Here is a 144,179-nt window from a genome sequence, read left to right as displayed (position 1 = left end):
GGCATTTCAGAAACCCATCCACCAGTGACATCATCGATGGGGAATCCAAGCTAATAGAAACTGTCCTGAAAAGTTGCAATGCGAAAATGGAATCCATTGTTCTCACGATAACAAAAATCTAACAATTTTGTAAAATAAATCTTGTTTAAAAGGTGATTTTAAAACGATGATGTCACTGGTGGGCGTTTTTCTGAAATGCCGACAGCCCTCCTATGAGACACAGACTGAGTAGAAAAAATTTGCCATTTTATCATGCTTATTAGTGAGGACCTATTATATGAAGATAAGATTTATTTTATTGAGCAAGTGAAGACAGTGTGCATTAATTCTACGTAGAACAATCATATTGATAAAGAAGGTCCTCATTTCCCCCATGCAAAAATAATAATCACTTACTGTATTTTCCCCTACAACCACATTATTGATCCACTTTGATCAGAGGAACATTTTATAATCATTATGGGTGCTTAGAGGGAAAGCTTGCCGTCGGAAAAAGGAGACAGGCAGGAGATTTAAGACATGCCGGCACACAAACACTATAACACACACAAACACAAACACTATATCAATATCAACGGACTATAGAAAGCAACAATCATAATTGCACCCATGTGCTGTGCCCCAGCTTGACCTGTGTAGAGAGCACAGTGGTCCACAGCAACAGTTTTCGTGGCCTTTTGTAAACCTGCAGCCAACCTCAGCTGATATTTTTAAACTAGGAGTCCATATAGCATTATATGCTCTCCAAGCATATCTATAGATATGGCAATTTCTGTATTCAAGCTGTATGCAGTAGGCCTTGGTCTTGAACCATGCATTACCTTCTCCTTAAATGTTATTTTAGGATGCCTGGACCCCGACTCTTTATCCTTAACCACAGCCTTGGCTTGAACATTTTGAGTTTTCAAGCGTCATCCATGTCTCATGTCACCGCAGCAGTTACCTTTTGTGCCGTCGGCAACGCCAGGTTGTACCGCATCCTGCGCTGGCGCCGCCACCTCTATTACAGGCGCCTCTGTCGCAGGCGCCTCCGCTTCTGTCGCAGGCTCCGCCGCCTCTGTCGCAGGCTCCGCCTCTGTCGCATGCTGTGGTGCATCTGTCGCATGCTGTGGTGCATCTGTCGCAGGCTCTGCCGCGTCTGTTGCAGGCTCTGCCGCGTCTGTTGCATGCTGTGGCGCAGTGGTGGCTTCCTCTGTGGGGTTCGGAATCATCCCGGACCCTGTGGGCTCTTCTATCTCTATCACCGGCACAGTGTGGTTGGTGGTTCCAATGGCACTGGTCACATTCCCTTCACCCAGTGAGTGGGGGTCCTCGGTCAGACCAGTGTGTGTGGCCTGCGTGGCTGACAGGTGCATTTCCTCCACCTCTCCGTGAGCCTCGGCCGCCGTGGCCATGGCCTTCACTTCATGGTCACCAGGGGCCAAAGAAGGGACTGCCGGAGCATCTGTGGCATGGACCACCGGAGAATCTGTGGCATGATCCGCCTGCTCAGATGTGGGGTCTTCAGGTGCTGAGTCTTCATGTGTGGAGGCTGTGGCCGCTGGTTCTGCATGCTTGTCAACTTCTGTGGGGTCTGGTGTGTGCTCCTCCTCAACAGGTGAGGAGAGCTCTGGCACTGTGAGATACTCATGGTCAGCTGTTCAGGATATAGACCAGATCAGGGTTATAGTAGGTTGCAGTTAGGTAGCAGTGGAGAAATTATGTTATTAAAGTGAATGGCAGCGACAGATTGAAGAGAATAGCTTTTGTTTGTGTTAACTTGTGAGGCACAAGGGTGAAGTGTACAGAGGTTGTCTACAGTGTGCAGAGGAACTAGCCTTCCCACTTCTGCTCGCAGGTGAACAGGCACTCTGACGAACCTGTAGGAGGCGCTAGTTCAGCGACCAAAACCGCGCTCCCCTGCCAGCCCATAGGGCAGGGTGTATTTGGTTTATAAATATTTGTACACCGTCAGAGTGTACAAAGTGTACCCTTCAATTAACACTTGTACAAAGTACTGTACTGTAGCTAGAAGCAGGGCTTTGGGTTCAAGGTTGTACTGTACTTTATTGTTACATCTTGTGTACAGGTACATAAGAGTAAAACTTTTTTCTTTTGCCTTCCTTAGGCCTACAGACAATGCAGCAGCATAGATAACATAACATTCAAAACAAAGAGCAATCAAAGTGTAAATATAATAATACCAATAGTTTTCCCTGTAGTAGCAAAGTTAGTCCCTCAGTCAAGTTCCTATTGTAGATGTTCATGCTGTGTTCATTTACTCCTGAATTAAATTAACATTAAAGATTTGACTGTACATGGATGGGAGTTTGCGTTATCTCCTGTTATTGTCCCAACTTCATACAGTATATGCCTGGCCAACAAAAAAAAGAACTTGCCTCAAATGCCTACATTTTCCTCAAAGCTCAATTTGATAACTTTGATATAATGCTGGATATAAGACGTCCTGTAATCAGTGTAATGCACCATTAAACCCAGAGGGAACAATAGCAGGTGTCACTGTTCTTTCTTTCACTGAGTTTCTTTTGCTACCTGATTACAGCTTGAAGATCAGCTATTTCCACTAATTGTCATACGACAAATGATATAGGGTAAAGTGGATCAAAAGTGCTATACAAATACATATTATTTCATGAACTCTGAAACTCACGGTAATTGATACGATGAATGCATGACTTACCTGGTGCATGGGATTTGAATTGCTGTGCTTCCACACTCGCACTCCCAATTGGATCTGAAATGATAAATAATACAATTAAGTAATCATACACTTTATTTACCCGTTGTGAGATATTTACTGCGCCCGGTGCGTTTTTAATTCACTAATAAATTAATTAATAATCATTAATGTGTCAAATCAAAAAAAGTGTGAAAAGTGGGAGCGATTGGTGCAGGCAGTGAGGAGCTACGGCTGTGTTTCTGACACACACACACACACACACACAGACACACAGACAGACATTGTTAGAATTATAGTATGATAGTACATTTGAAACAATCTCAAAGAGTAAAAAACATTTGCATAAATGAAGCACAGAGTTAGTTTATACAGGGAGTGCTTTTTATCCAAAGCGCTTTACATAGATTGTGCATCACACACACACACACACACACACACACACACACACACACACACACACACACACACTGATGGCGGAGGGAACCGTCTTGCTCAAGGACACTTCGACAATAACTCTGGGGGAGCACGGGATCGAACTGGGAACCTCTACCAGCCACTCTACCCCTGAGCCACTGAGTCTGCTGATTCAAGCTAAAACAAAAATACATCGCATGGATGCACCTGGGACGTATCCTCAGTGATGTATCCCGAGGTCATCGGGCTCTCAAGCTTTTTGGGTTGTTTTATCCTCCTGTCAGATACAAAATGGAAAAGGGGAGGGTGGCAAGGATAGACTCCTCTGAAACCTCGCTCAACTCACTAAGTAGGGTTTAACCCATGAAGACCTGAGGCCAATTCTACAGATGCCTATACTAAATCAGTAGTTCTCAAACTTTTTCATGAGGACCCCTACATTTATATATGGCTGCGGTTCCCCATCTGAAAATGTTTTGTGCCAGGGACCCCCAGAAGAGAAGATTTGTGTTAAAAAAAACACATTTAAATTGTTCTAAAATAGCAGATGTACAAGCTGCCACGCTTGCAAGCTTGTTTATCTGCTATTTTTGAAAACCTGCACTGTTCTAAAGAGGTTTCTGGAAAAAACTTACAGTATGTTGTTATATAACTAAATTCTAAAATGATACAGATGCTTTCCCGGTTTTAACAGGTTAAGCATGAATATTGTCATATTGGGATTCATTCAGCGGATCTTTAAAAAAAAAAACAGGGTGAAGGGCTTCTTCTTTTCCTGAGGGAGAAAAATTAGCTAAACCCAGTTGAAATAATCGAATGGTATGAAAGTCGGCCGCATATTCCTCTTCTGTAGTGGAATGCTCATGAATAGTTAAACAAGACAGAGCGCAACTATGGCCCTGTGTTACACAATCATTAAACTCCAGTCACTCAAAGTTAATAGTATTTCTAGTAGATAACAGTAGCACAATTTTAAGTTTGCACTCTGGTCAGAACAATAATGTAGTCTGTGTGTTTGACTAGTATAGGGTTTGACTGGAGTGCTGGATTACTACAATGACCATAATGCTTTGGTGTACTGCTCATCCTTGTGCAGAGGGGGAGTGTTGTTTTACTGAGACAAAATATAGTCCAGGAAGGAAGTGAGACCAGTGTCTGTGACATTACAGACACTGGCCTCACTTCCTTCCTGGACTATTGCCCACATAAAAACACCATAGGAATGTATTTCTTATCTCCCAAACATCATTAAAGATCGATTGTCAAGAGTTTTGTACTACATTAGACGCCTTGGTGTGGTTATGTTATGTGCAATGAGGTCTTCCCTTTGTATTTAGGGTTTCTTCCTGGAGGCTGAAACCTTGACAGTCAAACGTGCCAATGAAAAAAACTGTGATATAGTGACATCAATATCATCCCCACCACTAACACCTCCCCCTCATCATACAACAACAGCTGTAGGTGCGGATTCAGTTCAGGTGGATCACCACCACACACCAGGCAAACCAGGCATACTTAGAGGGGAATACCATTCATTTTTAACATTAAACTATGTCATTAATATTCCTTAGAGGAGTTGTGAGGATATAATAAAAAAGTCCACCCATTTTGTGTAGGTCTAGAACTTGGGCCAAGGTCATGTAATCCGTGACGTCACACTTTGTAAGCCAAAGACTACAGTACATTGCACTGATCACATACCCCAAGTTCTAGACCTCCAGTTCTAGGCTAAATAGAAGGGGGGTGCAGTTGCCCCAACGGCCAAGGCTCCAAGAACAGTCAGCAATGCAGTTAAAGGGTTTTTTATTTCCCAATAAAAGTCCCCAAAATTTCCCAAAGTCCAGATAGTTTTCAGTGCAAAAGTAAATTCAAATAGCAAAACTAACCAAAAATAGAAAAATTACAGGATAAGAACTCTCTTCAGGCTATACCTTGATCACACAAGGCCCTGTAGCTCTCCCTCAGCTCATAGTTAGGTAAAGTTAGTGGCAAATCTGCAAAAAAATGCTTACCACTAGCTTTCTCCACAGATGTGTTCATAAACGTGTCTACTATCACAGAAAAAATTGTTCCAACCCAAATCCCTTGGGAAACTTTGTGACAGCTGCTGAAAGTTGGGGTACCATTATCAAGGCAATTATACTTTAAGTAGCATGTGACATGTCAAACTAGGGGGTTTTAATGATGCTGAATCCATTGCATTAGTTTTGCACAAAAAAACACTCCTTTGCCTACAAATGCCCATAGCCGTCATCACAAATGTGATGAGGTCAGCACATTTGGGCACATTTGGGCAAGTGGCTATGGCCGAATTTAGCCCAAGGAGTATTTTCGTGCAAAATTCATGCTTGGAAATCCAGCATCATGAAAACCCCCTAGTTTGACATATAACTTAAAGTATAATGAAATTTGGAATTCTTTGCCTTATATTGGTTGATAATGGTACCCCAACTTTCAGCATCTGTCACAAAGTTTCCCAAGGGAGTTGGGTTGGAACATTTTTTTCTGTGATAGTAGACACGTTTATGAACACATCTGTGGAGAAAGCTAGTGAGTTACGTGGATAATAGACGTGCGTACATACGTACGTACACGGGTACGTACACAGTACACACAGAGACTTGGTGCATTTATAGATGCATGATAGAGACTCAGTCCCCTGAAGCATACACCGAGAATAGCCAATCTACAAGCTCACAATGTGTTGCGGGGGAACCACAATGGAAATTAGCTTTAAGCTTTTTTTCACGTATTATCCGTTTGATGGTGGTGTGTAAATTACTAAATGTGTGTATTTTTCGTACAATTGTCAATCAACATCTTAATCAATCAATCCATGAGCTTGCAGATTCTCTGTGCACAACACTGGCCCACCCATGTATAAAACACCCTTGAGATAGAGCATGTGAAACGCTGACTCTGTCTCCACAGAGATATCGCCATGGTTTCCCCCTGAATATACAGTACAGCAAACAGCAGTGTGAGAATGTTAGATTTAGTTTTCATAACAAGAAACAGCAGCTTGATTCACTGGAGGGGAAATATCAGAGCAGTAGGTGCTAACCAAACATGCATACATCCCATCAGATAACTACAGGTTTTGTTCATGTTCGAGCACATTGGCTCCCCTTCAACGTTCTCCGTTTATACTGTAAATTTATACTGTAGAATGTATATAAATGCAAAGTTTGAAACCTCTCTCATATAAAACACAACTGGATTAATTGCTCTAAAAAGACAACATTTTCCAGACAATAACTGGCACACAGTTCTCATGGTGTCATTCTTCCATGTCCATTTATTTGGTTAATTGTTTAGACATGAAGAGAGAAGGCACATTTGTAGGGAAGCTTGTGCACTTCTTTTGATGTGTCAACTTCCAAAGCCATCACTGGGCAATACAGAAAGCAACAAACGGACACAAACTGCAGCAAGGAAACCCATCTCAACACCAAAACAGGATGAAAGAAAGGATAAGATAAATAACAGAACTTCAAGACTAAGATCATTATTGACAGTACCACCCGGTAATTACACTGTAAAGCTACCAGATGCAGCAAACACAATTTGGCACTCATCATGATTCCTATGCAGCTTCAGACAAAATAAATATTATTGCATCAATGATGGTACTTATGTTTAATGGCTAGCTGTCATCTTGTCATCAAATGAACCATCTTTCCATGGTTGTTCTTGTCAGCGTTAATGGCACTTTGAATTTGATAAAAGTGAGATTATTTGAACACCTAAAACATAAGCAAACTTCCCCATAGGCCTTCTGCTCTCATGAGGTGCACTGACAGGAACAGGAAACCACTCCCTTCTGCCGTTAGAGGCAAGAAGGGAGGCGCGCACACACACACACACACACACACACACACACACACACACACACACACACACACACACACACACACACACACACACACACACACACACACACACACACACACACACACACACACACACACACACACACACACACACACACACACACACACACACGCACGCACGCACACACACACACACACACACAGACTTCAACTGTCACCTGGTGTGGACAAAGTAGCCTACTCAACTCCCCCTAGTCAAAAAATCCTATAGGAATCCTATTAGAATTTGGAACCAATCCAAACCACTTGGAACCAACCTGGTTAGGGTAAGGGCACACGCACGTGCCCACACACACACACACACACACACACACACACACACACACACACACACACACACACTTAGCATTTGAGACGAATAACAGTCTAAGTCCACACTAATTATCCATAATGTATGAATTATGGATAAGGGGTCAGGACAGCTAGGCCTTTTCGGGGAGGGGTCAGAATAAATTAAGGATTTAGACTGTTATTCGTCTCAACTTCTTATTAATTCATTATGATAGGATAGGCAAATTCTAATAGGATTTTAATGTTTTATATTGATTAAGGTTGGTCACGGTCCAAAGCTACATCTGGTTAGCTCTGGAATGCTACCACGATCTAAACGGGTGTATGACCCGAAAATCAAAATGGTCGCGGCCAATGGCCATGTTTTGATTTTTGACATGCTTTTATCTCAGATTCTAATCCCAGATTCCGATTATAATTAAAAGGAGCTTTGTTTAAGGCCGATCACGGCCCGTCACTCATTTAACATAGGCAGTTTTAACTTCCAGTTCACGGACCTGGGGAAATATTCTTCGCCTTGAATAAGACACGGCTGAAAGACCTCGGCACGGGTAGGTTGAATAAATACGTGGCAGTCAATGTGTAATGCATCAATTATATTATATTATATCAATTATATTATATTAATTAATTAATTATGAATTAACTTTAATTTATAATAAGGGGACAAGTGAAAGTCAGGTTTTCAACTAAATGTACTTTGTCACTGTCCATCACTGACTGTCATGCACCACTCCACTCCAAGTCACAGTGTCTCCCCGAACCTCACAACAGCATCTCCTGATCTTACAAACCCAGTAAGATCAAAGACAAACGCTGCTTGTCAGTGTGCTGAAAGGAGGCGAGAACTCATGAATCAGGGGTGCATTCTATTAGTATGCAGAGACAGTGGTCATGGGTGTCTTTGTAAAGTGCAGGAGCCTGCTAGGCAAAGGCGGCGACTCTACCAAAGACATTATTGTCACCTAATGGAACTGAAAGAACCAGGGCGATCATGGAGGGTCCGCTTGTACAGAGCCTGACAGAAATAAAGAACTTTAACACAGCAGGCTGCCAAAAAACTCCAGCTGCTCTTGCAGAAATAGACAGGCCTTACCCCCCTTTCTGTTCCTCTTTTTCTCTTTCTTGTTGTACCGCTCATTGGCAGCTATGAAGAACATTACATTACACACCCACCCACGCATGGACCCCCCCACCCACACACACAAGGCTATTACACCCATGGACAAGCATCCACGCAAATACACAGGACTAAACATGCCTTCAGCAACAAGCAGTGTTGGCACAGTAAAATCATGTAAAATGTTATTTAAAATGTTCTGGTGACATCCCTTGTTTTGTTCACTTCACATGTAGCCCACTCTAGTGCATGTTTATACAACTCTAGTGCATGTTTTGACCACGCTAGTGCATGTTTAGACCACGCTAGTGCATGTTTAGACCACGCTAGTGCTTGTTTAGACCACACTAGTGCATGCTTAGACCACTCTAGTGCATCAGTAGACCACTCTAGTGGATATGTAGACCACAGAACTTCATCTACCGAGCCTTCGCAGTGACTGCCTCCCACTGGGGACAAGCTGTTCCAGAGCCTCGGCCCCCCAGGCTGTGAAATATCTTGCCCCTAGCCCCCTACACATAGAGCTGCCCAGTCAATGGATATTTGTCAATCTGTATTAAAGACAAATTCCTTCTATCTGATCTTTAGTGTTCAGCTGAGCCTGGCAGTCCATGATGTTCCTTTACAGATGCCAATGTTTTGTTTTAGTTTCTATTTCAATTGTATTTTAACCTCTACAGCACTTTGGGTGTACCTGGTCATTTTAAATGCTTTATAGGCCTAAATCCTTTTTGTGTTGAGTTGAGTTGAGATGCAGTAAGTGATCTATATGCAGTGCAGTGGTCAATGTATGGGGTCTATAGATGCAGTACAATGGTCTATAAATATGCAGTACGTGGTTTATGGATACAATTCAGATGTCTATATAGATGCAGCACAGTAGTCAAGATGCAGTACAGTGGTCTCATACAGATATAGATGCAGTACAGTGGTTTAGGTACAGTGGTCTTGTGCAGCTATAGATGCAGTGCAGTGGTCTAGATACAGTACAGTGGTATCTAGATGTAGAACAGTGGTCCCATGCAGCTATAGATAAAGTACAGTGGTCTCATCCAGCTATAGAAACAGTACAGTGGTCTCATACAGCTATAGAAACAGTACAGTGGTCTCATACAGCTATAGATAGAGTAAAGTGGCCTCATTTTTACAATAGGCAGAAATTACACATTTGTACTGCATGTATAAAACGTCATGGTTCTTGCCCAAAACGGCATGAGATTGGCATAAATTTGGCATGTCTGTAAAGGGTAGGCTTGAAGGTATCCATGTAACCCATTTCCATATTGAAGTGACAGCTGCTAAAGGGACATTTTGGAAAATAACTATGGCTGTTTCTCTCGCCAAAATGTAGTCAAACCTTGAATCAATTAGGTATTTACCCCCTTCCCGACAAGGTGGCATGACAAGGTTGGTCCCATTGGAAACCTGAGGTTGTCTAGAATCAAATGGTATCTCTAACTTTGGTCTATCTCTAAATGTGGGCGTGCCACAGTCTCGCCAATGTTCCAGGCAGCAAAAAAAACATACTTTGGGCCATTTTTGTTCTTGGGATCATCAACATCTGTATATTAGAGGTCCTATGGATCCCAAAAATCCAAACTAGAAAAAAATAAATAAGGGGGGTGCGCACTATAGCTACTGTGGCTGTCCACTTAAAGCCAAATAATCTATTAATCTGTCAGTTTGGAGTTGGATTTCGTCAACAAGACTTTGTTGACAAATACTTTGTTATGCTCCCCCCCCCAGCACATCTCTTGTAAACTCTATAACTTTATGTCAATAGCCAGTAGCCATTGTTATGTTTAATCAACGTTAGCATGTGCACATTATGTCTCATGTACCTGCACATAGTCAAACGATTTAAAGTCCACTCATTCCAGTTACAGGGCCTACAAAGAGGCCATTTGAGTGCCTGCTGCAAATGCTTGTATGTGGTTGTATGGCCGTTTATCAGGCTCTCTCTCCTGTCTTTTTATGTTGTGTTGTGTATAATATATAGATATAAACAATCATTCTGATGTTCAGTTCTCAACCTCACCAATCTGAAAAGGCAGCAAACACAATTTTACAGATCTGTCGAGTTGATCAACAAATCGATTAGTCGACAAATTCCAAGGATGATTAGGCGACTTTAGAATTTATTCCGTTGAGGACAGCCCTACCAGCTACCAGGACGTACAGTTGTTCACTATGTTCTCACTGAACCTTTCTCATACGCCGCATACATGTGTGCACATTAGGCCTGTGACATCCTTTTATCCGCGGCTGGTTTGCATATGAGCGCAGAGGCCTTGTGACCGCCAGTGTGTGATAATGATCCAGTTCCTCGTGTTCTCTCGTTTCTCCTCCACAGAAGTTGCTCTGTCAGCAGGCATGTTATGTCTAGCCCTCACCTCACTGGTCACGGGTCCGTGGACCAGTGGGACAGGTGAAACATGAGATCCCCCGTCCCCAGCCCCGAGAGCTTGCACATGTACAGACACATATACCTTCACTACGCCCACACACACAACCCACCTGAAGGTCACCTGAAGGAACCTCTCTAGCCTTTGTCCTTGTTTCCATTCTCTCTACCTCAAATGTCTGCTTAAGTATGTTCTTTTAAAGACGTCAGTGGTTGCCGGTGTCTATTTATTCGTTCTGTGTTGACTTGAAATGACTTAGCCCAGCTTTTAATCTCTAATCTAAATTGAGTGAAGGTCTCAGTGAATGAACTCACGCCCCCCAAATACAGATGATCCATGATAACAGAGACAGCTCGACCTCCAACCGTCTTTCGGTTGGAGAGAAAGGGGGGGAAAAACTGCACACTTTGCAGCTTTCCCTCTTGCAGTCGTCCTTGCACTGTCTGTCAGTATTGTTTGTTTATTTTCGTTTCGAGGATCCGTTGCCGGACAGACAATTTAACATTTATGAGGTTTCGCAGATTTATCACTTTAAACAAGCATACAACCTTTAAGATAACCCTGATGTCAGGACAAAAATGGTTGCACGTGAATGCTTTAAATGGATATAGTTAACCCAAAATTACAATCAATTATACATTGAAGCCTTGAATTCATTTGTTTGTTTTTGTCTCATTCCCAAGCCAATAATTTGATGACTGGAGTCTCTGGTAGGAGACTCAATGGAGATGCCAGTCTCTGGTAGGAGACTCAATGGAGACGCCAGTCTCTGGTATGAGACTCAATGGAGACGCCAGTCTCTGGTATGACTCAATGGAGACTCCAGTCTCTGGTATGAGACTCAATGGAGACGCCAGTCTCTGGTATGAGACTCAATGGAGACGCCAGTCTCTGGTATGACTCAATGGAGATGCCAGTCTCTGGTATGAGACTCAATGGAGATGCCAGTCTCTGGTAGGAGACTCAATGGAGACGCCAGTCTCTGGTATGAGACTCAATGGAGACTCAATGGAATTATTGGTTTAGGATTGTGACAAAAACAAAAAAGGCGATTTTATCATCCTACATTACATTCCGTGCTCAGCCAATCAAATCATCGCTATGGGGTGATCAGCCAACCACAAGCCAATGTTTGTGTTCACACAAACACGGAAAGCTGGGCATAGCCCCTCAAAATAAATCTCCATGTATTCAAGGCTCCATGGAGTGTATGTAATCAATAGAAGAAAAGTCATTTTGGGGGTGAACTATCCCTTTAGGCCAAGACCACCTAAAAATGAACATCATCAACTTTATTCTTTAGCGCTATGTGTTGTTTTGTGGTTCATCTTTAACATGCTTTGAAAGCTATATGCTTTCAATTAAAAGCAAACTACTTTGAGACTATTTGTTTAGAATTTGGTTAAACAAAGTCAAACTGACTGAATAATGGCAGGAGGATCCTCTGGTTTGACTCAACACAGACACAACTTAATACCATATTGACATATTGATGCAGGGTATAGCTACTAAATATAGACTAATAGTTGAAGATTGGGTGAGCTGAGAGATTCCTGAGTTTGCCTCGTGCACCACAGACTTGTATACATTACAGAGCTCTTTTCAGCAGCTTTCCCAGTTCCACAAAGACTTTAGTGTATATGAGAAGGAAAAGCAACGGCGAGGGGCGGGTGAACACTGAACAGGGTGACTGCTAGTGAGCAAAAAAAGAGAAGGCTCTAAGATGTAATGTATACTTGTTTAACTGCATTTTAACAGATGCAGCAGACATCTACACAGCAAAATGTGAATGTCAAAGTGTCTTAACTTTGAGTTTGACACTCAGGATTGTACTGTGCCGTTCCTCGTCCATTAAAGATGCTTTTAAAATGCAGATCAGCATCTGAGGTAGATGTGGGTCGAATGCTCTGAGGTACAAACTACACAGTAAAATCCTCTGTGTAAGTCACAGAATGTCACAGAATGTATGGAACCAAATGGAACCATTCGACCACACTCTGTATTACTGTCCAAAGTCTGCAGCCAATGTGTGATAGGCAGTGCAGTGTCATCAGGCTTTTAGATGGTGTCTCCAGGAGGACACACTGGGTGGGTGGAAGGGGCGAACACGTGCCCAAGAGAGTCTCAGGTGGCAGGAGACGGTGGTCTGGATTCTGTGCGGGCACAAGCCCTCTTTGTCATGTCCCGGTCCCACTGCACAGGGGCCCCCTTACTGACCCTCACCTTGAAACGTGACACGGACAGGTACAGGAGGGGTGGCCTCGCCAAGGAAGCAAATACTGCCACACACACACGTCGCATGCATGCACGCACACGCCTGTGTGTGTGTGTGTGTGTGTGTGTGTGTGTGTGTGTGTGTGTGTGTGTGTGTTCGTTCCTTTGCATGGGGAAACTCAGCTCAAGAGGGTGGTCAAACTGGCTTTCTTAGAAGTGACAGTGTGCTTTTCTGCCCTTAGGGAAGGATCATTCAACATATTAAACTTTCAACAACAGGAAACATCATCACACTCATATGGGGTGGTGGCTCTCCCATCTGATCAACAGATCTTTTGATAATAATTAGACAATTATCTGTCATTGAGAATCAACAAATAATGTCAGTAAGCTATTTGCTCAAGTTTGCTCAAGATTCAGTAATGCTATATGATTAAGGCCTAATTGTGAATAACTTTCAATTGCTTTGTCTCCAAAAAGTCACAGGATATACATTTTGTGTCTAGTGTGTTTTTTATTATAAATGTACACAATCAAAGTGCCATAACTTGCCGGTTCTGGCAGGATATGTCCATGCTTGGTCATATAAAAGATATGGTAAAAGTAATAGTCTGTTGATCTCATCTTGGTTACATGCATGGAAACATGGTCTCCCCACATGACGTACGTTAGAGGAAACAGTCATGGTTCAAAGTCAAGGGGAGGACTAGGACAAAATACACACGGGCGCACACACTATATACACACGCACACACACACACACACACACACACACACACACACACACACACACACACACACACACACACACACACACACACACACACACACACACACACACACACACACACACACACAGAGTAAATGCAAAGAACACACAGACATCAGACATGCATGACAGACACTACAACTACAGTATAGTAAATACAGAAAACACTTTGTGCCCGAGCTTTAGCCAGAGGGCACGCACGTGTTCCAAAACACAGCAGTGGAAGACCCCCCCCTCACCACCACCATTAACATATAAGCATACAGTTCATATAAGCTACCTAACAACTCTCCACTTAGTTTTTCAAAGTGTGTATCATTTAGACTAGAGCATTGTAGGCTCGAAGCTGTTGGGCACAGAGCCAAAAAGACCCCCCCCCCCCCCCACCCCATGAGACAAGTCAGACTAACCCAGACCTGTTTGATTCTACAGCAACTTGTCCGCAGGGACATATCGCTACGAGCAACAAATCCAATCAAGATCCTTCCACGGATCGACCGACCGACCGCACCGCACGAGGAAGAACACAAAGACAAAAGAGGCAGTGAGGAAGAAAGCGACTGATGAGCGTCCTTTGTGTCAGAGAGTAAGAGCAGCAAGCGTGGCAGGCAGGCAGCACAGATACCCACCGTCTGTCTCACTGACACTAATTGAAGCCATGGTGAACTCACTCACTCACTCTCTGAAAGCTACACTGACCAATCAAACAAAAAGAAGACGAAAAGCCCTGATATATCAGGCTCACTTGCCAGCGCATGAGTGAGTGTGTGTGCCTGTGTGTGCCTGTGTGTGTGATAGAGAGTGTAGCAAAAGCGCCAGCGCCAGTCTCCTTTGTGTCTATCGGCAGAGTCTCAGCCTGCCAGACGTAAGCCTGTCTGAGCTGGAGTCGCGCACGCTCGCTGTCTTGCCGGCATCAACTCATCCAGTCTACACAGGCAGCATCAGACCATAGCCTGTCTCAGTGTCTTCTGGTCTCTCTCTCACTCACACACACACACACACACACACACACACACACACACACACACACACACACACACACACACACACACACACACACACACACACACACACACACACACACACACACACACACACACACACACACACACACACACAAGTTCTCAACCAGGCTCAGCTCTGAGCCCCATAGAACATTCTCCAAAGCATAAAACACAGCCTGGGGTGTAAAAATCCTGTAACAAAGGAGTGTTTCCAGCCGGAGACCAGACCAGAATGAAACAACAAAGAGAGGTGTCCGTCTGGGGCCGTGGTCAGAGAAACCCTCCTCACCTTCAGCGTGATGTTCCGACCTGGAGGAGGCCAGTAATCCAAAGGTGACCCACAAGAGCAGACTCCACATCCTGGGCAAAAAAAGCGTCTGTCGAACGTCTGGGTTGAGTGGCCGGGAGAGGTGTGTAAAAGGCTCTCCTGTATTCCTGTCTTCTTCTCTCTGCCAGGAGTGATGGGTGTGTGTGTGTGTGTGTGTGTGTGTGTGTGTGTGTGTGTGTGTGTGTGTGTGTGTGTGTGTGTGTGTGTGTGTGTGTGTGTGTGCGTGTGTGCGTGTGTGTGTGTGTGCGCACGTGGTGCGTGTGTGGTGCGTGTTTGTGTGTGCGTGCGCACGCGCGTGTGTGTGTCTGAAAGAGAGAAAGAGACAGGGTGAATGAGAGAAAGAGAGAGAGAGCCTAGGCGTTGCAGTGGGTGTCTGCTAGCTATTGGAGCTGAGACAGACTTTGCCTAACTTTTTGATTCTGTGTGTTTGAGAAAGACACAGCAGCCAGTGGCACAGAGGGGGGAAGAGGGTGGATCATGCACGCTCACACCCAGCTGCCTCTCCCACTTTTGACCCCTCCCACTCCCTCACGCCCTACACTCTACTCTCTTTCTCCCTCTCTCTTTCCCTCTCTCTTTCTCTCTCTGTTTCTCTCCCTATCTCCTCCCTCCCCATCCCTCTCTCGGTCGCTTTCTTTTTCTCCCTCTCCCTTTCTCTCTCTCCCTGTCTCTCTATTTCTCTCCCCATTTCCCTCCCTCTCCCTGCCCCCTTTTCTCTCTGTCTCCCCTCTCTCTCTCTGTCTCCCCCTCTCTCCCCTCCTGCCTGCCTCTGGACTGCCCGCATGTTTCATAAATCATGAAGGTGGGGGCATAAAGGTGATGTTCCTCCGTATAGCTCCCCCCTGCTCCCCCCTCTCTTTCTCTGTCTCTCTCTCTCTCTGCTCAAGACAGCAGCAGTTCCTGAGAGTGCATCTGGTCTTTTGTCCACTACTCACTCCATTTTCAATTCATCTGATTTTCTTGTTTCCACTCTCTTCTTTAACCTCCCTCTCTCTCTGCCTCTCCGCCTGTCAGTGTGATATGTGCTATGCTATCCTTCAGAACAAGGTCACTTCCATCTTATAGAAACATTTGTCTTCGACTGTCCAATGGATAACATACTATAGTATGTACGAAATGGGGAAGAAGAGGATAGAATACCAACACCAATGCCAGTAAAGTGTGACTGGTTCACTGAGCTCTCAAAAAGCATACTGTACACAGACATGACAAAAGAAACTAGCTCCTAAATGAGCACGCAAATAGAGCACCTTGTTTGAGGGTATCTGCACCATGTGAAAGCAACCAAGTGTTTCTTTTGGAATGAGGTACTTCAGGCTTGGCTTTGAACACACAGTACATGAAGAGATTTCAAGTGCCCAAACCACTCTTCATGTGTGTGCGACCGTTGCACACACCAAGACTGCAGTTCCAAACGTTGATTTCATTTTGAACAGGGGACAAACGTTTCGGATATCCAACCTTCATCAGTGTATCATACTGATGAAGGTTGGATAGCCGAACGTTTACCCCCTGTTCAAAATGAAATAAATGTTTTGAACTGCAGTCTTGGTGTGTGCGACCCACTACCATTATTTCAGTCACGACAACTCAAGAATGGATGGAATATATATTTATTGAATATAAGATGAGCAATATATTTATTATGGTTTGGCGATGTATTGGATCTGCTTTTTAGGTACTCCGATCAAGCGCATCAGTCCCAACCATAGGGACTCTGAATCCCCCGTAAACAGTAGATCCAAAAGCAGCAGGTTTGTATACAGCAGCAAGCAAGGAAGGAAGAAGGAGGAGGAATGCAAACCTACGGTTAAAGTAGCCGGTATGAAGATGGAGTGAGTGTGTGATTGGCTGAGTGAATCATGTGAATGAGAGCGTGATGCTGAGGCGGCCCAATTAACGGCCGGCAGCGACTGCACTGAGGTTCCCTGACTGAACTTGCTCTGCGCATGTCAACGACAGGCACAAATGCTAATTTATTTGACCCCACATGCATCAGGGGGCGTTGCATGATCTAACCCAACCATTTACTGCCAGTTGAGGTGCTTTGGCTCCTCAACTAAACATCCATAGAAAATGCTCTAATGGCGCAGCATGAAAACATTAAACAACACTCTGTTCAGCAGCGCTGCAGCCACGAGAAAAAGCGTTAAAGGACACACAAAGGAAGACCACTAATGCTGTTCAGTCCCTCCAGATGAATATAGCTCAAACATTCAGCACCTCTACTACTACGCTGTCTGCCACAGCCCGGCTTTCAAAAGGCTACACATGCACACTCCATCCCCACCATTCAACCCCTCACAGCAGATCAAAGATGGTAGCATTTTCATATTTGGATGTTATAACCAGGGAAGGTGACGTGTTTAACAAGAAAACCCACCATTATGCTTGAGTACACACAAAGAAATCTAAATTATTCCACATTTTTCTCAAAGCCAGCTCACAACCCATCATGATGCAACACATTGTGAGCTTGTAGAACACACGCACAGACATGGATCACGAGGGTGTCCCACACACACCTGTCCTACATACAACATGGATGCACTAGAGAAAGATGCAGGGCAGATAGTACTGGGAGCTATAGCAAGAATGTTGTAAGGAGGATCGAGATGACTGGAGACGCCACTGGAGGGTTCGTCCGAGGACAACCTAGATAAAATCCTGCCATTTTAATGAATGGTGAAGTCACCACATTAGTGACACAGACATGTTTTTCAAGTAGGGTCACAGCCATTGATCTGAAAATGTTTAGAGCGTCAGGCACCAGTTGTCCCTATCTACAGTTGTCCCTATCTACAGCAAAGCTTTTTGAAAGCCACGTCCCCAAACTGCATAACAACTTTGTCACAGGCAGGTGTCTGTGTACTTCAAAAGCCATGGGATCATCATCACTGTAACATCCTGAAGATATATACAGCATAATATCCTCAACTTTGCATGCTTGATGTTTAAATCCACTTACAGTAGATACCTGGCCTAACCTGGCAGCGGCATTGTCATTAGAACTACTAGAGCATGTACTAGACTTAACAGTGTAGAAAGACAGCTTTTGGTCAATCTGCTTTCTCTGTTGAGAACCCTAGGGTCTAAAGTTTGATGCAAACATTTGTGAAAATAGCTCACAACTCGCTGGAGCACATGCCGTGTGCTTGTAGATAGACTATTTTCTGCAAAGATATTTAGTTTAGACTAGAGGGACAACAGGAGGGGGCCTAGTATAGACCCTTGTGGGATTCCGGTCAAATAGCTACAGTAGAAGCTCTAACAAGTGAGAGAGAATGGATTCCGGTCGACTACATACACATGTCTTGGTCTTTGGACTTAAATTATGTGTCTGCTGTGCAGCCTAAAAGAAAATACACTGTGCAGCTCTGTTCATCGATTTATTTTTGGTCGAAAATTGAGTTATAACTAAAAATGAACTCTGTGTTTTATCTTGTGACAAAGTTTCAGAGTTTAATTTAGTTTTGCTTTTTGTTTGAGAGCAAAAGCATTATAAAAAGGTCAAGGGTCAAATCAGCATGCACAATTAAAGTAATATTGTATACCTATAACCCATTTAGCTGGCCAATTATCTCCGTTTACCTTGAGCATAGTTACTGCATTCTGGCTTTATAGGGCAGTATGGATCAGTCCCTACTCTTGAGGCAGTCCATACCAATGCAACTCATTGTAAAAATGTGCATGTTCTTCACCAGAGCAAAGTCGGCTGATTTTATACATTTCCAAATTAGCACTTTATCTGGTCATCAATTGAAAGAGTCATATGGATTGATGATACATTCTTCTTCAAGTACCATATTGATAAACTGGTCAAAACAGTTGCGGGCAAAACTTGGTCTACTTTATAGAAACAACATTAATCTTGTTTCTTTGCAGAAAGAGGATAATAGAGGCTCTCAGTCATATACTTTGAGGACATATTAGACACGCTGTTGCTACCTCTCTTAAGCACCTAGAATGCCATTTACTACTCTGCTCCTAGCGTCCTAAGTGACCCATACAACCCTCACACCGTTGCATTTTATACAGAAACGTTGGATGGCCTGCCTGGCCCTCTCTCTCTATGAGACGAGACCAACACATTTATAAAGCACTGTTAAATAATCATAATATATTTCATCAGTGTTATTTCAGAATACTTCAATATATCATTCAAAAGTTATCAAAACTGCTCACATGACTAAATTCCATTACTTGTCCCCACTGGGGTCAACACCAAATAGCATTCAGTTTTAGTGCTTCCTCTACCTGGAATGAGTTACAACACACTTTTAATATTGACTCCATGATTTTACTGGGGCAACTTAGAAACCTGCTCATTAATCTTGTAGTTTTTAATTGTCATTGTTTTAATTTAGATATTGTTTTAATTGTTTCTTATATTTTCTTTTGTTTCTTTTATAGTACCCGGCCAGCTGTTTTATCCTGTTCTTGTTTTAATATTAATACTTTGTTTTATGACCTTTTTTGATCTCGGCATAATTGAAAATAAGGGTCCTGCGGCTGGCCTCATAAACATTAAATAAATAAACATGCAGCCTTAGTCTGAACTCTGAACCTAAAGGTTCACGCCGTGGCCCTCTCCAATGACACCAAGCAGCTAATTAATAGCCACATAATTGAATAAACCTGCAGGATGTGGCAGAGGTGGACCTCCTCAACAAAGCTGCAAACATGGAGAACAATGCCTTGTCAATGCACTCACTCTCCGGAGTTTCCCTCGACCTAGACTGTGACCTATCTGGACTGGAACACCCCGCTGATTGCAACACATGTTCAGGTAATTTTGCAAGTTGGTGTGGGTGTGTCAGTGTGTGTGTGTGTGTGTGTGTGTGTGTGTGTGTGTGGGGGGGGCACTGTTTTAGCTGCCGTCATAGCAACAGTTTGATTGTTTTGCACATCAGTGGATTTGCGTCTGAGGTACTGCAGTAAAAAGGGATGGAGCCAATGCAAATACTTGATAATCGGAAACAAACAAATACATTCTGTCCCTCCCTGCCTCCAAAATGATGCACACAAATTACCAGAAGCAGATAGAATAAAAATGAATCTAAAGTAGAACGATGAATTTCTATGGTTAAACTATTATATCTATTGTTGAATCTAAAAATATAGCCTACAGTACCATTGTATGAATACAAGAGAGAGAACAAGACCCTGTCCTAGTTTCTCTCCCTGGAGAAACATCATTGACACAAGTGGCAAAGACAACCTCTTCCCTTTATTGAATAGTTGAGTCAGAGTGTAACCTAATGTTTGCCGTTATTGATGAATGCCCTTTTAAGCACTTGAACACACAAATACAGACCAGACCGATTGAAAATAGCTGACAAGGTCAACAGAGCAGCACAGTGACATACACACACCTCTCCATCACAATCATTATATGTAAGTAAAGCTACGTTTGTTTAACTTCGGTCAACTCTGGAATTTATGCTTGAGCTCACATGAAAGTACATATTTCAACACATGGGTTCAACTTGACTTCATTTGAGTTTGTAGTGAATTGGCTAGATGTCATTTTCTGTGCGGAGATTTTAATGTTTAATGAAGCAAAGGGGAGTCACAAATAAAAGTGACCAGCTTGACTTACTTAAGCGTGACATGCTGCTACACAGTAAAGAGACACTAAGTATAGGAAAGGGACAAGGGAGAGAAAACCAAGGCTCCGAACGGCTCTATTTTGTGACATAATGTCATGGAGGAAATCCAGAGATGAACAGCTGTATGCCAGACATGCCCGAAACCCCAAATTACATACAAATTAAATATTGCTGCCGAGTCAACTAATAAAGCCTACATGGAGTAAGTATTTCCACCATTTTCTGCTCTTATTCAGTACGGACTCACACATCGATAGTCATCGGATGTCGTCATGGTTGGGAATCCTTGTGGTTAATGGTCTGGCCGGTCTAATGGCACTTCCTCAGCATTCCTGTCAGGCAACGTGGTTTTCCACTCTGAGAAGCACATTGAGAGCAAAGAGCAATGACTAGACACAACAGCAAGATGTCCATATACGTACAGTACAGTACTAGGGCAATGAGAAGGGCTGAATCCACCAGTCATTGTCTAAATATCCACTGCTACGTAAGAGACACTCATGGTATAGCTCAGCGGTCCCGTGCACCCCCTGACCTAGCTGATGCTCCCCCAATGCTAAGTCTTGTTGTATTTAGCCGAAAATTATATATTTTTTAATATGATTATAATAAATAATCACAGAATGTCACTGTACTGAGAGACATGCAGCTGCTGTGTAGTCCCACAGCTGCTCTATACATCTCCTTACAACAGTGGTTTACCAGATTTTGCCGTTTGTGCCAAATAACACCATAAATTACCATCATAAAAACCAGAAATTACCCTTTTCATGGTACGCACCTTGGGAACCCTGTATAGCTCATAGTCTGTCCCACAGAACCAAATACAGAGAGTAATAACTGCACAATGATATTATACTATAAATAAGACTGTCTTGTATAAAGTCAGGCATTATACTTATAAAATAAATCTTGTTAGGTAAAGCCTTACTCGCTTTCCAGTCATCTGTACTCAATTAAATGAGCATGTGTATGTACAGTAGAAGCATAGTTTGAGGGTGTTATTCATTGTTGACCTTTTTGTGTCACGCCGGCCTGGTATTTCTTGTTAAGACTATAGCCTACAGCTTGTGGGTCTGAACCCCCCCCCCCCCCCCAACGGTACATGACAAATGATGACAAATGATGACAAAAGGCTTTCAACTTTTTTGTGACCAATGGGCAATACCTCTAGGCAGTGTAGGCAAACCTGTAGTAGAGAAAATGGCTGGCCTTCTTAGTGAGTTGCTGCGAGAGTGAGGTCTAGCCTACACCAACTCGGGATTCCTGGATTGCTGCCCTCCACAATTTCATCAGGTTCTTGAGCTCTTCAGTGTTGTAAGCCAAGCTGTCGCGCCGCAGCACGTCTACATACTGTACATAGGTGGTACGCTTCTTTCCCTTCCTGGCCTACAAACGAGCCAAAAATATAGCGACATGGTTAAAACATATATTTTTAGTGTAAAGAATTTGCCTCTGTATTGGTAAATGAGTGCGTACAAAGTATTGATACTATACTATTCTTGTACTCTCATGACCTCAATGAAGTTCTAGTTTAGAAATAAAATACATACCAACCTCAACATCCTGATTGAGAAAGAGTTCCTCTACACTATGGGCTCCCAAACCTTTCAGCCACCGACCCCAAAATAATGCTGCCATTGACTCGAGACCCCAACCTAAACCTGGAGCCGGTAATTTTATGCACATAAACATGCACATTTGGTCCGCATTTATCCGCACATCTAATTATTACGCCTAGGGCTAAAGGGGATTTGTAACAATGTAATAATTCGTACATTGTATTTAACTCATTCTGTTGAATTCAGGTGTGAAGAATATTTTTGAGGCCCCAAAATAATTTCGCGACAGTGTCCCGTGACCCCAACTTTGGGAACCCCTGCTCTACACCATGGGTTTTGAAGGTATGCATGTGGCCATCCCTGCCCTGACCATGCATTTAGACCATGCAGAGTTAGAATCTCAAGGGAAACTGTACCGGATTGCCTAATTATATGGAAATGTGACCATAATCAATCAATGTTCTGTCTGCTCACTCATACATAAATTGCAATGAACAGCATCATGAGTTTAATCTGGAAAGTAAATTTCTCCCTACACAACGCCCATATCCCCCCTCCACAACACATCAGGTTGATTCTTAACAGGTTGTTGGTCCCTGGTTCATAATCAGTTGAAAACCCCTGCTTTACACGTACTAATATGTTCAGAAATATATTCGCTGTGGTGTAGAGAGTTGTTCTCGGCCCATTCAGCAGAGGCAGAGTGAGGCCATATCAGTTATCACAAGGGACTAGTTTCACAGTGTACTGTGCAGCGGTTAAAGTTTCCGTTTCCCTGCAACACTTCTTCAGTTAACCTCTCAACCACAAGAACAACCAAAAACTGCAGAGGGGAGGTAAGAAGCATATGGTTGCAGGTTAGCGGATTTTGTCCTAATGCCCGTGCCTCACCCTATAGTCAGTGGTTGATGCAGTAGCGTCAGAGACTGAATGAGCTATCTCCAGTCATGGGAGCATGACTGGACTGCTTCAAAAGGCCAGGCTTTGTGCTACAACAACAGAGTAAGGACCTTGCTTGTGTTTGGGCGCTGGGACAGCAGAGCGGTCCTGTTTGGACAGTGACTGTCACAGACACTGTATAGTCAGTTGGAATGCCCTGTGTCATCTCCCATCTGAGTCACACTCATAGTCAACACCGGCAATGGTAAGCCTAAAGGTGGCCGTACACTAGCCGATAACTGGGCATTTTTGACGCTCAGGGGGTGCCCGACTCAATCGGGAGCGATTCTCGGGCATAAATTATCATCTAGTGTGAGTGTATAAAATATCCAATGGTAATCCCTCCGATCTGCTCGGGGCCGCTCACAGCGCCATCAACATCAAGAATGTTTGATATTTGCTCTGCCCCCGCAAACGCCCTCTCCTCTCCTCCTCCCCTCCCCCTCTCCCCCTCTCCACTCCCTCGGGGCCGAGAATCCTTGGGTGAGCTGTGCCCGAGTTTTAAAACCGTGTAGTGTGTGCTGCATAAAATAATCTGATAAAATAATCGGGCCCAATTATCCTGTGTGTGGTGCTATCAGATCTCAGATTGAAAAGAATCGGCTAGTGTAAGGCCACCTTTAGTAATCTCACAGGTGAAATGTTTGCTGATGCCGTTCGGCAGCCGAAAAATTCACGTCACCAAAGCCAAACTGAAAACTCAACGAGGCAAGGTGTGTAATGAATTAGACAAGGAAAAACAGGGTAGAAAAAGGGAAAAGGAAGTTGGGGATTTTACGACAGGCTTTTCGTTCAAACTCAGCACACTCGGCCCTTTAAAATAGATGATTCAATAGAGTTGGGAGCGAGAATGGGGAGACCAGAGGAAATCCTGTCAACAATGGCTGAACAAACTTGAGCGTGAGACAGCGTGGCTGAGAGCAGGGCTTTCACCAAGCCCAGTGATAATCTACAAAGCCCGTTCACACAGTATGTGTACACTGTAAAATCCTGCACCCATCATGGGTACATTTGGTTATATCTCTACACTCTAAGAGTAATAAAAGAATAAATTAACACTGAAGGTTTTACTGCATGTGTATGTGTGTGAGATCAGAGGCAGAGATTCCGGATTTGAATAGATCTGAATCGATCGCTGAATGATAAATAGCAGGTCTCTTTGTAGGCCTGTTAAAACTGTCAGATCAGGTAAACATCATGTCTGATATGTTCGCTGGGTGGAAAGAAACTGCCGCCCAGTTTTGCGGGGCAACAGTGGCTCAGGAGGTAGAGCAGCCACCTGGGAATTGGAAGGTTCCCGGTTCGATCGACGGAACAAAATAACCTGTGCTTTAATAGATCCAACGTAGTTATTTAGTCTCAATGTGTTAATACTTTTCTTTTTGTTGGTTACACGTATATTTATAAAACCCACAGACAGACTTAACTTTCAACCTATAGTGACGCCATTTTGAACACCATCTCTAAATTAAAAAAACAAAACAAAACAAACTGTGGAAAAAACAGAGATCTACAAGCTCAAAGTGCATCACAGTGTGTCACATTGTGAGCTTGTAGATCTAGACTATATTTTTGCACGGCACTGTCATACAATGAATAGCTCATTAATGTATTAAAACAAATTTAAACAATTAAATCTGTAGATACAAGGTTTGGGCCTGATAACAATGATATATCGTTGCTGTCTGGAGTAAACCACCTAACTCCATTTTTGAGGTTTTTTATTTTTTTTCCATAAATCAGTGCTATTGAACACCCTGTGTGTTGTTTTGAAAATATTGAAACAAAGTAGTAAAAAGTGCTTTGGACAAAACCACTTAACTCCATTGGACCCTCAAACTGTCTGCTAAAGCAACTACCGGTAACTACACCACCTCTCACCCTCTCATGCACGTAATTGACAATATATAAAGTCACAACACCAACTTTGATGAGCCAGTATTGATTTGTTTAAAAAAATATATGTTTTTCTTAATTTCCTGAAAAATGAAGATTTTGGAGTTACTGTAGGTGGCTTCCTCCCGACAGCAGATATGCTTGTTAGCGCAAAACTAATCCCTGAGCACTACCTGCAACACGTGTCTTCTATGGACTGAGCACTACCTGCAACACGTGTCTTCTATGGACTGAGCACTACCTGCAACACTTGTCTTCTATGGACCTGAGCACTACCTGCAACACGTGTCTTCTATGGACCTGAGCACTACCTGCAACACATGTCTTCTATGGACTGAGCACTACCTGCAACACGTGTCTTCTATGGACCTGAGCACTACCTGCAACACGTGTCTTCTATGGACTGAGCACTACCTGCAACACGTGTCTTCTATGGACTGAGCACTACCTGCAACACTTGTCTTCTATGGACTGAGCACTACCTGCAACACGTGTCTTCTATGGACCTGAGCACTACCTGCAACACATGTCTTCTATGGACTGAGCACTACCTGCAACACGTGTCTTCTATGGACTGAGCACTACCTGCAACACGTGTCTTCTATGGACCTGAGCACTACCTGCAACACATGTCTTCTATGGACTGAGCACTACCTGCAACACGTGTCTATGGACTGAGCACTACCTGCAACACGTGTCTATGGACTGAGCACTACCTGCAACACGTGTCTATGGACTGAGCACTACCTGCAACACGTGTCTATGGACTGAGCACTACCTGCAACACGTGTCTATGGACTGAGCACTACCTGCAACACATGTCTTCTATGGACTGAGCACTACCTGCAACACTTGTCTTCTATGGACTGAGCACTACCTGCAACACGTGTCTTCTATGGACTGAGCACTACCTGCAACACATGTCTTCTATGGACTGAGCACTACCTGCAACACTTGTCTTCTATGGACTGAGCACTACCTGCAACACGTGTCTTCTATGGACCTGAGCACTACCTGCAACACGTGTCTTCTATGGACCCGAGCACTACCTGCAACACGTGTCTTCTATGGACTGAGCACTACCTGCAACACATGTCTTCTATGGACTGAGCACTACCTGCAACACGTGTCTATGGACTGAGCACTACCTGCAACACGTGTCTATGGACTGAGCACTACCTGCAACACGTGTCTTCTATGGACCTGAGCACTACCTGCAACACATGTCTTCTATGGACCTGAGCACTACCTGCAACACATGTCTTCTATGGACCCAAATTAAATTGTGTATAGAATCCAGCATCAAGTTTTAATAGAAAACTCGTTTCTCACTGTGCTTTGATGAGGTCCAGGAGAAGTTAAGATTGGAAAGGGAGGAAGAATATGCTTTTTTCTTCTCTATTACTATTATTATGGCTACAATCTCTCTCCTTGAACTCTCTACACATCAGAGAAATGTCATATTCAAATGCGATTTCACTCTCTGCAGCACTCCAGTGCCAGAGGAGCTTACTTTGCCCTCATCCCTTCAAACAGCAGGTATTGACTGGTATCTCCCGTGTCTCCTGTGTAAGTAAAAACTCCAAACCAAATGAAATTCCTTCCACTGGTCATGAGAAGAAACTGCAGCATGCAGGAAGCTTGACAGAAACACATCAGACAACGTGTGTGATGGACACCCAGGCATAGGCGAGCCAACAGCGATGAACATTAGCCCACCTCGGTCTCCATGGCAACAGCCTCCACCGTATGACCACTCCATTCTGTGGGTTTAAGAATGCAACCCACATGCCTGCCCAAGCCCCCAACAGTATCACAAACAAACTACTGTATACAGTTCATCAAAACCTCTGCAGGAACAAATTAGATTCTTTCCCTCGCTACCTTATCCATCTGTTACGCATAACAAGATTGGCAGGCACAGATCGGCGAGCGACACTTAAAAGTTGTAGCCTAAATGTCAGTGAAGCCAGCAGGGAAAATTTGCTGGTTATTACCATGATATTTGGGCAAATAACCACCATCTTTCAATCTACATAATCCTGCTATGGTAACATGGAAACATTAACACAAAACAACAACATAGCAAATGAAAAAACACAGTAGCAAAAGAGGAATCAAATAATTTGACAAAACAAATGAGCACAACAGCAACCATATTTGACAAAACAAAGGAAATCTGAAATCAGGACAAAAGATAGTGTTGCTTATCAGCCCTTTGGATCTGCAGTGAAGACTTTTGAATTTAGCATGCCAGTTCCCTTGTTTCTTCGATAACAAGACTTATCAGGAGAGCAAAACAAAACCATCTAGAAAGCCTTTGTATCGATTGGGAGCAGGGCAGAGAACAACTATGGACTAAGAATGTATTGTTTTAGTTTTAAAAAGAAAGTGTGCTGCCAATCGATTGAGTGTGGTTATTAGTTGAGGTCAAATTAAAATACCCAGTGTCTAAATGAAATGCATACCGGCGGTAACCTACATTTGCAAGGATGCTCATCACATGGGCCACATCCTCTATGGCCACATCCCTTGGGAACCACTGGTTTCCAAGGCTACTTCCTTCCTTACCAAGTCAGGAAAGTTACGTATGAGGTACCAGTTTTGTCCAACAAATTACATGAATTGACCCACCTAGAAAGGTGCGAGATGTGACTATTTGATGCAGCTGTGCCTGCAGTTTCCAAGGCAATCAAGTTTCAATCAAATCGAGCCTGCCTGTGTACCAGCTGTGTACCAATCATGCCTCTTGCGCAATTCAATTAACTGCCTGACCACACCGAATGACGCCGACAGACATACACATTTAAAAACTTGGAAACTTGGAAATTGAAAATTATTATTCTTAATTCATGAATTAATTATGAATTGTGTTGAGAAAATTGAGTTTTGTGCTTCCAGGCCACAGTATTATCAATGAGTCATACTGTAAGGCAGGGGTATTCAACTAGATTAGGTCGGGGGCCACAACTGTAGAATGATTGTGTGTGGAGGGCTGCACAGCGTGCGCACGAAGCGTGAATTTTTGGGGATTCTACAAATGCATTTTGTGTTCAAACACAAAGATTTATGTAGGCTAATACATTTGTGCACAGTATGAGCACAGGGTGATGTCTATACAAGTATATGCTATACCTTAGAATAGACATATTTGACAGAACGAGCGTCAACGAGCACTAGCTGAAAACACACACACACACACACACACACACACACACACACACACACGCACTGCAGGAATCTGTCTAATTTCTCTCCAAAATCCCTTGAATATGATAAAATATAATTTAGGATTACTGTCATTATGATAATCTAGCGCTTTATATATCGCACACATCATAGCCTACCTGTAACTTTCTCTCTTTTTGAAAATTAACTGCCAGTTGAATAGCCTTTTAAACTAGCTCCCACTACCTCTGCACTTTAATAGTTTCTCTCTGCCTGTTGCTAAGGTTTCACTCTTCAGCCACAGGTCTGGCACCTCAATAAGGGGCACACATAGCCCTTTCTCTGAGAAGATTCCCCCCCCCCCCCCCCCCCTCCGTCCCCTATTGCAGTCAAGTCTTTCACATTCACTTCTCTTTCTCATGTGGTTGTGTCGAGCATTTAGCTAGTTCTAATGTATAGCCTAACAGTTCTTGGGTTTGTTGTAATTCCTCCCAACAGCTGGTAGCTCGCTTGCATACAGATACTCTAGCGGCTAGCCTATATCACCTTATTCACTGACTGGGATGTGGATGTGGGTCACCAAGCATTTTCCAAAGACTGGATTCCAATTAAAATAAATAGCAGAATAATAGCGACAAGTCAACGACACATCGATGTGTAAAAGTTCCCACCCCCCAAACAGATTCAATTACAAAAATATATATTTTGCATAAGATATTAAATGTGTCTGGTTATTTTACATAATCAGGGAGGGCACATCACTACATTGTAATTCCATTCAGTTTTAATTGTACAGTGCCTTGATTAAATAATCACACCCGTGTGAAGTGAGGGGCGATCTAATCATCGTACATCAGAATGGTGGTCCCTTATTGGCCAATTCTGTTCATTGTCAATGGCATTATTGAGGGGCGCTACCTGTATATACAGGTTTAATGTTTGTTTTTAGTTCAATGTTTGTTTTAAAAACGCCATTGACAATGATGGGAAAAGGTACTTCATATTGTCCCTAATTATGTCATATTGTCTCTATTGTTAATGACATTTAATGTTTGTGTTGGCACCATTTGTTTTACATCACAATTACATCACCTAATCAACATTGGAGTTGGACTTTAATATATTAGCGCCCCTCACTTCACATAGGTGTGTTTGTTCAGACAACAAACATTAAAGCTGTATAGGAGGGGCTAGCGACCCTCAAAAATACAATAATTTCCTTGGTAACTCGGGAGACAGTGGAAGAGGTGCGTGTATGTGTGGGTAAACGACTAGAAGAACAGTAGGCATACTGTAGAAAGCGGCTTTGCTGTGCCAATTGCCTGTACGCCCCTTGGGCCCCCCTGCCCATCTCCCACCTCCCTCTCCAACACTGAATGCACACATCTCTATCTGCTACCAAAGCAACCGTCGGTCTTCTAAAGACAAGTACACAATGTTCTTTCACCTCAATGGAAATGTGGTTGTATTGTGTGTATGAGTGCGTGTAAAGCCACAAACTGCAACAGTGTAACAAGCTGCTCGTCAGGCAGTAATTCAGCGTTACTGTGAAACAAGGCGGGAAACTAAGGCTCTGGTCATGGTCACCATGTTAACGTACTTCCGGTTCTTTGCATGTGTGTTCCTTTCCTTCCATTGTCATCACTCACCATAATCAATTCAAATATTCACAAAAGGTCTCAAAAACACTTTCAACCTGACGTCCATATTTTTATACTACCAGGCCATACCCTGGTAGTAAAATAAAAAAATCATCATTGCAACAGAGGTGCAGAATATAAAATTAAATTAAATTGTGACAAATTCCTAGACTGATTCTTCTGGATCCCTTCCAAGTGATCACATCTTCTTTGCACGTGTAAGAAATGGCACCATGGTGTGGTAGTGTTTATGTAGGGTATGATTTCCCCACCAGTGCTTTGCACACAAGCAAACAGCTGCTCCACACACGCTTAAAGCACACACATCTGTCAGGAGGGACCCCACCGTATTCTCTGCCCAGCAAATTAACCTAATTGGCATCCACAGTATAATCGTAATCTCTCGCTTTCCATGCCAATTAAATACATATGGACACAGACACATCTGTATTTGTATTAGTGGCTGTTCCATATCGTGAGGTGGCATGTAGCGTGGTTAAAGGACTGTGTGGATGTCTCCGAATTAAACAGAAAAGATGGATACTGGCGTCAAAAGGAACCAACGCCTGGTTTATTGGTTTGTTTCACACACATTAACATACATTATCTTTTCAGCGGAGGGTGTCATCTTTCCATTTTAAATAAGTTAGGGCATATTAACATGAACAATGAACACATAATTTGAAAGAATGCATACAAATTGTTTCCGTTTTAAATCCAGCAGAATGCATATCCTAGAAGCACAACAAGTGTGGGAATATCCCCACGTGTCCAATCCCCCGCCAGTAATTTATGCCTCAGACCAGCGATTCTCAACCTGTGGGCCAGGGCCCACTGGTGGGCCGCGAGGATATTGCAGCTGGACGGCTGCAGTGTTAAGTGGTCAGATGGGTGGGCCGCAAACATGGACCATGATCTAGAACATGGTTGAGAACCGCTGGCTTTTTGACAAATATACACAACAAAGTGTTTACAGTGGCGTCTGGGATGTGAACTCAGTGACATAAAGCAGGATTTAAAATTAGGACTCCTGAACAGTAATAAGTACTTTATATGTATATATATATTTACAAACATTGGTGTGTTAGAATAGCTGTCATTACAAATGGACACGTATCCCACTACGTGGGCAACACCCTGCTATGCTAGAGGGAAGTGGTATATGACAGGGCGTGGGAAACACCCTGATACACCACTTCCCTCTTGGTAACATTTGGCCAGCGCATGACTCCTACACAGACAAATCTGGAGCGTTACTTTAACTCTGACTCATTCACAGTTGAGATAACACTCTAGACCTCCAGCACTCTAGTAGCAGTTTGATTGAACACCTCCATCACAAAGCATGCAGATTATATTTCAAAAGCAAACGGTGTACAGTGTGTACAGTACTTACAGTATGCACAAGGTAGCCAGCTAACCTTTAATTAAGGTTAAGCTATATTTCCTCTGCATTGACCCATGGTAACTACGTACAGTAGCAGCAGTGAGCAGAGAGCACAGTGCAGCCCCCGGGGGACCAACTCCAGTTGTAATGCCAGTAACTCGCTCAGAGCTCTGGCAGGAGTACTACAACTACAGTACGTATCCAAACAAAGTTAATAGTTGACATGAATGATTATCAACCGTGTGAAGACCTCTGCTAGTGCAAGCATGAAATGGGCTTCATGATGGAGGTGTTTCACATATTCTTTCTCGCAGCACTGTTCTCTAGTGATCTCTCTCTCTCTCACTCTCACTCTATCCCACTCTTTCCCCATTTCCCTTTCAAGCCAGGGCCATGTGCTCTGGGTGCTCCAGGTTGGCGCGGAACTTGTCAAGGAAGCGCGACGCCAGCGCGTCGTCCACCAGCCGCCCGTCGCTGGACAGGGTGACGGTCATCAGCTGCTGTGAGCACACGCTCTGGCTGTCTGAGGACAGCCGCAACGCGGCCCGGGACGCACCCACGGCCAGGATGCACGCCTGGGGGGGGTTGATCACCGCGCTGAAGCCGCTGATGCCAAACATCCCCAAGTTAGATATACTGCCGCACCGTGGGGGGGGGGGGGGGGGGTGGAAAGAGCACGGAAGGAAGAAGAAATAACAGGGATGACATCATTAGTCAAGCCCAGCAGTAGAGGACATGCATAAAACTAAGCAAGGAGACGTACAGTACTAGTGATGCTGTATCCATCTGTAATAATGAGACACTAATTTATAGAGCGGGGGGGGGGGGACATTACTGAAGGATAGAGAGATGTGGAGTAGAAGCAACATAACTAAAAGGCTGCTATGTCTACAAAGAAAAAGCCTAGTGAATACAGTGTGTAAATTAAAGACAGTGTACTGACGTGTTCACATTAACACAGCTTCAGTAAATCAGACTCCCAATCTCTGTGTTTTGTGAGTGATAATGACCTGGGGGCAGTGCCTTAATGAGAATGTTAGCCCAAGAGGATCATGAAGAGGGGAAAGAGAAATGATAGGAAAAAAGGATGAACGCGTACATCCCCAAGAAGACAAAGGAATTCGCCGTCCTCCTCCCGACACAAAAACCTGATTTATGTCTAAATGACACCATTAATTCTAATGAGTTGAGAAAGGCCTCCCTTTCACTCTGCTGCAATGGATGGCATGGTAATTGATGGTCTTCGTCACAGCCGAGAACATATGCATGCGTCCATGAAATGTTGAATATGCATTATAAATAGACTTATCTGCGAGGTTGGATTTATAACTCCTAATGGCGTCGTTTATGACTGCCCTCTTATCAGGAGCGCACTTAGCTTCACAGGAAATTATATAGTAAGCTTGTGAAACCGGATTAAAGATGCTAAAGAGAGAATATTCCCTATGCAATTTTTTTGTCATTGGAGAATGAAAAGCAAAAATGCATTTGGAATGGGCATGATACTGCATTCCCAGAGGCCTGATGTCACTAACGGTGAAGTGAAGCTTACCTGAATGAGCCTCCCTGGTATTCCTCAGGTAATAGCTTCCCATCTCTGGCCTTCTGGGCCAATGCCTGTAAAGCAGAGATGATAAGTCACTATGAGTCACTCTGAGGTCCATGCTAGAGAATTGGAGCTTGAACAACAGTGGTTGTACAGTTACTGCAGGTCAGTGAAAGATGACGCAGACACGTCACACTGTATATGCTGGTAACTTGTTTGTTTGCTTGACTACAAATGCCAACAATGCTGTTCAGTTGGCACATTGATTTCATAGAAACAAAGATGAGATGAGATGAGATGAGATGAGATATACTTTATTAATCCCTGAGGGGAAATTGAAGCGTTACAACAGCATAATGTGACGCATAAAAAGCTAAAACAACTGGACAGACAGAAGAACACAAAACAGACACAAATGGACAAGATTAATGGTATTCTGTAATGGTTACTTGGAAGCAAAAATGTTTGATGATCTAACTGCTCTCGACTTAATTTTCCATTTATCCTGTCATTTGTTGACTAGGGTTCATGCTGTTTACGTCACACTTGCAAAGGCTTGTGAAGATGAACGGAATATCGAAAATCAGTTTAAATGTGATATATACAGTACCATGAGAAACGTATATGTTGTAATAAAATACAAGCCTAAAGACAACAGAGTGAACAACATGAGAGATTCCAATGAATACTGTTGCTGTACTATTCATTTTCAAGCATATCAATGTAAAGTGCTTTTCTTTAATTCTCCCTTTTTTATCCCACGATTTTGCAACCTATTTTTGAGGGTACCTACCCTAGGGTAAAGTGGTCAGGAGGTGCACGCACATCCCGGGTTAATTCAACGGGTGCTCGAACAAAAAAGAACAGACTGAAAAAGGAAGAATAAGTATGCACACCGTTTTGAATGCTCCCCAAAAACCTTATTTACCAAGGCGGGGTAAAAACACAACGTTTCGGCCTCTGGCCTTCGTCAAAACGGTGTGCAGACTTATTCTTCCTTTTTCTACCTACCCTAGGGGACACGGGAGAACATGCAAACTCCACACAGAAAGGCCCTTTCGCCTCGGGTATGGGCACTGTATGAACACGCCCCCAGCGCCCACAGCGTCCCCACTCCCAGCGGCAAAATGGGCTCCAGATCAATTCTGTGATTTCTCCTGTGTAACAGCATTCATACCAAATCTGGACAGTACGCTAGTCACCCTGGACGTCTGTCAATAACCTCTTGGACCGCAGCTTCCACATTATGGTTTGTGTGGGGGTGAATAGAAGATCAACAAAAAAGATTTAAAAAAAAATAAGAAGCGGTTGAAGTACACAGCCAACTCAGGACCGTTTCATTAAGTCTAGAGGGTTTAAGTGGTTAAAATGTGATTGGCTATAGGGGTGAATTTTCTTTTCCAAGTAAAGGATTACATGCCGGCCTGACACTAAGCCCAGACAGAGATTGGATCTATCAGACAGTGCTATTCATCAAATAAAATTGTAGTTGACACGACTCCAGTTGATTTTCTGACGCATCGGCTCTTTATGAGAAAACCAAAACTACTTCTATAAATCACTTGCAGTATCTGAATCAATATGCCACTGGCGCATAGAATAATGAACTTCACACATCTTTCCTAATTTCCAAGAGTGCAAAATGTAGTTATTGCCTCATGCATGTATAGTGTGCATTCAAGTGGAATTTTAAGTTCAAGGTTAATGTGTTAAGAAGTGCTGCTATAAAACCTTGCCGCTGTCGGGGGAGGGGGGGCCTTATAAGTCCAATGTGGTTACTTTTCAGGACATGGAGTAGTTAAATATTTATAAAACCCACAGACCCACTTTCAAAATCTTCCAGAAATATGCACAGCAATGCATCACATCGGGACAAGGTGATATCCTAATTTCACTACTTTTGCACGACACTCTGGTACGACGAATTAGGGCATATGGAGAATGGAGATGCAAGTTTTCTGCCCAACAGCAACGATATGATAAAATGATGGAGACAGTATGCATAGTAGGCGCTAGGCGGGCATATTGAAGATAAGCCCGCCAAGTAGAAAAACCAATCCATCTACCCGTGGCTGGCAAAGTTAACAGTGAGCATTCAAAGCTTCAGCTACACGGCATGTTGTTTTCAATTACAGAGTGATAAGTAAAACTTGCGTTAACTGTAAGCTTGCAGCATAATTCCCCTCGAGGCTCTGCATGGCAAGTCACTTTGAAGGCTTAAGCGGGCAGGGATCTCGGCACAGGCTTCTATCACATGTGTTGAATGCGTACCTGTGTGTGTGACCTTCAAGACGTCCTAATATTGTCAGGAAGCAGTAAGAGGCTTAGTTAAAAGTGGACCACAACTAATTTACTGCATGGTAACGGGATACCAAAAGGTGACATGAAAACACTGTAGACGGGGACTGCCCATAAATCAGACATCCCGTTAGTCAGACCTGCGTGGCCGGTTAAGACTCACCCGTGCTGCGGGTTAAAAATCACCCGTGGCTCCCTGTGAGGTTAGGTTAGGGTTTGGGATAGTGTTAGTAATGGTCTGACTAACAGGAGGTCGGACCAATGACTACTAAGTGACCGGTCAGAGACATGACAGCATCATTGCATCATTACGTACTGTAATGATGCAGGGAAGGTCCATTATATTTTGGTATTTTTTAAAATAGACTAATGTATGACCACTGTACAGTAGATGCTCTGACGGATGAGAAGAAAAAATAAAACCAAAAGGAACTATTTTGAGTATTCGCCACAATGCTCGTCTGTGTGTTCTGAGTGACTACTGGTAGCTTAGACTTTATCGTCCCAAGGGGAAATTTGTCATAGACACAGAACTGCTCAGCTCAATGCAATGAAAATACAATGACAACATCATGCAGTACAACACAGACTGCCAACAAACTGCACACAACCCATTGAAAAACACTGAAAGGATAATCTGCAGTTGCACACCAACCTCTCTGGAAATGTCATATCATTGATGACTGATACAGTACCAAGTGAGACAGACAGTGTGACCGGGCTTAATCAAGATTCAATCCTGTATCTGTTATAAATGCTGGAGAAGGGAAAAATAAATAAGTAAGTAAACTTAATATCATATATCTAAATAAAATCCAATTTAAATGGAAAGGTTTTTTGGATGGGCAATACCCACAAATTGCAGGCTGTACAGAGTACAGCTGAAGTAGACAGAAAGGGGACAAAATATCTGTGTTGTACAAGAAGGAAATGAGTGCGGATTAACAACCGACACTGCACATACTGTACACGAATGACAGCACTAGCCACACATCCAACCTTCTTGCTTCGTGCTTTTCCATCAAACTTTCGAAAATAGGAAGCAAGTAAGTAATTCGAAAAAAGAAAAGCGTATTTTTCTTGTTTCCATCCATTGATAAAATGCGCTTCTTGGGAGATATTAAATAAGCAGTAGGTGGCGCTATTTTGCCAGTCAACTGAGACGTGCAGATTATCTGACATTTATTTTACCGTTTGATGTTCTACTACCCGATCTGAAATCTGATAGCATCTGCATCACACACTACAGGATAATCTTACAAGATTATTTTATAATAATCTGGATTACTGGCTGGTACGGAAACTGTACAGCCAGAGAAAAGACAAATCTACAATGGTGGTGGTGCAGTCGGTAGAGCGCATAATGGGAGGGCTCCCCTCGCTCCAGAACTGTACAAGAAGTGGGTAGTCAAAGTTCAGCAGCGCATCATCAAGGACAGGCACCGCCACCAACCCATCCACAAACTGTTAATATACACCTACAACGCCTACGGCCAGGTAAGGAGGCCTACCGTAGTATCAAGGGTAAGACCACCATGTTTATGAACAGCTTCCACCCATCTACCATCAGACTGTTGAACAAGGCATGACGCCACCTGTCATCTGGCTGGTCTTGGACTTTTGCTTTTCCTCATGAAGCTTACTGGATTATACCAGTGAAAGTGACATTTTGTTTAAATAATGGTATACTAGAAGGACCATCAACCAGGTATGCCGGTCCGGTGCATCACAGGAGAAGGACCAGTGGCGTTTTTCAGGAATTACATTTTGGGCAGGCAAGATGTGTTAATTGTCGTCCCCCCACGCACAATCAGTAGCACTAAAGGTTTTCAAAGAGATATACCTGCCAGACAGTAGGATAAAGGCATGCATTTGCATTCGAATGGGTGATTGAGGGTCGTGCTCTATATGCGCAACGGCCAATCCGCTGTCCACTAATAGTTCTCAGGTCTTGTTTTTGTCCTAGTGTATGGATTTTGGCCAGGCAGAAAATGGATTTGGACAGAGTCCACAGTTCTGGACACGCACGCACACGAGTGCACGCACACGCACACACACACACACACACACACACAGTCACACACACAGTCACAGTCTAGCCTCCCACCGAGGCATGACATGAAAACGTATCCACAGTTTTCTTTGCTTCAGCCTTGTAATTATACAAGACTACAGTTTATTTCTGACCTTGGCATTGTTCGAGATCTCCTGAACCCCTTTGTCTGCAGCATCCTTGATGATGGGAGTGATGAGGCCCTTCTCTGTTGCGACGGCGATGCTGATATGGATGGAATCAAGTGCTTGGGGGCCCTCCCCGGACCAGGTCACATTCACTTCCGGCATCTCCTAGGGTGAGATATCAAAGGTCAACCGTCAACAGTTAATGCCAGACATGAAGATTTAAAAGAAAAAGGCAGAGAAAAAATAACTGAAAAGCTAAAAGCAGAACCAAAGCTCTAATGCAGTTACATAATGCTGCAAAGTACAACCTAACCATGTCATTTCCTATGACCACTATCAGAAAATGCATCGGAGCCATGTCAGACACTCGTTTCGGGCACATGCTATAGATTATGGCTGATATGTCTTTGTCAGAGATCCAGTATTGCACGACAAGAAGGGGGCAGAAATAAGTGGTGGGCACTATATTGTCCCCGACATATTCTGCTGTGGCATCACTAGACTAGATGTAATAATTAAATAACCGGAGGGCCTTGTCCATCATTTATCTGTCTCGGCCTAAAACCAAAATACTCTTTTTGACAATGTGAGAAAGTTAGGACGTGAAATAGGCATGCACTTCATATTTCCGCTTCTCCCCCGTTGTCTTTCTGTAAGAGGTAAATCTGTGAAAATCTGTCTGCTATGGGAAGCAAGGCATTCGTTTCCTAAGAATTGCAAAAAGAAAAAAAGGATAGACTCAACTGCAGATCTAAGTGGATTGTTAGGGCTGTCTCACAGTGCCATGGCTTCTGCCACCAGTTGATAAATACACATGCATTTGAGAAGCGGGTGACAGCAGATTGGCTACAGGTGGTGTGACATTTTGTGATGGAATACTGCTGTTTGAAAAAAACACGTCTAAATCCTATTAGTTTCACTACAGGACCCTCCCTACAAGGACAGAAGGACATAAATGACCAGGACAGAATACCATAGGGAGATTATCAGATATAAATGTAAAGAAAGTTAGGGATGAGCAAATACTAATACTAATTATAAAGTATTTTGCAAACATAACCTTTTGGACTGAATACATTTCTAATGATGAAAAATCTTTGTGTTTATATTATGTATGTATATGTATATGTGCTATATTATGTTGAGATACTCAATTTGAATTTAGCACAAACAATAGATATACATTTGGCCCTGGTGCCATTTCCAAACCTGAGATTGCTGAAGTCAAAGACAGAGAGCAAAGTGGCCGTCCCACCCACCCACACACGTTTACATAACACACATTTTACTTACTTTAAGAGTAACAGCAGCTGCCTTGATGATGAAATCATTGACGGACACTTTGATCTGTTCTGGAAAGAAAAGGCAGACAAAGGTTGTGAATCTAATTAAAGATCTAATGTAGTTCCTGGTCCAGGGCTGATCCATTTGGTATGCTGTGATGGAAAGGAAAAGACATGACTGTATGTGAGTTTATATGTGACGAAATAGGATTATTTCCCTTTCCGGAAAACAGTCTGATGTGGGAAAAATGTAATTTCTAAATTAATAAATATCACCAGCACCCACCTGACCATGACAGACTATTGCAAATGAGCTGCCAACAGTGTTACAGTATTATTAAAGTTAGCTTCTTTCAGGATTACTTGGGCATTAAAGCCGGGTTTTCACGGTGGTGTCGTGCACTGAATATAGCAGAACTAAAAGGCTCACAACATGTTACAGCACGACACATTGTGAGGTTGTAGTACATCTGCTATTGTTGGTGCATAACACTAATACTACGGTAGGCCTAAGTAAAAAACAGGCTGGTTCCACACAAAGATGTTCGCCACAGTGCACTGGTTTTGTTAAAAGTAAATTAATCCGAAAAACTAGCATCATTTGTATTGTTGACCTATTTCTAAAATATTAGCGAAACTTTTGTTCAACTTTGACCCCTCTATCACATGGAACTAAAATAGTTCCATGTGTAGTACAATGTATAGGAAAAACACACAATGATTGCCAAAGTATCACATGATTGCCAAAGGCTATACTGCAGCTGTTTAGCTATGCCAGCCAGCCCTCAATACTGCCCACACCACACCACACCACCGCAACCGCAAGTAGTCTTGTTACTGAATTAGTGTGGGGAAAATTAGAACATTATAAAATGTGTAATTCTAGTCTCACTTAAAGTAAGCCATTTTTATGATGAAGAATTGTTTTCAACTAGCTACTTTTGGAAAGGCGAGTGAAATCGCTCTACTGCCAAACAAAGTGACAGCTAAAACAACCGGACAGACAATCCCTCATCACACAGTGAAATTCTCAGTGTAATTTAACTCAGAGAGTCTACTAAATGTACATTTTATACACTTTCAGAGTTAGAAATGGATAAATGAACACTGAGGTTTGTGCTGTGCACACATAGGTCAAAAGGCCTATAATGGTCGTCCGTCAACGAAGCAATCGAAACCATGGCTTGTCCACTTTTTATATACAGTATGCAGTAGTGCTACCCCTGTACAACGGGATGATACAATATCAACTCCTTCACCTCATATTCACCCTGTTTGTCTATGAAACTATTTAGTTGCCAACGTCTGCACTTTAAAAAATAAATATTAATATTGTCTTGGACCCTAGGAAAATAGCGGTCGTTTGAGCTATACTTTCTTTGTCTTCTTAATTAAGCTATCCTTCTTAATTAACAAAAACAAACTACCCTACAGAAAAGTCTTTCCCTTAGGTTCAAGTTGATGTTGTTTCAGAGTGCAGGCGAGTGCACTGGCGTGCTTGTGCAGCGCTGACACTTTTCATAATGTTTGGTTACACAAACTTTGCACAACAAGGCCAGAATCACCAAATTAAATATAAAGTGTATGGAAACCTAATAAAAGTTGCAGGATCAACAACAGGTAATTTCCTCTCTGCCACCTCAAAAATGCACCCAGAGAGGCAGTCACAGAGATTAATCAAAAGACGTAATATTATGCATTTGATAACATAGTGCACCAGTCTACAGCCTGGGAGCGTCTGTTGAGCAACATTCAATGTCATTTCCGGTTGGGACGTCATCCAAAGTGTTCCCCCCCTCCGTTTTAATGGATGGGATAAAACATCTTAAAACGTGAATAACTCTTAATCTAAATTAATGATTCCAATTCTAACCAAAGAAGAAGTTTTTGACGGCCCATCGCGGTCCTGTCGCTAGTCGCGTTACCTCATACCTCTGTTGGTTGCCGGTCCTCCAAAGGGTCTTTTGGTTACATGCTATTATATCTAGCACTATCCAAGATGGCGCCGTGGCACCTTGAAATGGGCTCTGAAGCTGCAAATCGCTGGGCGCACATTCATTTAATGGTTTCAAATGACGCTGGGCATTAATAGTGTTAACTTGGCATTTGCTGAATACTTTTGAAAAAATGATTGTGACAGTGAGTGTTTGAAACGTCAGGTAACTCATGCACATTGCGCTGCTGGCTTGTTAAGCAAGTAAACATTACGTTAATTTAATTAATGTCAGCTACAAGCACTGCATGTTACATGTATTGTTGACCATGTACTGTAATGTTACAGGCTTAGGTTTTCATAAGCAATAGCAAACTTATTAGATGAGATTGATTAATTAATATTGTTTAAAAAGAGTAATACATGAGCCCTCTAATTTAACCACTTTCAACTATTTTGGGCATGTCCTAATACAGTAGGCAACATTTTGTAAACATTTAGAAAATAAGAATTGCCAAAATTGCCAGAATCACCAGATCTACAAGAGCAATACATGCTGTGATGCAACATATTTTGAGTATAAAAATTCAAGAGGTTAAATGACTGAAACTCTTAACCTCTTCAGACTTTGTGGTGGCCAAAACCGTTCCCGTTTCCCTAAAATACCCATCCAACGGCCACTACATCGTTTTGGCTCTTACACAAGCAGCTGTGGATTTCTGAGCGGTTAGGCTAGTATTTACTGTAACTGGAAGGAACTGTGAAGTGAGAATGGGGAAGTACCAGAGCATAAAGCCAAGGAAATGAGGAAGACACTAACTGGCACACATGTAAATTACTAGACTTCACACCACACCTAGATATACTTTATATCTAGGTGTGGAAGGCATGGGGAGAGACATGTTTTGCACTCCGTCCATGTGTCTGTCCGTCCGTCCGTCCGTGTGTGTACAGCTAATCTCCGGCACCGTTAACCAGGTCAATACCAAACTTTGCACACACTCCCTAGATGCCAACGATGAACAAAATTTCCAGAACGGCCTGTTATAGCGCCACCAGGAGGCCGACTTTTGTAAAACACATTATTTGATATTGTCCAAAAATCCCGCAAAACATTTTTGGGTTCACTATTGGGTTCTTAGCTTACATAAGATGTAATTGATGAATTACCATGGTTTTGTTCTTGCTTACTGTAAATTGCTCTGGATTAAGAGGGTTTGCAAAAATGCCAAAATTGTTAAATTGAAAATTGTTGTCACAATTATCTACCTAAGTATAAAATTCATAAAAATGCCAGTAATTTGTCATATTTCATTTCCAATGCCAAAATCTGAATTAAATCGTTGATTGCAATTATTAGTGTGACAATTAGTCGTCAACTTAAACATGTAATCACGACAGCCATAGACAATACACAGAGCGTGCCAAGGTTGGCCTCCGGATGAATGCCAAGAAAACTGAAGTTATCACCTATAACATCCCATCAGAGCATCGACCTCTGACAACAACAGGAGGCACTGCTTTGAAGGAAGTCAAGGACTTGAAGTACCTGGGCTCATGGGTCAACTCAACCGAACAAGACCTGAAAGTGAGGAAGGCACTTGCATGGAGGGCCCTAAACGGCATGGCCAGTGTATGGAACTCCAACCTCCCCCGACAAATCAAACTCTGCTTCTTCCACGCAACGGTAGAGTCTGTTTTCCTATATGGCAGTGAATGCTGGACCTTGAAGCCAACCCTGCAGAAGTCTCTCGATGGGTGCTACACCAGAATGCTGCGTGCAGCACTCAACATCAATAAGAGCACACATGTTACCAACACAAATCTGTATGATGGAATGCCAAGGGTGACCCAGAAAATAGCAGCCAGTCGAATGAGACTAGCAGGACACTGCCAAAGACTGCCAGCCAGAAAACTAGTGCTGTGGGAACCAACACACGTGGATGTACTCAAGAACGACGCAGGAGCGCAAAGTACCAACGAACTGGCCAGATGTATGGAGAACCGGGATGACTGGAAACAACGATGGAGGGCTTGTCTGAGGATGACCTAGATAGACAGTACTGATGACTAGACGACTGATGTCATAGACTAGCAAAATTCAGTCTGAGATCCACGTGGAAGCCATGCCGTAATTAGTATCGTTTTATTACGTCATGGCACCTAGGGGAGCGAGCTGACAGATTATTTTTTGTTATAATGTTTTTATGTTGTGAGCTTGTAGATTGGCTATTTTTGCTGTGAGCCCCAGAGCAAAGCTGACTTGAACTCCAAGGCCATCCTCTCGGATTAGTGTAGCTTGGTTTGTGAATAGGGCTTAAGTGAAAAGAATGAATTGTAATTTCTCTATTTTTCACAAAATATCAGTCAAAACATCGGTAATCCACGGACTCGGAATCTCCCAAAATCCGGATCGGCATTTGACCCAAAAGTCGGACCTCATCGGCCTCTACTTCATAACCCTGAAACGGTCACTGTCGTTTAGCGGGCAACATTCCCCACTGTGCTGACTTAATCAATAGTGCAGAAAGGAGCATCCATTGGACACACTCTGAACCACAGCTAAATGATTACCTTGGCTGAGAAGACATGTACAATACGGTACCTAGAGTGAAACTATTTTCTCCTTAGTTTGTGGAATGAGTCATGTGAGAACCATAACATCTGCACCTTCCTGGAAAATAAATTCCCACCAAATATAGAGCGCTGTACGGCACGTGACTTGACCAACATTGCTTTTGTAGACGCCGCCATTCTGGCAGGTTAAGTTAAAACTCATTAACTGCCAGAGATTCTCTAGAACAGTCTGCACACACTGCCAGCATTTTACTAATCTTTTAAGACCCACAGAATATCTCATTCTATATGTAAACATCAAATATCTCAAAAGAAAGAGGAGAGTGTCTGCATTCATCGTGGGAAGTTACCCCCGTTGTCCTCTGATCCGGAAGCCATAGATTAACTCACAGGTTGCGGAAAAGCACCTTCTATCGCAAACACCAAATGATCATACTGTACATCAATGGCGGTCTGTGCATTGGATTTGAAATTATGTCTACATTTACACAGGGCGTAGATTGGTCATAAACACACACTTTGTGTATTGTAAAAAACCCTTTAGTCATATTCATAAACATACACTTTGTCTATTGTAAAAAACCTTTAGTCATATTCATAATTTAAAATTATGTCTATATTTCCACAGGGCGTAGATTGGTCATAAACACACATGTGTATTGTGAAAGAAAAACCTTTAGGCATATTCATCATTTTAATTTAGCCTCTCCCCCGTTTTCCGTTTTCATGGCACCTTCAATGACGGTTAATACTGACTTACTGTAAGTGAATGTAAATGTGTACAGTATGCGTATGTTTATCCCTTATGCATGAAATTGTGGTGCATCCATCCGTACAAAATCAGTACATACAAAAACTCCCACCAAGCAAAGATTCTTTTACCTTTTGCCAGATCCTTGCGGAGCTGCATGACAGCCCCCACGTCACAGTCAACAGTGGCGTAGGCGTGGGGGATGGTGGTCTTGGATTGGGTCAGCCTTTGGGCAATCACGCGGCGGATGTTAGAGGCTGGAATCTCTGTGAAAGTACCCTAAGAAGGGAAGAAGGGAGAGTAAATGGTGAGGATGGGGAGAAGGAGATAGTGAAGGTGGTAACGTTAATGATTATCGGCAGCGCCGTTGATGGGTTTGGAAGTTTGACACACAGCAGCAGGAACCGGCAAAGTGGGTGGTAATGGGCTATACAGGTCAGACCTCGTACTTTGATGGCATTTATTATCGGTCTGTGTGCTATATCCATTCTACACGGTACTCCACATAAAGGGGAATAGGGAGATAATTGGGTGACTCTTCTGGCATTTTGTTAGAGCATGTCTGCAACTCTGCCTGTAACTCAGAGAAAACACTACACTGCGTGTGCCAATTTACTGGCATTAAACAGAGGGCATCAGAGATACCTAAACATGTAAAAACACATAATGTAGCTACTGCAGGTGGTAAAGGGATAGTAGTCAGCTTATCCTCAAACTCATGTTATGGCTCAGTTGTTATCAATAACATAATTTATGGAATATATGTTTCACTCACACTTAGTAAGCGGATGGGGGGATCCTAACTGACACACTCATTACAAAGTAATGATTGGTTAGAATTGATTTATGGTTGGTTATTTATGGCATCTACAGTTTGGAATCGATAGTCCATATCTCAACCTGAACAGCTATTAGTGTATGAGGGGTTAAAAGTACACAGTCTTAAAAATAATCAATCTAGAAATCAATATGTGAAGCTAGACAATGACTTGCAAGGCTTAAGGAATCATGTTTGAACACACTAGAATGCTACAATTGGTACTGTATGGAACAGTCATCATACACAATACAGTAGCAAAGTTCACAGGACTATGGCAGCAGTGAAACAGGATGTCAGGATGTTCAAGGAATAAGCTCAGCTTACTGCACTACTCAAGGTAGTCAAGAGGGCATTGAAAAATATTTCTGTCTGGCAACTCGTACCAGTATCTGCTTGACTGAGCTTTAAAAACGTAACATCAGCAGGAGTGTGTATCAAACAATGATTCAGTATCTCGGAGGAAACTTGAGCAGCTCAAGTACAGCAGATAGTATTTCTCCTATTTTTTCTTTTGCTCAAAACAGGCATGTGCACTGGAAAGTGACACTGTCCCTGGAGTGGTGGAGAGCATGATACGCATCTTTGTACAAGCTCTGCTTGTCATTAAAATACTGACATGTGCACTGCAAATCAGTGAGTCATAAGGACCAATCCACAAGGCAACACTGCCATGAGGACCTGACCTCTCCTAAGCAAGTCGACGTAAGAGTCCGAGAGCTGAATACATTTACAATTAATTAGCTTCATCATCATATAAATTAATATGGTTATCAGATTAGTGGGGAGACAAAGGATGTGGAGAGAGAGAGATCAGCAATGAACCAAGAATGTATTAGTTTTGCTATGCACCTCAGGCAAAGAAATATTGTATACGTATGTCAGAAGTGGGGGATGGGAGCTGCGAAGAATAGTATGGAAACAGTATGAATCCTTGAGGGAGGCCCTTGTCTCCATCGTTCTCCTCAGATAAACCCACTCATACTAACCCCTGATCCACATAAATTCTTTAGATTATAAATTAATTAAATTTGTTAAGAGCAGTGTAACAACTCATAATGTAATAACGGCAAATAATGTAATAAAAACTCATAATGTAATAATCAGCTCATAATGTAATACATAATTAGGGCATAACGTTTTTTCTAACCACATAGTCGCTCATGTAAATGAAAAAAAAAGTTCATAATGTAATAAATCAGTATCATGGTAAGCATGTCAGTATCATAACAGTATCATGGTCAGCGGCGCCGTCAGGACGTAAAAAGTGCGGGGACAATATTATAATTATTTGGGGGGGTCACTGATGGCATAACGGTCACGGTTTGTCTTCGTGTAGAAGCATGCAGCTGCAGTGAAAACACAACAACGATTGCGCAACAAAATGGGAATGGTGATAAGAGACATCACCAGCGCCAGTTGGGAAAAATAAACAAATAAATCCCCATATAAAGTAATTCCCCAATAGTAGGGACATCCAGAACATTCTGACCCCCTCTCCACACAACAAAAATAGCATCTTGTGTGACACATCACACAAGATGTGCAATGTGTCACACATCACAGCACCGCATTGCGAGCATCGCATTTCCAGCGTGCAACACCCTCCCATGTATGTAGTATAGTGGGGCTTCAAAGCTTTCATGGCTTACCGGTGCTCCTGGCTTCCCAGGTATTGAGAGTGGGGGTATATTGGGTCTGCTTCCTGGGGGTGGTGGGGCAGCTGTCGGGGTGGGAACAGGACTCGGGGCAGCAGGGACTGGGGTGGCCACGGCTGGGGCTGCTGTGGGCGCTGGAGACATCTTCAACAGATTCAAGGCATCTCTGCGAGAGTGGGGGATACAATGACATTGGAGAGGACATTCAGCTAAGTACAAGGAGAATTAGGAATGAATCCACACATGCGATTTATAACTGTCTGCATATTTTTGTATGCGCCTCTTGTCCTGTAACTACAGTGATAGTATAGCATTTATATGTCGTTACATTATTGTCTTATGTCCTATATGGGTGTTTCGTAAGTATGAAATTATTTAATGTATGCCCTAAAATCCTAAATAAACATATATTTGTGCTGCGACTCAAACAGGGTGTAGCTCTTTCATGTGAAATAGCCAGAAAAGTCCCGACACCACTGTCTCCCACAGTCACAGCTGGACAACCATGTCCACACACACACACACACACACACACACACACACACACACACACACACACACACACACACACACACACACACACACACACACACACACACACACACACACACACACACACACACACACACACACACACACCTAGTCACACAATATGAATACTAATAAACCACTGACTCAGTGCTACATACACCTGTGTAGAAGATTACAGTACGCACAGAACATACTGACCTTAAGCCGATGTTATTCTATGTCTAAGGAAAGCATACATGGTGCACTTTCTGTCCCAGAGTAAACAGGATTTGTGACTGGGCCCATTGATTGATATCCGACATGTTGGGAGAAAAACTGAAATCTAAATGCACTTGGACCACTATAGCAGGAGAGGCTACCCAACATGCTATGAAAGTAAACACATGCATACAGGCCCCCACAAGTCTAGAAATATAAATATTACTAATTGGCATTTTATTTATATATTCCACCGCAAACATTTACAGAGGAAAACAAGAATGCACTCAGTGGAAAGAAATCTCTGAGAAGGTTTGGCCTGATGGTGGCGCTAGCAAAGCAAATAATTGCATGGCAATCTGGCTGTTACCATGACACATAATGTTAATCTCAAACAAAACAAACAAACAAAGCAACTAATTGGCAGAGTACGTTTGTACCTGAATACTTTCAACCTCAAATGTGAGCCATTTTGTGTATCGGGTATGTTCACACCGGACACAAATGGAATTTAAGGATGTTGATGTTGATGGTGGCCTGGGCCGTGGCTCAGCGGTCCAGGCACCTTGGCCGGTAGCCCGAGTCTGGCAGTGTGCCACGGGTTTGACTCCCGATCCAGATGGCCTTTACTGCATGTCACTCCCCCATCTCTCTCCCCCATTTTCTGTCAGCCTACTGTCTGTCTCTCTATAAAAAATATAAAATAAAGGCGAAAGCCGAAAAGAAAAGAAAACATGGCTGGGTTCATATAAGCCAGCACATGCATCAGCCTTGGAGTACACATCAAGGAGGAGCTCAAATGGGAGACACACACACACACACCACGCACGTGTAGAAAAAGGCTCAGCAGCGACTGTACTGGCTTCGTGGCCTGAAGAAGTTTGGAGTATAGGACACTGCATACTCAGGGTACTATAACAACTTAGTCCATCAGGCTGTGTTACGGCCTGGTATGGAAACAGTACTGTGCCTGAGAAAAGACAACCCTACAGTGAATAGTGTCATTGGCACAGCGCATCATGGGAGGCGAGCTCCCCGTGCTCCAAAACTGTACAAAAAGCAGTGTGTAGTCAAAGCCCAGCGCATCATCAAGGACAAGCACCACCCACAGACAGGCAAGGGGCAGTATGCAGTATCAAGAGCAGCACCACCAGGTTTATGAACAGCTTTCACTCGGCTGCTTCTAGCACCTTAACTAACGTCCATAAGTATATGATGCACAGTAATACATCTGCGTATATATCATATCTTATCTCAAGTACTGTGTAAATGTGTAGATTTATTTTTGTTAGTTTGTTAGTTTTCTTGTCTGATCTCCTTCCCACAATGCAGGAGCGACATGTGGATGTCATGCAGATCACAGACAAATGCTTCACCACAATGAGGAGCAGGATCAAACGAGCAAACAGGGGTAAAGCAGGGTTAAAGCTTATGAAATTGGAAATAATGTAACCAAACATAAACCTAAAAAATCATTAACTTCATCAATGAAAGAAACAAAAACCACTGGCGGGGAAAAGCGGGAAACCTGATCCACAATCAACTGCAGTTCACCAAATACCACCATTTGGAGTCGTTTCACCAGCCACATTTTGACAGTTCAAAGGCACACAGTCTGACACAGATGTCTTTGATGGGATAAAACAGACCGTACCAGATGGGCAGAAATAACAATCTCAATTTTAATGATAATATTTAGCCACTGATTGACTGGGCTCATGTCTCTGCATTGTATCTTTTGGCTGGAGTAGCTTCAAAAGGTGATATATGTTTTAAGGCAGAGCAAGCTACACAACTGTAGGTGAATTTATACAATAAAGATTGCTTTTTAGACTGGCTGCTTGACAAATCATCTACGTAGTGGTGCAGTGTTTACTAGAATGCCAAGCCGTTACTACTGATTGAAGAGAAATGGAGGAAGTTGTGATACCTTTACTATACTGCACTGCAGGTTGCAGAGAATTGTCAGAGAGGGATAACAGTAACAAGATGGAGCAGTAGACTGATATGCAGTATCAGGTGTGGTGGCTCAGAACTCTGTGGTTCCAGCTCAGCACACCGGGGGCCCCCCTTATATCCAACATACATCGAGCCTTTTGTCTAAACCAACTGCCCCCGACCTCACCAGGCAAAGTCTGGGCCCCACAGCGCTTTTCTCATCTTCCCTTCCTCCCTTTCTTTCATTGTTGGGTAATTATTTGTATGGGGACAATTTGGAATCCCCCCCCCCCCCCATCTCCCATCTATTCTTAAAGAAACGCATATCTGCTGAGTGCCAGACTGCCCTCAGAAGGCACGCTGGGACACTGGGACAGTATCTCCATGTCTGGCATATGGCGAGCAGGTACATGCCCGTGAAAAGGCTTGAATCACTTTGCACGGGAGGCCGAGCAACAAGAAAAGAGGTAAAAATGATTACACACACTGTGGAGTTTTTTTTAACAGATAGGTTTACATGTGAATTTACATATCAGCTGCTGCGACAACACCAGGACAAAGACAGAAACCAATTCAAACTGATCGAGGATACAACACGAAGATAATTGTTGACAAAATTACCACCTTTGTTTATTTATTAGGTTACAAACTTAAAGATGAAATCGTATTGTTCTTTTGTGAGGAAAAAATGACACAATACTTCCCTATGTGTTTGAATACTGCAGCTGGCCTGAGAGTTAGAATACTGAATACTGCTAGTACTACTGGCCTATGTAAAAACTGGGGAACAAGTAAACTTACAGACTGGAGTAGGAGGTTTTTTCAGCTCTTGACACACAGATCTCACTGGGAAGTTTGTCTACAATAGAACAATACTGTAGGTCACTGTGAAGCTTGTCTACAATAGAACAATACTGTAGGTTTGTATAATATAGTTTAAAATTAGAATATGTACACGATAAGGTTAGAGCCAGAATCCATTAGTATTTATGACATGGACCACTAGTGGTCAGTGGACCATATTGGTTGAGAAAACACTAGTGATAAAGCATTAGGAGTATTTAAGAGTCCTTGTAACTATAATTATTTATAGTTACTTATAAGCGGATTATAATGCAGTATGTTTTAGGGTTCATATTATTTGAAAATCCCTGAATAACATAGTTGTATACATGAACACTATCTTAACCCATTTAGACTGGGAATCCCTTTTGGGGTTGTTGCTACTGTATGTACAGTATTATAGCAACGCATTTTTAGTTTTTTTTGTAATTTTGTAATCAATAGTTTGTCAGGATTTAGAAGGCATTTTTAGAATCTGCTACAGGTCTAACTGGGTTAACTTGCTGAATAAAAAAATATTAAATGTTTCCCTCCCAGAGATGCCTGAAGGTCCTTGCTATTAAAGCTTTTCTTTAATGAACAAGTGAAGACAGTAAGTGTGTGTGTGTGTGTGTGTGTGTGTGCTCGCGCGTGTGTGTGTGTTTTGATGCCTCCTTCCAAGCTCAAAATGGCATATTTGTCAGTGTAAATACATACATACCACGCTCCCTAAACTACAGCTGGTACAAATACAAAGTACTTTAAATCAACCAGGTCTATGAAAACAAGCCCACGAGAAGCGACTAGGCTATATTATTACTTTCAACCTACAGTAGCCTACATGCATTCATTGCATTGGCTATTTGAAAATACCCAATCTACCAGTGAGTTGAGAGCTTGTAGATCTGCTAGTTTCAAAACAAATCTTGAAAAAACACAAATGTTGTATGGGGTCACTGGCACAAAATATTTTCAGAAGGGAGTCTGTGGACAAATATTAATTTGTGGGTCCTTGATATGAAAATGTCTGAGAGCCACTGGTTTAAACAACATTTGGAAGCAAGCCCAAATAAGCAACCACACTTTAAAATCAAGCAACTTCACAGAAAAACAAGCCTGAAGTCCGTTTATAATAAGCGGACATGGCAACACTGTGGCTGTTCTGTCCCATGGACCGTTCTGTCCTCACAGGAGACGTGTGCTTTTCACAGTCCCACCATTTGCAGGCCCACTGACAGAAAAGGCTCTGAAAGCCTGCATGGGAGGAGGTGACTGGAATATTAAAGAGTGGAGTGAGGCGCTTGTGCGCACGCGTGCGTGCGCGCACACTCACACACGGTAAAGCAAGTCTCAGACACATGTGCAGTTACTGCCACCTGGGATAGATTAGATAGAATTAGTGCCGTCCCCTCATCGATTAATCAATTAATCTGTACGTTTGGTGTCAGTCGACCAAGACCAAGACCCTGTTTTTGTACGCTTTTCCCCCCCATGCAAAGTTTTGTAAGCTCCCCCCCCCCATGCAAATCTCTTGTAAACTATAGATATAAGTAAGTAAGTAAGCAAGCCTATAATTCAACCAGTCTTTCTGCAAATAGCCAGTAGCAATAGTTGAATCAACATTAGACTGTTCAGTTCTCAACCTCACCAACCTGAAAAGGCTGGTCTCTGCTTGTCTAAACACAATTTAACAGATTTGCAGACTAAATAAACTATACATTTCTGTAGTTGAGGAGAGACAGACATAATAGCACAGAAGGAGTGGTCATGACTCATGACTGAGGTTAGCACTGAGCTAGCAGCACTGAGCTTTCTTTCACCCACGGAATACAGGTGAGAATATTTCAACATCAAAAAGTGAAGAGTTCTAACTCAGGCAAAGTGTCTACTTTTTTCTTTTTTTTTTTAAAGATGCAGGTAAACTAAGAGTATTATTTTTCATCTACCCAAGATGCCTTTAGAAGACAAACCCTGAAGTTTGCAGGAGGGTTTGACGATATCATTTAAGTACATTTTACCGCATGATGAATTTATCCGAGTGCCTTTTACCAATGACTTCCAACCCATTGCTGAACAGCATGTCAGTGTTGTATAGTCTACATTTAACTATACCTTCTGAATGCCTTTTTAGCCAAGTTAATTCGCTATATTGGGCAATAACACAGCCAGCATGAGGCTGAAAAATACAAATTAAGACAATCTACACAACATACAGTACATTGGACTCCTTAATCTAACAGTTTCATTTCTACAACCAACTGTTCCTCTATAAACACTGCGTTCCCCTGGCACATAGTATATAGCCTGTCTGTAAACTGCCTTCAGCAACGGGATGTGCCTTTAAATGGCTTTTGATGTTAACAGCTGATGACATAATAGACTCTAATAACGCTGTCGTGGGGAGACAATGAATGAATGTAGTCAGATTTAGACACATGTCCCTCCAAGGCAGACGTACAGTAGCATACATTATTTTTTCATCCTTTATTCAGCCAAACTATACTGTATATGTAAGCTTACACATGTAGTGTACACAACTGATTGTGTATGCTCAAGTAATTCAGAGGGTAGTGGGTACACCATATGGCAGATTATTTTATGTCGGTATTAGAAATACTACATCAAATATGCATTGTTAATTTACAACCTGATCTACCACAAGATCCTTCAACATAGGGGGTCCTCAGAGTTACACGGGTCCACCAAATGTGTGTGCAATAATTAATAATAATAATAAATGTCTACAAATACACATACACATGAATTCAACATATTAACCCATTCAGGGCGGGAACCCCTTTTGGTGTTTAAAGCATTATTTTATACTTTAGCTATTGAAAATCAGCAGCTCTACAAGCTCATAGCGCGGCATCGAGTGCCACGCTACAAGCTTGTAGATTTGCTATTTTTGAAAAATCGTGAAATGTGGCGCAAATCTTTATTTACATTTTCAGATGGGGGTCGGCAAATACAGATAATTCCCACTGATCTGATATGAAGTTGCTTGCTATGCACGGTCCATACTTGGAGTGACTGACTCAATAGGTCACACAATCACGTAATCCATTCTATTAGGCTTTTGGCGACACCCCAATTAGATCTGTCGTTTGTGGTTCCCAAACTTCAGTTCAAAGCAAAATCACAGACGTACCACTCCAAAACAAATGCTGCAGGGTCCCAACACTGAGAAACAATAAATACATTCAATCAAAAAAATGTGTTTACCGATGGATTTAGAGGAATGGTTATTGTGAAGAATAAACCAGTAAAAGATTATATCAAAAATAGCGTTGGTTTAATTGAGTACTTTCACAGTACTAGTCATAAAACAAATACTAGTAAGTATAGTGTGGGTTTTCAGAACCTTGCCTGTCTCATTGAAGGGTAAAAGGAGCGCTAACAGAGACTGAGCCACATAGCTGAGCGTTGTTAGTAGACACCTGTGTTTGTCAAGGTCAAACATGCCATGGAAAATAACGTCCGGCCTAATCTCACAGGCTGATACCTTTCACCATCCCCCATCCCTCTCTTTCTCCTCTTGTTGTGCATTTCATAAAGCGCAGCATGCATGAACTTTTACCAAGTTGTTGCCCACTATAAAAACCAACAGAAGTATAAAATCTGATATTTTCTTCCACAGCTATGTCTTGGGATGTCTGGGTAGAGGTAAAACACTCGCCTGCGACTGTGGGAGGCCAGGTTTAATTCCACAAAGCGCTGCCTCTGGCTTGGCCGGGCATGACAAGGGACACAATTAACAGTTGTCGCTGCACTATAGTGACCGCTGCTGGTTGGTTTGAAAGACTTCTTCAGGTGGGAGCAGGTCTGGGCAAGAGAAAGTTGCTCAGATGCCAATAAACACAATTTTTTAAATATAAAAATATAAATACATTCCGAGGCAAAGAAAAGCTAGGCAGACTTTGACTGACTAACTGCTGAAACGCATTCAATATTGCCTTGAAACTGAAATAATGATGGGTAGCTACTAGCTAATGCATGTTCAATATAATGCAACTATTTTTCTGCGTGCAACAAAAAATAACTACAGAGAGCAACAAATGATATGACAAAGAAAATAAAAAACGAATAAACAAACGGGCAGTAAATCTCTTTTTTCGTTTACGAGAAAAAAGACATCATGTACTATGCATTTTGTGTTATACTTATTTAGGAGTGCCATACATGTCCATCATCACAACAACGGTTGGGATACGTACATATAGACAAGACATTAGTCAAGTAAAAGTCATCGACTACACACTGGCTGGCCTGACTATCATGTGACACAGATAGAAGAACACAGGGGGGGGATTTCCCAGCCCTTTTTAACCCTTCCTGTGGATTATATAACCTCCTATGATCTCATCCCTGGGATACGCGGCCCCTCTGTTATTCATGCCCTCTATTGAGGGCCTAACAAGAGGAGGGGCATGGCAGGGAGGGCATACCACTTCCCTGGTCTCAATCTTATCTTGATGTGCCACCATTGGGACAAAAGCTACGAAAACAGGTCTATTCTGGCCTGCCGTCAAGGATCTATAAGCATGTTAGCTCGCTCTGTTATGCTGCTTTTGTTTTCCATATTAAGCAACATACGAGCTAAGGTCACTTTGCTTTGCTCAGAAATTCAGAATGCAGTCAAATCCGATTTGTTTCTCAAATATTATTTTTAGTATTGACTGTCCACATTGTTATTTGCAAGTGATTAGATTCGATTTGTGTATACAGACATTGTTGACCCATCTGCATTGGTCACTGTGATAACGATCTAATACCTGTATATAGATATATAATAGGTGTGACTGATGCTTATTTATAGTCTATCATAATGTGATGCATTGTGATCTTGTACTTGTAGGTCTGCTATTTTCAGTGAGTGACACTGACATATAAAGCACTAGACCGGTGCCCGGCTGTAGAGCACAGAGTCAGTAATGATGGAAGTTGGAGATCCATTGGAGCCTATGCAATACCCGTTGTACCCGTGTCAAAGTACCCATTCCACCCATCCATCTGTGTCCCTTTTATGCCCAATTGCCAATATATGGAGATTTCAGTACAACGGATTCATTACCGGATTCATCAAACCCTGATGACCTTGGGATACATCACTGAGGATACGTCCCAGTTGCATCCATGCCATGTATTTTCGTTCTGAGGTATTCTATATATGTGACAACCAGGTATAGTCTGGTGACCACCGGAGAGACGGGTGACAGCGGGAATGTAGACGGCACCCCAGGAGCAGTATGGGTTAGCGCCCCATCCTGCATCCTCCGTGAGGAGAGGTGAGGAGAGGGTTTCGCGAGACCCGAAACCCTGATGACCTTAGTTGGGATACATCACTGAGCATACGTCCCAGTTGCATCCATGCGATGTATTTTCGTTCCAGGTTGGGACGCAACACATAACTTGTAGATCAGCTTTTTTTTGCAAGCGAGTCCCTCACTCATCACGATGGATCCACTGAACGTTAATAATAGGCTATAGCCTTCTCTCACGTATGAGAAAGAAGTTAATTTATAAACAACCTCACCACCAAAGGCAAATAAAACTTAATTATATATTTTTCAGAGCTTTATGAGGTGATTTTGTCCATCATACATATCCTCCACTGTCCCACTACATCGGAATTGGAAATGGAGTAATGGTTATGGCAAGATTTCATCCATACTGGACCAGAGCTTTATTGATTACTGAGGGGAAATTTGTCTTTTGGATTAATCGCTTACCTAAGTCTTCCAATTCTAAAGACATACGCAAGCTTTGATCCCTGGCAAGTCAGCATCGGAGTAGAGGTGAGAACTAGCTAAATTAACTGACGGAGAATCATTCATGAATCAGACACCTAACATAGGAGAGAACCACTGTTTATATATCAGGTTTGTTGTGTCTTGATATAATTGCCTTTCTCTTTCCCTCAACTCACAACATATGGCCTGTGTTTCTATGGTCACCATTAGGTCCTGGAGTCTGGGTTGCCATAGCGACAGCAGTAGCTTAATGAGATTCCCCAGCAGGGTGTGAGATGGGTAACGAGAGCGTTCAATCAGGTCCCCGGCAGCAGGTAGCCATTACAGCTGTGTGTGTGTGTACTCATGTTACTATACTTGTGAGGGCCAGACATCCTCACAAGTATAGTAGAATTTGAGAAATAGATATTATGAGGACCATTTTCCTGGTTCTCGCAAGAGAAGTTTTTTAATATGCAGCTATAGTGTAGATTTTCGTCTTACACAAACATTAAATTAAATACCCATCGACAGTGAATGGATGACGTACGATGATAAGAGCGCCCCTCACTTCACACGGGTGTGATTTTTATGGTTTAAATTAAAAAGATGTTTAGGCTTTCAATAAGGAACAGATTTAGGTTAGGGTTAGGATTAGACATTACGTTCCTGTTGTGATATTTTCAGCTTTAGGCTTAAAAAAAGGCAAGAATTGTCTTCACAAAATCCCCATCCCAATACGTAGTCACAAGTATAGTGTGTGTGTGTGTGTGTGTGTGTGTGTGTGTGTGTGTGTGTAATCATCACAGATATCTTCGGTGTGACTGCCCCCATATAGCGGTGCTAATGCACCTGACATCTTTACCACTTCACGCATGCTGCTCCTTCCCATGTGGCTCTTATGCAGGGAGGGAGTGCCTTCATCTTACAGAGGTGCAGGAAGTGCAGAGGCACACTTGGTTCGCCCCCAGAGGCACCATTACGACCTTTCAAACCTCTATGAAGCTATCCCCCTTCTACCCATCATACTTACTCCTTGGTGACGAGTCCCCTCGGCCCAGTGGGCGTGGCCAACTTGTGGTCCAGGCCGTGTGTGTCCAGGATGTGCCTAGCAGCTGGGCTCAGGCGTAACCTGGACAGACAGCAAGGAACACAATGGAGGATTAGTACCATACCATCCTGGCATGACAGTTATAATGATCTGTGCCATGTCTGCCATTAGACTAGTATTTCGGGCTCTGAAGTGTGTTTTCCTCCAATTTAGACTGAATTAAGAGACTATGAGGCTCCATCTATATTATTACCATTAATACTGATATGTTCTTACTCTATCCCTTTTTTGAGTGGGGCGCTATTCCCTCCAACTCCAAGAGTTGAGAAACAGAACAGCACCTGACGGCTGACGCCATATGGCAGCTAAGTCTATGGACTTTTTTATGTTGGTTTAGAGCACGCATGTACAATGTTTGTATAAATGTGAAGTGTTTTGCAAGTGATGTATAAACTAAAGTCAGTTTGCACAGCACCAAAGTGCTTCTCTGTCCACGACTCGTGAAATGTCTCAGAAAACTATATAAGCATGAGCGTGCACAGGTGTACACCTGCGTAGTAGCTCCTTGAGTGTAACTGTCATTTATTATCATAAACAACATCAGCTGATTGGGATTTAATTACAGTAAACAATGTGTATGACAGAGAGAGGTCAGAAGACAGTGAATAATCACATGCCACGATACTCTTAGATTGCTCAAGGTAGTAATGTCACTGTATATGCGCTTCCTGGTGGAAATGTGTGCTCTACTCAGTGCAGCTTTGTAGTTACCGTTTATTAGGTATAGCCAATGATTGGCTCTGCCTGTGCAATACCTTCATTTATACTGCATCTAAGGTGGCTAAAATCTGGGGACAGACTCAGCGTAAAATGTGTTTGTATATTAAACAGGCCAAGCTTTAAAGTTTGTTGGTTGCTTCACTACTTTCTACGGGAGTATTTATTGTATCAATACTGGGCAGGATTCTTTCTCGCTTTGGCATAATGGACAATGGATGATCATCATCTTACTCAGTATGCTGAGTGTAATGGTGACAAAGTATTCTGTGAAAAAGTGGAATGCACAATTATGAAAAATGTACTAAGAACGCTCCGTCTCTTTACAATGAAGGGATTCTCTAATTCACTCAAAGACTGATGTTGATGTTCATACGACAGAGATTACAGCAAGGGCTGCTGTTCATCGCAGATCAACCTGGACACTCGTAATGATGGACAAAGGAGGGGAGCCAGCAACTTACGGTCCTGAGGTGGCTGGTTTTGGTGGAAGAGGAGGGGGCGCAATGGGTGCTACAGCTGGGGCAGCGGCTGCTGGGGCAGCATGTGGGGCTGGGGTGGGAGCCGCTGCCTCTGGGGGAGGGACCTCCACTAGCTTCCAGTCCTGTCCTTCCTCCACCATGAGGGCAATGAGGGTGCCCAGTTTCACGCTGCGACTGCCCTCCTCCATCTGTGTGTGTGTGTGTGTGTGTGTGTGTGTGTGAGAGAGAGAGAGAGAGTGTGAGTCCCAGCCAGAGAGAGAGAGAGAGAGAGAGAGGGAAGTGGGGTAGAGTAAGGGTAAAAAGGTTAGTAGTAGTAGTAGTAAATAATTATGCTCACGAGGACACATTAAACGAATTCAAGAGGAAGAGGAAGGGTTTAGGGCTTAGAGGAGACTGTACAATGTGAGCAGAGCAGGGAAAGGGAGAAAGTCTGGTTGGAGAGCAATCAGTGGGCGTTGAGATGAACACTGTCTGACAGACCATTCATTAACGCTGCCACCACAGGGACCTCTTAAACAGCTTCAGCTGAGCTCTCTTCTCCACTCACTTCATTTCCTCCTTCTGCTAGTGTCACGTACCGCACAAATATGATCACCCTTTGAAAAGGAACAGCGGATGGCTTTCTGCTATCGATTCCTTCTCTCATTCCAAAAAAGGCACTGTGTGTGAAGGGTTTCTTCTGTACACGCTTCTTCAGCAAGTTAAGACATTTATAACTCTGACTCTGTCAATATTCATTAGTTTGAAATGAAAGGCCCGGCACAATAGGCGGGGCAGGATGGTGGCACTTCATCTCTTTTCTAAAAGGTTTCAAATTACTGAGCTGTCACTTCTGCCAAAGGTGACACTTTGTCTTAGGCAAAACAGAACATAGCCCGCAAAATATGCAGAGACTGCCAGCCGAGCTGCAGAGTTCAACATCACCCTGTATTGTACCGTAATTTTCCAAATAGTAGCCCAGGCTATTAATATGCAAAATCGATTTGGATCCTGGGCGTATAAAAGTAACTAGGCTGTTATTTTCAGTAGGCCTTTATTTATTTTTGTACCGGCCTGCAGCGGGCCATAATTTGGTTACAGTTCCTGTCGAGCTGACTCGAGCATGTTTTTAGTGCAAAAGGTATGATAAACATAGCAGGCAAAGTCTTTTTGATATAATATTGAGAATAGGGGATCTTATAGGAAGCTCCGCTCTACTGGCATGATGTAATTAATATAGTTATTTGGTAGCACAGCTGTGTAAATTTCCAATAGTGTAAACAATTTAAAAGGCTGTCATATACTCTTAATATATTCTTTCAAATGAGGTTTGGCCTTATAGATCAAAAATACATGTGCTCAGTTTTTTTATGAATTAATTTTCAACTATTTGTACACCTCAGTGAAATTAAGGCTGCATGGAAAATCCCTAATAGAGAGAGTGTTGCAGGCCTAATGACAAGTGCACCAACGCTCAGTGCACATAAACTCTAGGGCCAGGCCCACAGGGCCTGGGCATTATAACCTCTTATAATCTCTCTCCATATTGTTTGATAAAGGCGTATAAAAACATGACTTATACAACCAATGAAAATATACAGTATAGACCACTTGGAATGATAACAATCAGTTGAGAATTGCCCGAGTATGGCACAAGTTATATTACAACTTTTTGGGGGGATATGGAGGAATTTGTTGTATACTTGTGAGGAGTGAGGACCTCTGCTTGGATTCACGGTGAGTGGCATGCTGCAATCTCACAATGCGTTGCGACTTGGAGCTTGTAGATCTTCTATTTTCTGCCATTCCAATTTCAGGGATAATGTCAAAACAATTAAAAAAAATAAGTTGAGTTTAGGCGTTAAGTTGGTGATACAGTAGTTTTGTTTAAGCATGGGTTTCGTCACAGGAAAGGGTCTGAGATGGCAGTTGGCCAATGATATTGCGAAAGTGGGTGTTACCACAATTCCATTCCAATTCCAGTTCAGTTATCACAATCTAGTAATAATAACACTTAGCCAAACCCATAAATGACATAATGTTAGTCAGAATGTGGTGCTACTGTATAGCAAAAGACAGGGGATAGACTGATCAGCAGGACATTGGATTAGCCACCACTACCCCATACTCCAGTGGGTTTGCTACCGTAGCTAAACCATCGGAGCGTTCCGATAAACCCATCATCTCCATCTAACCAGAAAGAACAGCAGGCTATGCGCACACCTGCGCTCACAGGCATAAAGAATAGCAACTTAACACTTAGTTTTTCAATTCAACTCAGCCGCACTAGAGCAAACCGATCCGATGTTGGGAGCGGGGAACTGTTTATTTAATCACAGGAAAGACAGGAATTCGACTTTACATTTCCACCTAGCTGTTGGGCAGAAACCTTGAATCAATATATATATATATATATATATATATATATATTACCACACACACACACACACACACACACACACACACACAGCTATTCACATGTAGCTTTGTCGTATGACAAACGCAACAGAAATAGAAATATAAAAAGTAACAGAGATAGCAGATCTATAAGATTACAACGTGCACATCATGTTTGTCTAGTCTTGTTTTAATGTTTAACCAATAAAAAGTATTAACAAGCGCTTGTGAATAAATAATTAATAACTACACTGGATGCATTGGAATGCAGGTTCTTAAGCCTCACAAAAAACCCCACCATACATGTGTTTTGTGTGACAACCTGACCTTTCCTCCAAAGACATGTACGTATACATGTGTATAACACAAATCTCACTTCCTGGTCTCCATATTTAATGTCTCAAGTGGATGGCACCTCTTCTGCTCTGTGGGATGTGATGGATGACAACACAGCCAATGAGCTGCTGTGGGAATTCAAGAGCTCTGGAAATTTCCATAGACTCACTATATACAATCCCAGAGGAGTCTTCCCCCCACATAGCAAAGGAACTCAGTTTCTGCTATACACGCTGCAGATGGAATAATGTGCAGTGTGCACACATGGAGTAAGATACATCATCATCAGTAATACATCCATACATTTTAAAACATCCACGCAGAGATACCAATGTTTCAGCTTGCTCTGCCTCTGATGTGGTGCGGTAGCACGGCAATTAGTACCGATTTCTATATTTTATTAAAAGATCATACTGTATGCGAACATGATAAATATCAGCCTTTGAATACTAGACTCTGCCTTTCAAGAGGAAGCCAAAGCCTCCTCTGCCACACAAATGCATTACTTTTGAGTGAAAAAGGTACAACTTGCAGCATGCAGATGATGCAAATTAGTTGTAAAACGTCTTTGGAGTGCTAAAAAGAAAATAACTGAATTTTCTACGGCCTCACCATCCAGTTTACCAAGACGTCGGAGAGAGAAGCGACATTCTATAATATCGCCCTCCCACACCCCAAATCACCATAAATACCAATTAGTTGCTGACGCATGTGGCAGCTCATTTGAATAAAGCACCAGCCTCTCCTATTCAGTCTTTCATAGCCTTAAGTTGACATAAACTTAAGTTGTTGTCTTTCAACTGTCAAGGTTTCTTCTCTGCTCGAGATTATGGATGAGGTGCTCTCATGTGTTGTTGATATTGTGGCAGAGAATGTGCATGAATGTGTGTTCAACCTCCTTCATACATAGACAGAAAACATACGAGCACACAAACACATCACCAGCACCAGTCATAGAGCAGGGATCAACACTGCCATCAGCTGGTGATAGAATATCATCGAGAGGTGAAAACCATCCTAAAAAGCTCAGCAATCAAAGCTGTTCACAGAGTTCTTCTAGGCCTAGGGCAAAGACTCACCCAGGACTTGTTCCAACCTGGCTCCGCCTTGTTTATGTTGCTATAACATCATTTTTGGAAAAAAATAAAAACAAACATGATATGCCCAGTCACCATGCTGTGCCTGTGATGTTCCTTTTTACTGACAAAGAATTGAACGCAACTGAAAAACACGTTATTTCAATGATAGTGGATGGAGAGAAAGGATTTCGGCCTCGGGCTCCATGAAAAAAAATATATATATTGAATTTGTTTACAATGAAAAAAATAATAGTTCTGTCTGTTTGTGTATTTATCTATTATGAAGATGGTGCTGACTGGTGTTTCAAATTCTGCACAAACCCGACCAGGCCCAACCCGACGTTTTAGGGCCGGGTCGGGCCTAAAATCTATGCTAATTAGTCATATTTTTCGTATTAAAAGTACAGTAAGAGGTTGGCTTCTGTATGGACAAAAACTAAAATGTAAAGAAATACATATTGATCCACAGCACAGGGAGAAACTGAAGCGATATTGGGATATTGATTGAGTCAGGACTCAACTAATATCTATTTCAATGGGATTTTAAATATTTAGATTGCTCAACGTGAACTCAAACTGCAAATCTTCAGAGACTTTTTAACAGTCTCAGGGAATTCTTTAGCGACTGATGATCTCATCCACATTGCATCCTGATAGACAGAGAAGTTATTAGCTACAGTACCGCTAATGAAGCCAATCTCAGTGTGGCAAACGAAGTCTGGGAGATCTGATTATGGGACTCCTAGGGGATATATCCGGAACCCATCAGCCAGGCTAATGATATCGCAAAGCTGCCCTAAACCATTTATGAGGTTAACCCATTTATCATTTCATGGACCTCACTGTAAGCTACAGTACCAAACAGTCCTACAGTACATGCCCTGTGACACACGAAACAGCACTGATTGTAAGCTTTGTCTAGTCTAGAAGTTCCCAAACCAAAGGAACAACAATTAGCTATCCTCAGGCTGTGGCGTTGTGAGAAGTGTTGTACTCAACTGTGATCAACTAATTAGCCATTAGCTATTTTTGCAAATGTTATTAAAAACCTGTGTGAAGTGAGGGGTGCTCTTATCATTTACATCATCATGCCAAATTGTCGCAACCCTCCAACAACCAGTCCGTGGCCATGTCCTAGGCTAGCCTGGGTAAACCCACTCCCCCTGCTGGACAACATTTCATTCTGCCTCAGGCAGAATGCAAATCTGGCGAGGGGGGAGGGGTTTACCCAGGCTAGTCCTAGGCTGGATCACCATTGCACTGTTGCTTGGTGTTGAAGCGCCCCGAGCGCTGGGTGTTACTAATTGAACGGAGAACTCCGTCCTGACTGCTCAGGGTGATCATGCCCAGGACACACACGCGCACGTGCACACACTCTTACTTTCTTTTATGATTTCCTATTATTTTTCTTTCAAAATTACAACTCTTTTGAGTTACAAGCTTCAATGCAATGTAGAAAATATGTGGGAGGCAGAACATTGTCGTTTCGAGCCATGAAAGGCTGAGATGTGAGGGAATTCCAGGCACGTTCAGACTATTACAGCAGGGCATCAACTCCCAGCCTAACTGTACCCACAACAAGACGTAAAAATAGAACAGAGCACACATCCACTGAAATGGAGTCTCAGCTGGTACAATAAAGCATATGGGTTCATTGTGATCATTTGTGTGAGTGAGTGAGTGAGTGTGTGTGTGTGTGCGTGTGCGTGTGCTTGTGTGTGTGTGTGTGTGTGTGTGTGTGTGTGGTAGGGGGGGGGGGGGGATGAGAATGACGATGCCCACCTTGCGACACAGACTAAGCACTAAGCGGAATGCAGCCACATCCCAGCAGTAGTATAATCAGCCAACCCGGTGTTAATGACCAACGGCCTGGCTGACTGCTGCAAACACACCACTGGGGCAATTAGTTTCCAGCAGCTTGTACAGAGAATCACAGTAACATAAACACACTGTAACTGTACGTGCTATCATGTGAGATGTTCAGTGTCGTTCACACTATCTGATAATACATGGGTTGTAGAATAGACTAGAATATAGATAGTGATTTAAAACTTCAAGCCAAGAAAAAGAGATGTGTTTTTCCGTAAGCCTGCATATTTTATTACTGAAACCATATCTAATTGTTCTATCTGTCTCTGCTCAATGGACAGTTAACAGCTCAGACACAATGCACCACATCTTCTTACGCTGCAAAGAATCTTTTTCAAATGCTTTAATTGGTGGTTTAAATAAAGAGCTAAGAGCATAGCTGAGAAGAGCAAGTCATTATGAAGTTGACACGTCAAGATATCACAGATGTGTGTTGCGTTTACTGCTAGATGGTCCTACACAGCATGCTTTTAACTTCTTCACAGCAGAAGATTGTCTGCTTCTCCTCCAATCCATCATCTAAATACCAGCGCACTCATGGGAATTGGAATAGACAATCTGATCGGTGTAATTAATGTAACACCCAACAAAACAGACCGATCACTAATTCAGAGCCTTAATACCACCCATTAGTGCTGGTGTTTGTGTGCAGATTATGTGCTGTGTAACTAGTAAAATTAGTTTGCGCTGTGCGTTCTGCGCTGTGCACCATTGATCGACTAAATCAGTGGTTCCCAAACATTTGGTGTCTCCCTGGGACCCAGGTCAACCGTGTTTATTAATGTATTTCATTTTAACCACTTAAGCCCTATTAAATTGTGAAAATCTGTATGTATGTTAATGCAATACAACTATAGGACATTGTAGTGGCTGGAGGTGGTCTCCCTACTAGACTGAAAAATACCCTGAAGCTCATAACCGCAATATCCCCCAGGTCAATGTAGGGATTGTTTCTTCGACGAGTGGTAGAAATGTGGTCTCTCTCTCATGCAGGAGATTCTGGTTTGAATCCTAGGCAAGACATAATAGTTCTGGATTGCAAATGAACAGTCAGGATTTTTTTTTTACATTGTCGACTGCAGCTTGCCACCAACATAATGGATCCCCAGCATGACAAAGTGTTCGACAATGAAGAGCGACAGGGATGGATAAATGGCAAGCTGGTTGTTAGGCAAGGCACTATGGGCGAGCATTCAATATCTTCATCAATCCATCCATCCTTCTATAGTCATCCTGAATCGCTCAACAAGCTCTACATCAAACATATCCACGTTCCCCCGTCTTACAGCCTGACCTATCTGTCCCGTTCTTCACTATGATGACTCCATCGCTGCTCAGCAGCACCATTCATCTTCACATCCATCAGAATGCTGACCCGTGTGTGTGTGCGCATGCACGTACACACATGTAAGTGCGGTTTCCTACTGTCTGTGATTGATTACATCCCGGGCAGATGTTCAGATTGAAACCCTGGGGGTCATGGTACAGCCGAGTGGTATATAGATGTGATGAGACAGGGTAATCTGTGTGTTGATGGTGCTTTTGGCGATCGCCTACCACCAAACCTGCCTCCATCGCACCCTTTATGGACCCACCCCGCAATATTGAACCCCCTTCCCCATCAGTGCCCCCGAGGCTGTTGGGAAGCAGGAGAAGAGGTTGACCCCCATAAATAACCACTGTGGAGCAGTGGAAGCCCCCCTTCTGACATAACGTTTGGCCACAGGCAGGCGATTATGCTAGCCTCCAATTTAGAAACTCCCTGGGTACTTGGTGAGAGCTACAGTACAGCTGCAAATATCAACTAGAAATGCACTCTGTCGAGATGCAAACTTGCGCCTTGCACACAGGTATGCCATGTATGGCCTACTTGTGTGCAAGCAAAGCGTGCAAATACTGCTACTAACTAATGTCTATTAGTTAGTAGCAGTACTTGCACGCTCTGCCATACACCGATGGCAGCGGAAACCATGCAAGGCACCAACCAGCACATCAGGAGCAATTAGGGGTATAGGGTTATATCTTGCACCACCCTTATCCCTAAACGTATTTGCCATTTTTTACTATTTAAAAAAACCTTTTAAAATAGTTCAAATAGCTGATCTACAAGCTCACAACGTGTAGATCGGCTAGTTGAACTATTTTAAAATGATTTTCAAAATAGTAAAAACCGGCAAATAAGTTTAGGGTTAAGGGTGTGTAGCAACTCATAATGTAATAACTGCTCATGATGTAATAAGGGCTCAAAAAGGCTCATAATGTAATAAGTTAAATGTAATAAAAACTCATAATGTAATAATCAGCTCATAATGTAATAAAAGGGGTAATAACAATGACAGTGTAAGACTATATGGGCCATATGAAAGTCTACATTTGTCAACAGAGGTAATAACAATGAGAGTGTAAGACTATATGGGCCATATGAGAAAGTCTACATTTGTCAACAGAGGTAATAACAATGACAGTGTAAGACTTTTCTCACCAATATGGGCCATTATTACATTATGAACTTTTATTACATTATGAGCTGCCTTATTGTAGCAACTCATAACGTAACACGTCTTTTATAGAAAAATCTGTTATTACGTTATGCGCTCATGATTTTATTACATTATGAGCTGATTATTACATTATGAGTTTTTATTACATTTAACTTATTACATTATGAGCCTTTTTGAGCCCTTATTACATCATGAGCAGTTATTACATTATGAGTTGCTACAGGGTGGCGTAAGATGGAGCCCTGTCAGTGTCTTGCTCAACGACACTTCGACACTAACTCTGGGGGAGCCCGGGTTCGAACTGGCAACCTTGCGGTTACCATCCAGCCACTCTACCCATACTGTACATACATTACCATTTAACCACCCAACATTAAAACATATCTTAATTACTTCACCATCAACAGCCAATTATAATCATGCATACCATACATACATACCACTTTCGGTCCAGCCGACCACAGTACTATCTAGTAACTATCTTCTTAGCAATTAATCTATTGATTACTTTTTCTAATAATCAAAAAATCAACGTGAAACATTTTACTAGATTTCTTTAAATAATCTAATAAATCAATTAGTTATTAAGCCGTACAATCACTGTTGTACAATGGTGTCACGCAAGAAAAACAAACATAGCTCACAACATTGTGAGCTTGTAGACCTGCCATTTTCACCATCAAGTGAATGATTAATAAAAGTGTATTCTTTTCTACTGTTGCACCCCTACAACACTGTGTGGGTTAATGGGCATTGACCTAAAGAGAGGGAGCACCATACTGTCCCTGCCACATACAGTATGGGGACCAAACACATGGCTTACTGTAAATGTTGCTCCTGGCTGTTGTTCTTATTGAGGGTAGTGGCATGCAGACACACACACGCACACACACACACACACACACACACACACACACACACACACAGTTGTTGGAAAGGTCTTCTGGTGGTGGTGATGGTGGTTGGGGTAATCTAAATGAGCCTATCTTTCTTTGCCAGCTCCAAAGCCCCAACCCCCAATTCTCGGGTGGTTGCTATGGAAACTACTTCATCCACATAGGAGCTAAGGGAAAGGGTGGAGCGAGGATAGGAAGGAAGGAGGCGAGTGATGAAGAAAGGAGAGGAGAGAGCAAAGGAGAATGTTGAAGATATTCGATGGTAATCATCGGGTACAGGCTTTAGTTTAGACATACTATTGGTCCGACTGTCATTAGACCGACAACCACCTCAAACCCTAACCTGACCCTAACCGCAAGCATGGGAGCAGCGCATGTTTGTGTCTAATGTGTGGGTGCGTCCTGTAATCATCATCGGATCGAATCTTTCTAAGATATCTGTGTATGTATATGTGTGCAGGAGTGGCTGTTATTTAAGGGGACAGGTGCTATTTATAGACATACAGTATATACTGTGTAAAATAATGATGTGGTTGAGTAAACTGGCCTTGTGACTGTCTTTTATTTAGGTTACACTGATAGATGCACCACCTGAACCCAGTGCTCCACTGAGCCGTTACTGGAACACAACATCATCTGTGCTTCAAGACCTGGGGAAGGCTAGATTTCTAATTACTGGGCAGAGCACTTTCTGTGATGTGTGTCAGTTCACACACTCACTCACACACACGTGCGTGCGTGAACACAGACAAACACGCAAATATGCTTATCCGTCAGCTTTTTTATTCAAAAAGCGCACAAAGCAGTCACTGAATTTACTGTCAAGGTGTTTTTCCTTGTCATAACGGAGTGAGTTGAGGAGGAGGAGGGTGGTGGGGGGGGGGGGGGGGGGTGGAGGGTGGCTGCTGTTCTCTCTAGAAAATAATGACCATCGTTTCCTCTCCCCGATATGCTAAACTTCCTGGCACGTCGATCGTCCGGGGCCGTTGGATGATATGCTTTTATGAGCACGTTCTGGAGGACGGAACATGTGTTTGGAGCACTGATGAAAGACAACCCATTCTGATTCTGTTGACAACGTCATTAAATATTCAAACGTCAAAACGGCACAATGGGGGGAGACACTTTGTCAATGCTTTGCTGTCACTGTACAGTGGAATGTGTAGCAAGCACAGGCAATTAGCGCAGCGGAAACACAGTACACAATTGTGCGCGCGCACGCACACACACAAACACACAATAGAAACACACAATAGGTCTATACATGAACACATACTGTAGTACATAAAACTTTACAGAACATCTCGTTAGTCTATTTTTTTATGCTTGCAAAAAGGTTTTTCCCAGCCCACTTTGAAGAAAAAATGCATTTACCGAAAGCTTGACACTTACAATATAACTAAACCAATGCAACATCCGACTTTAAATCCAGATCTAACCCACTGCCTCTACGGAGAACATCTTAAGCTTCCCTGTTTACAGAAGATAATAACATCTCAGTGTGTGCTTACTCACCAAGATCTTGGCCATGATGCCGTCATCACTGGATTCCAAGGTAACCACAGCCTTGTCCGTCTCGATTTCACAGATGGCATCGCCCGCCGCTACTGCCTCACCTGCCGAAACAACGTACACAGTATGTAAAAGATATTGACGCACACACACACACACACACATACACACTGATGTACATATATTACTGTTTTACTTACATGTAGTATACACCCAAACAAAGAATTGCATTAATATGTACCAAAAGACATACACATACTGTAGATTGTGAGGAAAAAACTCTTCCTGGGTCAGGCCTAGATTTCAAAAGAGCCACCTAATCAATCTTTCATGGGAAAGAATTTGAGTTATGGCCTGGGATACTGGCAAGCCACATACACAGTTACGGAGACATTTGATTCCATTTGTACGCTCTCAGTGTTAAATGAACACTCAGGATTTTACTATGTACCAAGCTAGATCTTCTTCCTATATCCTTTATATTCCCAGTGTTCCACCACAGTTGGAATACATTAGCATCTGTTTAGCAATGGAAAAGGATGGCAATTAAGCAACCTTGGGTTCTTTGCGGCACATGTAGCGCAAACATGTTGTATGTACAGTTACATACATGCACAGTAAAATCCTTGGTGTTCATTTACCTCTGACAAGGTACAAACTTGTACATTTGTCGTTACAGGATTTTAGTTACCGTGTACTCTTCCAAAAGAGAGACATACAGTAAAGATGCCTTTCTTGGGAGAAAGGGTGAGATTAGACTAGGCATAGTAAACCCACCATGAATTAAGAAATGTGTTTATCCACGGGCAATCTAAGAAACATCATTTATAATCATTCCTAGGAAGTAGGAACCTGGAGACTGGGTTAGAATATACCGAAAATATCTGTCAAGAAGATCAAATAAACACAGAGGACTGGAAGGAGATTGGTACTAGTCTAGCACTGTATGATTGAGGCCCCTTTATTACAAATATGACCATATGTGTTATGGAAAGAGGAGCTATGGTAGATGAGATATGGGTCAAGGGTCAGCACAGAGAGCTGGCGATGGGAAGGGTCACCTCGGAGGGAGCATGTCAAGGACAGTGATAGACAAAAACAACCACCATGTGCAACCTCATCCTCAGCTTCAAAACAAAAGAGGCAGGAGCTCATGCACTGTGTGTGAGACAAACAGAGTGGGTTTGGGAGAGGGCCATGAGAAACTGTGTGGACATGGATGGGTGAGGGGGAGGATGAATGCAACCCAAAGGAGTATCGACATCAGAAGCCCCAGAGAGCCTGGAGCAGCAAAGTCGAGATTGGATTTGTGTATGAGGTTTTAACACCACATGACCCTAGGGGTTAGGTGTGATGTGCAATATTAAAGTTTAAACAGGCGACCCCAAGCCCTTTCACCTCCAGTCCACAGGAATGTCAATGGGCTGATATTATAAAATGAACACTTGGAGGCCTGGTTAGTGGATAAAATAAATGGCTGAAGACATACTACCTGTCATGATCTACGCAAACAAAATGAAATAAATCAAGAAGCTCAAATCCTGACTCTAGAATGAATCCGTATTGTAACATTGTGGTTAATACTGTAACTGTACATGCTTACGACATTATTAAACAGAAGGAAATCTAAACCAGCAGACAGTACACTTATTTACATTCCTGAGAGATGTATGTATGTACTGGTGCTACATGGTCGAGTACATTGTATCTCTGACCCTTGGTTCCAGTTAGCCTGGATAATCAATTAAAATTAGAACCCACCTGGTATATCGGTTTGGCTGCTATACTGGCCATTATTTGACTTTTATTTTACAATAATATCGCATTGACAGTTATGCTGATATTTAAGTATAATAAACATTGATTATTTAGGTGCCTGAGCTGCTGATTTTCAGTTTAAAAGTTTATGAAAATAAAAAAGGAAGAAAAACCTGATCACCACCAACTAATTTACGTCATTGCTAGGCCGGCCACATGATGTACAGTATGCAGACTTTTGTGATGAATTCAGAGGACAGCATGCCAAATGTTTTCCATAGCAGAAAAGAAAATGACAGGCACCAGAATGTGATGTGATAACTACGCGACTGAACACTTTCACACATGCACAAACATGCACCCTTTAGTCACCAAAACACATGGCAACACGGGAGATATGAGCAGCCAATAGAAGAGCAGTATAATGTACGCTGCCTCCTGATGAATGAAAGTGGCGGTGGTGAATGGCTGAACAGCGGCGCTAACCGGTGATTAATTGTAACTGCCAAATGTACCTGGGCCAATTAGCTGCCAGCAGTCCTCAGGTGCTCTGACCTGGGCAGGCTGAGCTCTACTTTAGAGAAGAATTTGATTTAATTGAGTCAATAATTAGCACTTCAGCTTGTCCATCACTACATGGGGAAGAAATTAACATTTCTTCAAATTAATGATTTTACTGTGGAGAGACTGGTGGAAACGGAAATGGAGGACATTTTATTTTGAAGTTTTAGCTTCAAACGCCGGCTCTGAATTTCTGAATCAATCAGAGCGTCGCATCCCTCCAGGCTATGGGGTCTCAAAGTCTGTGACTTCCTGCACGTGAATTTCGTTTGTAAACAAAGTGACAGAGAGACATGAGGACATGTCAGTGGATTATTTCTAACCTATACACAACCTATATACATATTTTAGCGTGATGATTACGTTTAAAACAAGTAATACACTGTCTGGATGTCATCTTGAATGAGATTAAAAATAGAGTAGTTATTTAATCAAAACCCAGCTGTGTGGAGGACAAGAAGCATGGGAATTAAACTGGTGAGCTTCATTTTTATTGGATTTTATTGATGTGTATCTCTACACGTCATCACGCAGCACGTTTTTAGGAAGTAATTAAAACATATTTTTATGGACTTTTGATATAAAAAACACACAAAAATGAGAATTTGCCCATTTTCTTGGCATCCATTGTTAGGTATGCCCATTATGATGACCACGGATATGGTCTTAAAGTGTGAAAAACATATTTTTCCTTTCACTACGCCTTTAAAGTAATGCATTTGCCATTTGTAAATAATACAATACATTTAATGACAGAATTGTGTGATTATTTGGAATAAAGGGGCAGCAAGTGTTGACAAATGGAAGTCATGTACTCTGTTTTCTACTCTTACCTTCCTTTATCAGCCATTTGACAATATTGCCCTCCTCCATGGTAGGGGAAAGGGCTGGCATCTGCACTTTGACTGGGGCGACCCCTAGAGGAAATAAATAGCATGTAATTTCCAAACATGAACAAACGATCTCCATTTCTAACGCACAGACAACACATTTCAAGATGTCAAGGTTTTTATCTGTCACACACACGTCCATACAGTAAAATCCAGAATCAAAAATCCATGGAACAAAATGGGTCCATTTGGTTCAGTAACACTGAAGATTTGTACCGTGTACAGAACAGCTTTGCAACAACATTGCAGCCAATGACATTCTCAAATTAGAGCGCCTGTTCACAGTGGACAAAGAAAATACAATAAGAACATCTGCAAAACAGTAGATTTGTTGGCTATAATATAAACCCAATTTATATGGAAAGTATACTAAATAATAAATAGCTCAAGTCACATAAGCGTCCACAGCAAGCAGTGGACAGTGCAGTGTAGTGCAATTAAGACTAGACTTATACTAAGAGTATCATTATCACAAGAATCACCTCCTAGAAATGTTTCAAAGTATCTGGCTGCAATGAGGCAGGAGGGGACAGTGAATCAAAAAGCAGCAGGGCACAGGAAGGAAGGGACAGGGACAGTATGAAGAAGAGTGATGCTGGCACTGCAACAACATGCTGCGATGCTGGCTGACATTAAATTAATGCACCAGTGGCTGGGAAACGCAACTCCAACTGCCCAATGAGCCACCATCACAGCCCCCAACCATGAACAGCTGCAGTCACAGAGAGGGGCACAGTTCAGCCGGCTGAGGGTCCCCCAACAATGGACAGACCCATATCTCCAGGCTGATACCCAACCCAACAGGAGAGTGCAAACCTGTAGTAGACTAAAGGCCTATTCATAGTCTGGATTTTCAGTGGTGAGGTGACCAGTGACCACCGAACTACAACATGACGTCACGAGCCGCGGGGAAGAGCAAACCACCGCCACCGCTCCAGCCCTTCTCTGTTTCTACTCACCACCGCTCAACGTTGTTTCGTGGTGGTCAGCGGTGGTCAGCTCACCACCGAAAATCCAGACTATGAATAGGCCTTAACTGCTCCTCATTATGACCATTGACCTCACAGCGGCAATGTAGCAGCTTCCATAAGGCTAGCAGTGCTATGAAACAAGAGTTTCATAGCAATTATTAATAGGCAGACAGTAGGAATTTATTTTTATTACTGGGGTATAAATACAAATGTGATCAGAGATAAGGGTTGAATTTCCTGATGTGTGATCGAAATGTGCACCAAATGTTAAATCAAACAATAAAGAGCAGAGCTTCTGATAAGGTCCAAATAATGGTGTATTGATTGACGTTGTAATTTATGCCACTTGTATTATGTAATACTGCCATCTGGTGGATATGTTGTCAAATTGCAAATGCACTAGTGCAATAATGTCCTTTTACTGACAACATAATAAGGATTTGCTTATTCTTTTGGGCTTTTAATAGTATTAAAATAGTAACAGTCACAGTACAACTGAATGGTGTGTTCCAGTTTAATTTTAGGTAGTTGAACACAGCAGTATATGCTTACACTTGTACTTAGGTAATGTAAATGTATTGGTAAGGACTGTAAATCACTGTATTTCAATGACTCAGACTCAGACAATGCTTCAGACAAAGAGTTATACGATGCTTAAATAATACATAACATAATACATAACACATACGTATCCAAAAATATACGAATGAATAACTTAAAAGATCGACATCTTTGTAGGTCAAATTAATGCTGATAATAATTTAGTAACAACATACTACACAACTTCACAAGTATCGGGTTATATTTGTACATTCTCAGAGTTATTGGGGATGTATTGACTTTGTACAGTGTATGGCATATCGATAGATAGCCGCAATTTGCAACTCTAGATTTTTTTTTACAATGGGCCCATTGTAAAAAAAAATCTAGAGTTGCAAATTGCGGCTAATCGATACAGCACACCCCGTAGCTGCCATTTTATAGCTTTAAGCTTGGCTTTCAATACCGAATGTCCATTTCATCACCTTGGTTTACACCACCAGACACATCACAGCTTGTAATGTAATTACGGTATGCAATGTTAGATATCCAAATGAATACTTAATAGTGCAACCTGACATTAACAGTGGTGTTTTTGTCGGTCATTACAGATCATTATAGTTACGTTAAAGCGACTACAGCAAATAGACATTTTAAACAAACGAAATAATTAACAAAAAACGATTTGTATTTCTTGTTTTGAAAGGTATATGGTGTCAATATATGACAGCTTAGCAGCCGCTGTCAGAGGCGCAGTGTCTGTGCGTCTGACAACAACCTAAACCCAGTTTTATAATGACAACACTCACCAGAGAGTCTTCGCGAGTCGAAGTGTCGGACATGATCCTGTAGAGAATTGATCGTCCATGAACATTTCTTTAAGTTTGACCATCTGAGGCCAAATAACATTCCTTGACGTCCCAGACGCAAGGAGGCCGCCATGTTTTCGTCCTCAGTCGGTGAGTAGTGCCCACGGTTATGCCTGATAACTCATGGCCTGATGAAAAAAAGGAATGGCGTCAAAAGACATAATATTTCAATGCCAACTGTGACCAAAGGCAAACCTTTAAGATATATATGAATGAAAGATGAATTGCTTTAAGATTTTATACGATATTCATTTGTACGCCAGGCTGAATATAAGGACATCATTCTTTGGGGTCCTCAAAGCAGAGCCATAAAATAGAGTTACGACAACACCGTTCACTTCATGGGCCAGTCCATCACCCCCCTAGTGGCGAAAATAAAACTAGTCCAATGAGCATTGCGAAGAGTGATAATGTCCTGGACCGGAAGTTGGCACTTGGCAGAATGCACTGGACTCAGGCAACAGCTGATCTTAAATGATAAATCCCTTTTTTAGATCGTTTTTAGTAATAGTACAACATAAACATTATAGAGACTTTAAAGTTGTCACTGTACAATACTTTAAAACAGTTGTCATGTTGCACACATGCCTAAAATTGTTGATATTTGCGCCGCCCTCGTTTTAAGCTCTCCAGGCTGCATGAACAGCGCTCGAGCGCTCAGTTTTCTGCCCCCTCAATGTCGTAACTCTGCCTTACTCTATGGCTCTGGGGTCCGCAAAGGACCTTCGAAACAGTCTTCTTCTCCACATCCAATGCTCTGCATAGAAACTGTAGCGCTCACTACTGCCACCTGCTAAGAAGGATGTAAAATGTTGCAAAGCAATTTGTAGGGGTTCATAATATGATATATTGCTATAATTGCACATATAGCCATATAGGACATAGTAATTATCGATAATATCAATATAACAATATAATTCTCACAAATGTATATGGCACTGTATATATGGCACTTTTACTTTATGTTGTAGGCTATTAATTAGACTAAATCTAACCCTAGGAGTGTAGAGTCCTCTTTGTGCGTAGTGCCTACTACAATATTATAGTAGGCAGTAGTTCTTCAATTTGAGAACAATACTGTTGTTGAACTCTTTATTGTTTTCATATACTAGAGTTGTGATGTGATGTCAGAACAGGACAGGTCACATCCATATGGACCATGGGCAAGCTGGGCACTGTCCAGAGCCCGGGCAGAGAGGCCTTTTTGGGACCCTTCCGAGTTACGTGGATTACACATACAGACAGACAGAGACATGGTGCATGTACATAGAAGATAGATAGATTCATTTTAATTTGACATTGTTTTCTCAAAGTCAACCATACTTCCTGAAATACCCAACAGACAGGCCTTCAGTTTGCCCATGCTTGTGAAGTGCATCATCATGTCTTTGATTCACACCCATTACAGTAACAATGTGAACGAGGAAATGATTGGGTTCCAAGATGCACGGCATTTCCCAAATATAACCAAAGCAGGAAATGATCTACTGTACTCCTTTAAGGCATTTTGTATTTAAAGGACTTCCTTGTTTGACTTTGCCATGGAAAGATTCTACAAGTGCACTTGTAATATTAAGCAAATAGCCTACTCATAAGTAGGCCTACTGCAAATTTCACAGCATTTTTCAATTTCTTTATATTTTATACTTCTACTCTAATACATTTTTAATTTTATTTCACTTTTTACTTGCATTTCTTTGTCAGCTTTAGTCACTACTTACTTTGAAGGTTTAAATTATTAATCAAATTTAATTTTATATTCCCAACCCGAACTTGGGCAGGTGCTTGCACACTCGGAGATCCAATGAGCCAGATGGTATATATTACAGCACAAAAAAGCTGTGACGTTTTGAGCTCAAAGCATTTCCTCAGTCTGTCTCTGCTTAAATTATTACTCAAAAAATGAAGATCTACAATTAAGCTCACAACGCGCCATTGTTGTACACTGTGTCGTTGTTGCCGCTGAACAGCACATCTCAATAATAATAGTTTTATTTATTCTGGGATCATTATATCGACTGATTGATTGATTGATTGATTATTCATTAAAAAATAAAATGTAATTGAAAAATCACGGCCCCTTACACATTAGACGGACAATATCAGTCACCAGAGCAAGGGATGATTCCTGAGGAGCTCAGGCTGTGCACAAGCTCATAAGTGGCTATTAACTCAAGCATTTTAGTAGGAGCCAAGTGATCATAAGTGCCTTATATTGCAATAGTCAGTTAATTTTGTACTATATAGAAGCAGGTGTATTGGTTTTTGTGTCTTAAAAAGAAAATATCTGATCTGAACCCGAACCCTAACCCTAATCCATATTCCCGAGATGATTAAAAAAAACACATTTTCTTATATCTGAGACAGGCATACTATGAATCAGGTCCAACAAATCCTGACCCACATCGTGGGCTCCAGGCCCTTAACTAAAGGTCCATTTGAGTGCACAAAGGGCCGCTGATAAGCTGTGATTGTGTATCTGTTGTGGGGTGTCTGTCTGCACGGTCACGCTCAGGCTATCTCTCATCACTTCCCTGTTCTCCTCCCCACATCTACTATATCTGATTGCATTAATGTTCTCTCTTTTAAATAATGAAATACCGGTAGTCCTCACATGGCTCATTCAAATGTTGAAAAAAAATTTGTGGCAATAAGAGGCACACAGATGGTTTCAAACAGATATATTGTTTTAGCCAAACAAAAAGACATGCATTGTTCTGTTTTGTGCTCCCCATTTGAGCTCACAATGCATGCCTTATTCCGTTTCATACTGTCCATTTGAGCTCACAATGCACAAGGGCAACAGCACATTTTACCTGTACACATTTAATCCTCAGCTTCCCAGACAATCGTTTGCTCTATTTGCAATTATAATTACCTTTTTGTAAAAGTGTGACACCAAGATTAAGTATCACTACACAGAAATAGAAAAAACGTGTGTGCTTATTGGTGGATCTATTACAACCGGTTTAGTTGCATGTTTTCCTATCTGCCGGGGGTGCCCATAGTGGTGTATACTGGTTTTGCTGGTTTACCAGTAGTTTACCAGAATGTTTTGGAGAGACAACTCAGTGACCTTATTCCTTATTATGGTGTATAATGAATGCGCACGCACACACGCACGCACGCAATATTGCACATTCATAATTCTAATCAGACCTCAATGACCACCCTGAATGTTTCCATAGCCTACATCGGATAGTCTGGCTCCCAGGGTTTGCATTCACTACCCAGCGGTTGTTTAGGGAAATCAGGCTCCTACCTGGCTCTGTACAGTGGAGGTTATGCCAGGCTGGATTTGCTTAACCGTTATCTCCCTGCAGTCACCATCTTGAAACATTTCCATATCAGAACGCATTGCAACATCCACATCATTTCAAAGTAAAAATCTGTCCAGATTTCAGAAGTTAATGGTGTTGTCTACAAAAGACCACTTACACCCTATCCTGCTACCCTAATAGACAGGGGGTACATGAGCACATGGCCGTTCATTCGTGCTCTATCTCCGACCAAACCACACTTCCACCACACATCTCTCTATGCAAAATAAAACCTGCACACTCCCACAAAACATATAGACTACATTGCATTCGCCAAAAATGTCTTATTTACTGTTTAAATATTACTTTTCTGACCTAATAGACAGGGGGTACATGAGCACATGGCCGTTCATTCGTGCTCTATCTCCGACCAAACCACACTTCCACCACACATCTCTCTATGCAAAATAAAACCTGCACACTCCCACAAAACATATAGACTACATTGCATTCGCCAAAAATGTCTTATTTACTGTTTAAATATTACTTTTCTGAAACACGCTATTCTTGCTCAACCTCAACAGCCTACGTCAAAATCGTCATGTTGGCGTCTACTACGCCAACTACGTTCACTTCATGGGGCCAGTCCTTCACAGTGACACACACTCGCAGCGCACTTTCTCAATACACGCGTGCCTCCAAACATTTGCGAGCCAGTCGCGCAAAACAAACCCAAACAGGTAAATCACACAGCATGTTGCATCCTTCTCAATGTTGCTTGCTTAATCGTTCGTTTGATTTATCCATACATCGCAATTTCCGCAATTTCTATTTCCGCAATTCCGCAATTTGCGCAATTACCATTTCCGCAATTTCTATTTCCGCAATTCCGCAATTTGCGCAATTACCATTTCCGCAATTTCGCAATTCCGCAATTTCCGCAAAATTTCAAAAAACATGGGCTATAACCCATCGTTTTTTTTCATTTTTTCATTTTTGTCAAATCATCAAAAATGACGAAAAACGGCGCGCTATAGTATGCCGTACGATATGGGCTATAGCCCACGGTCCAAAATGATGAGAAACGAGGATAACTTTTTTTTTCAAAATTAAAAAAAACATGGGCTATAGTTTCAATATACTTTTTTATTGTTTGTGTGATGTGCAGGAGCGGGGATTGAACCCCAGTCTCCCACTCGCCAGACCGAGACAAGTAGACAACCTAACGTGTTAATAGTTTCACAAAGATGTTGCCCTATGCAACATGGGAGCCACACGGGAGAGGGCCTAAGAGCCAGATAGATGCCTACCCTTAGGCTAGGGCCTAAGAGCCAGATAGATGCCTACCCTTAGGCTAGAACATAGTGGCATTTTAATCTCCCCGGCTCACGAAGCCATGCTTCAACGATTATGTGAATCCTTCCTGTCTATAAAGTTATGCTTCCAGCCACTCAAACTGCTATCTGAGTGTCATTTCATCAAAGATAGGTTAATTATATATGCTTTTAACCTTCATATGATGTGTGAGAACATGAAGCTGGTTGCATTCAAGAGAAATTACAATGGTTAAACTTAAATAAACCATAGTATGCATGTCTCAGTTTACACACACACACACACACACACACACACACACACACACACACACACACACACACACACACACACACACACCTCTCTCTCTCTCTGACAATCTTGGGGCTTGTGTCAGTTTTGATTATTAATGTATGCCTTAGCATACAGCCCTTGATGGAAATTATGCTACCTGCCTTTCACATACATACATACATTTATCCTTGTTAGCATCGTTAAGGCACTGCCTTAATTGTTACTCTGATGTATGTAATTACACAGGATTGATACTGACACAACAATAATGAGCACACATTGAAGCCTCAAAACAAGATAATAACAGAATGTGGGCGTTAATCAGCAGTATGTAAAGGAGGATTCAAGCAGCATGATAAAGGACAAAGCACAGCAGAGATTATAGGATTTGCCTATAAACACAGGCCTGAGAAAATGGACATTAGTGGCACTGACATTATCTCAGTGGCTATCAGGGACCAGTCATCCATCTATAGCCTGGAGGTGTCAGCATGACAAGTGTGGCACACGCTAGCGAGCAATTAAATCCTCTGCATTTCTCACTATCGAGAGAGCTCAGTAATGACAAGCCCTATCTCCAAACCAATAGCATCTCAAAGTAAAGCTTGCCAATAGATACAATGAAAGTACCGTATACAAATAACTGTGAGCTGGGAGTCCAATTCAACAAACTCCTACTAAAAGTGTCTGGCTCCAAAGCTCTGCTTAGCCTACAAATGGATATTGATCAGATTGAGGTAAAAGTCAGAATATTTCAGCACAGCTGTCAAATTAAAGTCACTATAGGCCTGCTTTATTACTTGGTTCAATTATTTCAAAGAACAACATTGTCTTGCTACTTGTACCATGGCAATGATGTATTGAACCGAAAGGGTAAAGGGTTGTCGACCCACACAACACAAAGAATATAGACGCACAACTTTCAGTACAACGTCAAAAGTAATGGCAACCTTTATTCATTAAAGTTACATATAAACACATTTTTTACTGCTTAGTAGGCTACAGTTAACTGGTGAATCCAAGGGATGAAATATAAAAGTAATAATAATAATAACAAAAACCACAACGTAATTATTTTCACACATAATTGCTACTTGCATAAATTGCATTCCTCTGCAGTTGTACAGTGTCATTAGCTCTGGTCCATAGCTCTAATGCGTTGCATTTAGAGCTATGTTACTCTCGACTTCCGCCGCTCGCATGAATGCAGACCAGCCTCTCGTCTTTAGCGTAAATAAAAAGAACGTTTTTGCTACTCACCAAAACAAAGGCGGGTTGTGTCATTAGAAAGCCTACTTTGGTCTGCATTCATGCGAGCGGCGGAGGTCGAGAGTAACATACTGTATGGACCAGAGCTACAGTGTCATGCGAGTGGCATTCAAATTTGTTGTTGACAACAATCCTGCTTCACAGTATAAATACCAAAGATGCCTTTTAACATGGGCTCTTTCAATGGCAAATCCTCTCACATCAAAATCAGACACTGAATTCAAGTTATGTAATGTTGTGTTATGTTATATCGTCGCTGTTGGGCAGAAACCGCTCCTATCTCCATATTCAAACATTTTGTGTTTTTTAATTAACGCTCTACTTGGTTATACTATACAGTGTCACACAAAAGTAGCAAAAGTAGCAGATCTGCAAGCTCGCAATGTGCACAAAGTGACGCATTTTTTTGGTTGAAACCTGAAAAGTAACAGTTTTGGACATGAAGTGTGTGTATGTGTGTGTGTGTGTGTGTGTGTGTGTGTGTGTGTGTGTGTGTGTGTGTGTGTGTGTGTGTGTGTGTAGGACATAGACTCATGTTGTTACGGTATATTCAGTGACTAACAATAAGGAATAAGGGACCTCAGAGTCACTCTAAAGGGACTTGTGAATGGAAAACTTCAATGACTCAAAAATACAGTACAAATTTGTAATGTAAAATGTGTAAACGTCTCAGCACTTACAAAAACATTAAGTTAACAGTCAAAAGTATGTGCTATTTCAGTAAAACTAAAATATCACATTTACATACAAAATTGAAGAAAATATAAATTAATCAAATATGATCTTGTTTCACTTCTCGGACTCCCTCCATCCGCGTGCATTCCTTCCAAACTTGTAAACCAGTCTGCGTCCATCCACTCGCTCTAGGATTTCCCTTTTGTAGTAATATCTGTAACATAAGACACAAGCACTGACTCTACTGTAAGCATGCACAGTAAAGTCCATGTTAACTCTGAGAGTATACAAATTGTCCATTTGGTTACATTTATATACTCTCAGTGTAATAAATGGACAAATTATCACCGATGATGAAGTGTGTTGGTAACTTGGTACAAAATGTAATTGTTTACATACTGTAAATAAATAGTGGCACAGTCCTCCTCTTCAATCAACTAACCAACTGTGTTGGCGTGGCTCTACGGGAATCTGCAAGTCTGTCTCTGTTTGTCCTGGTGTTCATTTTGCAAACCGCTGGACCAATCAGCCAGGTGGGACCACGGGAGTTATTTTACTAATTTATTTCACATAGGCTGAAACCATGCCCAGATGTGGAATCTTGGGGTCGTACGTCATAGACATGTCACAGATTACTGGCATCACAGGCGGACCACGGCTTGGGAATCCACAGTGGAGCCACGCTGACTCATGTGGATCTCAGGATCCACTTGCTTTGATTTTTATTGCAGTTTCTTTTGAAATGGCAGTAGTTTGCTAAAATCACACTGTTTTCAGTTGATTTCCAATCATATATAATAAATATGATTTTTGTTTTGACTTTGAACCCGAATCCTAAATGAACAAGAAAGCCTAACTGTGGTGACAAAAAGGGCCCCAACAAGAAATAAAGTCGTGTAATGCACTGCTGTGAAGAGAACATCAGAGCTGTGGGCATATTAAATAAAGTCCTGTAATGCACTGCAGTGAAGAGAACATCAGAGCTGTGGGCATATTAAATAAAGTCCTGTAATGCACTGCAGTGAAGAGAACATCAGAGCTGTGGGCATATTAGTGACACAACTTACAGGCACATTTTCTAGTTCAATCTATTCTTTGTGGTGCAGTGAAATAATGTTCATTAGATTATCTCATTTGGAGGTAAAGGCAGTGCCTATGACAACATCAAGGATGGTTTTCTGTGAGGGAGGTTATTTCGGTTCATTTGGGTGCAAAAACCACAACATTCTGTGAGCACATTTTGTTTGACTGTTGCTCATGGACAATGCCAATGCCTGGACAGGCTCTTAATTAGATGAATGAAGATGAAGTCACTACTGGTTTGATGGTGTATAGTAGTGAGAACCAGTTGTTCTTTTTAGAAAAACAATCTCTACAGTTCAAGTTCAGAGGTAAGAATAACATCTACATGTCATTGTCACTGTTATTGTTGGAGTTGGCCATATCCTTGTTTTAAATCTGCCACATTTAAAAAAGGTACACCCTACTGTAAACTCTACAATGTTCAAAAAAAATTCCATTACGCACAAGTCTTTGCTGTTTGACAGCTACTTGCAAAGGAAGTGCATTACACAGTGATGCCCTGGCTAATGGACTGCATGGGCCGCCCTTGTCCAGTCCATTAACTCATGTATTAGCTCTTTATTTATTTATTACGTTTTCTCTTTTCTTTTTCCCTTGCTAGTACGATGCTTTCTTAAGTGTGATTTGAGTTCTTACTAGTTATAAAACTATTCTGAAAGTGCAAGAATGCAGCATAAGCGTCAATTTAGTTTTTTCACCTATGTGCTCCTACTGTATACAGTATGTGCTTTAATTGTCCCTACCTCATTGCCCGACTTAGTTTCTCATAAGTCATGCTGCTGTTGTTCTTCTTCTTGCCCCACAGCTGAGCCACAGCCTCTGACTTCAGGAAGCGGAAAACACCCTCCGCTCGGTCCTCCCACTTTATAAGTCCTGGGTTCCGCTCTGGGTTCAGCAGAATGTCCCTGATGAACTCCCACAAGTGTGTCCCCCTTGGATCTGTGGGGAAATGTGAAGAGTCGCTCATCAAGCTTGGGTCTCTGCGACCTTCACACACACGTATCTCAGAAGGTTTGTTTATTGTTACTTACTATGCTTTTTGACCTGATGTGGGCGACTGTAAGATCGTTTTATGTCTGAGAATAGACAAACACAAAGCAAATGTACTTATGTCGAGCCTTTGTAGCACTTGTGCTAAGTTACACTTTACAATGAATGAACAACCAGCAGTCCAGCACACTCCCATAGTGATTACTTAGTCTATTACAATGATGTACAATGCTATTTACAGATACTAGGCTGGCAATAGGCCACAGTTTGCACTCCTTTTTCATCTCCCATCGGTCCTCTCTTCCCAGAGGAGCACTGTGCATTTAGCACCTTTTGAGTTCAAATAGTTGTTTATGTAGGCTATATCATGTATCACTTACCGGGGCTAGATGGGGTGGGAGAGGCAACAGGTGCGAGGGGTTGAAACGAGGGATCATAGATTTCTAAATTCAGGGGGAAGAAAATAGAAGTCAATATTTTACCTCTCTGTTTTGTTCCACTTAAATCAGAAAAACTAATACTGAGGCCAAATGTCAAAATATGCTGTACTTACCTCCAGGTGGATAACTGGCATCTGGAAATGTGCAAGAGAAATCTACTGGAAAAAAGAATACATGTAAATAACTAAATATTTATGTATAATATTTCTTTATACCGTTTCGAAGTAATGATACAGTATACGTTGTACTACAGGTGGCTCATGAACCGGCAGTATCATACGGTTCATACCCACAAGGCATTGCACAACAGCCACAGCAGAGCAGAACCGATTTAACTATAGAATGAGTTTGGTGTCAGCCAATGAGATTGTGTGAACCCATCAACCAAAATGTAATTCCTGCATTTGGATGGTTTGTACCAGCTAGGACAGGAGCCACAACCTTTTTTATAATATGTTGCATTTATCTGAACAAACAGCGTTCTACTTGTTAATAATAATAATAATAATAATAATAGTAATATATATATATATATATATATATACACACACACACACACACACACACACACACACACACACACACACACACACACACACACACACACACACACGTGCACACACACACACACACACAGAGGGGAGGATATTTTCCTAACCACTTAAGCCCTATAGTATGGCAAATGCTGAGCTGATCTACAAGCACACAGCTTGTAGATCCGCTATCAAAGTTGTTAACATAAATGTAAATTCACTTGTTAAATTGTGATATTATGAAATATCCCCCCCCCCCCCCCCTTCAATTATATGTTTATTACTGTCAACAGCATCAGCATGATCATTCTGTCGCATACTGTACAATACATTTCAAACTTACATTCTGCTGGTTTGATTTCCAGTTGGCTTATCTCCACATGGTACTGTCCTGTGTGAGAAGAGAGGGAGAAAGAGGTTAACACATACATTAAGAGTGTCAGAGTTACATTATCAGAGTGTATATTAACCACTTCAGGGGAACATTAGTTGAAAATAGTTGATCTACAAGCTCACTTAAGTTGTGATCGGCTATTTTCGGCAAAGAGGTTTGGTGTAGGGGGGGGGGGGAAAGCAGACAAAGCTCAAGTTTTTGAAGAATTTAAGGTTTAGGTTAACTGTGAAAATGCATATGAACGGCAATCCAACGCTACACCTTGACAGTGTTGTCAAACAAGTCTATGAAAAGGTTTACACAATACATATAGTTCATGAGCCAGAGCACCAACATTGGACTATGATTATCAAAAAAGTGGGCAAAGTCTGTTTGTACAAAAAAAATAATGCAATAAATATATTGTTAAAATAAAAATAAATAAAAAAGTGGGCAAAGCTATATCTGTATTAAATTGTTTATAGGGTCAATATAAGTATATTAATATATGATAACCTTTCCACAGAAGTAGATTTTTCATATTTCTCTTTTTTTCCCCACCTACAGTACATGCATGAAGTCAAAGCTTTATTTTATTACAATTTTTCTGAAATTTTAAATTTCAGAAAAACTTTCCGTATACATTTCCACATAACGAATTAATCGTCCTTCCTCTGTGTCATATGAAACAAGCTCATACGTAAATTTTCACTTCAGGTGTATAGTTAGTTAGTTAGTTAGTTGCTGCGAGAGTGAGGTCTCCAAAGCCCACCAAAACCTTATTTTATGCCTGCTCTCAGTAGGCCTATTTTCTTGATTATGGAGTGATACATAGATATTTAATATTTCCTTGTTTAAAAACTTGTAAACAAAATGATGGTGGTGTGGAACGTGTGTATTATTATATAGGAAAATATGCCCGCATTTGCATAACTTTCCAGAATCAAAATAGGAAAATTGGATAGAGCCAGAGTCAATCTTCTTATTTTTTATTTTATTTACATGTTATAGTGTCAAATGTTTTAAAATGGGTATTTAATATAAGGCAATATTCAATATCTATGTATCACTCCATCTCCACTCGGTCGGCCTTCTGGGTCCCCACTTTCCGTATACATTTCCACATAACTAATTAATCGTCCTTCCTCTGTGTCATATGAAACAAGCTCATACGTTTCACTTCAGGTCTATAGTTAGTTAGTTAGTTAGTTGCTGCGAGAGTGAGGTCTCCAAAGCCCACCAAAACCTTATTTTATGCCTGCTCACAGTAGGCCTATTTTCTTGATTATGGAGTGATACATAGATATTTAATATTTCCTCGTTTAAAAACTTGTAAACAAAATGAAATAAGGACTCTGGCTTTATCCGATTTTCCGAATTTATTCTAGAAAGTCTCTCGCTCTCATCCTATTCACCTATCATAGGTGAAAAAAGCTAAAAGTGTTATAAATATGAAAAAGCTACTCCTATCATGTATACATTTACTTATATTGACTCTATAAACAATTTAATATAGGTATACGGTTTTGCCCATGGAGTTCACTGCTTCATCTCTCTCTCACCTAAGGGGATCTTGGACTGAAAAACATTGTAGACCCCTGCATAAAGATATGAACTGGTGTTTCATCACTGACCTGCACTTGTTAAAGTGTAGATGTATAACAACAATCAAAACTGGAGCATTGTGCCATAGTTTGGTTTCGAATTCGGGCTGCTCCACACTTGCTTCTCTGTCCTCTGGTGGTTAAACTGGCTATTCCTGTTTAGTGTCATGATAACTGCCTCAAACTATAATTCCGAATGCAAATTATATCTGATGCACCACCAGATGCAGTCGTTGCCTCATTTTATAACAGTCCCTCTGTAAATGCTAATGAAATGATAGTTGGCATGTTTCACAGCCCCTCTCCCAAAATATGAAGAACTGGAGTTGCTTCAAATCCCCCGGCTTTTTCACCGAAACCCCCATTCGTATAAAGCCAATTCGTACGGGCCAATTCAGTTTCCAGAAATGCTTGGTTGAATTCTTCTTGTCTCTAAGCGAGAACAACTCTTGAATCTGTCACCCCGTTGGCTTTGTAAGCCACCCTCTCTCCCCTGCTATAATTCCAAGCAGTGAAGACCTCTCAGATAGCCTTGTTCAAGGACATTTTTCTATCGCCTGACTGAATCACACAGCGCCTTCTAGTTTATATTCCAACCCACCACTCCACTTGAGTTCTGCGAGGCTGTGGAAAAGGATGGGTCCCACGCTACCAGCAGCGCGGACAAAGTCCTGGTAGCTCATGGCACAGAGTTGGCGGCCATCTATATCGAAGTTCTGAAAGGGAACAGTTGAGGCATCAATCTGATGCATGTCCATGATCTGCTGTAGCCACTCCCAGACCTGGTATTTGCTCCAGTACTGAGGCTGAGACTCATGAGCCCACAAGCGACTTGAGTACCCAGGCACCACCAGGGAAACTACAGAGAGAGACAGAGTCAGATGTCAAATATCAAATGTATTCACCTGTGTTACAGTGTTTGCATTGTATTCATCTGTATTGTGGAAAATGTATATGCTTGCAATGAGAAAACAGTATAGCTACATTCTAAAAGATATTTCTCAGTAACTGAAGCATTGCATTGGGTTCTTAATAGTCCGGATTAACTGTTTTCTTACATTAATCTGATGTTATTAATTGTTATATAAAATAACGAGTGGTATATATGGAAAGATTACATGGTCCAATCACAGCTAAGTATAACATGGGTTAGTAGACAAACCTCTCCACCAATAGTTTTCCTATATGACAAAACATTGTTTTAAAAAAGAAATGCCACGCACATATCTTTCCAGTGCATACAGTATATGGCAGGTTGTTGGATTTGGAAGAGATTTTGAAGGTCTGGTTCGAAAAATGAATCAGTATTTAATGTGTAAAATCCATGATATTTACATTGGAATGAATGAGCCCGCCTGGAAAGTGTCCAAGTGGGAGTGTCTAAGTGGGAGAGTCCGGGTCTTAGCTATTAGTCCTGTCACTATTGCTATTGGCAATTTTTTATAGGGGTTTCTTGTGACCCTACCATTAACATCCTATGGCAGGCAAACATGTCAAACTTTCCTTATGCTTTAAGTAGCATGTGACATGTCAAACTAGGGGTTTTTCATGATTCTGAATCCATTCCAAGCATTAGTTTTGCACAAAAAACACTCCTTGGGCTAAAAAACGGCCATAGACTTCATGACAAATGTGATGAGGTCAGCACAAGAGTCCGGGTCTTAGCTATTAGTCCTGTCACTATTGCTATTGGCAATTTTTTATAGGGGTTTCTTGTGACCCTTGTGGGAGTTTCTTGGAAATGCCAACTTGCATCGTTGCCCAAATATGGAGTCTATGCAGATGTCAGAACATCATTGTGATGTCAGAACAGGCCAGCTCCATATATGAAGATCTAGGGGTGATCAGGTGTGACCAGCTATCCGACGGACTCAACACCGGGCACTGCACTCTCTCTGGTGGTGTGGAACGTGTGTGTCAAATTTGAAGTCGGTGAGGCAAGCGGCTTGAGTTACGTGGATTACAGACGTACGTACGTACGTACGTACACACGTATAGAGATTTGGTGCATTTCAGTAGATAGATAAGATAATAGTGCTTTTATTCTTCCAACACTGCACAGCTCACCGTCGGGGTATGAGTTGGGGCTCCAGGTTGTGGACAGTTGGTTGTCAATGGTGATAGTAGGTGTGACGCTCATGTTGCAGCTGCTACACTAGGACCGACCATGGCCCAGAGCTGTGAAGACACACATGGAGGCAATGTCAGCCAATTCAGATTTACTTACAAAACACAAGCCAAATTATCCTACTTCCTTGAAAGATGAATAGAACTTTAATAATAAATACAAAAATAAAAACAGTTACCAAAATCATTAAGAGGGTCTGGGATCCCTAGGTCCTCTATAGTTACTTCTTCTGATAGGAACGTTTCATTTTATTTTGTTAGTATATCAACAGGTATTCCAGTCAGGTGCGTAAGTCAAACACAATTAAGAAGTGCAAAAGGAAGCTAAGACCAACACATCAAAAAAAGGAATGCACACAAGGTTTGTTCAGATGCAAAAGATCAGATTTTTAACATTTAAATTTGGACTAAGAGTAAACTGGACCTGAGTTAGCTCTGTACTTGAACCGCTCTTTTCTGTTTACACCAAATCTATCGGCCAAACAGTTCTACAACTTGATGCTATTGTAGAGCTGCTATTTTAGACAAATGTTTAATGACATTTTAGCGTCATTAAACACTATCGGCAGCATGCACCTTTTATTTGTATTTTTTCCACAACATCTGTGGACATTCCCTTTTTTTATGTGTTGATGTGCAAGCTTTCGTTTTGCCCTTCTTGAAAATACACATTAACATGTGTATGTAATGTGTAAACAATCAACAACACTGATACTGATACGTCTTACAGTACGTACAAGAAATCAACCTGTGAAATACTTCCAAGCTAGTCTGAAATCTCAACAGGCATTGAATACAGTTAAATATGTTGAGTTAGCTTTAAAAGCCCAAGTTTGATTAAAAAAAACACACTGAATGCTGAACAAAGATGTATAGAATACAGCAGTGGGAGTCCCTGCTTTAATTGTTTCTTTTTCAATTTAGGTGGCCTTGGCCTGAAAAACGTTGAAGACCCCTGATGAGATCGTCGAGGTACAGTAACCTACAAAGTAACCTGCAGTATAGTTACACAGAATTACAGTATATCATTGGTCTTTATTATTGAAAAAGATACTGACAGCATCTGACATAACCCAACAACAGAAAATACTATAGGCTACTGTTATCTTTATTATGCCAAGTTATTTCTTTCCGAAAACAAGTATAGCCAAAATAATTACATTTTATATCGACAGTTTACATTAAAACACGGCTACCACTGCCCCATGCTTGTAATTAAGAAAACCAGTGTTGCATATAGCAGCACCGACTTATAGATGGACTTTAAATTACTGCCAAACATCTTTTTAAGAAACTGTGGGTTGTGGTTTGTTTCGTTTTTGATGAAGCAATTGGACTCATTTCATTCTGGTATGAAAATGTATTTGCAGATACTTGGAACTAGGTAATTTGACAGAATTAATTGAATGGTACCTTTTCTATTGTCAAAGTTCTATTATTGTTGTGTTTTTAATGCATTTATTTTTAAATAGCTGCATGATTGTAGTCCCTGGAGCAAAAAAACAACAACTGAAGAATTGCGTAATGATATTTACCCAACATTGACTCCGTTATTCAGCTAGGTTTGTCAATGATTATGACTATGAAGAAAATGTAAACAAAAGTGACATCTAAAAATGTTTGAAATGTAAAATCAAGTAACACAAGGAGTGAATAATCAATTTCTGTTGTCTGTGGAATTTATAATGCTGGCCTCTCGTACCTGCAGTCTCTAGCTTTGGTAAGCAAACGTGTATACCGGTACTTTATTAGCATATTTAACTACATTAACACTAACTATTTTGGGGATATCTTCTGAATGTTTTGGAAATCTTAGAAACACTTTTTATGGTAGGTTATAAAAAGATGAAAACCAGTAAGCCAACCCAATCACATGTTTATACGATGTTGCATGTCATGGTGTGCCAGTGTCAAAGGTTATGCACACATGAAGCGGAAAGTTTTCTTTAGTATTTTAACAAATCAGTTAACTAAGTCAAATTATGCTTTTGGTTAGACATACCATTGGTCCGATATCTCAAACTGTCACCCTAACCCTAACCTCCCACGGGGCAACACACCTAAACCTAACCATAACCCTCTCCCAACCCTTAACGCACCCCTCACCAACCTTAATCCTGTCGTTTTAACGCACCCCTCACCAACCTTAATCTGGTCGTTTTAACGCACCCCTCACCAACCTTAATCCAGTTGGACCAATGCTATGACCAAAGTATGCCTCCGATTTCCCCAGGAGTTATGCAGGAATGTGTCGTGTAACTTGAAATGGCGCCAAGGTAGATCAACGCCACAGCTGACACACGTCCACTGCCAAGTCTCCTTAAATGCCATCTGCTCTGTGTTTAGCCCTTAGTGCTTCCTACCTCTGTCAAGTCGGTATTCTGTCAACAAAGCGGCCAGCGCATCTGCCAGGGGCAGCTTATGTACAGGAAAATGAAGGGAGTGAATTTAAGAAATTCATCACACCTCGTTGACGTTTGGTTAGACATAAGTTGTAATGTAATCCAGTGCCTTGATTTTCTGATGAGGTGTAGACATTAACCATGCATCATACACAGTAAAATGATCGAAGGCATCCATTTGGGCACTCTCTTAGAGCTAAATTATAATAACATAGTGTAGGACACACGAGTGTCAGTACGTCCTACATTGAGTCTGAATGACACATCGGAGAGGGCATTGTTCTTTGTCTTTGCGTTTAGACTGACTTTGAAAGCAACCCTTCATTTAAGCCTGACGCAAGGATATGCATTATGTAATCTGCCCCGTTGACATAAGCATGCCTAATCAGATTCCAGAGGCATAACGTTTTCCAGGCTAGACAGAGAGAGAAAAGAGAAAACAAAAAGAAGAAGAAAGAAACCCAGAAGCAAATGCATGTACAATACAATGAGGAGAATGCCACTGGATTGATAGCATTCAGTCTTTAACCTTACTGGATATTAACAGCATTGTCTCTAACATAGGTGCAGCTGCCTACCAGCGTTGTAGAATCCGGGGGTCTGACCAGGCCTGATGTGTTGAAGACCGTCACGTGCAGCAGGCTAACTCTCACTTCAGGCAGAGATGAATGGAATCCAAGCAGCGTGGACCAGAGTAACAGAGTTCACACGCTGCCTCCAGTTGTGTTCTTTTAACTCCAAGGGTGTTCATCAACAGGTGTGTGAGCTCACAGACACACTAAGGTACTGCCCCACTACAATGGGTATTTTATCCACATCACTTCCTTGTCCTGCTCATTGGCTAACTGGACAGGTTCATGCCAGGTAGTTATTTGCATAGAAGTGGATTCCAACACACACACACACACACACACACACACACACACACACACACACACACACACACACACACACACACACACACACACACACACACACACACACACACACACACACACACACACACACACAGTCTCTCTCTCTACGCCTACAAACACACAGTCACGCATACACACATACCCATGTTGGCCCAGAGTGGGAAAAGTTAAATTGCTCAAAGGCATTGTTCCTATTGTTACTTAAAATAGGTATTAACCTTTAGAGAAAACTTCCCATTGTATTTGTTAGAGTAGCAAGACATTTGTTTTGCTCATTTCATCATGATGAATGTGTTGCTTGACAGTTTAGGTAAAGAGGACCCAAGAGAATTTGCGTTTTATTTCCTGGTAGAGCCAAAAAGCAGAGAGAAAACATGACTTGCTGTGAGCTTGAAAAGATTGCAGTAAGTAAACCTTATATAATTTCCTCTCCTATTGTCGCACCAAATATCTTCTCTGAAAATAGCTGAGCTACAATCTCAAATCCTCACATTGAGTCGAGTTGTGAGCTTTTCGATGTGCTATTTTCAACCGAATGTTCACCTATTATGACAAGTCCAGAATTGGGACAATAGGGTTTATGTGTAAAGCCAGCAAACCAACAATCAAAACTCTGTATATGTCGACTCCTGATGAATATCGAATAAGATCAAAACGTTGATAATCCGTCGCTTACCGACAAGAATTGATGTGATGTGACACTTTGTTAGCTGAAAAATCTGTTCTTGTGGTAAGAGACACCGCTGTGCGGATTATACATTTGGCATTATTGTCCCTCTTATGGGAGCTCTACTTCTTTTTGGGTGACGTTCATGATTTAGGACAGGCTTATTTTAGTGCTGCCAGGGGCTGTTTGTGATCTGACCAGCACACTCTACTCCATCACCTCAAACCTTGATCTGCCCTGCTCTCCAAATAGCTCCTGCCGACACACTGCAATCCACATCCTCTGTGTGCAGAGGAGATTGACAAATGACAATCAGCTTTGTGCCCCGGCCCAGTGAGCATCACCAAACGGGGATCATGGAACGAAAGTGACTTTATTAAACATGTAATCTTTGCTGAGGCTCATGGACGCCCCATAAGCTGATAATTTCTCCTCTTTGAGTTATTATGTAGGCTGGATAATTTCCTTTGTGTCCCTTGGGAGACACATGCACATACCGCCTTTGAACAGGACATCAGATATTATAATAAGTGTGATAATGACTGATGTATACTGTTATCTGGCAGATAATAAAATCATCTCTTTATTCAAATCAGCCACAATGCGTTGAGGGGCCAATCTAATCAGCAAACAATGGTGAATTACGATGTGATTACATTATTTGTACTAGATATTTGTCTTACTTTGTTTCACCAATTTACTTTTCATTTCAGCAAATATCTTTTCCAAATGAAAAGTGAACAGAATCACACATCACCACTCAGGTTCAGTGAACCTTGCCCCTTCATGCCTGCCGCTGGGGTCCTGCAGTGTCAACAATCAGAGGGAGTGCAAACATTCTATTTTTTGCAAGTCGCCAATTAGGGTTTAGGCAATTAGGCAAAATATCACATCTCAGATCTGAGATCTGAAGCTGATCTCTGTAGCATTACCCTGCAATCTCTGGAGAGCAGCTGTACGTAGAGTGTGTCGGAGCGCTAACAGCATCATGTTGATGATTTAAGTGACATTGCGCTGTGATGAATCGTGTAATAGGCTCAAGCAGTGCAACGCACCAACCAAATACCTGCAGAGGAAGAGATCCTCAAAAGGCGTTGGAGATGGATAGGACATACTCTCCGTAAACCAGCCTCAAACACCACAAGGCAGTCCCTCAAGTGGAACCCCCAAGGGAAAAGAAAGAGAGGTCGGCCGCGGAACATCTGACCTGCGCAGAGACTTGGAGGCATTTATTGGAGATCAAGGCAAGACAGAACATTTAGAAGCTCGTTCCACACACAACAAACAGCACACTCTCTCAAGTCTCTTAATACAAGTAAAGAGAGGAAACATGAGGTTGTCTAAGAATACATGACTCTCTAAATCAAGCCACGTACGTGTGTTCAGATGCCAATATAAACAATTCATACCAGTATAAAACATGCATTGAATTTCCACAGTAGAAAGTCTTTATATCCCTATGGGCCAGTATAATGACATTTCCTCATAATGTAGATACTGGTTCTATTCCCCAAAGTCAAGGAATAGCCCTCTTAGGGAGCTGCAGGGTTATGTCCCTGCCCTCTGCAGAACTCTCTCTCTCTCTCTCTCTTGCACACATTCTCTCTTTTCTCTATCTGTGTGTGACTTGGGCCTGTGCCCACAGCTCAGTCTCAGAGGTAATGAGGGGACTCAGTATTAACATGATTATCTCTGAGAGTTCCTCTCATCTCAGCCCAGCAGATAGACTACAGTACAGTGCCATTGGTAAGACTCTCCTCTCCCTTCTACCTGCATGGGTCACAGACGTATAGTCGCCTCCAGCCTTCCCCACGGCCCCTCTGTCTATATGTAACACAGGTGCTATTTGCCGGCTGTTTCATGGGAGCCATTTTCCTATCCTCTTTCTAAAGGGTAAAGTCCCTCCAGGGTGTAATTTGGGGCCTAAGCCGCGCTTGGTGATGTCCCACTGCGAATGCCTGACCAGATTTTACTGCAGTAAGATTAATACGCCCATCAGCAATGAACTGGAGTTGCCCTGCTTTTTCCTATTCTCCACATTTTTCCTTTTACTTTTTGAAATCGTTCCTTCTCTCCCCCCTTATATTTTTGTAAACCTTTTTTTTTCTTAGTTTTTAATGTTTGGCATCTCATTTGATGGATTTTCGTTCTTCTCTAGCTGACTGGGAGGTGTATGTGTGTGTGTGTGTGTGTGTGTGTGTGTGTGTGTGTGTGTGTGTGTGTGTGTGTGTGTGTGTGTGTGTGTGTGAGGGGGGAGAGGTGTCGACATTATGCACTAGTCCACTGGGAGAAACAAAGCAAGAGACTGAGAGACAAGGTGGAAGAGATCAAAGCCTGTTGTATCATCTCCACTCCTGTGTGACTCAGCCTACCAGCACCGTGAGAGATCAGTCATCACAATACCTGCATTATACTTCCTATTACTACTATTAATAGCCTATAATAAGCCTATGTCACCCACCCATATGCTATATTCACTGATCCATACCGCACCCCAGCAACTTGTTGACATCTGGCTAACACTCATGACGTCATGTGGCAGTCAAGTCTATGGACTTGTACATTTTTTTATTTATTTTTTTTCACGATTTTGCAACCCATTTTTCCCACAGTGTCAATTATCTAATGCAATACGGGCGTCCTGGGGGGGCAGTGGACTGACCTCATGCTTCCTTCTATGCATTAGGAGTCCAAGCTGCTTCTTTTCACCTGACAGGGGGGAGTTTCCCCAGCCGGACGTAGCGCGTGGAAGGAACACGTTATTCCGACCAGTTCCATTCCCCTCCATCAGGCGCCCCGGCTGGCCAGGGGGAGGTAGTTTAGAGACCAGGATTACTGCATTTTTTTGTGAGGATACCTACCCTAGGGGACATGGGGAGAACATGAAAACTCCACACAGAAAGGCCCTTTTGCCAACCCTGCCTCGGGTATGGGCACTGATGAATACGATAAATATAATAATATAGTATTAATTCTGGATTAATAGAAATCGAAGAATGATGAGGTTTGCGTCATCTGGCACAGGCGGGTTTAGGTACTATACGAGAAATCTCAACGTTGGCATAGATTCTGTTAAGCATGCCTACCGCCCTCCTATGACATCATGGGGCAGCCACAGTGGCGCCCCTCACTTCACACGAGTTGGAGTGTGATTTTCTTTTACTAGTGCTGAGAAATATAAATACCTTTCTATAGGATGCAGTCAAGTCAAGTTCTTATTTGATGGGAAAAACTGCTGTCCTTCAGAGAAAACAGACATGACAGGTACAGTGTGCATGCTCTAAAGAACAGGAACTTATTAGAGGGAATGTGTCTAATGCTTACTAGTACCCACTTGCCTTTCCTGTTTCATTAGCTGCTCATCAAGGCTGTTAGTGTCAACTTTAATACTTCACATTTTGAGTAGCACACAATCCCCGGGGAGTACAAAAGGAGTGGATAATTTTATTAGCGTCAATTACGGCTCTAAATGACAATTGCTCTGCTAAAATGGAATTTGTACGTTTCTTCCCCTGTCAGAGAATATCTTTAAACTACGGTATCTATAAATGGCTGCATTAAAGTCTCCGACTCCGACTGTGTGTGTATGTGTGCGTAGTGTACTGCTGTATTCCTCGAAACTCAAGAACCATGCGCCCCACCGACTTCAAATTCGGCACGTGCATTCCACACCACCACAGGGAGTGCAGTGCCTGGTGACGAGTCGGACCCACGCTTGTCCAGAATCGCCCCCAAAAGGCCTCTGCCCGGGCTCTGGACAGGGCCGCTGCCCACTGCCCAGGGTCCATATATGGAGCTGGCCTGGTCTGACATCATTCTGACGTCTGCATAGACTCCATATTTGGGCATGCCTTAAAGAACGTCATATATGGGCATAAAAGGGACACAGACATAATATCTGTGTGGGGCATGCATTCCAACTTGCATCGTTCCAAGTAGGCCAGTGCCCAACGGGGCACCGCTGTAGAGGCTACAACGGGCACCACTCTAGTGTAATGTAATTGCAGTAAATATAGCTGCAAGCAGCGAAAGAACATTTAATGCAAATTGCTCAGAAAACCAGGCAGAAAATCAGGTGTAAGCATTTTTAAACTGCTCAAAGTGGCAGAAAATCTGAGGGCGGAGCTTAATGATCAAAGTGACACATGTGTTCCCCATGAGTCAAGGAACAAGTGGAAACAAGTGCCATGAATTCTGGCCAAACAAAGCATGAGTTATGACTGTTCAAAGGTTTCATTTAAAAGAAATTGCTATAGCGCCCCCCTTTGGCCAATTGGAGTAAGACTGCTTTCAGTGCTATTTGGCATGACCCTCTACTATACTGTAAAGTGACATAAGCTATGACACTGCGTATACATTATAGGCAGAAGAAGAATTTTCTCAAACCAGCAATTTTCATTGGCTCATAAAAACTAATTTAAAAAAATGTACTACTTTTTTTTGTCTGTATAGGTCCAAAGTTCACGTGTAGACGTTTGTGTGCATTTCGTCATGGGCTTCGCATAGTCAACGTTTGGCATGGCCCTCTATGTTGACAAGTTTCGCAAAAACTGACTGCACGTTTCAGCCAGAACAGCTATTTTTGGCGGGAGGAGGAGGAGAAGAAGAAGAAGAAGAAGAAGAAGACACAAAAACAATAAGTGACCGAAGTCACTTTGTAACTTCTTGGTCCCTTAATAAGTGACCAAAGTCACTTTGTAACTTCTTGGTCCCTTAATGAGGAGCATAACGGAACCATGAATTATCTCCCCTTTTGTTCAGCGACTGGCTGTGTTGTATTTATCAGACTATCGTGAACACTGTGATTGTCCCACAAATTAGTTTTTATGAGCTATGTTTATGTCTGCAATGTACAGTGGCTCTCAGAAGGTTGACTGTACTCCGTCTCCTACATATTCTGAGTGTGCATCTTTTTTCAGCCTATGGGGGGCAATGTTGTCTCACAAACTGCTGGGGCTCCTGCCATTGGAAGTTATAGATGTGTCTATACCAGGGTCTATACAAAGAAAGGAAAAAGAAAGACAGTTGCATGCAATATGAAAATGTGCAGCCAATGAAACTTGTCTCCTGGTACAGTAGCCCACACAGCCCGAAACAGCAGGGGAGATGATGGCACAAGAGTCAAGACACACAGAAATATACTGGGAGGGTGCATATACTTAGACATAACAGGCATTATTAGACCGACAACACCATCGCTTCTGTCATGCGTGGCCAGCTGTTAACTAGCCTGTGCTGCAGGTTTTATTTTTATCCTTTATTTACCCAGGGTAGTAGCTGAGCACAAGTGCTCATCTTCAGCAATGCCCTGCACATAGAAACACACACACACACACACACACACACACACACACACACACACACACACACACACACACACACCGTCCAGGGAATCGAACTGGCTACCTTTCGGCAACAAGGGCTCCTCTAACCCTTAGGCCACTGCTGCCCCATGGCTAACTAATCCGTGGCTCCCGACATGCGTGGCAGGTTAAAACTAACCTGTGGCGAAAATGAACACAATATAGACAGAGCACACTCCAAGGATTGAAGTGGTAGTTTTGGTGTCAGGCATGCCTTGCTGTATTATCAGCCTGCCACAACTAGTGGCAGCTAGCCCCCTTGTGTTTCAATTAACACAACTCTGAGATGAGCCACCAACATTTCAATTTGTCCCGGGCACCAATGACTTGTCTCTCGATGTCCCAACTAGAGCATGATACAATACATCGACAGACCAGAACAATGAGAGGAAAAAAAGACTGTTTTAACCTAGTTAAGCCTGATTTATACTTTGTCGTACGGCGGTGTTGCATGCCGAAAAGACCCGATCTACAAGATCAAACGAGTCACGTTTGTGAGGCGTGTGATCTTGTAGATCTGCTATTTTTGGCGGGCGACACCATCGTACGATGGAGCATAAAAATAGGCATTACTACGACAATGCCCTGCAGTACACACATACAGTATACGTGCACTGAATCCGTACTCATGCAATCATTTATCTGTAACAACTTTTTGCTCAAATTACAAATACTATTAGGCCTATAAATGTTACAAGTAGAATATGATCCTAATGTACTGTATGCGACTATACACATATTTCATCGCTGACAACAGGAACAACTTTGGTCCAAAGGGAAGCACGCACATACAAAGATGTCTGCACACTGTGTAACAGCTCCCAGGAACAACTTTAACAAAATATGATTTAACCACAATGCTTCGTGAGCTGCGGCAGGGTAGCCCACAGGGGGAAAATCGGGAGCAGAACAAAAGTATCACAGGATCAAGTTCTATTATAATGGTATCTATTTATAGGCTGCATCTCAACACTAGTTGACTGTCCTTAAATTAGAATTTTATTATTATTCAGTCTAATCATGCTATCGCATCATTTCAGTGTTGCCAAAACAATGAACATTTTAAATTGAATTTAGCAGATCATCCAAACCAATCGGAATCAGTTCTAAACAGACTACTTTCTCTAGTATCTATACTCTATTCTATGGAAAAGAGTAAGACATAATGACTTGCCATCAGTATACTGTACATTACAGAGAAATTAATCCAGGTTTAATTTTCCATCTACCATAGGTATGTTAAAGGGACACTTCACCCTTTTTGCAAAAAATAATAATGTTAATGACGTTTAGCAGATTTAGAACACTTTCCTGGGGTTTGTGTGTGTAATGTGGTTTTAGATATTTTAGAATATAGCAGTGAGCCCAGTGTCTGATGGACTGGAATGGAGTGTCTGTCATGGACACAGTGCTCACTTACTTACTGGACTACATCAAGGAAGCTTTGAGAAGGACGAGAAGTGGTCACGTGACTGGGCTGCACCATGACACTTTCATGGGAGCCAAACTCACACCGGAAGTGCAATTAATACAGTACATGGCAGTGAATGGAGCCGGCTGGACCAGCTCATAACAAACATTATGAACAATTGAGACCTTTGTCATATAATCGGTTCAGGAATATAAAAGACATATCACAGGTTGTTTTCTAATCACTTACTTTTCGATGTTGTAATGGGAATTTTAGAATGCCAACTACAGTGCCAGATATTAGCCACAATTTGCAACTCTAGATTTTTTTACAATGGGTTGAATCTAGAGTTGCAACAACCTCCATCCACTTCCTATTCATATTTTTTGGTTTGTGATCTGCTTGTCTTAAATTACGTTAAACTCACCAACATTGCAGCTGCAGTCCAAGCTTGAATTATCCTCTTTCAATCTGCCGAGCTTGTTTTTCATAAAAATCCCCCGTAGACATGTTATGAGTTACTTTCTGTCCAAAATATTCCAAGAGTTCACATTCCGAGCCGCCATTTTGTATTTTTTCAACGTGCCGTAAAACAAGATGTGAGGGGGAGCGCTTGTTTAATAGAATCTTACCTGCGCAGGTAAGACACCCAAAGAAGAGGCTGACGCAGTGCGACGCCCCATCCTGTAGTCCAGGAAGTAAGTGATCCCAGTGTCCATGACATCAGACACTGGGCTCACTGCTAAAATCTAAAACCACATATTACACACAAAGACCCCCAGGAAAGTGTTCTAAATCTTCTAAACGTCATTAACATGTATTTTTATGCAAAAAGGGTGAAATGTCCCTTTAATTATTCTTTATGCTTCATGATTCAACCGTCGTAAAAACTACTTTTAACAGTCTACACAACACAACATAGGGATTGCTCCGTTGCCTCTTAACGTTGAAGTATCCATAGAAGCTTCTGCCTATTCGATTTTGTTTAATGATTTTGGCCTAAGGCTGACACTAGAAAAAAGGCCATGTGGTAGGTTCATCCTCCAGGGAGCGTGAATGCACTCGACCAGTGTCTTGGCAATCTGCCAATTAGATTTTTGAGATATCTTGTGTGCAAGCAGATATTTCCCGCCTAATGGTGTCGCTAGAGGAAAGGCTGCAGGGTCACCAAAATAAGTAGGGGTTATGTGGTGCATGAAGGTGCATAACAAATCCCACGGCAATCTAGCCTGTAGTTTTTTAGATATCATTTTGGGAGTAAAGTGTGAGCAGACCACCGGCCAACTGTCATATTCATCCTTAGAGCACTGCTATCAGGGGCAGGGCTAAAAATAGGTGTTCCTATCTTTAGCTGCCTCTGTAGTCTTTTGTAATTGATATAAACTCGGACTCCATATTAATTGTATACTGTAATGTAATATACTGGAAGTCTGTAACTCAAACAGTTGTATTTACTTTAGCTATCGGGGGGACAGCGACGACATTGTGAAAATGGAATGAAACATAGCTGTGACAGCACACATGAGGAATTTCCACATAATGAGTCCAGGAAGGTTAGTCTCTGTGCATGTGGACTCCAGGCTGCCATGCTTGATGTCACCGAAGAGCAGTGTTACGGACCTTTAAAATTGGCTCGAACACCAAGGACCATAACATAATAGGACAAAAGCCACAATGTCAAAAGTACAATGTCATTTTATTCATGAATCATAATCACACTGTCTTTTGGCAATAACTGAGTGAAACTACTGTACAAACAAACATGACCTAACTAAAGCCCTAACAAAACAAAAGAAAGGATGGGCTGGCCAAACAAGAAAAAGAGGGGAGCCTGGTGAGCTATGAACTATGTGCATGTCAGAGTCACCAGACTCCCATAAACTACCAAAACCTAACATGAAACTAAACTAACCAGCCCATGACCAGCCCATCATAACTGAAAAGAAGAAAGCGAAAACTTAACTAAGGCATAATGGCAGCATGGTGTTCTCTGCTGGGGTGCTGGGAATCTCCTGAGAGTTCGCAAACACTTATTTATACTCAAGGCCCTAATCATGCATGAGCTACAGCTGGGACAGGGCGGTGTCAGCCTCAGTTGAGTGACAGCCAGGTGAGGAGTGTCCACTGCAGCGTAGATCCCAGCAGCATAGATCAGCACGACAAGGAGGACAAAGTGCTATTAGTGAACACAGTGATCAGAATATTGTTCGAATACCGAATATCCGAATATGATTAATATTATATATTTTTTTCTTACCGTCATGGCCGTACCTTAAAGCTACCTGATTTATGGCAAAATAAATGGTTATGGCAAAACTTTACTTAAATAATAATCACTATTATGGGTCCATAAAACATTTATTCCAACGTATTAATTGCATACACTATTCGGTGATATATTTTCTGCCTATTCGGGCCGAAACCGAATAGGCCGAAAATGCATTTTTAGCACTCCACTCCTCGCATCTTTCCATCATCTTTTGCCATTCCACACCAGAGAGAGAGAGATATACCGGTAGTTATAGCTGACCGCCGGGGTCACAAAGTTCAATCTCCTTTCCCTCTATACGCCAAATCTGTAGCCAACTATAGCCAAACTATAGCCAATCTACAAAGTTACAGCTTATCTTCGATCTGCTATTTTTGCCAAATATTTGTTCCAGAATAGGGACGCTAGGGTTCATGTGGTTAAATAGCCTATTTGGAGTCACTTCTGACTGGTCGATGCTGAAAAAAGTTGAGGGAGCATGCCACCTGCAGCATGAACAAACAGGCAGAGGGAGGGAGGGAGGGAGGGAGGGAGGGACGGACGGACGGACGGACGGACGGACGGACGGACGGACGGACGGACGGACGGACAGACGGACGGACGGACGGACGGACGGACGGACGTACGTGAGAAAATAGGGAAAGGAGAGTGAGACAAGGAGGGGAATAATTAGCATTCCTGAGGCTGGATGTGTAACAAATTATACGTGAGCGTTGTGACAGGGAGGCTGTTGAGAGAAGTAATGGGATCCCTGCAGCTTAATGAACATGTCACAAGCCTTTATGTGTGCTGAAGGAAAGAGACACTGCTTGATGACCACCGGGCACTGTGTGGTATATAGTGTGTGTGTGTGTGTGTGTGTGTGTGTGTGTGTGTGTGTGTGTGTGTGTGTGGGAATATGTTCCAATGTGCATGCATGCATGACTGTCAGGCAACTGGCATGCAATATCTGACAATATATTCACTTGGATAAGGATACAGTTACAGACAGTCATTTACTCTTGATTAGGTTACTCAAGATTATTCAACATAATTAAAGTCTTATAGGGCCATAGCCTGGCATATTTCCTCCTTGATAATTATAATAACGATGACTCCCACCAAAGAAATACAAATAAATTGTATATCAAAAAGGAGAGAGAACACATTTATCAGCTTAGTGTTCCAGTTGCAATTATGTCTGCTAACAAGTTGTTTCAGTCACCATCCAGTACAGATAGGCCTACTGAGTCTGTAATACTCTACAAGATGACACATCAATGTTACAGGTATAACCGCTGTGAGACGAATTCTAAGTTTCTCGTCTCTCTGTCTGTCTCTCTGTCCAGGTGTTGTCTCTGGGCGCAGACGTCCTACCAGAGTACAAGCTGCAGGCTCCTCGCATCCACAAGTGGACGGTGCAGCTCTCGCCCCCGCATATGCATATTTCATTTATTTGTATTTTATTTTATTATTTTGAGGGCTACACACAGCGCCCCTAGCGACTTGGCGGCCCTAGGTGGGGAACTGTTTCGCATGCCCCTCATGCCGGCGAAGCATCTCTGTTTCGTGATTCTGTCTAGTACTTTCTTTTTGCTATAGTACATTCCATGGAACCGAGACCAAGAATTGTACTCTTGTAGGGATGTAACAAACATCTTGAATCTTGACTAGCAAATCTGTGCCAAAATAGCATACCCCACCATTTGACAGTTTATGAAGACAGTAGCAGTCACAAACTGTACTCATGCAAGTCTTACAGTGCTTCCCAAAAAATATGATTTCTCCTCTGTGGTACAAATGTGTTTTTCTTCACTGCTTATCAATTTCACAGCAAATGTCTCATGTTGTATGCTACTGTACTGTTTTCGGTACCTGTCTTTTTTTTTGCCATATAGCTGCTGGAACTACACCGTCAACAGGAATTATATGGGCCAGTGCTGTAAACTAAACTTGCAGGGCAATGTGGGAATGGCCAGGAAATGCATACACTTTTTGCACACACTACCCCTCCCATGCACCAAAGAGCTTATTTATGCCTTCAAAAATCACCAAGAACTATTTTACAGTATAAAAGATAGACGTTGCAGAGAAGTTCTTCAAGTACAATTAGCTCACCATAATCACTCTCTCAAGAGGGTGACAAAAGGGGAAAGATTAATGGTTTGGAGGAGTTGCAAGGGGAGGGGATGTATCCTTCACTATCTCGCTCCCCCTCCCTTTCTCTCCTCCTTTCACCTACGTTCCTTTGAACAGCTGAAAAGTCTGAGATACATTATTGGAGCTAATCAGACTCGAATGAGGAAAGCGCTGAGGTGAGACAGCAGAAATTACCTCTCCCCTCAGCCTGCCTGTTCTCTGTGCCCTCTTCCTCCAAGCCTCTCCTCATGTTCGCTGGGTGATGGCGGGAGAATGAGGAAGGAGGGGATGGGGGTGGGTATAGGTGCATGGTGTTGTATAACTGCAAGGTATAGAGTCAAGGGACAGTGGTGCATCCCCTTTACTCCCCTTTACTGTAAGTAAAGGGGATGAGGGAATGATTCTTTGATGCAACGAAGCAAAATAAATCAATGAAAGTTACAATGAAGGGAGGGAGATCAAGAAGACCTACTAATATTTTATTGTTGCTGTTTGTTAGTTTGCTCTCCAGAATTGGAGTCGAATCTGACACAGCAAAGTAATGAGTTCACATCAAATCTGCATCGGCAAATGACCATCAGGTGTCAGGGTGCTCCTGTAATGGTCTTTACTGTAAGATACAAGAGAATTAGATTTTGCCCTCAAATGTCTGATTGAAATTGTAACAGGGCGAAGAATGTCTGTGCGGATGACAGGTGATTCGTATAGTAGGGCTGAACATTCATCAGAGGCTATTCTGCACTGGGGTTGGGTGGGTGTACGTAAGTCCAAGGCTAGCAAACTTGACAGCAAGGAAATAATAATTGAGCTTGTGCCAGTGAAGCCAGGCAACGGAGAGATTCTGTAAATACATAGCACGAGTAAAGCCAGAATGTGCAGTTAAAAACTGTACAACAAAAATGGTAACCTCCTCTCTGTCTTACACTCCAATCTCTCTCGAGGCCCCACTTCCTGATTCCCTTCCCCGACTTTTTGATCGATCTCACCGTGCCACTTCTTTCATCCCTGTTAGACTGGGATCCATTTGTTCTGCCAGTTTGCATACCCAGAGAGAATCAGCAGATAGGGAAATGGTCTTGTGCATGCATGCATGTGTGTGTGTGCGCGTATGTGCATGTGCGTGCGTGCGTGCGTGCGTGCGTGCGTGCGTGCGTGCGTGTGTGTGTGGAGATTACTGGCTGCAGTTTTGACCAAATGGCACTGCTAAAATGGAATGGCAGCCAGGCTTGACTGGTGATGTTGGTGTCTGTGGATACTTGCTAATGCTCGGGGAATACCAGAGCAAATATACCATGGCAGTAGAACTGCATAATTGACAGAATGTGTGGGTACAAGTTGAAAGGAGCTAAAGAAAGGGAATTGGCTCATTGTCTCCACCAGGCCGAAGGCATGGGAAGAGAGTATGTTTTTCACTCCGTGTGTCCATCCGTCCGTTACCAGCTAATCTCCGGCACCGTTGGCACGGCCGATGCCAAACTCTGCACACACACTCCTTGGAACGGCCTGTTTTAGCGAAACCATGAGACCGATATTTATTAAACACATTTAATTTCATTAAAAAGTATAGGTGCACCTAAAATACTTACGAAGACTCAATAATAAAGGGAAGCAACTGATGGGTTGCATTTTATTCTATTTTTGCCTATTCAACCGAAGGAAAGTGCGAGCAGTAAGCATCTCTGTTTCGTGAAATCTCGTGAAATTTCGTGAAATCTCACCAATTTCAGTCACACATCTCAATTTCCATGCTGGTGTTTTCTGTGTTCACGCTGTGCTGTGTCTTTTAAGCTTTGGGCTTTAAAAAGGCTTCCTTTTCACTGGCTTAGTGCACATATGACTAAGCCTAAGGGTGTCCAAAATAATTAGAAGAATCACGATTCCCGTTATGAAAATTCAAAATCGATTCATAATAAAAAAAAAACGTTTTTTTTGTTTCCAGATATATAGGCCCTCATTTATCAATCGAGTGTAAAATCTGCCACAGATTCGAGTGCAGGTTTCGTAGTACACCCACGTCGCCACGGCATTTATAAAGTTATCGCAAACAGCTGATCCTTCCTTAATTTCGTTCTGACGTTAATAAATGTGACGGCTGAAATCTATCTGCCTATATGAAATCAAGCCTCGCCCTCATTTTTGCGACTGAACACATGAAATACGACCTGTGGGAACCATGGAAACCATGGAAAAAAAGTTTCTCCCGTGCCTTGCTGCCCGCCTCACCCACCTCTCTCATACACACACACACACACACACACACACACACACACACACACACACACACACACACACACACACACACACACACACACACACACACACACACACACACACACGCAACTTGCAAGCCCAACTAACTGGTGTCTTGTTAAAAAAATAAAGAACGAACACCTGCATGAATTAAATAAAGTTGTAGGCCTACCCTGTCTGTTTCCCTCTCACCTCGCTTGCCTTGCTGTCATGTCCACGCACGCACCTACATGACACGTACATCGACATCGCATCGCCATGAATGGAATTAGTTTGTAGGCTGGCCTATACATTTTACCCATTCGTGCGCAGTGCACGGCGAAGGCGTGATACTGCGCACTGCTGTGATATTAAAGTCCTGTGGATGACTCGGTGATGCCTGCATGAGAGATAGGCTATAATGTCGTCAAGGCAGTCATAATCAACGTTTATGTAGTGATTTGATCATTGATGAACGAATCATAAACATATGGATGAAGGCTTGCCGCTTGCATGTGTGCTGGTATGTGTTGGCGACGCACGCCGCGGTCCCGTCCTCCCGACCCCCGAAAATGATCTCGCTTTTATCTGAACTGTCAAAACTGTCAAAACCTGTCTAAGCACTTATTTAAATGGTGAATGATTAAGCCCCTTACGCCTATAGCCTGCTAGTACTTACTACAAATAGGCAAGCTCTATGCTTGTCATTGTCACTTGGAAATAAAGGCGTGCAGTCCATTTATGCCTTTTTTTATAATATCATAATCACTTATGCCGCATCACCGCATGCGCTCCAAAATCATCTCACAAGTGCACTTGCATAACAAGGCCAGTAAAGCACTGTTTGATTAAGCACAAACTAATACATTGTAAACATGTTATATTGTTTTTAATTGCGCGATTTTAATTACTTGTAAAGTTGGAAATCTCTCCCTTTTTTTTTTTACATACACATACCGTTTTATATTAACATTTTAGGAGTGAAAACATAATGTTTAGATGCCTGTGACAGCAGTTGTCAAGTTCAATTTCAAGCTTTGCCGGAAATGGTAAATGTCGAAAATGTCGGCAATTTTGGCGTGCACCCATATTTTGGCGTACGCACGGTTGATAAATGAGGGCCATATCTGTGTCTAGCCCCGCTCAATGCACCTGTGTCACCCTATAAATGCACACCCAGTGCTGTGCTTCTCAAGCCCGCCACCAAGTGGTCAGAAATATTACTGGAAATAATCTAAATAATGCCTCTCTTCTAATGGCTCCTACATGGTGTTTGTGATATGAAATATTACCCTAACCACAGTAAACATGTCTTCAGTCAAGTTACTCCAGTCACTTCAGTTCAGCACAGCTGAGGTGTGTCTGTCAACGACGATTCAGCTGACCCTTGTTGACATACACTCGTTATTACTTGCATCAAGGCAACTCTTTAGTGTGAATGTGTCTCTAGTGCACTAACACAACTTAGTGAGTTCAAAAGTACCTACATTATGGGTTTTTGCATACCGTGCATGTGTGCATTTGTACTACTAGCTATAGCCTAAGCCTACTGTACCAATTTTATTTATTTTAATGTATTGTTCTGGTAATTGAGTGAGAAAAAGAGTGTCAGACTCAGTCAGAAGTTAAAACGTTTTGTTGTCTTGTCTTACAATTTAGGCATTTAGCAGAAATGTAGGCCTACTCTGCTTTCATGTCAGAATACTGGAGTAGATCGTGCTGAAATCCTATGTATCAAATCGATTTTAAATCAAATCCTGATCCCAAGAATTGGAAATCGAATTGAATTGTGGAACACTCAAAGATTCACAGCCCTATACTGTATCACTGCAACTCCGAGGACCCCAACAGCCATCTGCCACAGAAGACATCATAAACAGATTCTACTCTTTTATATGTATGTTGACATGAAGTTATTATTATTATTATTTGCTGAGGCCATGACCTCAGATTACAAATGGAAAACAAATTGGAGTACTTGTGAATATAATGAATAAGGGAGAGAAGAACATCTCTTTTCCCCGCCTTAATCGCAACCCCCCCCTACTGATTTATGAATGTAAACACAGTGAACAGAAGCGGGGTGGCGATTTAACAAGCTGTGTGTATCGGGTACGTATAGGACGGATGAATGCATAATGCCAAGTATTTATTTTCTCTCTCTCTCTCTCTCTCTCTCTCTCTCTCTCTCTCTCTCTCTCTCTCTTCAAGTTTGTCTTTCAAACAGGCTTCCAACATCATGTACTGTATAATGGTGATTGTAAGGCTGGGTGAGGAAATCATGCACACTGTAGCAGCTGAACCTGTTGTTCAGCTGAGCTTGCATTCGTGGCAAGAGCATTCTTAGCCATCATGGTGGATAGCAGCATTTGGGTGTTATTTTTGTGCACTCGTGGCCGCTGCACCTAACGATCGCCCGGTCCCTGTGAGAGTCATTATCCATGATTTGATCATCGACGATGACAGGGGTAAGGGTTGAAGAGGAGGACGTACTGTATGTGTAATGACAGATGCAGACTTTTCAGATGCTCCTCTCATGTCCCAGAGGAGGTTCGGGCTGGTAGGGGGATTGCCCCAGAGCCCACAAAGTGACATTTGTAATCAGGCCTCTTCGGCATCAAACCGAGGGATTGTTATTATCCTATTTGTCTGGGAAATCTGCATATACGTTCATTGATGTGCTTTTCAGAGGTCAGAATACCCAGCTGTGTGCGTTGTAACATCCAGTTTAACAGGGCTTATGAGTCGACCATAGCCAACAGAATCATGAATAACCCCTAGTTTGACATGTCACATGCTACTTAATGAATAATTTAAATTTGAAATTTCTCCCTTATATAGGTTTTCAATGGTACCCCCATTCATTTACCATGATCCAAAATGTATAATTGCGAACGCAGTGATTGCGAATGCAGTGAGCACTTACTATGAGACCTAGCAGATCATGTCTGTGTGTGTCTGTCTGTCCCGCTTTTGTGCCCATATATGGAGCTGAGTGATTTGTTTGTGATTGATGCAAGTGTCTGTCCCGCTGTTACGTCACCATGACTCAGCCATAACCATATAAGGAGTCCCCAAAGCAGCTATACGTCCAAAACCCAAATATGTACGAGCTGCGTTCGCTTCCCGCGTTTGAGCGTCTTACTTGTTATAATAATACATTTTTAATATGTTATTTGGATGACTCTAAGGATCATAAAAAACCTTGAACTATTACTATTGCAATTTATTTTGCGTCAAATCTTAGATTGACTGGCCTATTAAAGATAGAGATAGATACTGTAGATAGATATGAGCATTAGTGAGGACCAATTATGAAGGTTGACAATGTGTGAATAAGTGGTCCTTTAAGCATTTCTAAAAGCAACTCAGTATTTCAACTCAAATAGACATTGTAGTTGTAGTTGAGTAATTCTTTTGAATCAGAGTATAGCAGCCTACTCAAGTACTATAATGTCTAGCACCACTGGTCTCCACATTCCCAATAGCAATGTGCCCGTAGTACTGTCTCCGACAAGCAGACTTCAAACGCATGGCTTAAGATCAATCCCTCTGCTTCTGACCTTTCTAATATTTCCGTCTACTTTCTTGTGTGTGACGTGAGTAATTGTTTTCCTGCAGTTTGTTCAAGGTTACACATGTAGTCACAAGGGGAGAGACATTTCAACAGCTCTACTCCTTGTTCTGTAATTGCTCCATCTTTAACCCATCAAGCATTTCCAAGCTATTTCTAAAAAAAACCCATCAAAAGTGGTTGGAAGGAATGGTTTAATGCTTCTAAAGTGAGGACGTGACAGCTTTATGGGCTTAAAAGGTTTCCCAAATAATGCAAGTAGCTAATTTCAAAATGTGTACTCTCACTCTGTACTATGGAATGATTTAATGTGTAGATACACCAAACTGTACAGTGAAATGGGCTATCAAACATACTGAAAATGTCAATCTAATGTTTTTATTCCATAATACATCACATACAGTACTGTATCCTCTTTTCGGCCAATTACTTAGATAATGGCCGGCAAGTTGCCAGACAAATACAATTTCAATCAAACTGTAATGTATGAACAATATAACGACCACAGGAATTCAATGTTGTTCATATTAAATTCTCCACGAAATGTACACTGACAATACTAGTGACAGTTTTGTTCCTGCTCCTCTGATATGAAGACAGTAACAAATGTGTTCTGTCCCAAACTGAAACATAAAGGCAACTGTAAGAAAGAAGTACAGCACAAGTAATCAAGAAGATAATGATAATAATACATTTTGTCAATCTGAAAGATGATTATTTTTGTGCTGTACATTTCTTAGCTTACCATCTCTTTGGTGTTCATCAGAATTCCTTATCCGCATAAATAAACAAACCGCATTTATTCTCTCTGCCTCTCACACACCCTCCTATTTCAGCCATTCATAGTTCATATTCATATTCCACCTTTTTACATTATTGCCAATTTGCCACACATCATTGCATCCATTGAGTGTGAATGCTTTTGTGTACGTGGGTGCGGGTGTGTATGCATACTGTATGTAGTGTGCCTATGCATGTGCACTCGTGTAAGTGTGTGAATGGACAAAATTAACAAGTCCTCCATCATCAGCCCAGTCATATTTTAACTTTAATAATTAAGGGGTCCCTGAGCCCATGCCCGTAAGCAGCAGTCTGGCCTTGCAACCTGCTCTCTAGGCCCAACAGGGGGAGAGGTATAATTAGCAGATATGGAAAGCTTAACTTGTTAGGGCCGGGGGATGGTAATACTATCATTTTTTAAAGTCCAGTGGTGATAGGGCAAAGCCTGCAAGCCTCAAAGTAACTACGATATCATATGTCACATGCTACACACAACACCAATCCATCTAAAACATTATGTTTGTACCCATGTGTATGGACACTGGTATCACAGATACTTTGTTATATAGCATGTCAAATTGCATTGCTATTGAAAGAGCATACACTAGCTGTCAATGAAGTATCACGTTCACATCACACCTCATTCCCTCAACAAGGCGGTCCGATACAGCTCGCAGCTACGTACACTGTGTCTCTGCTTTTCAATTGCTTGCTACCGTACGCTGCTGCTGCTGGCAGCCCAGCCTCCACCAGAGTAGAGCTCTGCATGGGTCCAAAAGGACAGACCCGAACCCTAATGGAAACATACGCTGCCTACAATAAGAGACAATTGACATTCAATTAAGCAATATTACACGAGAGGGTGTGGTTTAACATATTGCCACAACAGTGATGCGGTATAAGGAACGAGACGAAGTCGAGTTCCGCAAGCATCACTGAAGTGGCAATAATCACCACACCCTCGAGTGTAATATTGCAATTATACAACAGTTACCCTTAAAACTAAGAAAATCGCTGATATATATATTTTTTAATGACAGATGTAGTCACTACGACCACAAATGTCCCAATAAACTAGCTAGCCTAGCCACTGAGTTTGCTAGCACTCTGGGAAAACAGAGCAGCTGAATTATTTGTTTTGATTAGGTGGTGAATGGTACTGGTTTGATCCACGGCTAGGCCGTTTCAACCAATCAGTTTGCTTCCTCAAAACGACCTGTGGTATAATTGCATGTTTTCACCTCGATGACAAGGAATCCATGATCCCACACGCCACGTGCGCATTCTGATTCCATTGAGGTACATATTATACGCTGTGTGTGTGCTCTCCGCTCTCACTGAACTGACAGCATGTGTGGCAATTTGATCCCAGGTCAGTGTAATCATCGTAGCGCTTCATGCTTTTCTCTGCCGATCAGCACTGAGCACGGGTCTTCTCAGATCCACTCGGCCTCGGGTATCATACATAATGAACAGACCCCAGGTCTGAGATAATAGACCCGTAACCGACCCATTATGGTAAATCCGATGTGGACCCGTACGGGTCCCGGGTCCTGTCGGGTATTTTCGGAATCAGGGGACAGAGGAGCTTTAGCATTTCTCAAACATTTAAACTGAATACATTCATGTGTACATGGCTGTAAAGTAAACTGAAATACAATGTTTGCATGGCTCTGAAGTTAAACTGAATTCAAAGTAGGCTTTACCGGTATTCAAGTTTGCATGATATTATTTGGAATATAAATGGGATTCTATATGAATACATACTGGTAAAAACTATCTGACTCACCACCATGGCAATCAATGATTGACACCTCAGTTATGAATGGCACTCCATGGATTCGTCTACAATACATATCCATGGTAATAGCAAGCCCAATGTATATCATAACTTTCTAACATACAACTTTTCATAAGGCATATTCAGTCGTCGGCAGTGTTAAGAAGTTCACTTAATCACTCTCACGCCAACGTTCTATTTTGTCTTTTTGTGTGTTGTTTTAAATTCTCCAATAAGATTGTATGTCGATCCAGTATTTTTTATCAGATGTCCGGTAAATTTTAAACATTCCGAACACTGTAACCGGGAGTTACGAAATATTTACAGACCATATTTACAGACCATACTGTTGTGACCACAGTACATCACAAATAGTGATGTACTGTACATCGCGTCGTAACCATTCACAAGCAAAACATCTACTCTAAACAATGAATACGAAAGTACAGTGAACAGAGAATTAGATGGCGTAACGCCAATAAAAACTATGTCTTTTTTGGGCTAAGGGTTGCAGGAAAAGGCACGGTGCTCGGTGAGAACATACTGTAGCAGATCAGAAAAAGAAAAATTCTGAAACTCCTCCATTTTTTGGCTGTGGAATTAAGGGGATTGTAATATAGGATTGTGACTTTTGCATAGGGTTCCCTGATTTAGCTTAATTTAGCTTGCATTATTGTTAACATTAAACTGTATTCAATTTGTTACAAAAAAATGGTTAAATCTATACGTGAATGTTCCTGACTGAACTATCTGTTAGGGCAGATTTTTATTACATTTTTTCTCCTAATGATGAATGAGTTGAAAAATAAATAGATAATAGCTGGCATACGATTTTCATTTAACTTCCAATTTCAGTACAAATTGCCTTAGAAAAGCAATAAAGTGCTGGTGGAGTGGCAATCATGTTGTAATTACTAGGGGCATACTGTATTACAATAGGAAAATCACATTGCTCTCAAAAGCCACAGAGTAAAACAAAATAATTTAACTCAACTCGAGAATAAACGACCACAGTGGATGTAAATGACTGAGTTCATGGTATAGATACAGGACACATTCGCCTATCTCTGTGGACCTGGAAATATTCACTAAATTGTTTGACAGGGCTCCACTCCTCTGCATGCTATAAGCTTGAACATACTATTACCTTGTATGTTTTCCAAACTCATTCACTTAATTTGTATTTTCATGCACACAAATTCATTACCCCTACATGCAGATGCTCATTGCTTGATTAGGAGGAAGCGAGGTAATGCAGCAGGCTATAGACGTTAAGGGTTATGCTCTGTGTGTGTATGGCTGGCCTCTGTCATATTGCATCCAGCGTGATCCATTGTCATTGGGCTGAGAGCGTTGGTGGTTGATGATGATTGGCTGGGGAAGACTCGGCTGACGTACTGTAAAACCACACACCTTATCTGATCGCCATGGAGATGGCGCTATATCAAAGGTTCCAATCAGGGAGTTTTGCCCTGCAAGAATCAAATACAATGTGCGTGTGTGTGTGTGTGTGTGTGTGTGTGTGTGTGTGTGTGTGTGTGTGTGTGTGTGTGTGTGTGTGCATGTGTGTGTGTGTGCCTAGGAGCCTCTCAGCAGATGAGGCAGCTGAATAGCCTAAAGGGTGGACTATGAGACAGACAGAACAGGTGTGAGATAAAATATCACCCCGGAGGCACTGCTCCTGTGAGCCTTGAACAATGTATACACATGTAAATAACACTCACGCATTGACGCTCACCCACTCCCACACACACACATTTACACGCACACGCACATTTACACGCACCCACCCATGCATGCACGTGCGTGCACACACACACACACACACACACACACACACACACACACACACACACACACACACACACACACACACACACACACACAGCAGCAAGCACACACAGAAGCATACAATTTTGCGTGCATGCACACACGCATGGGGCATGCTTTTGCACTTTACTTGCACTGTCTGCACTATAGAAAAGCCTACGGTGGTGCAAGAGGTAGCAGAGGTGATGGAGATAGAGAGACGGAATTGGCCGTCAATACATATTTGCATCCAAAGCATTGTTTATAACCTTCAGTGACATTGCCTACCCCCCTCCACCCCCACTCCGTTGCATCCACGGACACAGCCATATACTGTAGCACTGTAAAATCTCCATCCATCACGCCACATAGGACAGACTTCTTATAAACCACTCGAAGGGGTACATTTATATGAAACATTAAACACAGCTTGGACCGTTCCCCCAGACCCCCCCGCCTCTCACCCTCTCTATTTACATTTACCTGCACTTCTGCCTGACTCCAATTACATTAGGCATACTGCTGATTCAAACAACAGACTTTATTGGCAGAGCTGAATAAATTATGGCTAGTTATGAAGGGGGTGGGGAGCGCTGTGACGGATTCCTGTTGCATGCAGCTGCATTGTGTAGAGCCAGTGGGCTAACAGCCAAGGACTGTGTTTTAAGAAAACAATTAACCACTTCAATCTTTTATTTTACATTTCAATGTACGGTGGAGACATGTAGGGACAATAGACCATCTACAAGCTCAGAGCCGTCGCATCACAAAGCTTGTAGCTTGTTGAAAGAAATGAAAATCCGTTAAAATCTCCCATGCCTGAAATAGGGATGGCAGATTGAACGTTTTCTTAAAAATCACACCCGTGTGAAGTGAGGGGCCCTCTTATCATCATACATCATAATGAATCCTTCAATGTCGTCTTCAATGTCTGTGTTTACGCAATGTTTGTGTTTACACAAACACTCTCAAAGCTGGCCATTCATTTAATGTTTGTGTTGGCACAATGCCGTAAAACTGGCTATTCATTATCAACGGCATTATATGTTTGTGTTAGGACAATGTTTGTGTTTACACACACCCTCAAAGCTGGACATAGGAGCTCAAATACATAAATTAAATAAATAAATACAAAATAAATTAAAGTTCCATATGAAATGATGATCTGATATAGCTCTGTCACATCACTGTATTCTAATATGAGTCAGTTCACTCATATCAGAGGCTGTTTGAACAATCACCCACACTGAATATTATATTACTGTATCTGTAATCAGCCGTCTGAGATGAATGTACGGTGTAGGCCCTTTATATATAATGTTTATAATTATCGTCTGTTATTTCTGTGGCGGCACTATAATGTCACAACCCTAAATAATACGATGTAAGCATGCCTATTAAAAGGTATAGCTATTTGACAGCTGCATGGATTCAACCATAGCAAACCCGTAGTGTAGGTCCGTTTAGAACAATGGCAAATTTACAATCACCACCTACCGGTATGTAAAGCATTATGTACGTAAGGGCTGTATGAGCATAGAATGATTTATTACCCCTCATCTCTTTAACTGTAGCACTGAGTGCAGTGATACGTTGAAATTTTGTATCTCACTGAGAATGCCATCGTCTTCTAAAGGGGAATAATTGGCACGTTCCATGCGGAATGGGTCGAGTGTTGTCAAGCTGTCCGTTTATTTCACACATCACCAGTCTCTGCACTGTCAGTATTATAGAAGGCATGATGCGAATGCATTTGGATGCTTGATATATTATCCCGCTTGCAGATAAAAGCACAGTGCACAATTGGCTGCACATGAAATATGATTTACCTATTATGATATCAACAGTGGAGAATAGTCTGTCATTCCCAGTCACACGTCCCAGCTACTGTACCAATTCTATAAACGCGCTACGGTGACAGTTTTTATTGTTAACGTGCATTAAGCTGAGATAACTGATTGTAACACGTTGACTTCGTGGTACTGTGGGTGGAATAATGACTCGTAAATCACATTTAATTGAAAACACCACAGTTGATATTGCGGGCACGCTGTTACACATGAGCGCGCATTTTCTCCGCCATGCACGCATATTGTAGGTGACCTTCAGAATAATAATAATAAAAGAAACTGCATGCACTGGCTTTCAAACTGTGACTGCCCTGACATTGGGAAGTTAGCTACCTCCTCTCCATGGGCAGACATAATTGTCCCTTGGAACATTCTCTTTTTTATCACCTTGTTTTTCCCTGCCCCAGCAAGCACAACAATAGTCGGCTGTCACTTTCCTTGTGCTCTTTCTTCCTCACTCTCTCCCTCCATCCTTTCTTCATTCCCCCCGTTTCTCCTACTCCCTCCTTCCGTGGTCGCCATGACAATCTCCTCTTGCACCTGCCGCAGTCCTCGGCGCCGAAGCACCTGCCCTTGACCGGCGAACGTGTCACTCAAGAATCCATCTAGTTATGTCAGGATTGCAGACTTGCCCCAGCTCGCGCACATGTTTGTTGTGACACCTCAGCGTGGCGACAACACACCATTAGCGGTCTCCACAGTCCATACACGCACCCAACAGAGAGTCATCCACTCTCAATGTGCTATTTGCATGTTTACCTCTGTGTGTATGTGTGTGTATTACTGTGTGTTTGTGTATGCGTGCGTGTGCGTGTGCGTGCTTGAGTGCGCACCTGTGTGTGTGTGTGTGTGTGTGTGTGTGTGTGTGTGTGTGTGTGTGTGTGTGTGTGTGTGTGTGTGTGTGTGTGTGTGCGCGTGCGTGCGCGAGCGTGTGTGTGAGCTTGTATGAGTGTGTGTACCACAGTACCTGTACCGGCATGCAGACCACACCACTCAGTGGCAAAAAAACTACTTTTTTGCCTTGACAGCCCATACATCCAAACAGAAAAGTCCTATCGGATTGCATTAAACAATGTTAAACTCACTTCGCCGCACTCACTTTGCCACTCAATTTGCCACTCACTTTATGCATGCACAATTGCGCATACCCTCTATTGTACAGTATGTGCACATTTTTGTTGTGTCCATTTTTTTATCGTCCCCTTGTAAATCCCTTGAGAAAAAGGAATTCACTCTATATCCATGGAAACACAAAAGCGCACTGAGGGCTGGTCATGCCTCATTAATCAACCAGGAATCCTTGGGTTTTTCAGCTGCCATACACTTGTATCCCTTGTAACAACCTAGACAAGTCTATCATCACGGGGACATATATTATATGTGTGTGTGTGTGTGTGTGTGTGTGTGTGTGTGTGTGTGTGTGTGCATGTGTGTGATGGCAGAACGATAAGGGTATACTGTATGTAGTAAGGTGAGACAAGCTTGATTTAATCACTACCTCCGTATCTCTGTGTCCTTCCATGTGTTCTCCTTGTGACTGCCAGGTCCAGGTCAACCCATAATTGGGTCCAGGGTGAGGTCCCCATATCAGCCTGGGCTGATATGGGGAGCCCAGGCTTGGAGACTCCACCCTGTACATGTCCCCCTTGAACCTATTACAGTAACCACTGCCCTATATACTTGTCGTCCGATGAATAACAAAAATCTACAAGCTGCACAATTGGTGTAGCGTGCAACGCCCTCTGAGCGTGTAGATCTGCTATTCCATTCTGAAAATGTTGAATTATTTCGGAAATCTTTGAAAATGTTCTGCCATACATGCCACCAAATAGGGATGCCAGGTGGCATGTATGGCATAACATTTTCAAAGATTTCCAAAATAATTCAACATTTTCACACACATTGATTAAAGAGGAAAGTCAATGACCCCACAAATCAAATGCTCATGTGTCTACCAATTAACGTCCACATGTAGTAAAACTATCCGCTGTCTCTGTTTTTCCTCACGGCGGTCTTCTAGTCAGTCTCTGGTCTTATTTGTTTTCTGGTGGGGCTGTTCTGCTCACTGTCTCCTATCCGGATCCCCCGATACCCGCTACACACACACAGTACAAGCCTCCATCCTGGATGCTACAAGAAGCACAAGGCCGTAAACAACAGGAGTTGTCAGATGCAGAGATGAGAGCCGAGAGTGAGTATTCACCCTGAGGTGTTTGTGTGGGTGTGTGTGCGTGCACGCACATGCTTGGATCCACACGGTTGTGTGTGTCTCTGTGCGTGTATATTGCATTGTACAGTATATGTACATGCTTGTAGAACAGAGACAAGTGCTGCGTGTGGCCTGTGCGACGATAGTAAAAACTGAAAAAAGTGCGATCTATGTGTGTCTATATGCCTATACTCGTAGCGCATGTGTGACACACACTCATGCACAAGACACGCATGCACACACGTGCACACATACACACACATCTATGGGTGACTGAATTATTAATGCTTGACAAATGATGGCCATTTTGAATGGAACCCTCAACTCAACGTCCATTAAATATAAACAATGTGTGAGCATGGGTGAGCAATTGTTATTTCTACAACTGCCATTAGCAGCTGCAGTGCTTTTAGCCAAAGAGAGGGAGGCAGTGTGCGGATGGCAGAGGTGAAATTTACACAGCTAGACAAGACAGCCACTTGGTATGCAGGGAAAGCGAAAGACTGCACTCTTTCAACATCATTGTTTCAACAGCATTTGTTTGTTGGGGAGTGGGGTCATTGATATTGTTCATAAGTGTGTGTGTGTGTGTGTGAGAGAGAGAGAGAGAGAGAGAGAGAGAGAGAGAGAGAGAGAGAGAGAGAGAGAGAGAGAGAGAGAGAGAGAGAGAGAGAGAGAGAGAGAGAGAGAGAGAGAGGGAAAATAATGAGAGTCAGAAAATCTTATCTCTAAATATAGAGTAGCATATGATAGAAGTGATGCATGTGGTGGGTGTGTGAGAGCGTGCGTGGCGTGTGTGTGTTTTTTACTTTACTGTACACGTCTGCACACACGTATACAGTAGTATAATTCTAGAAATAGATATTGAGAGGAATGTTTTAGAGGAAAATATTCTGATTGGGTTTAGGGTATAGGTTTATGGATTTAGAGGTTAGGGGTTAGGTTTATTCGTAAAGAATACTGAAAACCGAAAATGGCTACAAGCTCACGACATGCAACATTTGATGTCCATCAAATATATACTACTGTAAATATACTGTACTGTATAGTACACGCGCGCACACATGCACACACGTGTGTTCACCTGTTCACTTTCACCTGGGAGGGAGAAGCCAGAGAGCGAGATCAAAGTCAAACAACTTTATTGGCGCTCTCCATAATTCAGCAGCGATACCAGGGGTCATAGTATTTCCTTTGAGGTTGAGCTGCGCAGATGAATCTTTAATGCACTCCTGCCTGGGAATAATGGATGGCACGGGCTGGCTACACATCCCCACTCCAGGAGAGAGAGGGGGCTGGGTGGGGATGTGCTGTATATGGACCATGGGCCGAAATTGCAGTGAACAGTGGGGGTTGTGAAGGGGTGAGGATGTGAGAGTATACCGTTTGTATGGTGCATTTAATAGAATAATGGTTATTATTTGAGTGTGTGTGTGTGCGTCCTTCACAGCTCACAGGTGCTTGGTGTGTGTGGGCATAGGTGTTTGGAGGGATGTCCCCCCCCCCCCCCATAATACTGAGAACGGACCAATCTGTCTCTCTCCTCCTTTTTTGAACCCTGTAAAGGGATCTGTTTATTTCCCTTCTGTTTTCAATGCATTTCCATTTATTATGGGAAACCTATGTGTGTCACACCCAACCCCCCCCATACACTTGGCTGTACTAGCTCATGCATGAACAATTGTAACCGAGACCCAACTGGGCCTTGTCTGGTCTGTGAGGATGAGTGCCGAGGGATAGAGACAGGGCCTATTCCCTTAAGCGCAAGTCGAACTGGCGGTCACTTGAGAGAATAGGCCCTGTCTCTATCCCTCGGTGATTATGTCTGGTGATTTTCAAAAGCAGCAAAAGCACCCATTAAAATTGGGAAACTCAGTATAAATCTGGTGATGAATATAATATGAATATTGATTATGTCAATATTCATATATTGCTAAAGATTTTGAGTATACAAATAATAATGCTGTCTGTCAGTTATGAAAGAAACACTGCTTTACTTAGGCAATTGTAAACCGGACCATTTTTGATGGAGTAATGGCCCCTACACACTAGTTTTAAAGTTCACACTAGGCCTACAGGAGCCTTTTTTAAATCGACTGTCATTATATCTTTGTGGATTTCACACTAAACGATTGATCGCCGACTAGGCATCACACACTGCAAGAGTTCACCAAGATGTGATCCAGACCCGATAAATATAGGCTATACATCACTTGTTTTTTATTCCAATTAATTTTGACATCTCACGCACGTGCAGGATACAAGCGCGAGAACGACACAGGACGTGGACGCATCTCTCTCTATGTGCACGCCACACACAGGAATAGCGAGTTTACACAGGGAAAATGTTTGTGATAGCAGATAATGTGTAGCCTACGCGCGCTACAGCGAGACAGGACGTTAAATCTCTCTCTCTCTCTCCTCTCGGCCACCAGGAAAAGGGAGGAACCCTGGGGACCACCTAGCGCAGAAAGAATAAAGCCAATAGGTTTTCTGGTTCGGCAGCAGCTACTAGGCTATACTGGATTTATTTTCAATACTCCTACGGATAATATGACTGAACCTTCTCACCAAAAGTATTTAATCTCCCTTCTTACCTTTCCCAAAATGGTCCTTTGTTATCATTATTTTCCAAGGATATTGGATAACATAATGTCTTGAAATCTCCCTGCTAGCCTCAGCTAGCCTTGCTTATTCAAATTGAAGCACTGCTACTTGCTCACACGTGAACATTGTAGCCCCCCTTCACCCCATCCCCTGTCACATGCAGCAATGCTGTATAGCTACAGTATGTCTTTAAAAGTAGTTACAAATGGATACATTACACTGAGGATTATACTGTGTAAGTTGGCCATCCCTGTAATAGTGTATATCTTCCATGCCTGCATGCTATTCTTGAGCACCTACTGCAAACAGGCCCTCTCTGAGTTTAAGTGTGTTTATACCCCTAACGTGCCATATGAGCTAGTCCTTATGATGCTTAAAGCGCTGTCACTGTGGTGTCACACACTGCGTTAACATGCTAGCATGCTGCATGGCTGAGCCCGAGGGGACGGGAGGCAAGAAAGCGTTGCATATATTGTAGAAACCGCAGGTATTTTCTGTTATGTATATATTTTTTGTTCCTCGGGTGAACTAGTTTATAGGTATATATTCATTAAATCATATTTCCCAACAGTTCTGTGTATTGTGGCAAAAGTAATGCATTAAACGGGGGAACGGTGTATCATTAGAAAGAGAGAACGACTCATATAGCCGCATAGAAAAGTGGGTCACAGGCAGCTGGGATGTGGAGCTGGCTCGTCTGAGCCCAAATGAGGTATAAAATACAAACAAATGAGCTTCAGATGCAATAAACCGTGTGTGTGTGTGTGTGTGTGCACGTGTGTGCGTGCGCCTGTATGTGTGCATGGAGGCTATTGTGTGAGGCTACACAATATAGCCTCCATGCACACATACAGGCGCACACACACACGCACACACACACGAGTCTTTAGCTTGGTTAAGTCCTCAGTGTTAATTTAACTGATGAGAGGGAACAAATGGAACCAAATCATGTGCCCGTAAGGGTGAGCATGCCGAGGATTTAGTGAAAATTGCAGACGTTTATCTACAATCTTTTTGTTTTGTTTTGCAGATGAGTTCACTATAGTCCCTTACAAAGAACCCCCTATATAGGCGGTAGGGAGCAATTAATGTGATTTTGGACATTCAGAACAGTTTTATTGTCACATTGTCAGGTAATTCGTTTTTGTGCATAGTTCCAAGGATATCAGGCAGGAAACGAAAGCAAGTTTGAGCGTTTTTACCACAAAAAGTACAGGCAAAGGGTTTCACTTATTTACAAGCTTTTGCCACAAACGGCAGGGTCTCTCTTTAACGGCCCCACACCTCCTGAAACATTTCTTGTTTTTCCTTCCAAAGGTAAACATAAAGACAATTCCTTGAACCACTGTGTAATATTTGTCTGGCCTCTTCCAGGTCAATGCTATCACTCTCTTAGCTTGTAAAAGACATATCTATACACATTTGTTCATTACGCTTTATCTTGTGTCTCTCTGGATATAGACAGAGCAGGAAGAACTTTGGTTCTGGTACAATATTGACAAAATCTTCTGTATTTCCTGCCCGACCTCGTAGGTCTCTCTTAGCTTATTTACAGGCTGTACAGCCGTACAACCTGAAACAAAACGAACAGAAGCAAGCGGACAACAGCTGTCTACAAACCAATAGATGCAGAGAGAGAAAACACATGCGAGAGAAATGGTTTCTTCTCCCACTGCCTGCCACCCAATATATTCCACTCGCAGTAGTTTGGAATGCAGGCGGCAGCACAGTAGGGGTCAGAATAGCGGAGGAGAGAGAGTTCATTACGGAGTGACATTGACTCAGGCTGATTTTTGCTGAGACGAATCAGATTGTGAAATGAGACATATGCATCCCCCCCCCCCCCCCCCTCTATTCCCATTCCCTTGCGCGCAATGAAATATTAACTCGTCCTGTACGGCAGCCCATTTAAATTGCATGCGCCACTGACACAAAGGCGCCCAGCAAATGTGTCATTACCTCATTTTAATCGGAACCATTTCCCCGGCTGCCTGCCTGCCTGCCCTCGCCTACCTAGAGGACAGATTGCTGATCTGAGGGATCTGAAAAATAATAAGCGAACACAGAGACAATCCTATTTCAGAGTCTTGAAATTGCACTCTCACCTCAACTTTAAGGACACACATCAACTGTTGTGGATGATGTCTTCTCTCAAAGATCGTATCAAAGTGATATTCTTTTTTGCTTCGTGAAGACAAAAACACAAAAGGGTCCAATAATTGGGTACTCAGTGTGCAGTGACATGAAGACGTGCTCTCTGAATTGCTTGGCTCATAATGTTCCCGTGTTGACAATTCAGATATAATCACATCAGAGTTTGCCATCAAACATCTACATGGTGCTGTAGGAGCTCTCTGTTGGGAATACTATACATAAAATAAACACAGACAATGCATGCATGGCCTCATGCCTCCGTTTGAAGAAGTGACTTACTTGTGAGAGCAGTATATGCATATATCATTGCATTTGATACATCAAGCAGGTTGCCATGTGTGTGCATGCATAGACCTTAGCTGTATGACTATGTGGCCCATGCCCAAGCATCTTATCTCATCTTACCTGTTGTGAGCTGGTGGATTAATCTGTAGATGGCTTGTAGATGTCCGCGTTTGGCTATAATGTAGGGTAGGCATTAGTGCTGTCCTTGACTTGATGAATTCATAATTCATAGGGCATCATTTGTCAATGATTCAATGTATTTATTTAATCAACAAATCTGTCAAATAGTGTTTGCTGCATACAATCTGGTAGAGACCAGGTTGGTGAGGATGAGAACTGGAAAGATGCAAGACCAAACTGACTGATTAATGGATCCTTTGACTATGAGGGGAGGCATTAAACTATACGCTATCACGCAACAGTACTAGGCCTATAAATGAGGCATTACAGGGAGCACTGCCGTCTGCCTGGAAGACATTTGACCTTCGGCACACTAATAGACACTCCATGCAGTACTTGAACAGCACTTCTCCTCTTGCAACCTGTTTTGTATTTGCCTTTGTAAGTAACCTTGACATCCAACGTACCCCGGCGGCCTTCGATTCATTGACATTAGAATTCAAATGCAATTTTAATAATGAAATGCACGTCAGGGTAGCCCTGCAGATTGAGGCTTGCACGCTGTCTGCACAACAGATTCAAATTTCAAACTAGAATGTATGTGATGTTTGGCAAAATGTATGGAGGTAAAAACACTATTCGGCCAGTTATAGCGCCACCATGAGGCTGAGTTGAAAATGTTCAAGTGGCATTTATTCCTATGCCTAGTGGGAATGTGTTCATGATTTGCGGCATTTTGTTTGAAACTGAGCACTCCTGCGAACTTTGGAAGCCAATCTTAGCCAATCAGGATAGATACAAATCTGAAAGACACGTTTCGTTGAATGGCTCTAGAGATACTGTGTACCAATTTGTGTAATGTTTGAACAAGATCTGTAGGTGTACTGTCCAAAAATGTGTTTTGCACAAAGCAGCCTCCTGGTGGCGCTATAAGAGGCCAATGTGAAAACCTTGGGGCAGAGGTTCAGCTGTGGCATTCAGGGAGTGTGTGCATATTGCATACTGCGATCAAGCCAACGGTGCCGGAGATTGGCTGTCCACAGACGGACGGACACACGGACGGACACACACACACACGCAAAACATACTCTCTCCCCATGCCTTCGGCCTATTGGAGACAATAAGTCTGACCTCTTCCCCGCAGCTGAATTATTGTATTCTTATTATCTCAACTGCAGTGCTACAGTACCACCGGCCGCACCTCTGCTTCCCCATATTAATGCTTCTCTCAGGGATTTCGTCGGGGCCTAATTAGCCGTGTTGATTGATTATATAGACTGTACAATGCTCTTTACGCAGGCTGGTGATTGGGCTCTGAGGGGTCTCCAGAGCCTGTGTTAGCGGTAGCTCCCTACAGGAGAGCGATAGCCATTAGCAGGCCTCTCACCCGGCCAACACAGGGGATTATGGGAATAAAGGAGTGGGACTGCCTGACCTTGGCCTCACAGAGGCACTCCAGCGTCAGCTCATCACAGTGGGTTTGTGTTGTTTGTCTGCACCTCTGTTTGTATGTGTGTGTGTGTGTGCTCGTGCGTGCGTGTGTGTGTGTGTTTATGTAGGCAATGCAAGCATGTGCTATGAGGCGTAAGGTGTTCTTAGAGCTTGGTCTCCTGACTGCTATAAAGATAAGAGAAAAAAAGAAAAAAGAAAACTTGATTCACACATAAACACCTTCCTCCAAGGGCATCGATCCCTGCGTAGAGCACAGATCACCCACCCCCTGAGAACCGTATACTTCCTCTGGCAACGCAAGCTCCAAGGCTAAAGCCCAAACCACACCATAGGGTCGGGTTGGGACAAAACGGTTAGACCACACCAATGCAACTCATTGCAACTCAATGCGTTGCATTTGACAATGCAACTCAATGAGTTGCATTGTCAACCTCCTATGGTCTTCGCCAATAGGAGGTGAGGGAGGGTATGTTGGTATACTCACTGTAGTAGGATGCCCCCTTATCCATTGGATCTTTCCCTGTCTATCTATCAATTAAGGTCTGCATGGTCCCTTATAGATCATGAAAGTCTCCCAGGAGCTTAACCCTACAAAACCCATTGTAGATGTATCCGATAAGATGAACCGTTCGAAAACTGGTGAAAATACAATTAATGACTCAAGTTTTTCTCTGTCATCTTCTCAGATGTTCCCATGCAAATGACACATGAACACACAAGACACAAGCATGTATACTGTGTGAGACTGTTGTTGCTATGGCATCCAGCAGAGGGAAACAAAGCACTATCCAGCACGACTGTTTTATTGCAGTGGCCTGCATCTGCTGTTGTCACTGCATGGAATGGAGGCACCATTCACACACAATCACCATCCTCCACTCACAGTCATGTTTTGGTAACTTCGTGAAATCAGAAGCACCACAGGTCTCAATGATAACAAGTGAATAATGGTCTAACCAACTCTGACCCTTGACTAAACAGGCCTCAAACACAGAGCAAACAAATGTTTGGTAGGAGAGGGGCAGAACACCACCAGCAATCAGCAATCAAACACAAATGTTTGGTCAAACCATGTGACTCCCATTGGAAAAGCATTGTGGTTGCCAAAATAAATAAATAAATACCAATAAGTTTCATTGATCAGTGTTTGATACGTGTGAATGAGGCCTCACAGTTTTGTAAGAAAAGTGAATGACAATTAGTGTTATACAGCTCAGTGTCCTAATCTCCATGTGATGTCACTCATCCCTGTCCACTCAGGCACTATGGAAATCCAGTTAATCATTCTCCAGTCCAATGGCTTCTTCTCTATAACACACATTGATTTAAGATGGATAAGTGCGAGACGGAGAGAGCCATTCATTATGGTAAATCTGCTATGGAAAGCGTTTTCCTTCACGCTTTCCATTTTCCTTCAACAATTTAGTGATGACTGAACGGGGTATTTGCCTTGTGTTTTTTAGGTGGTGATAGTAAGTGTAGTAGTGCGACATCCTGTCACTGACCCAATCTACAGTAATTGTAAAGTAGGGCACATCTATATGATACATTATTCATACAATCAATTAACCAATCATTTGCTCAATTTCATTCGGGAGTGGACTTACTTTATGGCGATCCCTTGAATGCTTCGTTGCCGTTCGCCAGCAGCAGCTCTAGATTCATAAAGGAAATGACAATGATAATGATTAGTGACTACATTTTAAGAGTATATAAAACAATTACTGCTGACGATAGACCTGTAGATAGACTACTGTATGTGTCTCCACTATCACTTTAACAGCACATACAGATGCTATTTAAATTGTTGTTACGGGCTAGTAGTGAGCAGTGGCTGAATAACACTTTCTGTGGGAGCTCTTTTTTGTTTGTGTGTAGCACACACACACACACACACACACACACACACACACACACACACACACACACACACACACACACACACACACACACACACACACACACACACCTAAATTCTCACAGTGTACTAGTGCCACTTTTCTGGAGAGGGCCTAATGTGCTCGGACAGGTGCCAATGCCCATCATATCATTTTGTTGATATGAACGCTGCTGTTGTAAGCTAACATGTCAGGCGCAAGCTTCCTTCAAGACCCCTTTAAAGCTGACCAACCGTTTAGTGTGACAAGGTTATTCGCCATGCAAGACAGTAGGCTATGCCTCGGTTGGGATAAAAAGACCGTCAGGCGTGTTCCTCTGACAATCACAGAAGTCATAAAAATTATTCTTCTTATTCCCTGCCAATTTAGTCCTCATGCCAATTACCATTCCCCCACACACATAGTCCTTGTTGCTGCTTACGCCTACCGACAGTTGACGTGGGAGAGTGTAGACAAGCACGTGTCTTCCGATACACGTTGAGTCACCATGCAGCCACTTCGTTTCACTTCACAAGTTCACACACAGTGAGGAGTTTTATCTGGAGGGTGACATGTTACACTCCGCTAACAGTCACTATTGCAGCTACATTTTCCCATTAATGTTCATTGGCGTCTAATGTCAGAAGATTATGATGGTACCATATTTATGGAACAAACCAAAAAAAAGCTCACTGGAAAAGCAAGAGAAGCGTTTAGTATATCACAGCCAAACTCGTTCTTGATTTTGTCTCTGTGTTGTGAATGGATATTTCTTGATTCTATTCAGTTCTCTTCAGCTGATGCCAGAAGGTGGAATACTCATTAAGTCTCATTGATGAGGGGGAAATGCAAGGTTCATACTATTTTGCATTTCACAGACCTGTTTGATGTTTTCATTTCATTTTCTGCCCCCCTCTCTCCCTCCCCCTCTTTCTATAGGCCTACCTGTATCTCTCTATCGCTCGCCCTCTTCCTCTCTCTGTTTCTTTCACTTCCTGACTTCCTTATTTTTTATTTTTTCCCTCCCCTTTTTATAGGAGGCAAGATATTCATATGAAGGCTTAAAACAGGCTCTGCACAGGACAGATAGCAGAAGGAATTAACAGCCATTTCACGCTAGCATCTCGGTGGCCAAGCAGGGCAGAGGGAGAGGGGAGCGGTTCGGGTGCCAGAGCGGCAGGGCACCAGTGGCCCCCTAGACACTCTGTAATTGTCCTGCTCTGAAGTGCAGGTAGGTGTGCAAATTACCAAATGTGCCGTGTAAGTCCATTTCAGCCAGCTCAATCATTGTCAGGCTTTTCCCAGGTTTGAGCGGACTGCATTTTGGGCCCATTTCTGACTTTCCTCCGTTTGTCATGAATAGAAGCGACATTTGCCGAGATAATAGGTAAGACAGTGTAGGCTATAATTGTCATAAACACTGTCATTACGCTATTATGTTTCCATTAAAAAATTCTCCTCGATTGTGATCAGAGAAATCTATTTGGGAGATGTGAATTATGGTAGACTATATGCAGGTAAAATGCTCAGTGTTCATTTAACAAATGGAACTCATTTTTATCCATTAAACGCAGAGTAAAATGTACCTCTAAAGCCCTATACTTTAGAGGTAGAACTGGCTCGCTGATAACAAACTATCCTTACACCTGGGTAAAACGGAATCCATTCAAATAGTAATCTCAGCAAGGCAGATGGCTTAGAGTGGGTGACAAGATTATCACACGAAAAGATGAAATTACCTACCTAGGTTCCATCCTGGAGGCTAATCTTTCTGGTGATAAAATGGCCACCAACATAATCAAAAAAGTCAATCAAAGAACAAGATTCCTTTACAGGATCTCCTCACTGGTCAACAAAAACACCTTGAAGACCTTAATAGGAGCCCTCGTACAAGGTTTCTTCGACTATGCATGCACCTCTTGGTACCACAGCACCTCAAAGGCCCTTAAAACAAGGCTCCAGACCTCCCAAAACAAACTGGTCCACAAGATTCGATACACCACCAAGATACCCATGTACCTGTCTAAATACTTCCTTAATGTTAACGAAGTCCACACCCACAACACCAGAGGGAGTGCAACAAACCATGTACAACCCAGATTCGGCACAAACAAGGGACTAAATTATTTCCGCTCCTATACCACCAAAATGTGGCGAATCCCTTGACTCCTTCAAAACCGCTCTCAAAGGGCACCTACGGACGGCTGCAATTCTAAACTGGCCCCCGTAAAAATCGGAATCCCCCCCCCACCCCTTTTTCCCCTCATGGTTTCTTTTCCCTTTTTACCTCCTTTATGATGAATTCCTGTTCTGTTCTTTGGCTATATAGAAGTGTCTATTTGTATGTCTCTAAATGTTTTGATGAATTGAACAAGGTAAACAAGTGCAATGCTTTATTGGGTCGTCCATATAAAGTAGCTGAAGATTTCTGAAGATTTCTAGCCTGGTTAACCACTCCCCCTGTAAATAATTTAATTCCATTCAATGTGGGGGAGTGGTTAACCAGGCTACACCATTTCTGCATTGATGCAATGTGTTGTGAATTGTGTTGTGAGCTGGTGGACTGCATGGTTATTTTTGAATATTTCTAAAATGTTTGAAAAGTGTTACTACAGAACATGTACATGTTGTATAATGATACATAAAATATCCCAAAATAAGGACGGCAGGGTTAATTTGGTTAAATGAACACTGAGGATACAGTGTATTTACACGAGGCCAAATAGCATTACCCTTTCTTATATTCCTCTGCCCCCGCCGACATCTCATTTCTTTTTACCTCCATTTTCAACTTTTTGCCGTGCTGAAATTCTTCTCCTTGATGTATTGCCTTTATATAAGAGGGTGTCAAAACCGCACAAATGTGAAGGATTGCGGTGCGACCTGGGAGTGCCTCGAGGTGGGCGAGAAAACACCAGCTGATGTCACCGGGACTTCCGCCAAACAGAGCCACCGCCTCGGAGAGCGGGGTTGGCGGAACCACGAACAAAAAGGACCAACTGACCCTTTAGCGATCTGACGGTGGGCTGACGCTGCAGCACAAGGGTGGACTTTACACAGAGGAGCTCAGAAGAGTGGGGTGAGCGGGGTTGGCACCACATGCACTGTGATTTCTCTCTCTGACCTTTCACAGCATGCATTGCCACCCACAGGCCATTCACAGGGCTGGTGCCAGGGACACAGGACCTGTGAGCTGCCATCCAGGAGGTCAGTGAACAGAGTGTCTGGGCATGGGGGCTCGGGGTGCCATCCCCAGACTATAGTCATCCGGAGTTTTAAGGACAGTGTCCTTAAAACATAATGAGCTCATTAACCACATTAACCGAAAATAGGTGAACATTTGGCGAAAATAGCAGATCGCTTCGCGAAGATGTTTTAGAGGGATATTAGTAAGGAGCACATCAAGAGCCATGGGGGACAGGGTTTACCGATTATGGCTGTTTTTGCATGTTTATAGCCCATTGACTACGAATCAAGTTTTTCTTTTATTACTTTTTTATGCAATTGTGAACAATAGCCAAGTAAAATAATGTATCCATTGGCCAATCATACAGTTCACTGCAGCTCAACAGTCAGTGTGAGGGGTGGTCAGGAGATGTCTATGAACTAGTTTAAAGGCTTGAAGGCCATGATGGAATCAACAACATGCTCTGGTAGGCTGTTCCACACCCAGGCAGCAGTGTGGAGAAAGGTTCTGTGCAATGTGCGTGTATTGGAGCCTGGGGGATCGAGAGCATGTTTTGGTGTGGCTGTGTTTCGCCGTCTGATGTATGGTGGAGGGAGCATGTCCTGGAGGTCCCTATAGGGCAGTGTGGGGGTTGTGCATTTTGTACAGGACTGTACTGTCTGTGGAGCATGTTGTACTGGCAGTGTCCTGGTCAACTCCAATTATTTTGAGGCCCTTGTTCTGAATATTGTCAAGTAGACAAAGATGTGTAGGTGGAGCATTCATCCAGCTGAGTGAAGCATACTTCATTTACACCACTGCTGGCAATTTTCCAACACAACCACCCCCCCCCCCCTTCTTTTTTATTGTATAGTATGATTTCCCCTTTTCCCTTTCTGCGATGATATACCCATGTGAAAGATATGCTTAATGGTTGTCACCTTAGTCATGGAAGTATGAATTCTGTGGGAAAAAAAGAAAGAAAAACTCTTCCAGGAACTATTTTCTGGTGGAGACGACAATTCGTAGGCGTTTTCAAATGTGTAACACACAGTAATGAAAAGAATAACTTCGACAAGGAATAAAAGGTGACATGAAGTTCACGGATCATCTTATCTGAAGTTTCAAGCGTCTGCATGTTGGTTTTACAGTATTGAAATGAATGGAAACCACTGGCTTGTTGGGAGGTAGAAAAAGAAAAGTTAAATAAAATATGGTAAGTTCGGAAAATTATTGGCAGTAAAGTGAAGAATATGTGATTTGTCAGGGGGGTCATGCAAAATCTGATCCTTTAGAAAAATCATTAAAAAAAGTAGTGATTTAGAAAATGAGCATCGCTGGTCGTTTTGGAGCTACTGTTTAGGTACGGGGGATTCGGAGTCCTGGTCGGGACTGATGCGCTTGATCTGAGTACCTAAAAAGCATTTCCAATTTATCGCCAAACCATAATAAATATATTGCTCATTTTATATTCAACAAATATATATTCCATCCATTCTTGAGTTGTCCTGACTGAAGTATATAATTTATAATTTTGGTAATGGCTACACTACTTAAATGTTGTGTTATTTAGTAATTATCAGAAGGGGGGGGGGGGGTATACATATTTTTAAACGCTCAAGATAGGAAAAGGGAGGGAAACGACAATAAAAAACTCACTCTCCACAGTGAGAGTGAGTGAGTCACGATTACAGGAGCATGGACAGTGCCTAACAAATTAGGCTAATGAATTTCCCCAGTGCACTCGACTAAAATACAACAGACAAATGTGTATGTTTTATTTATTAATTCCACTCACCATTAGTGGAGCTTATGGCAGCAATTTTGATCTGCATGAAACTTCCAGAGAACGGCATCCTTCCATTCGTGTTGGCAATTTATTCACGCTGAAGCAACCTCTGGGGGGCGTTGCTCCTAAATGTCCTATATGTCGCCGCTCTGCTGCCGCCACTGGACGTCAATTCAGGGTGGCAAGACAGCAATCTGCGAACCCATCTGAAAGAAAAAGTTTTGTTTGGAATCTATTTTGAGAGATTAGTAAAAAAAGTAACCACTGAAGCCCTATTTAAAATAATAATAATAACAGATCTACTAGCTCACAAAGCAAAACATTGCAAAAAAGTTATGATTTTTTGGGGGGAATAACAGGTTGAAAGTGTCTAAAAAATGTAGGATTGCAGACAAGAAAACATGTGTCAGTGTGTTACATGTAGATGGATGGGCGTGGCTTCAGATGCCCACATGAGATTAGGTCAGATTAATCTGCTAAATAATTCAGAAAATAATGTGCATGAAGGAATTATTATTATTACTATTACTATTATTATTATTGCAAAAAAATACAGAATTTGAGGTTAAATGCGAACACGGGTTGGCAATTGCCTGGGACCCCAAATGATATATGCCCCTGTGATGGTGCAATGCAAATGCGTGTCATCTGAGGAAAAACACATTACACCGCACATTCCTTTCCTCTGCAGGCATTTTGTCTCCACATTGTCTCCTAGTTGTTTTTAGCAATCCATCACCTGCTTGATCCCCTTTTTCCAGCTAAAATACCGTCAAACCCCAGGCATTACAGTGGAATTGCTGTGTCAAGTCATGTTCCCTTGATGGCTGAACAAAACCATTCAAGTCAGAAACAAAAGGATAAAGGCCCTCCAAAACGGAGGGAAAAAAGGTAAGCTATATTTCTCCAGTTTCCACATTCTGCCACATTCTGTTGCCTTGAGTGCCACTCAAGTGATCTAATGGGTCTATTTGGAACACTTCTGTGGCCACCAGCAATTATTGTGATGAACGCACCTCAACTGTGAAATTGGGCGGGCATGTTGACCCAAGAGCTTCCGCTGTGGTCTATAGGCTCCTCAGTATTCAGCCACTCAACCAGATCCAGAGAAACCCTGTCCCCTCCACTCATCTCACAGCGGAGGCAGACATGCCCATTTCACTCAAGTGCTCACGGTCGACGGCGTGTAGCCATCAGACAACCTGTTGACGAGCGCTACCTATAACCTAACATATTATGCTCTGCATGGGTTTTTTTCCATTCCGTTCTCTGTACTGCAATGAGGGACGGACTGGTTGCAATACTTCTGCACTGGTGTTGATCAAAGAGAAAATGAATAGAGAGAAGAAAAAGGATCAAGCTTCACTAGCACTATATTGTGATGCTGACGGATTATATATAGAGTGCTATTCTACATTGACTCGAGCCAAGTACAGAAATACTGAATGTGGATTTGTAGGCCACTTCACTGTATGCGGACAATGTTTTTATTGGATCTAAAGTTGGATGGCGAGGGATAGCATCATTAGAGTAGTGCAAACAAGGTCAAATCCCTTGACGTGACTACACCATACACAGTGATAAATCCACAGTCTCTGCATTTACAATACCCGTTTACTTATTTTGGAAACGGGTAAGGGCTAGAAACACGGTGCATGCACAGGCACAGACATCCCTCAACCCACTGAGGAAGACAACTCAACCTGGTTCTTAACTAAATGTTGACATTTGAACCTCAGTGTAATATCTGGAGGAATTATGGGTTTAAGCCTCCCTTAATGGTCAAACCGATGGATGGAAATCAGCAGACATCCATTTTAAACCCTGTAACTGCAGACTGCTGCCTCTAGAAACACTGCCAAGTGGAGAGGCTTGATGAATAATATATCGGAAAGGGAAGGAGATATGACAGCAGGAAATTAAACACACTAATGCTAGGAAGGGAGAACAGGGCGATCAGGACTTAATTAAGGACTTTGAGGAGAAGAGGGCATGATTTAATGCCATATATATACTTTCTTGCTGACATCAACGACAAGCTAAGGATTACGGGGGCATGGCAACTGGGGGTGATTTGGAAGACCTTGTGCCCCCTCGTGGCTATTGTAATTAGCTGCTATTTCTGCTGTGGGATAATTATCCTCCACATGTGTTAACACGATGTAAGTATCTGAAGTAGACAGTGGTTTTATTTCACCCGGGCACAGACAAACTCCCTGTTGTGTTTTAACCACTTAAGCCTACTTGACAAATAGCTGAAATAGATCTCTCAACACGTTTCGATGTGACACAATGTGAGCTTGTAGATCTAATCCAAAGCATTATATATTTATGTTTTGACTTTTGACTAAAATTATGTCTTGGCAAAAGTGTTTACTTTAAAGTCAAAGGTATTGGTATGCAATTATGTGCAAACAAATATCAGCATGTTATCACTAGACATTGTACAGCAGTAATTCAATCTAGATGCTCCCGACGGACAATCTCTCAAAAAATTTGAAAAAGAAGGTACAATCTTTTATGCAAGATACATGAAGGAAAGGGGAAATAAAACGTCTCACCACTCTCCTTCAGATTTTAACAGCTGCCTCATACATCTCTCTAGAGACCCTCATGGAAAGGTGGCTGAGGCCATCCATTCATCTTTTGGTGACATGTTTATTTTTATTTAGACTTTCGGACCAGCTTTTCAAGCATAATTTTTATTAATAACTGTGCAGGTTGTCAATTATGTGTGCGTGCGTGCGTGTGTGTGTGTGTGTGCATGCATGTGTGCTTTCCAAACTCTGGCTATGTTTAATGATATTGATCGTACAAGCTCATGTGAGTCATAAAGATAAAACGCTATAATTCTCAAATATTAGTTGTAATTCAGATACTTGTGGTATTTTTGGACTCCACTGGATTTAATTAAAAAAAAATATATATATATACCTATTGGATTGAATAAAAGACTGTTTTTTTCCCAATGGATATAAAACGGGTTCGTATTATAATCAGGGACTAGACTATTCGACATTCAATGTTATTTTTCCACAAATGAGTATTGAAAAATGGTGGTCGTCTTATATTCGGGACAATACGGCTAATGAAATATATGGATTGGTAAACAAGGATTGATCTGTAGATCGAGCTCATCATCTGCATGTAAGCAAGCTGGACAAGACCTACACTGTAGATTGTATCATTTTATTTGGGCGGAAGTTGCAGGATTTTGGCGGAAGTACAGCTCAAGGAAATGACGACGCTTTACAAATCAGTTTATTGACGGATATACAATCATATTCCGGCCCGCCGATACACTCTTTGCCTTAGGTTGTGACCAGGCTTTTCTCTTCGCAGATGAGTAAGGATGGGACCGAGGCTGGCATGTAAGCCTGTATACTGTATATCATTTTGCACTTTGTAATATTCTAGTAGTAAAGTGATTCTCAACCTTTTTCATTTCAAGACAAGGACCCCCAGTTTAATGCATGCATTAGGCCACGGATAGATTGAGGTCCCAGAGATAAGAATTCTATCACATATTGCTTATTTCGGGGACCCCAATGCACACTGTAGTGTTAAATTAACATAAAAGGCAATTTGGTTGCTACGCAACAGTCATTTACCTGGGGACCCCCCTGGTAAATTGTTTTAAAATCAAAGTACTGTACATACAAATGAGTCTTCATGACCGCATTGACTGCATGACTCCAGCTCTGAACTCTCCATAGAGTATATGTACACCCCCCAATCTGCCTGTGTCTCAGCAACTCGTTCCCACCTTCAGTCTCTCCCTCGCTCCCTCCCATAGATAGTGGACGTAAGGTTGATAAATGGAGCTAATTGTTTTATGGCAGGGCAGGCCCGACGCTGGCAGTGCAATCAGGCTGAATGAGGAGGCCTTGGGGAGGCCATTACCCTTCCCATTGTTAGAAAGGACAGGGGGACGAGGCTAGGCCACTGCTCTCTGGGAGGGAGTGGGCCACAGAGAGAGAGACCCTCTGGCAGTGAGCATATGTGCACAACTGCACATGTGCACACACTCACGATGCCCATGCACACACTGCCTCCAGAGTCAGGCTATATAGGTTTTCACCAGTGTTGGTTTAACCCATTCTGACCTGAGATCAGATTCATACCAGGTTTCCACGGGACACACACTGGTCTGATTAACCCATTCTGACCTGAGATCAGATTCAAAAAATGTCAGTCGTTCTTCGAATTTTTCAAAAATAGCAGACCTACAAGCTCGTATCGCGCCACTCGGTGGCGCGATAATGAGCTTGTAGATCTGCTATTTTTCAATAGCTAAAGCATAACATGATGCCAACACCAAAATGGGTGCCCGGTCAGAATGGGTTAATACATCATCCCCATAACTCTCACTCTTAAATTAAAGTATGCATTAATAGCTATATAGCTGACATTGATCTAGATATAATTTCTAGCACAACCCCATCCATCTTAGCCCCATCAAATTCACTGTATTGGTTGGCTGAAGACTGCAGAGAGGTGCAGATGCACATCGTTATACAATCGCTAGGATATAATACAATGCCCTGTAATTAGCAGTAATCGAGAGAATCTTCATCTGACAAAGGTAATGTTTACAACTGCCAAGGCAATTTTTTTGTTTAAGAGAAGAGGGAAATACTAGCAGACCTAGTATAGAGCCCTTGGGAAGCCATGGCAAAGCTACCTGTAAGTATATAAGACAAGTGGTTAAAGGATTGTTCAAATAATTGAGAGCTTTTTTTGGCTGACCCTTTTATTTGTCAGTTTTTCTTGTCTTGTTATATATAGAGTTATTGAAGTAATAGTCTAATATTGGCAGCCATTGTGTTATGCAAATTAGAAGTTTTTCAGATTCAGGACCCTTGAATTATATTAAATAGCCTGGTTCACTTGGGGAGTCATGGCAAAGCCCTATAGGGTTTAAGTGGTTAAAGGTTTGTTCAAATAATTGAGAGCATGCTGTTCTCACACCAGCAGTAGAAATACAAAGATATGCCATTTGCACAATGTACAATGCGGCAATGCCATTCTGCTACTTACTGATCTCTGTCTTGTAATAAAGTTTATGCTAACTGGTCATTATCATAAACACCCGCTGATAATATAAAATTATTTTCAGTTTAATTTTGTGGTCTCATTATACAAGCCTGTTTGTTTCATTATGATTTTTATTTTTTATTTTTCTAACTAAAAGCAAGGAAGAGATGGGCTTTGTCTGAACCACTGCAGTATTTTATGGTCCTGCTGCAACTATACCTACCGTCACTACAGTGTATAACAGAGGAAGGACGAGGTCACAACGTTGACGAGAGATAGACGTGGCACTTGGGGCAGTAGAAAGGATTGCCATCTGCTGTCATTTTATTAATGACAATAACTATCAAGGGCACAGCGATCAGAGACACTGTGACCCTGATGTGCATGGGGGCTGTCCAGACTCCAGAATGACCATTAACACACAACGGGCACCAAGGGCATAGCGGAGCACACAGACTGCAAAGTTAGGTCTGTCTTCTAAGAGCATGGGTGCAGCCGGTTACCCTGCGTGAACATCGTTCGTTGTCAGATCTCACAAACTTCTTGTGATCACTGTTGCCATAGTTGAAGAGTGTGTGTTGCTGACTCGAACAAAGCACAGTTTCTCCCGATTAGAAAATTGCAATTTTGACTACGAGGTGAAAGAATGGTTCATAATCTGTACTTGCGTACGCTTCTCCATTGGAATGAATAGACTACATCCGCTGGTCTTCTAAAGGGGCGGGCCCCCCTGTTGCCACTGTGCCGACAACCATTTTCTTTACAAACTCACAACATTAAAACCTCTCACAGAGGTCATCATATCTCCATATACACCACCTGCAATACTTGTCTCTAGCACGAGATAAACAGTGCACTAAGCTCCTACTTCTCCTTAAGCTGTACAATTTATTTGTAGCTATAATTTTGTGCATTTGACAATACCGTGCAGCGAGGATGAACAGGAAATAAGATGTTAGATGTAACAAGAGCAGGTATATACCCCCCCCCCCCCCCCGCCTCTTTCCGACTGGCTAGGATTATGGATTACTTCTCAGGTAAATTGTGTTTACCTCTGAGGATCAGTCAATAGGGCACTTATAGAACCAAAAAACAGGACTGTAGTATCAGGGTGGCCGAAAGGTTCCTTGCCTTAAAACAAGCAGCCTTAAGGGACACACGCACGCCACTGTGGTGTTAGGGTGAAGTGACAGACAGAATGAGAGTGGTGGCTTGTCTTGCTCCAGTGGATCCTCATCATCATTCACATGGCCACAGAAGCTTGTTCATGTTCAGAGCTTCAAAGTCAAAATCTGACCTTCAAAGTCAAATCTTGGGATTTCCTCCAGTACTGTACAGTAGATTGTACAACAGATTACTGTATGTAATGCTCACACGCCTTATTCAATTCAATTCAATTCAATTCAATCCAAACCTTTCTCTACGACAAAGCCTATACTGTAGCTAGACTTGTCTCCGGGTCTAGCTGGATACCATAGTCGTACATTGTTGTGTGGGTTTGTCTCCCAGCAGTACTTGTAATATACACTATATAGGCTCCAGTAAGGCCTGCCACTAATCCAACATCCGGGGAATCTCTCCCCGGAGTCTCTTTTCGTCCTCCCCGTCGCAGTTCTGTGGACCTCTAATATTAACCCCCAACTGACTGCCGAGTGTGACCGTGGATCAGGCCTCTTCATGGAGCCCACCAGAAGTGTGACCTGGACCCGGCCTCACAGAGCTCGACCTGGACCAGATGTGGACCAGACCCCTCCACGGAGCCCACCTGCCTATTTCTCTGTCTTTTTTCTCTCTCTCTCTCTCCCCCTCTACCCACCCTAGAGTCGGGTTCTGCCTGACGTTTCTTCCTAAAGGGGAGTTTTTCGTTACCATTGTCGCAATATTGCTTGCTCTGGGTGGATCTTTGTTGGTTGTAAAGTGTCTTGAGACAACTTGTTGTGATTTGACACTATAATAAAATTGGATTGAATTGAATTGAATGATCAAGGGAAAAATAAACCTTTTGTGGGAGGTCGGGTGGGAAATACAACTCAGAGTGCAGTTTCAGGGGTTAGACACACGATGGCGCCCCTTGCTTTATTTCTCCAACAGGTTCAAACAAAGTCAGTTTTCACAAACAGAACTCAGACAGTAATATTCTTTGCATGAGGTCCCGGCTCCGAGGCGGGAGTCGTCACTGCAGAGGATGAGAGGGGATGTTAGCATACGGTCAGAGCACAAGGTAAGTACAAAGTTGGGGCCTGAGACACCCGGTCTAGGCAGTCTACCAACTGGACCTTTGTATAACTCTTTCTCTTCTTCTTTTCCAGGTTCCAGAGGAGGCCAGGAGGCTCCCCCGGAGGTAGGTAAGGGGGTGCGTATCTTTCTCTATCCACAAGGCACAGAAGAGTACTTTAGAGTAGAAGTACTCGGATACGGGGTGGTGAGTAATTAGAGTAAAAGTACTTGGTATGGTACCGGGCGGGGATGGTACGGAGGGCCCCTTAGGCTCGGCCGACAGGAAGATACACAAGCATTTATATTCTTATTTCTCTCTATCTACTGGGTGGCCGTGTCGGTACGACAACGGCAGTCAGGGGGTTAACACAAAGTAAGCGCTCTAGTTTCTAACGGTCTTCTTTCACCGGGCCTGGCGGCGCAAGCCAACTTAAAGTCTCTTCAAAGGGTGAAATAAACATAACACGGGCCTGTCTTCTTTCACAGGGTGGACGTGACACTTTATCTAGAGCCTGCTAGCTTCCATTAGTCTCTACGGGGTTATCTTCATTCAACAATCTTCAGTGTACAACACCACGGTGACACTCTTCATTCACAGTCTTCATTTAGCATCGACAGGGTGACTTCCTTCATTCACAATCTTCGTTATTATCCTTAGCTGCTCATTTGCCACTATGAGTGCCTCTTCTTAATAACACGGGTGATAGATAGTGAACGGTTTGTCTTACTGCGACCTTATGGAGCTGTGGAGCTGCCGTTTCCATATGGGGGTCCCGTCTTCCGCACTCGTTCCCGATACGAGCCAGGTGGGTCTCCAGTATGCATGCGGCTCTCCGTGTATACTTGTCTATGGGGGGCACACGCTCCTGCGTGTGCTTCCAGCCCCACTCCTACAAGCCATCCAACGCCGAGTGGACGGCATATGCTGCGCGAGCGTCTGTGTGTAGCAGGGATCTGATACTGCTAGGTGCGCAGGCTGTTTATAAAGGGCGCGGCTGACAGGCTGCGGCTGTCCTTAATTGCTAACCAGGGCGGCGGCCGGAATGAGGCGCAGCTGATTTAGAATTGCTCTGGGATAATACACTGAGTCTATGACCCGGCCATGGGCGTGCCTGGTTGTCATGGTAACTCGCCCCTCCCCCTGAGGCGAGACCTGACAGACTCCACACACTCCCCCCCTAAGTTTCTTGCTACTGCAAGGAGCTTGACTACTTTCCTCACCTTCGTAGAGTCTTGAGAGCGCGTCCACGTGGTTCATTTTGTTCCCGGGCCTGTGCTCCCGCCGGCGCTCTCTGTTTCTACTACTACTACTGAAGCCTGTCTTCTTCGCTGTTCCCGTCGAGCCCAGGCTCGACGAACTACTCGAGCTTAGACTAGAACTAGACTTGCTACCGAAGCTACTCAAGCTCGAAGTGGGCTTACTCGACCCTAGCCCGGTTGAGTCTGAGTTTGAGCTGGATCCGGTAGACCCCGCGGTCGCTTTGTTGGATCCGAAACTAGACGACCCGAAGCTAGAGGACCCTTTGCTCAGGCCGAATCCACTCGAGCTGGTCCCCGTTTTACTCGCGGAGCCAAAGGCCGACCCGAAGCTTGCGCTGGACGACCCCGTCCTGCCTGTGTTGCCGGTAGACGTGCTGGAGGATCCCCCACCAGTGCCAAACTTGCTCCCCCAGGATGACCCTCCAGAGTCAGAACTGGATCCTGTGGAACTTGATCCGGTCGACCCGGTTGTCCCCGGGTTCAGCTTCCCGTCGACGGCCACGACGTTCCGCCTGGCGCCAGCCAGGTTGGGGTCGGCCCACTGGGTGGTGGCGAACGTTCCTTGCCGCCGGGGGGGCGGCGCGTCTACTCTGGGGAACTCCAGGGGGGGGTCTTCCCCGCGGGCCGGCGTCTCGTCGGCGTCGGACGCCTCCGCCTCTTCAGGCCAGGGTTCTGGCTGGGGACTTCCTCCTCCGCTGCTTGTGGACGAGGTCCCGTCTCCACGGACGGCGGGGCAGGCGACGAGGGGTGGGCTACCTCGGCGGCGGCGGCGGCGGCGCGTCCTGGGGGGCCCTCGGCGTCCCGGGTTCCAATAATTCTCCAACCAGGGGCAGTCCGTCCCGATCAGGAGGGTGGTCTGTCGTCGGCTCTTGCTTCCGGTGTGGAGACCGGGTCGGGGGCCTCTCATGCTGTCCGCGGAGGGCATGGAGGCGTTGGTGCCGGGGGGCCGCTCTGGGCAGGCCCAGGACAGGTGGTCCTCCCGATTACAGACGTAGCACCTGCGGATCCGCGGGCTGCGGTCGGGGGGGCCGGAGGCACGGGGCCGGACCGGGGCCGGCGGGGTCGGCGGGGCTGGTCGGCGTCGGTCTCGGCGGTCGTCTGTCTTGGGGACGGCGTCGCTCTGGGTCTGGCGGAGCCTATCCGAGCAGACGTGGTGGTTCTCCAGGAGGGCGATCAGGGCGTCCACGGATGTGGGGCTGACTCGGGCAACATATTTCTTGGCGTCGGATGGCAGGGCACGGACACACCGGTCTATGACTAATCTCTCAATCCACGGGGTCTCTCCGCCCGTGGTCAGCCAGCTCTGCGTCAGGCGGTAGAGGTCGGCGACCTGAGCGCGAGGGGGCTGGGCCTGCTGATAGGCCCACATGTGGTACCGCTGGGCCCGGGCGGGCAGGCTGTAGCCGAGGGTGGACAAGATGGCGGCCTTCAGCGTCTCGTAGTCTCGAGCGTCTCTGGCGGGAAGGTCCCGACATGCGCGTTGAGCCTCTCCCGAGAGGTAGGGCGCCAGTATGCCGGCCCAGTCGGCGGCGGGCCACTGCTCGCGGTCGGCGGTGCGTTCGAAGAGTTCGAGGTACGCCTCGATGTCATCCTCGGGGGTCTGCTTGGAGAGGACGGCGTTGGGGGTCCTAGGGACATCGCCGTGTCGGTCTAGCCTGCGGACAACTTCACGCACAGCGTTCTGTAGTTCAGTCTGACTTCGGAGGAGGGCGGCCAATTCGAGGCTGGCCATGGTTAGGCGGTGGTTGAGATCAGATGAATACCCACATTCTCCACCATATGTGGGAGGTCGGGTGGGAAATACAACTCAGAGTGCAGTTTCAGGGGTTAGACACACGATGGCGCCCCTTGCTTTATTTCTCCAACAGGTTCAAACAAAGTCAGTTTTCACAAACAGAACTCAGACAGTAATATTCTTTGCATGAGGTCCCGGCTCCGAGGCGGGAGTCGTCACTGCAGAGGATGAGAGGGGATGTTAGCATACGGTCAGAGCACAAGGTAAGTACAAAGTTGGGGCCTGAGACACCCGGTCTAGGCAGTCTACCAACTGGACCTTTGTATAACTCTTTCTCTTCTTCTTTTCCAGGTTCCAGAGGAGGCCAGGAGGCTCCCCCGGAGGTAGGTAAGGGGGTGCGTATCTTTCTCTATCCACAAGGCACAGAAGAGTACTTTAGAGTAGAAGTACTCGGATACGGGGTGGTGAGTAATTAGAGTAAAAGTACTTGGTATGGTACCGGGCGGGGATGGTACGGAGGGCCCCTTAGGCTCGGCCGACAGGAAGATACACAAGCATTTATATTCTTATTTCTCTCTATCTACTGGGTGGCCGTGTCGGTACGACAACGGCAGTCAGGGGGTTAACACAAAGTAAGCGCTCTAGTTTCTAACGGTCTTCTTTCACCGGGCCTGGCGGCGCAAGCCAACTTAAAGTCTCTTCAAAGGGTGAAATAAACATAACACGGGCCTGTCTTCTTTCACAGGGTGGACGTGACACTTTATCTAGAGCCTGCTAGCTTCCATTAGTCTCTACGGGGTTATCTTCATTCAACAATCTTCAGTGTACAACACCACGGTGACACTCTTCATTCACAGTCTTCATTTAGCATCGACAGGGTGACTTCCTTCATTCACAATCTTCGTTATTATCCTTAGCTGCTCATTTGCCACTATGAGTGCCTCTTCTTAATAACACGGGTGATAGATAGTGAACGGTTTGTCTTACTGCGACCTTATGGAGCTGTGGAGCTGCCGTTTCCATATGGGGGTCCCGTCTTCCGCACTCGTTCCCGATACGAGCCAGGTGGGTCTCCAGTATGCATGCGGCTCTCCGTGTATACTTGTCTATGGGGGGCACACGCTCCTGCGTGTGCTTCCAGCCCCACTCCTACAAGCCATCCAACGCCGAGTGGACGGCATATGCTGCGCGAGCGTCTGTGTGTAGCAGGGATCTGATACTGCTAGGTGCGCAGGCTGTTTATAAAGGGCGCGGCTGACAGGCTGCGGCTGTCCTTAATTGCTAACCAGGGCGGCGGCCGGAATGAGGCGCAGCTGATTTAGAATTGCTCTGGGATAATACACTGAGTCTATGACCCGGCCATGGGCGTGCCTGGTTGTCATGGTAACTCGCCCCTCCCCCTGAGGCGAGACCTGACAGACTCCACACTTTTTACAGTACAATAATTTTTCAAGTTTACACATACAAATAAATTACAGATTAATACATGATAATCAACACAAACACTTTATTTAGAATTAGAACACACCCAAATCAAATCATACTACGGTGTACGTGTTCAATAAATTATTCAATCAAAGCAAATGGCATGAACTATATTAGTTTGCCTCTTCTACAAAAATAAAAGTTACAAGGCTGCATGGAGCGCCATCTGTCAACGCGTGCCAAGCTGGCATTCTCTTGTATTATAGCCTATCGTATTTGCATTATTTCCCACCACGGAGTAACCTCGCGTCAGACTATCCACCATAGCTATGCACCTCGGAAGAAAGCGCTATCCAACAATGGACAAAGTTTTCACACTTCACATTTATTGTTCAAAATAGTCAATGAACTAGAAATATAGTACTACTATAGTATGAGAGGCTAGAGGCTAGACATGGATGTGTATTGTGTAACCGTGTGCTTTATAGTGCTTGGTAATACATCGGTGTCAAAAGGCTCAGCGTCCCGTGCACTTCTATTCGGGAGTGGAGCTTTGACCGGGCATCAACAAATTGGAAATAATTGCTGTGGTTGTCCCCACTTGGCAGGCATTTCTCTTGTAGTTTTTTTTTTTTTCCTGTCAGTGAGCCAACCACTCCAACCTAAGTCAAATGAGCTGCCCACACAAAACAACATGGGACAACCAACCTTGGCATAGTTGGCTGCAAAGCTTCTTATGTAGATATGTAAGCATACTGAGCTGATTGCAATGAGAAGCACTAGATCTGCTCTCCTGTTACTGTGTAGTGTAGACAGACGACTAGCGCAATGGTGACCAGAGAGAGTAGCTGTGGCAGCCATATGACCGTGGATACATCAATCTTTCATTAAACATGCCACTTAACCTGCTCGCCCAATTTAACATTAACCAGAACCGTAACTTCAAAATATCCATCCCTTAATAGCTTAACCTAAGCTTAAAGACATACTGTAGTGAAATGAAACCATATCCGTGGTCATCATCATCATCATCATATTATATGGGCATACCTAACAATGGATGCCAAAACAATGGGAAAAATTCCACTTTTGTGTATTTTGATAGCAAAAGTCCATAAAAATCCATATATTACTTCCTTTGAACGAAGGAAGCTGTTATGTTATTATCCTAGTCTAATAATAACAAGGCAGAGGGTGAGGTAGTTCTGTTTACTTCAGTAGCCAGCATAGTAATGACGTGACATGAATACACTGTTCTGTATATAGAGCGTTCTCATTGGCTCTCCAGTATTAACCCTTTACACAACATCTCCCCCTTTTAAGTAAGAAACATTCCTTTGTTATTTCAGCAATAAACATTCAACAAAATACTTCTTCTTTTCAATAATATCCTGAACTTGGAAATCTTCTGAAACAGTAACTTCACATGAATTCACACATGGCAATAACTTCAAACCAAATCAAAAATCAACTGTACTTTTGTTCTTTGTGCTTCTTACAATAAATCAACATCAACATTTCAAATCAACATTTCTTCCTTTCACATTCCTCTTTTCTTCTTCTTTTTTTTTTTTTTTTTTCTTGAATACACTGCACCGTACATTTATAAGTCCAGTCTCTTGGGTGGACGTGAGTGTCTCCCTGAGCTTGTGACATAGTG

General features: G+C 42.7%; 3 protein-coding genes across 5 annotated transcripts in view; all 3 read right to left on the bottom strand.

The window, feature by feature from the left end:
* LOC308314204 (uncharacterized protein) overlaps positions 1–15,492 on the bottom strand; it is a 22,536-nt gene extending 7,044 nt beyond the window's left edge. The window contains exons 1-4 of one of the 2 annotated variants that reach the window (XM_080761687.1): positions 15,080–15,294; positions 2,681–2,734; positions 1,164–1,636; positions 944–1,100 (exon numbers count right to left, since the gene is read on the bottom strand). In XM_080761687.1, the coding sequence (XP_080617813.1) occupies positions 944–1,100; positions 1,164–1,636; positions 2,681–2,734; positions 15,080–15,149 (754 nt within the window). In that variant the 5' untranslated portion in view covers positions 15,150–15,294. Of the gene's footprint in view, positions 1–943; positions 1,637–2,680; positions 2,735–15,079 lie in introns of both variants that reach the window. The other variant, XM_080761688.1, reaches the window with a different exon arrangement.
* A 14,984-nt stretch (positions 15,493–30,476) lies between these two features.
* Positions 30,477–74,140, bottom strand: pdhx (pyruvate dehydrogenase complex component X). Its single transcript, XM_080761686.1, has 11 exons — positions 73,996–74,140; positions 71,619–71,702; positions 68,470–68,570; positions 57,880–58,085; positions 56,621–56,719; positions 46,361–46,532; positions 44,023–44,170; positions 38,641–38,699; positions 37,354–37,512; positions 32,875–32,939; positions 30,477–31,958 (listed from the first exon to the last, which is right to left on the bottom strand). The coding sequence occupies exons 1-11, from the start codon at positions 74,126–74,128 to the stop codon at positions 31,703–31,705; spliced, it is 1,482 nt and encodes a 493-aa protein (XP_080617812.1). The 5' UTR covers positions 74,129–74,140; the 3' UTR covers positions 30,477–31,702.
* A 6,502-nt stretch (positions 74,141–80,642) lies between these two features.
* Positions 80,643–91,184, bottom strand: ehf (ets homologous factor). Of its 2 annotated transcripts, none has more exons than XM_080761691.1 (9): positions 90,998–91,184; positions 87,958–88,068; positions 86,492–86,749; positions 84,257–84,304; positions 83,494–83,538; positions 83,321–83,383; positions 82,982–83,026; positions 82,694–82,889; positions 80,643–81,081 (listed from the first exon to the last, which is right to left on the bottom strand). In XM_080761691.1, the coding sequence occupies exons 2-9, from the start codon at positions 88,028–88,030 to the stop codon at positions 80,982–80,984; spliced, it is 828 nt and encodes a 275-aa protein (XP_080617817.1). In that variant the 5' UTR covers positions 88,031–88,068; positions 90,998–91,184; the 3' UTR covers positions 80,643–80,981. The 2 variants fall into 2 exon arrangements, with proteins under 2 accessions (XP_080617817.1, XP_080617818.1); XM_080761692.1 differs by having other exon boundaries at positions 83,494–83,535.
* Between the last annotated feature and the right edge of the window lie 52,995 nt (positions 91,185–144,179).

The sequence above is a fragment of the Protomyctophum bolini genome (assembly GCF_963924005.1).
Source record: "Protomyctophum bolini genome assembly, chromosome: 4".
Taxonomy (NCBI): Eukaryota; Metazoa; Chordata; class Actinopteri; order Myctophiformes; family Myctophidae; genus Protomyctophum; species Protomyctophum bolini.
This window is presented reverse-complemented; position numbering and strand designations above follow the sequence as displayed.

What these genes read in the sequence shown, in the direction of transcription:
- pdhx (XM_080761686.1), bottom strand. Translation starts at nt 74,128, where the DNA reads ATGGCGGCCTCCTTGCGTCTGGGACGTCAAGGAATGTTATTTGGCCTC. An exon ending in AGGGGACTCGTCACCAAGGA is followed by an intron (nt 46,533 to 56,620) that starts GTAAGTATGATG and finishes CCACTCTCGCAG; the next exon opens with AGATGCCTTGAATCTGTTGA. An exon ending in CCGCAAGGATCTGGCAAAAG is followed by an intron (nt 38,700 to 44,022) that starts GTAAAAGAATCT and finishes TTTTCTTTCCAG; the next exon opens with AACAGATCAAAGTGTCCGTC.
- ehf (XM_080761691.1), bottom strand. Translation starts at nt 88,030, where the DNA reads ATGAGCGTCACACCTACTATCACCATTGACAACCAACTGTCCACAACC. An exon ending in CCCCAACTCATACCCCGACG is followed by an intron (nt 86,750 to 87,957) that starts GTGAGCTGTGCA and finishes CTCTCTCTGTAG; the next exon opens with TTTCCCTGGTGGTGCCTGGG. An exon ending in TGCCAGTTATCCACCTGGAG is followed by an intron (nt 83,384 to 83,493) that starts GTAAGTACAGCA and finishes CCCTGAATTTAG; the next exon opens with AAATCTATGATCCCTCGTTT.